We start from the raw sequence: 104,608 nt of genomic DNA, 5'->3' as shown, positions 1-104,608 counted from the left end.
AATATTTAATATTTAATTCTGATATTGTTTCCTTCTCGCTTCTTCTGTCATATATGTGTGTATATATATTAATGTATGTTTTGTAATGTATTCACTTTTTTCTGAATGCATTTTTTTAGTCAGTGAAAATATTTTACACCTACATGATGGAAAAAACTTCTCTTTTCCATTTTGAAAGTTTTTATTAGTGCACTATAGCTACACCTAATGTTGGTTCTCATTATGACAGAATCGTGCATGTATGGAATATATTTTGCTTCACTTCAGTCCCCAGTACTTCTGGTTCCTTCCCCTACAGTATCTCCATTTCCCTTCCTCTGTTCCACTTGTCTGATTTCTTTATATCTACAGATTTTTAAAAAAAATATTTTTGGTTATAGATGGACAAAATACCTTTACTTTATTTATTTTTTATGTGGTGCTGATGATTGAACTCAGGTCCTCAAATGTGAGAGACAAGCGCTCTGCCACTGAGCCACAACCTGAGTCCATAGATCTTTTAAAATTAGTGCTTGATAGACACATATAAAGGTGAAACTGTTTGGAATATTTATAGATATTCATAGCATGGCTTGGTTGCTTTCCTTCCACCCTCCCTCCCCCTAGTCCCTCCTCTGATCCGCTGATCTCTCTTCTTTTTCATGGGATTCCCCACTCCTTCCCCTTATTTTGACCTGGTTTCTGCAATAATGAAAATATTCAGCCCGTGATTTTCTGTGTCTGGCTTATTTCAGGAGGTGTGGTGCTCTCCAGCTGGAGAAGTCAGCAACATCTCTTCTCTTTTCTTAAGTAGAAGGGTCTGCCAGGGCTCCAGCAGTCTTGGATTGTGCCTAGAACCAGACCTAAGTACTCCCAGGGCTGGGACTGCAGGCAGAGCACCTGCCAGTGTATGTAAGCTTGATTCTTAGCACTGGAAGCAAAAGAGAAACAAAATAATGTTTCATGAAAATAAAGAACGGATAAATTTTGAAAATTAAATATAAATTGACAGAGATGATTGTGTTAAATGAAGTAAATCGAACTCAGAAGCAGAAGTATCACATGTTTTCAGTCATATGAGGAAGTGGAGGAAGAGGAATGGAGAGGACATCAGGATGTAGAGGGGACACTATTAGCATAGAGGAGCAATCCCAAGAGGGTGAGTGAAGGGCCATTCTCCAACCACCACGGTTTACAACCACCTACTGTGTATTTTATGAACAACTGGACAAGAGGCGCTCAAATGCTCCTGACATGTAGAAATGCTAAGAAGGCAGAAATGCTAATTATTCTAATGTGACCGTCACATCATGAACACGTATGGAGTTATTACTGTGCCCCAGAATATATACAATCATTACATTTCCATAGGAAATAAGAAAAATTTAAATAACTAAAATGGCATAAAGTAACCAAAAATCTTTCCATAAAACTCAAAACAGTCAGACTTCTAAACTAATTATTAACATGAAAAAAATGAGAAAAAGACTTGCATTATATAAAGCACATAACATACACAATAATACTTTTGACAAAAAGAAATTTAAAAAATGAAATGAGAAATTAAACAACAGTAAACTGAAGCTAAGAAGTGCTCAAGATAAGAAAGATTATCTTCCAATACCTTTGCTTTCAGATTCTCTTTCTTTTGTTGCTTTTTCCTTTAGCAACTTCTTTCGGAGCTTGGAGCCACTCAACGTAACTTCTGTTTTTCTCATTTTCCTTGAGTTTTTCATGTCTTTCTCACTCTTTGATATGTTCTTGGGAAATTCCTTGCTGTTCTGTTCAATTTGCTAATTCTCTAATTCCAGGATTCATTCCTGAACCTGATATTTTTTCTATGAAATTTTATACTTTATTTCAAATTGTATGCCTTTTGATATCAATCTTTTTAAGTACAAACTGGTAATATTACTCCATTCCAGTTAGGTTTGCTTTCTCCTAACACATTTTAATCTCATATTTCCTATACTTCTTTTAAAAAATAATTTGAAAATGACTGTCTGAGTGTGGTGGTACGCATCTATAATCCCAGGAATTGGGAGGCTGAGGCAAAAGGATCAGAAATCCTAGGCCAGTCTCTGAAACTTAGTGAGAAGCTGTCTCAAAACAAAAATAAAACTGGCTGGAGATGTGGGTCAGAGGTTGAGTGCCTCTGCATTCAATCTCTGTTACCAAAATATAATAATAATGATTCATATATTGTATATATACGTGTGTACACACACATATATATTATTTATATTCATTATGCATATGTAATTATATAAATGTGTGCATACATATATTATATAATGTAAATTAATTTAGAGATTGCCTGCCTGTTTTTTTTTTCTTGCTGAGTGAGGTCATCACTCAACTGTCAATTGCTGACCTTTCCTTTTGTTTAGGTTTCCATATGTGAATGTCAATCATTTTCCTTTTCTTTTCTCATTTGGGCTCTGTGAGTTGAACTGAGGGCCTTGCACATGCCAGGCACTTGCTCTCTGAGCTACATCTCTGGTCCTGTGTACTGAATTTCCAATTAGTAGCCATGAGTGAAGACTTTCCTCCCTTCTTCCTGGAGTTGACTTCCTATCTAGCAGATTGGGTTTGCATTCATTTTTCCAGTCTCCAAAAACCTAGACCTCAGGACTAGGACTTGGGCAATTATTGTACGAGATAGTTTTTGAAATGGCAAAACACGTGTGCACCTCATGACAACTTGTGGGACTTACTGTTGTGGGAAGCACAGGAAGCGGCAGCACTGGAGAATGGAAAACTCACACTTAATTATTACCCTGGTGGATCCAGAGGAGACGGGACTCCAAACTCTGGGCCCCTCCCCAGTTTCTCACAACAGTTACAGGCTATCTGGTGCCGCAAAATTTCTAGTGTACCTGATGAAGGCCCTGTGGGGGTTTCCAGTGGGAAAAGTGAGATAAGGGGAGAAATGGCTCTTCTCATCACATCATCTCACCACATCTAGCCTTGTGTCCAAAGCTGGAACACGGGTGTTACACTTCAAAGGGGAGAAATCAGACTCCCAGGGATAGTGATGTACAATCCAAGAGGTAGAAGCCTATGGTTAATGAGGTGTCCTGAAGAAAGGCTGCCAGAAGGGGAGGGACTGACCCTGTCTCCAGCACCAGTGTTTCCTACAATTTCATGTTATGACCAGGACTGGTTCTACCATCACACTGCCCCTCTCAGACCAAGCTCATGGCCCTACAGTGGCACGACTTCCTTAGGGTCCCATATCCATGTGAGTAGACTCATCCACACCCTGGCTCAGTGGCCTGTGGACCCCAGAGCCCTGCAGTAGGAATCAGGTTCTTCCTGGGAGGTGGAATAGGCAGTGTGTACATGAACTGCAGGTGACTTCCCAGCTCCATCCTCTCCTGACATCAGCCTCCATGATGGAGGAGCCAAAGGCACAGGGTGATACGTTGATTCATGGGAAGTGGGGTAAGGAGTGAGTCCAGAATTAGACCCAAATGTGAGACTTCGCCCCTGCCCTGGTATTGAGGCCCTGGCTTGGACCTTCTGGACTCAGCATGAGAACTGGCTCCACAGGCAATGAGGAACACACACCCTCAAGGGGTTCTGCACATGGGAGTGGTGTGCAGACATGCTGGGCCACACAGGGGACGTCTCACGACTCCCATGGACACTGGGTATGTGGGGCAGCCTCTCCCCATCATGAGAACTGGTGAACAGGATGCCTGAGTGTTTCTGAGTGTTTGAGCCCTGCCTGGTATGTGCCCTCTCTGACGTCACCTCACATCTTGCTTTGCCTCCTCTGGGGAAATCCACTTTCATCATTTCAACTGCAGGTGGTGCAAAGCGTCCTTAACTCAGGCTTGGGACCAAGTGTGCCCAAGAGGAATTTGTCCCTGGGGCTTTGCTGCCTGTGGACCTGGATGAAATCTTAGCACCTGGGGTGGAGAGGATGACACTCAAAAGTGTTTTCCATCCTGTGCTTTTCCCTGGGTGAGGACCTCAGATGCAGAGCCCCAGGGCAGAAATTGTTTCAGGTTCCTCCAGGGAAGTGGTGGAGGCAGGGAAGCAAGGAGTGGGGGCAGGAGACTGGCCTCTCCAGCCCACAGCATAAGGAGCCCTCAGAGAGGCAGGTGCACCTGCCCCTGGGTTTATGTCCAGTTTGCTGACCTCTCTGAACTGCAGGTCCCTCTGCTGGGCTCAGGGCTTTACAGACATATCAGAGATGTTGACCTTGATATGCATCTCCTTGGTCCTAAAGCTCCCCCTCCTCACCTGCTCTTCCACCACTCCCCAATGCTTTTTGAGAAAGAAACATAAGGTGTCCAAGGACAGGGACATGGTGATTGGGGGCTTCTTCCCCCTGTACACATACCAGAACATGGAGGACACCCGAGGGCCTGGCCAGCCCATCCTCTCCCTGCAGCAAGTGCTCTTTTCACTTCTTCTCTTTCTGGGTGATTTTAGGGATGAGTAATGCCAAGGAGTCTGGGACAGAGTCACGCCTGCCTGTCCTGTTCTTCCTAATCAATGATCAGGACCGACCAGGATTTTTTCATTTCTTGCTGAATCCTTTCCCCCTTTGGTTTTCTTCCTGTTAGCTCCTTCTTTTCATGTGTAGAGGTGAGAGAGATGGCAGTCTCCACCTTGGTTCATCATCTCTGTCCCTCATGAGAGCTCCCTGGGCATGGGGTCAAGTGACATCCCTTAGAAAAGCAGCCCAAGCCAGGACCTGGGTTCAGCACTAAGACACTGCCACACACAGTTACTTCCCCAGAGAATAGGGTCTGCTGAAGTTTCTTCCCCAGCATATAATTCCTAACACCCTACAGGGGCCACTGCTATTCATTCCCCATCCCCTCAGGCAGACTTCCTGCTCTGGATGATTGTTTCAAATCATTTCCCTAATATATTTCATGCTGTGTGCTCCTTGCCTCTTGGAGCTGGAATTCAGGCCAGCAATGAGACACACAACATCAGTGAGATTTTCATCTGTTCCAATTTGATTCTGCTTCACTTGGACATGCAACTCTTAGGGTTGGGATCTTATCAGTATCACTGATAATGTAGTTAGATATTGATTTACAAATAAGTGTAGTAGAATTTCAGGAGTATCCCAGATACACTTATTAATGTGCTAATGTACACACTTAGATCCCATGTGGCCGCTGGTTGTGATTCTGAGCTAGGGTCAGGTCTGTAGGATGTGAGATTTGAATCACCACTGCTCTGTCCTGAATCCCCTGGGGTCATTCAGGGAAAATCAGGAGTGGCACTTGTCAAGAAAGGCAACATAGACTCTTCAAGAGGGGCCATCTTCATTGGTCTAGGGACACTGCAGGGATATCCAAGACAGGGAGGGGTCAGCCCAACTCTGAATTCACTAAGAGAGATTGGGATTCACAGCCCAGGAGCAGGGCCAGGGTCAGTGGATAGAGAATGACCAAGGGGAACAGGAGAGGGGAGACCCTGGGTAAGTGGAAGGACATCGGTGTGTGTGGAGAGCTGGGCAGGGTGAGTAGACAGCACCTCAGGTGCTGGAAAATGAGGAACTGACAGGATACTGGGAGAGGCCCGCTGTCTGAAGTGGCTCAGCCAACATGGCCAGATTCTTGCTGAAGGGAAGAGTGAAGACTTTATAGCCTAGCTGAAGAAGACTTCAGGGAGGATGGTAGAACTTGACCCAAGAGCAAACATTTGTCAGGGCTGAAGGCAGGGTGTGTCACATGTCCCCACAGCTCAGGACCCTGGTGCTGGAGGAAGACTTGGTCTCTCTCCCTAGGAGATGAGGTGAGGCCACCTTGCAGTGTCCCCTGTTCTCCACTCTCAGCAGCTCAGAGTCCAGTGAGCCTCAGCTGGTGGCTCTCTCACACCCGAGCCTGCAAACCTGTGCCTAAAGGAGCCTCTTGCCATCATGTGACATTCATGGCCCGCTGAGGTGACCTAGTGCAGGAATCAGGGGCCCAGGAGAAAGCTGTTGTGTCTCCTAAAATCAGAGGGAAATAAATGAGATTGAGGACACAAACCTGCTTCTATACATGATTAGCATGCTTCTCTTTATCAGCACCATGGCAAAACCCAACTATACTACATTTAAAGAAGGCAGAGAGTCCTGTGCACAAGAGCCTCAGACCCACAGGCATCCTAACCTGGCCCTGGCTGAGGGCTGTACTTTTCTTCACATAAATACTTTGCAAAGGTGGGATTATTGTCTCAATCTCTCTGCAAGTTCATGTACAGACACGTGTTAATTCCAGTACTCTGCTTCCTTTCACATGTGAGTCCACACCTCATAGATGAGTCAATAAACTTACCTTTATATTCCACAATTAGTTATTTTCTCCATTGAGGAGATATTTTATTATTCCTCTACTGATTTTAATAGAATTATTGTGATGCACAAAACACACATATAGCCCGATCACTCCTCTTCTTTCCCTTTTATCCTGCTTTTGTGTCTCTATCTTCTGGTATGATGCCATCATCTTTAAAATGCTCTAGTTACTTAGCAATGAATATTAATTGTCTGCAAGTCACCATCTTCCCTGATTACTCTGAATTCTTTTCACTCATTGTCTAATATTTTCAATGTTACTGAACTATCTCTCAATTAATTTTGTCATCACTATGTAAAAAAAATTCTTGCCACTTTGGATTTGCTTTAAATTTGGTAGCACTTGGGGGAATGTTAATATCTATGTGACTTGCTATTAATGTGCTTTTTGTTCTTTATTAGAATTTTACATTTTCCCCCAAGGTGACTGCTGTTTGTCACCTGTGACACTTTACATAGTTCCTGGTATTTTGAAAATTCTTTGGCAAGCGGTGTTTATTATGTGCTTGGATGGACACTACATTTCTTTATTGGTTATACTGACTCTTCGGCAGGTATTTTCCAGGTGAATAAATACTTTTCCTTTCTTCTGGTCTTCTTTGCGGTGCTGTTCTATGGCATATCAAGTAGCTTAGGAATCGCAGGCAAGAGCTAAACATTCTGGTGCGAACAGAAACCGTCCTCTGGCTTCATGGAAACGTGCAGGGCAGGCTGTTGACAGTATATGCTGCTGAAGACCCAGAAGTGGTGGAGCCACCAACCAGAAACTAAAACCTCCCAAACTGTAAACCAAAGTGAACGTTTTCTCTTTTTACATTGATTATCTCAAGTATTTTGGACAGTACTGACTGACACAGGCATCAAACTTGAGACCCATAAATAAACATTGGTTTGTTGGGGAGGGTCTTAATTTGTAATTTATTATATGTTTCTGGTAAAAACATAATGAATTAAGATGAACAATATACTGGACCTCTGGATTGGCATTTTTCAGTCAAAGCCTGAGAGTAGTGATGACTGGTCTTACCATGGCTATGGTTCGGTGCATTCAAATTACTATTTCCTAATGTTTTGTTTTACTTATAACACTATACAAGTGTGATTATTGTTTTCAATTTCTGGTAATTTTGGTTTCCTTAATACTTACCATCTTGAGATAAATGTGTATGAGCATTCACATAAATGTTTAGTACTTATTTTCAGTTGTGGCAACGTTCTGAGCAATTATCTCTATTAACAGTGACTAGAGCTCAATCCTCGCCCCAAATGTCAATTCAATAATGAGATGTGATTTGAGAAAAAAAGAAAAAAAAAAAAAAGGTTTATTCATTTACTAGCAAAGGAGAAGCAAGGGGACTCCTGTCCCAGAGGGTGTGATTCTGCCCATCAGTGAGAACAGAGGGTTTTTAAAGAAGAGACTCATTCCAGGGGTTCCCTGGGGGTGGGGTGGGAGACAGCATTCCTTAGACCTTGCCATACCTGAAGTCGAATTACTTGGTTCCTGTGGTGGGCGTGTGCTCAAGGACAGATAACTGAACCTAGGATGGGAAAAAGCAATCCTGTTCCCCTCCCTCCCGTTAGGGAGGAGGAGAGAGAGAAGAGGAAAAGAAAGGATGTCCATTTTAAAACTAACCCCAGAGGCAGAGCAGCAAGGGCTGTATTCACAGCATGAGGTGGACCACTGTTACATAAGAACACTGAAATTTGCAATTCTTTTGGTTCTTACATTCAACTTTAATTTTCCATTTCTTTTGTGAAAGATAGAGAAACAGGCAACATTGAATTAGTCACTTAAATAATTGAAATAGAGGGAAATTAAGATGGCAGGAAGGAGGAAGGGTGTGCTCTCCAGTAACCCTTTGGGTCGAGGTCCAAGGAGCAGGAACGCTGGCTCCCAGTGAGGTGGAGAGCAGAGGGAATTCACCACAGTGCACGTCAGACAGTCAGAGGCTCAGACCAGAAACTAAGGTGCTTTGAACAGAGGACAGGGAAGAGCACACTGGAACTAAGCTGGTGGTGACACTGAACCAGTTCACCACACAGGGAGGGAACACAAGCAGAAGAAGAAGCACAGCAGACACATTTGGCATGTAAAAACTCATAGAGCAGGAAAGAGCCTGAAGGTAGCTGAAACACCTGCACAGGAGCTGGTGTTTGTAGTGTGACCCGTGTTTCTCCAATGGCTAGTGGAGAACAGAGGTGGGAGCCATCTTCAGTAGGCCAAGCTTCAGCTTCCAGCTACAGGAGCCTGAGAGAACTTACCACACACTGCCACACTCCCTGGAAGGCACCTTCTGTGTGAAGGAGATTGAAACAGACACACATAAAAAGTGGTACCTAGGGGGATTCAGGTTACAGATAGAGAGCGGAGTACAAATCACTTTCTGTTTGAGTCTATGTCTCATGTAACTGACTGAAATGGGTGCAGACCCTGGGCAGTTGGGCGTGATTACACTTGAGGACCCAACCTGAGGAGGCTGTATTCATTCACAGCAGAGCATGTGAGGCCTGTGGAGGGCTGGTTGCTCTCCACCATGAGTGGAATCCTCAGGAACCTTCTGAGACCCAGATGCCCAGCAGAGATTGGCATCTGCCCAGCCTGGTGGTGTGTTGATCTAATCTGACCAGATACCATCCAACAAAGTTGTAATCTCCCAATATGTACTGAATCCTATCTGCTGGAACTTCCAATGCAGGACTCTAAATGAGCCCCACAATGGGAGTGAGTTGATCTAGACCTTGTCAAGATGAAAATCTGATTGACAGTATTCCCATTTCATATACCTGTACTGGTGAGAAAGGAAGATGAGAGTTATTTCAACCAGCTTCAGCTCCCAGCCACACTTGGTGGCACTTTGCAGAGCAACACATATACAGAAAGTGTTTTTTGTTTTAATTAATTTTTTGTTAGTTAATTATAGTTATGTATAATTTGGGGGTTTATTTTGACATGATTTTACAAATGAGGAATATAACTTGCTCCAATTCAGTTCCCACTACTTCCACTTTCCCTGCACTCCTCTGTCCCACTGTTCTTGTTGCTCTACTGCACTTCGTATTTCTCCTTTACAGTTTTATTTTAAATAGTGCATGTGGATCTCCGTTAAGGCAAAGTGCACTGTGCAATATGCATATATATACATAGCGTAGTTTGGTAAGATTCATTCCACTATTTCTCCTTTTCCCACCCTTCCTTTCTGCCTATCGATTTCCTTCTTCGACTTCACACTTCTCTATTTTATTTTCATGGAATTTCCCTACTTTTCTCTCCCTTATTTTGGACTAGCTTTTGCATATGTGAGAAAACATTTGAATCTTGACTTTCTGGGTCTGGCTTATTTCATTTAGCATGATGTTCCCTACTTTCATCCAGTTACCACCAAATGTCATAATTTTATTCTTTAAGGCTGAGGACACTGTAATCGGTATATATACTACATTTTCTTTATCCATTCTTCTGTTGAAGGCCACCTGGGTTGGTTCCATAACTAGGCTAACTTTCATTGAACTACTATAAACATTGATGTGTCTGCATTGATATAGTGTCCTGATTTTAGATCTTTTGGATGAACACCAAGGAGCAGAATTTCTGGTTTGTATGGTGGTTCCCTTCCTAGTCAGTTGAGAAACTCTCCATACTGCTTTCCAGAAGAGTTAAGTTAACTTGCAGTCTCACCAACAATATATGAGTGTACCATTCCCCCACATCCTCATCAGCTGTTATTGTTATTTGTGTTCTTGATAGCTGCCTTTCCGATGAGGATGAGATGAAATCTCAGTGTAGTGTTCGTTGGAATATTCCTGATTGCTACTGATGCTGAACTTTTTATGTATATTTGATGGCCATTTGTGTTTCTTCTTTTAAGAAGTGTCTGTTTTGTTCTTTTGCCCATTTTTAAGTAGGTTATTATTTTTTTGGTGTTAAGATTCTTTATCATCTTAAACATTCTAGATATTAATTTCCTATCTGAGGAACAGGTAGCACAGACCTTCTCCCATTGTATATGCTCTTTCCTCATGCCCTTGTTTTCTTTGCTGTGCAGAAGCTTTTTAATTTGATGTCATCCCCCTTATTGATTCTTGGTTTTTGGTTTTTTTTTTTCCTTTATTTTTATTGTAAACAAATGGGATACATGTCGTTTCTGTTTGTACATGGAGTAACAGCATACCATTTGTATATTCATACATTTACATAGAGTAATGATGTTTGATTCATTCCGTTATTTTTTCCTTCGTTCCCAGCCCTCCCACCTCTCTTTTCCCTCTACACAGTCCCTCTTTCCTCCATTCTTGCCCCCCTTCCACCCCCCATTACGTGTCATCATCCGCTTATCAGTGAGATCATTCACCCTTTGGATTTTTGATATTGGCTTATCTCACTTAGCATGATATTCTCCAATTTCATCCATTTGCCTGAAAATGCCATAATTTTATTATTCTTTATAGCCAAGTAATATTCCATTGCATATATATATCACAGTTTCTTTATCCATTCATCAATTGAAGGACATCTAGGTTGGTTCCACAGTCTGGCTATTGTGAATTGAGCATCTATGAACATTGATGTGGCTGTATCTCTGTAGTATGCTGATTTTAAGTCCTTTGGGTATAGGCCGAGGAGTGGGATAGCTGGGTCAAATGGCAGGTCCATTAGATGTTTTCTAAGGAATCTCCACACTGCTTTCCAGAGTGGCTGCACTAATTTGCAGTCCCACCAGCAATGTATGAGTGTATCTTTTTCCCCACATCCTCTCCAACACCTATTGTTGCTTGTATTCTTGATAATCGCCATTCTAATTGGGGTGCTATGGAATCTTAGTTTTGATTGCATTTCTCTTATTACTAAAGATGGTGATCATTTTTTCATATGTTTGTTGATTGCTTGTAGATCTTCTTCTGTGAAGTGTCTATTCATATCCCTAGCCCATTTGGTGATTGGGTTATTTGTATTCTTGGTGTAGAGTTTTTTGAGTTCTTTATATATTCTGAAAATTAGTGCTCTATCTGAAGTATGAGTGGCAGAGATATTCTCCCACTCTGTAGGCTCTCTCTTCGCATTGCTGACACTTTCCTTTGTTGAGAGAAAGCTATTTAGTTTGAATCTATCCCAGTTATTGATTCTTGCTTTTATTTCTTGTGCTATGGGAGTCCTGTTAAGGAAGTCTGATCCTAAGTCAACAAGGTGAAGTTTCAGACCTACATTTTCTTCAATAAGATGCAGGGTCTCTGGTCTGATTTCAAGGTCCTTGATCCATTGTGAGTTGAGTTTTGTGTAGGGTGAGAGATAGGGGTTTAGTTTCATTCTGTTGCATATGGATTTCCAGTTTCCCCAGCACCATTTGTTGAAGAGGCTATCTTTTCTCCATTGCATATTTTTGGCACCTTTGTCTAGTATGAGGAAATTTTATGTATTTGGGTTTGTGTCCAAGTCCTCTATTCTGTATCATTGATCTACCTGTCTATTTTGGTGCCAATTCCATGCTGTTTTTGTTACTATTGCTTTGTAGTATAGTTGAAGTTCTGGTATTGTGATACCCCCTGTTTCTTTCTTCCTACTAAGAATTGCTTCAGCTATTCTGGGTTTCTTATTCTTACAGATGAATTTCATAATTCCTTGCTCTATTTCTGTGATGTACGTCATTGGGATTTTAATTGGAATTGCATTGAATCTGTATTGCACTTTTGGTATATGGCCATTTTGAAATTCTTGGTTTTATTTCTTTCACATTGGGTGTCTTGGTAAGGCAATCTGTGCCAGTGACAATATGTTGGAGTGTTTAGAATATATTTTCTTCTGCCAGCTCAGAGTTTCTGTTCTAACTCCTGGGTCTTTGATCCCCTTTTAGTTGAGTTTCCTGCAGGGTGCAAGATAGGGATCAATTTTATTCTTGTTCATACAGATTTCCAGTTTTCCCAGCACCATTTGCTAAAATGATTATCTTTCCTGAACATATGGTTTTGTGAATATAGCTGTTTGATGAAATAGCCTAGATTTCTGTTATATCCATTTGATTTATAATAGTAGGTCACAGGGGCTGGGGAGATAGTTCAGTCAGTAGAGTGCTTGCCTTGTAAGCACAAGGCCCTGGGTTCGATCCCCAGCACCCCCCCAAAAAAATAAAAATAGTAGGTCAGAAGTTCCTTCATTGATTTTATGTTTGGATGACCTTTGTGCTGTTGAAAGTAGTGTGTTTGGAACTTACCCAGTATGATCGTATAAGGGTTTATCCGAGGCCTGGTGTCAAGAAGCACTTGTTTTGTGCAAACAAGTGCATTGGCATTTAAGGCATAAATATTTTCTATCCTAGTATCTTCTTGTGGATTTATCCCTTAACAGAATGTAGTGACCTTCTGTATCTCTGAATAATTTTTCCTTGAAATCTACTTTGTTGGGTATGAGAATAGCTACCCCTTGGCTTTTGGACTACATTGATAAGGAATATCTTTTCTTATCCTTTTATTTTGATCCTTTGAATGTGTTTGCCCAAGTCTCTCGAAAACAGCATAGAGTCGGGTCTTGTTTTTGAATTTATTCAGCCCAATTATGTCTTTTATGACCATTTACATTCAATATTTGTAGAGAGAGATATATTACTTCCTTCCTTTATTATTTGTTGTACATATTCATTTTGGTCATAATTTTCATATAGTTAACCGCACTTCTAGTGAGTGTAATCTATCACGGGGTGTTGGGTTTTCTTTTGAGCTCAGTATAGAATTTTCTATCAAGCATTTTCTATAGTGTTGGGTCACTGGTTATGAATTCCTTTAGTTTGTTCTTATCTTGGAAGGTTTGCATTTCTCTTTGCTTCTGGGTGATAGCTTTGCTGAAAATAGCAATTTTGATTTGCTTTCAGAGGATGGATTATATAATTCCAAACCTTATTACTACCACCACACTGGAGAGCAGCTTGGAGATAGGAAACTGCCTTATGACTCAGCTATACCATTCCTTGGTATTTATCCAAAAGAACTAAAATCAGTACCCTATAGAGATACATGCATACCAATATTTACAGCAAGACAATTTACAACAGCCACATTAGGGAACCATTCTCAGCACATATAAACAAACAAATGGATAAAGAGAATGCGGTATATATTTACCATGGAATTTTATTCAGTCAGTAGAAGAATGTCATTTACTAGTTAATGGATGGAACTGCAGAATATCATGCTGGTTAAAATCAGCCAGAGTAAGAAATGAAGTATAGAATGATTTCTGTCATGTGGAGAAGATAGGAGGAGAAATAAAGGAATTTTGAAAAGGGATTCTCATGAAAATAGGAGAGAGACCAGTAGAGTAGAGCTAAGGGACTGAGAGAATTGAGAGAGGTGGAAAGCATGTAATCATAATGAGCTAGTGAATAACGGTAATAATGACAATAGCAATAATAATGAGGAGTGGAGTAGAACAAGTGATTGAGATCGAGAGAGGATGGGAGAAAAGATAAAGATATTAAGCAGTGATATCAATGGAAATATGTTATTTGCTCATATGAATATGGTATGTTACATGTCACTATTACATATTGTAATGCACCCATAAATCTTTAAAACAAATACATAATTGAAAAGGATTGAGTGATGGGTATTCTTTTATTTCTATGATTCTAAATTTCAACTTTTCTGCCTAGCTTCTTTGTTTTTTTCTGTTTTTTATTTCAATTAATTTAACCTATTTAACTGGTTGCAAATATGTACCTTATTTCTATTCAGTTTTGAAGAATTTCTAATGTAAAAAACCTGCAAAACCAAGAATCAGAAGTCTTGCCTCACAGAATCTGCAATGATTCTTCTCTTTACAGATCCAGTATAATTTGAATGTTTTGATCTTCCTGGGTTTCAAATACCTGACTCCCCATTAAATTTTACAAAAAATTTTAGTTTTAAATTTGTTCTACTTAGTTATACATGACAGTAGAATTCACTTTGACACATTGTGCAAACTTCTCATTCCTCTGGTTGTGCATGGTGCAGACTCACACTGCTAGTGTAATCATGCATGTATGTAGGGTAATAATGTCTGTCTCATTCCGCCATCCTTCCCATCCACCTTCCCCCACCTTTCACTCTCCTTTGCACAATCCAAAGATCCTTCATTCTTCCCTACCCACCACCATTATGGATCAGTATCCATTTATCAAGGAAAACATGTGGCTATTGGTTTGTTGGTTTGGGTTTATTTACTTAGCAAGATATTCTTGAGGGACTCTCATTTCCCTGAAAATGTCATGATTTCTTTCTTCTTAAAACTGAATAATAACCTATTGTGTATATTACCAGGTTATATTTATCCCTTTATCTGTTGAAGTGATCCTAGATTAGTTCCGTAGTTTAGTTTTTGTGAATTGAGCTGCTATGAATATTGATTAGGCTGTGTCACTGTAGTATGCTGATTATAAGTCCTTTGAGTATAAACTGAGGAGTGGGATACTGGATCAAGTGGCTGAGTGGGTCATTCCATTCCACGTTGTCTGCGGAGTCTCCATAATTCATTCTGTAGTGGTTCCACCAATTTGCAGCTCCACTAGCAATCTATGAGCGTACATTTTCCCCTCACATACTAACACTGATTATTTCTTGTAGTCTTAATAATGCAATTCTGATGAGTGAAAGGAAATTTTAGAGTAGTTTTGATTTGTGTCTCTCTAATTGCTAGAGATGGTGAGGTTTTCATGTGCATTTTGCCAGACCAGAGTTGATCAAGTTCCTGGGCAATTGCTTCACACTGCTGTGCTTAGATTTGTTTCTTTGATATCTTCACTTTCTATGAAACCAGAGTTTCTCTAACATTATCATGGATCAAAATCTCCTGGAAGACTTAATGAAACGTCAAGATTCCTAGAATCCACTCCCAGACTTTCTTACTCATTAGAACTGGGTTGGGGCCCATGTAGTGTAGACCAGGATCCTCTGCTTAGGCCTGCTTCTGCTGTTCATCAAACCACATAAATGGGATATATATCTCCACTTGGAGGCATGAATTTCTCTTTCTTTTCTTTCCTGCAAATGTAAGGTCATGAGTTTGACTTGAATATTCATGTGTTTCCAACTCTTTGAAAACCTGTGACTCAGGGGGAAAAATAAATACAAGAATTCTTGCTGGCATGGAGGTCTAGAGGGGTTTCCCCTCAAAGCATCAAATTTTCATAAAATGTAATTTTAACTGCATTCATGAATTTGCATGAATTAAGAAAATTAAAGCTATAATTGCAAAAGAAAAATGAAATTGGAAGCTGTCTAAAAAAGTCCTATTTGAAAACTAACTTTTCAGTGCTTTTAGATATTAAAATTTCAGAGACAGGTAATAATGATGTTGAGGTAAAGAATTGAAGTTAAATTTTGTAGGAAGCATAAATCAAGAACAGAATAACAAGAAACTAGCAAACATGAAAGAGAATCCACATGTGGAGAAGAGAATGAGAAAGACAGGAAATACAGAGAGAAAATACTAGAAGACAGAAAGAAAGAAATCATGCAGAGACAGCTTAAATAAGAGTCTCTACATTGCACAGAAGATGAGATAATACATCTAGTCAGATAGTGTGGTTTGTTGTGCACATGATAAGGAACAAAAAGGAAGCCATGTAAAAACTGTTACAGGAAAATACAATGCAAACTACAAATGATGTGAAAAAACATGACATTTCTAATCACAAATGGAAAAAAAATTCTTCAGTTAAATATAGATTTCTAAATTGGTAAGTGAATCTCAAGTTTTGGTCAATTATTCTTAAAGTGACAAGTGAAGTAAATCATATATGGAACATTTCAAAGTCAAGACACAAGCAGAAAGTACAAAGATACACCAGGTAAAAACCAAACAAAAAGTAGGTCCAAATCTTCAACATGTCAGCTTAGGATCAAACTACCTTAACAGGACTCCCATTGCCATAAGAAATAAAAGCAAGAATCAATAACTGGGATAGATTCAAACTAAAAAGCTTTCTCTCAGCAAAGGAAAGTATCAGCAATGTGAAGAGAGAGCCTACAGAGTGGGAGAAAATCTTTGCCACTCATACTTCAGATAGAGCACTAATTTCCAGAATATATAAAGAACTCAAGAAACTCTGCACCAAGAATACAAATAACCCAATCAACAAATGGGCTAAGGAAATGAACAGACACTTCACTGAAGATCTACAAGAAATCAAAAGATGTATTTAAAAATGTTCACCATCTTTAGTAATAAGAGAAATGGAAATCAAAAGTACACTAAGATTCCATCTCACCCCAATTAGAATGGTGATTATCAAGAATACTAGCAACAGTAGGTGTTGGCGAGGATGTGGGGAAAAAGGTACACTCATACATTGCTGGTGGGGCTGCAAATTAATGCAGCCACTCTGGAAAACTTTGTGGAGATTCCTTAGAAAACTTGGAATGGAACCACCATTTGACCCAGCTATTCCACTCCTTGGCCTATACCCAAAGGACTTAAAATCAGCATACTACAGAGATATAGCCACATCAACGTTCATAGCTGCTCAATTCACAATAGCCAGATTGTGGCACCAACCTAGATGCCCTTCAATTGATGAGTGGATAAAGAAACTGTGAGATATATAGATAGTGGATTATTACTCAGTTATATAGAACAATAAAATTATGGCATTTGCAGGCAAATGGATGAAATTGGAGAATATCATGCTAAGTGAGATAAGCCAATCTCAAAAAACAAAACAAAACAAAAATAAAAAAACAAAGGACAAATGATCTGCCGATAAGTGGATGATGACACATAATGGGGTGTGGGATAAGGGCAAGAATGGAGAAAGGAGGGACTGTATAGAGGGTGGTAGGGGTGGGGACAAGAAAAAAAATTAGAGAATGAATCAAATTATTACCCTAGTGTATGATTACACAAATGGTATGCCTCTATTCATGTACAAACAGAGAAACAAGATGTGTCCCCTTTGTTTACACTGAAAATGAATTTAAAAAAAACTCTAGGGTGGGGTGAGAAAATGTCAAACAAATTGAATAAAGACAAAATTGAAATCAGAAATAAAATAGCCTATTTAACATGGAAGAAGCATCAAGCAAACACAAAGAAATTGTCATTGTTCTTTTACATACTGAATCATTTTAATCATAGCCCCAAATAGAAAAGTAAAGGAGGAGGAAGGAGGACAAGAAGATAGGAGGGGTGGGCAGGAGGAGGGGGAGGAAGGGAAGTCCTGAGACCCCTTGCTGAGGACGTCAAACATCTGGTAAGGGTGACCTGTTTCCGTCACCCTACCTGCGAGGGCCTTCACCCTCACTTGTTTCACTGTCTCAGTGCAGGCTGCTTAGGACAACATACCATGAACAAGGTGACTCCAACAACAATCATCTGTTTTTCTCATTTGTGAAGGATCAGAATTCCAAGATCACACCACAAACTGGCTGGTTGTCAGGCCAAGGTCTGCTTCCTGGCTCATGAATGGACAAGGATCTTCTCAGTTGTGTCCATACAGCAAGCTCTCCCTGGATTTTCCAGGGACACTGATAAGTGACCCACCCTCATGACCCCATTTAATCCTAATTGTCCAACAAGTTCCATGCTCTAACACCATCACATGACAGGGGAGGATTTCAACATAGGAACTGGGTGTGGGGGCAAAGACAGTGTTCAGTACCTACAAATCATTATATTGTATTTAAAGAAAATCACAGTTGGAGTTTCATCCCTAAAGATCCCTATGACCTCTATGCAGGTTGCAGTCCAGGAACTACCAGTATGCCCTGTCACTGGTTTTTGCCATTGAAGAGATCAACAGGAACCCATATCTTTTACCCAACATGTCTCTGGGATATGAGTTCCATAGTGCCCTGCACACTGATTGGAGGACACTGGAGAGCTCTCTAACGTGGCTTACCGGCATGGACAAGCTCATCCCTAATTACACCTGTAGAAAGGAGAGCAAGTCTGTAGCAGTCATTACAGGACCAACATGGACATCTGCCCAAATTGGAACACTGCTGCAGCTCTACAAATTTCCACAGGTGAGGGTGGCAGGATGGGAGAGATGAAACTATTTATTGGTGCCATTGTCAGGGGAGAAGGTGAGTGGAAAGAGAAGATAGAGTTTATGCTTTTATCAAAGTGTATAGTCTCTAAGGCTAAGTGCTCCAACACTGGAGGGGAATCTTTATATACGTGGTTTGAAACACATAGGGAACAGAGGGGGAAACAGATAAAGGGTTTCCCTGAACACTGAGACTAATCAGTTCTTTGATTGGATGCTATGAGGATTTAGGAGTTGATAAGAAAACCAGGACAAAAAGTCTTCACTTCTACCACTTAAAAATGTTGTACAACTCCTTTCAGTTCTGAGGTGGTGCTTCATGCAAATGCTCTTCTTCATGTGACATTTATGTTCTTCCCCTCAGCTCACCTTTGGGCCTTTTGAACCCATCCTGAGTGACCCTGGCCAGTTTCCTTCTCTCTATCAGATGGCTCCCAAGGACACATCTCTGGCCTTTGGCATGGTGTCCTTGATGGTTCATTTCAGCTGGAACTGGGTGGGGCTGGTGATCTCAGAAGATGAGAAAGGCATTTGATTTCTCTCAGAGTTGAGAGGAGAAATGGACAGGAATGGAGTCTGTGCAGCCTTTATTAATATGATCCCAGTCACTGTGCTTTAGTATTTCAAAAGAGCTCACATACAATACAGCCAGATCTGAAATCATCAGCAAGGGTTGTGATCATTTTTGGAGACACAGAGTCTCTTCTGGCTGTGAGTTTTAAAAGATGGGACAATTTAGTCACACGAAGAATTTGGGTCACCACCTCTCAGTGGGATGTTACCACCAGTAAGAGACATTTCATCCTTGACCCATTCCATGGTGCTCTCCTCTTTTCACACTACCATGGGGAGATTTCTGGTTTTAAACATTTTATCCAGACAGCTAATCCATCCAAATACCCAGAGGACACATACCTTGCGAGGTTGTGGTGGATGCATTTTAACTGCTCAGTCTCAAAATCTGACTGTACAACATTGAGGAACTGTTCTTCCAAAGGCTCCTTGGCATGGTTACCATGGCACCACTTTGACATGGCCATGAGTGACGGGAGTTACAATATATACAATGCTGTGTATGCCGTGGCCCACACCCTCCATGAGATGCTTCTTCAACAAGTGGATGTGCAACCAGTGAAGAGTGGGAAAGGACCAGTGTTCTCCACCTGGCAGGTAATCTCCCATTGGGTGGTGTGAACTTCACCAAGGTGGAGTCCTGCCTTGAAGAGTTCCACAGGGCCTCAAACCAAGCAGTGCAGGACCCTCTCCCCAAACACAACCACTTCTGCACTGTTTTCACTGCCAGCAGGTAAATCTATGCCTCAGTGTCAATCACGAACCCGATGTCAGTGGGAAGGGGGAAAGGAGCCAGGAATGAAGATCATCGGTGTGCAGGGAGAGAGCACCTCAGGATCCCACACTCCCTCTGCTCTCAACAGGGGAAACCACTCCTTCCAGGAAGTCCTTACTGACAATCAGAGAACTAGATCTTGAACTGCCTGAGGGATGCTGAGCACAATGGATGGTTTGTATAAGTCATCGCATGCAATTCTACAACCACACTAAGCACTGTGGCCTGACCTGGCCAGCAGGTGCTCTGAACGAAGAGGAAATGCGTGTCAAGGTTTATCTAAATAACTTGCCCACTGACCACCCAGGTGTGCCTGTGTTTGGAACTCTCCTCCGGAGTCTGACTGATAGTGTAGAAACATTAGGATATGCTAGTTCTCTGTGTTTTACTGTTACCTGCCTGTAATGAAGTTAAATTTTTAGGAAGGGAGTAAAGAAAATCTGGAGCCTTCCCTAATCCAGGTTTCTTCATAACTCTGGGGCACTCTTCATAACTTGATGCTTCTCTTTCAGCTGCACCCCTTCCTGAAGAACATCAAATTTAACAATCCTACAGGACACCCAGTGAGTGTGAATCAGAAAGGACAATTGGACAGAGTATGACATTCTTAACTTTTAGAATTTTCCAGAAGGCCTTGGACTTAAGGTGAACGTTGGAACATTTTCCCCATATTTACCACATGGTCAACAACTGTGCCTATCTGAGGACAAGATAGAGTGGGCCACAGGAAATAGGCAGGTGTGTTGGACCTAATCATAACTCTCTGCACTACACATAGAGAAGCAAAAATGTATGGTGGGTTGTGTGCTTCTGCAGAACTTAGTAAATAACAACACCTGATATTTAATGCATTGTATTTCACCTTCCAAGATTTTCTTGGTGACTTTCTTATGGTTGAAAAAGGAGCACATTTGTTCAACATGAGTCTCTGGATGCTCATATGTACATTTAGCAGTGTAGTTGGCATCTGATCCTTCATCTCTGTGTAGGTATAAGTGAAATAAGTTTATTAGTGGTCCAATACTCTAAAGCATTACAGTTATTGTGGGATGGGGTCAATGTCCTCTTTTGCCAACACATATCTGATTTTTAGACTCCCCATTCAGTCTGTTATGCCGGTTGTAGACCTGGATTCAGGAAGTTCCCCCAGGAGGGAAAGGCTGCCTGTTGCTTTGACTGCATCCCCTGCCCAGAGCATGAGATTTCCAATCAGACAAGTGAGTGCATATCTTGGCAAAAATTCCTGGAATCTCCTATATCCCCAATCCATGCAGGGAACTGGAATTGTTATGTAAGAGAAATGCAGGGACAAAATTCTTCCTTGCTTAAGTTCAAAACCCAGTTGTTATAATCATAGTCCCACCCCTGTCTCTTGAACCTCGTGTTGTTTTGACTCAGCATTCTATACCCACTGCAGACAGTGTGGTCTCAAGAAACCCTTTTGACAACGTAAGAACAGCCTAAGTTTTATTTCCTCGTATAATTTTAACACATGCAGCTTAACTCTCAGCTTTATTTATTTAAATAAAAAATTTAAATATATTAATGGATCTTCATTGACTCATTTTTATGTGGTGCTGATGATTGAACCCAGTGCCTCACACATTCTAGGGAACTGCTCTACCACTGAGCCACAACCCCAACCCTGTTCTCAGCTTCTCTGGAGGTACATTTGGATCACATTGAAGAGGTGGGTCTTGCACAGCCTTACTCTCTCAGTACCCAGCACTATTCTTGATGTAGGATACGTGCTCAGAAAGGTTGTGTTTCTGTTAAGGAATAAAAATTCCCACAGTGCAGAAGAGGCTGTGGTAGAGCATGCCACCAATGAGGAGGGTGTATTTCCAGCTCTCCCCCAGCTCACACCTGGGAGGGAACCAGCACATGGAGAGATGAACTCGAGGCGTTCCACCGCAGTCTAGCAGATGCCATCACAGGGACTGTAGGAAGAAATAGGTGATGCCAACCTCATGTTTGGGGGGGTGGCATGGAAGTCTTGGCAGTGGTGGTAGTGTCTGCCAATGATGAGATCACCAAGTGGTGCAATAAAGAACAGATGTCAGTGTCAGACATGGCTAAGTATAGGGAATTACCATTCCATGTGATACCCAGAGAACCTAACAAAAACATGCAATGCAATTTCAACACAAAAGGTGGTTGTGGGCCTTGGGAGAGGATGTAAAAAGAACAGAAAGCTACCTGGAACTGCTCAGATTTGACACTAAACAGTGATAGAGTGAAACGTACTGCAGTGGGTATTTTCTACTTTTTGTGACTGATATGTGGCCTGATTTGCAACATATTTCATATTATTTCAATTGATTTAAAATATACTCATTCTGACAAGATAGTCTAGGAAATGAGCAGTTTGAGTAAACTGTGAGTACAATGGTTATACAGTAGGCTAATTGCTTGCTCATGTGCACATATAAAGACTCAGCTCCCAGCACCTTCAACTCCTACATGCTTTGGTATTTAAATATACCCTTCTAAACAGATCATGGATTTTACAGAAAAAAGAAAACTATGTTCAAAATACAAATTCTCTTGCAAGAAAAATTGCAAACACCAGACAAAAAGTGAGTCCTCTAAAAAGGTCTGCCAAGAATTGTTAGAATCAGAAAATGTAAATCAACCTCAAAAACTGCAGTGTCAATAATGGATATCAAATATATCAAGGAATAATCTGAGCAACCCTATACTTATTTTTAATAAATGAACTACTGATTTTATACCATAAACTATGGTGTAAAAATTCTATCAAATTTTTATAGTGGGCAACAGCTTCCCTGGTAAATTCCATAAAACATTCAAGAAGACACAGTGCCCATTTAGTCAGAGGCCTTGGGGAAATGAAAATCACAGCTGCAATGGCTTGCACCTCACCCCAGTGAGAGCAGGGTTATCCAAATAACCAAGAGCAAACACTGGTGAGGACACAGAGGAAATAACCCCTTGTCCATGGTTGGTGGAATGTACAGGAACACAGCCATGGAAATCAGTGTGGAGGTTTCTCAAAAAACTAAGAAACAACTACTATGTGATCCATCATATTATAGCAACATATGCTGCTCAGTGCCAGGACTGAGTACCTGGACAGGAAATAAAATTATATGCTGAAAAAATATTTGCATTCCCATGGTTAGCACTATTCACCATAGCCATGAAATGGAGTCAGAGACACATCAACATGTGAATGAATTAAGAAAATATGGAACATGCACACAGTGGAATATTACTCAGCTACAGAAAAGAATGAAATCTTCCCTTGTCAGGAAAATGAATGGAGAAGGAGGACATCATGTTAAATTAAATAAGCCGGATGCAGAAAACAAGCATCCCATGTCCTCTCTCATATGTGGAAACTAAAAAACAAAGAAAAACTGACTTGAGACTGCAATAGTGACTGTCAGAATTTGGGACAGGGACCTGAGGTGAGAGGAAACAGGATGGAAGAAGGGTGTATGGATCAGGTCCATGTACACTAGAGGCATGTGTGGGAATATCAGAGTGAATCCATTAAAATACACAATTAATATTCACAAATAAGAACAAGATATACAAAGGAATAGGGAGATTAGTGCTCTATCTGAAGTATGATTGGCAAAGATATTCTCCCACTCTGTAGGCTCTTTCTTCGCATTGCTGATAGTTTCCTTTGCTGAGAGAAAGCTTTTTAGTTTGAATCTATCCCAGTGGTTGATTCTAGCTTTTATTTCTTGTGCTATGGGAGTCCTGTTAAGGAAGTCTGGTCCTAGACCAACAAGGTGAAGATTTGGACCTACTTTTTCTTCTATAATCTGCAGGGTCTCTGGTCTGATTCCGAGGTCCTTAATCCATTTTGAGTTTAGTTTCGTGCATGGTGAGAGATATGGGTTTAGTTTCATTCTGTTGCATATGGATTTCCAATTCTCCCAGCACCATTTGTTGAAGAGGCTATCTTTTCTCCATTGCATATTTTTGGCACCTTTGTCTAGTATGAGAAAATTGTATTTATTTGGGTTTGTGTCCGTGTCCTCTATTCTGTACCATTGATCTACCTTTCTATTTTGGTACCAATACCATGCCGTTTTTGTTATTATTGCTTTGTAGTAGAGTTGAAGATCTGGTATTGCAATACCCCCTGTTTCCCTCTTCCTGCTAAGGATTGCTTTAGCTATTCTGGGTTTCTTATTCTTCCAGATGAATTTCATAATTGCTTGCTCTATTTCTGTAAGGTACACAATTGGGATTTTAATTGGAATTGCATTGAATTTGTATAGCACTTTAGGTAGTATGGCCATTTTGACAATATTAATTCTTCCTATCCAAGAACATGGAAGATCTTTCCATCTTCTAAGGTGTTCTTTAATTTCTTTCTTTAGTGTTGTATAGTTCTCATTGTAGAGGTCTTCAAATAATCCAGTCGACAAATGGGCTAAGGAAATGAATAGACACTTCACAGAAGAAGATCTACAAGCAATCAACAAACATATGGAAAAATGTTCAACATCTCTAGTAATAAGAGAAATGCAAATCAAAACCACCCTAAGATTCCATCTCACCCCAATTAGAATGGCGATTATCAAGAATACGAGCAACAACAGGTGTTGGCGAGGATGTGGGGAGAAAGGTACACTCATACATTGCTGGTGGGGCTGCAAATTAGTGCAGCCACTCTGGAAAGCAGTGTGGAGATTCCTTAGAAAACTTGGAATGGACCCGCCATTTGACCCAGCTATCCCACTCCTTGGCCTATACCCAAAGGACTTAAAATCAGCATACTGCAGAGATACAGCCACATCAATGTTCAGAGCTGCTCAATTCACAATAGCCAGACTGTGGAACCAACCTAGATGCCCTTCAATTGATGAGTGGATAAAGAAACTGTGGTATATATATACAATGGAATATTACTCAGCCATAAAGAATGATAAAATTATGGCATTTGCAGGCAAATGGATGAAATTGGAGAATATCATGCTAAGTGAGATAAGCCAATCTCAAAAAGCCAAAGGACGAATGATATCGCTAATAAGTGGAGGATGACACATAATGGGGGGGAGGGAAGGGTTAGTGTTAGGGTTAGAGTTAGGGTTAGGGAGGGGGGCAAGTATGGAGGAAGGAAGTACTGTATAGAGGGTAAAGAGGGGTGGGAGGGGTGGAGGGAAGGGAAAAAATAACAGAATGAATCAAACAACATTACTCTGTGTAAATTTATGATTACACAAATGGTATGCCTTTACGCCATGTACAAACAGAGAAACAACATGTATCCCATTTGTTTACAATAAAAAAAATAGAAAAAAAAAGGAATAGGGAAATTGAATCGCTTCATGCTAATAGATTAACTTTTGCTGCCCAAACAGAAAAGGTCCTGAGAAGAAAGGGAATTTACAATCCACACTCCTTGAACCAAATTTCAAATATCATTAAAAAATAAAAAGAAATCCCACTGTATTTTAGGAAGGAATTATATCATGACCAAAATTGGTTTGCACAATGTTTGTAAATACAGAATCCCAGAAAAGGAAAGAAATTATACTCAAACACCTGCAAATAGTTAATAAGATGCAATACCCACTTCTCTTACACAAAATCCAGAAAAACAAGTCTCACCGTAGGAGTAAGAAAGATTGCTTTTAAACTACCAAGAATGTTTCAGAACATTCAGCAAGCACCCTGCACCATGATGTCATGTTGAGCACAGAACGAGACAAAGAAGCTCACCACCATGCCACTAGACCCCATTGATGTTTTACACAACCACTATTGTGAGAGAAAGGAGGTAAAAGAAATATGTATTGGAGAGAAGGAAAGACATGGGGTTTATGCAGATGATATTGTTGCATGAACATAAAATTCAAATCAATTAAGGAATTAGTCAAGTATTTTGGTGGGAACTTTCATTTATATGCTTAGCTATTTCAATTTATTTTTTATTTTTAAAGACTGCATTTTGATTAATCATACACGAATGGGGTACAACTCTCATTTCTATGAGTGTACACCATATGGAGTCACACCATTTGTGTTATCATACATTTACATATGGAAATGTTTGTCTCAGTCCACCATCTTTCCTTAACTCACCCCCACCCCTCCCCTCATTTCCCTCTACACAATCCAACAGTCCTCCATTCTTTCTGTACCCTCTCCCTGCCCCAGTTAGGTATCAGCATCCACTTATCAGAGAAATAATATGGATTTGCTTTTTGGGCTTGGCTTATTTCACCTAGCATGATATTCTCCAACTCCATTCATTTACCTGCAAATGCCATAATTTTATTCTTATTTATGACTGGGTAATATCCTACTGTGTATGTATACCTGCAGGGGCGCCTGGCTCTCCTTACAGTGCTTGACAGAGTTCCACTGAAGGATGATTGCAAAGACTCATCCTAAAAGGATTGCATGCCAGATGTATGCCTCCCTAGCTTGGATGTTATTCTGTGCAGTTTTCCTATTAATATATTACTCCCTTCAGTCTGGGGATCTTGCTAGAGGTGATGGGAATAATTCTACAAATTTCCAGAAAAACATCATGGAGACAAAACACATGTTGAAACCCTGGGATGATTAACCTCACAACAGCAGAATGTTTTTATTATGTTAAAAACCAAACACTGCATTTACTGGCACAGCCAGAACCTGTTGGGGCACAGAAAGTTATAGATAACAATGTTTCCCCAAGTTCTAAGCACAAAGCACCTTCCACAGTAGCTACTAGATGTGGACCAGCTTATTTTATCAATGGCAAGCCCGGGTGATTAAGTAAGGATAATCTGTAAGTTTACTGTTTTCTCATAATCTTTCGGTAAAAACAATTTCTGCCTATGCTTTGGAAACTTCTTTGATTTTATTAGTCACAAGCCTGTCATCAAAGCCTGAAGAAAAATGTATATAAACTCAGCCTTCCCCAGAATAAAGTGGGAATGATTGCACCAGAACTAGAGTCTGTGTCTTTCATTCTCCATCCATCGCTGATGCTGTCTCCCCGTGCCTGCTTACCAGTGTGGAACCCATGGACCCCTGCTAGAGCTGGACCTCGGCACATACCACATTTTCTTTATCCATTCATCTAGGGCATCTAGTTTGGTACCACAATATAGCTATTATGAATTGAGCTGCTATAATGGTTGATGTGGCTGCCTTTCTGTAGTGTGCAGATTTTAAGTTCTTTGGGTATAAACCGAGGAGTGGGATAAGTGGGTCAAATTGTGGGTCCATTCCAAGATTTCTGAGGAATCTCCACCCTGCTTTCCACAGTGGCTGCACCAATCTGCATTCCCAGCAATGTCTGAGTGTACCTTTTCCCCACATCCACACCAACACCTATTATTGCTTGTGTTCTTGATAATAGCCATCCTAATTAGAGTGAGATGAAATCTTAGGGTGGCTTTGAATTACATTTCTCTAATTACTAAAGATGTTGAGCATTTTTCATATAAATCTTGATCAATTGTACACCTTCTTCTGTGAAGTGTCTGTTCAGTTCCTTAGTCCACTCGTTGATTGGGTTCTTTGTATTTTTGGTGTTAAATTTGTTGAGTCCTTTATAAATCCTGGAGATTGGTGCTCTATCTGAAGTGCATGTGGTAAGTGTTTTCTCCCACTCTGCAGGCTCTCTCTTCATATTGATTTATTTCATTGTTGAGAAAGAGCTTTTTAGTTTGAGTCTATTCCATTTATTGATTCTTGCTTTTATTTCTTGTGTTTGGGAGTCTTGTTAAGAGAATCTGGTCCTAAATCAACATATGGAAGACATGAGCCTAGTTCTTCTATTTGGTGTAGGGTCTGGGGTCTAATTCCAAGTCCTTGATCCGCTTTGAGTTGAGTTTTGTGCGGGGTGAGAGATAGGAGTTTAATTTCATTTTGCTGCATGTGGATCTCCATTTTATGTTTTTGGCACCTTTGTCTAGTGTGAGATAACCATATTCATGTGGGTCTATCTCTGTCTTCTGTTCTCTACCATTGATCTACCTGTCTATTTTGGTGTCAGTACCATGCAATTTAATCAATGCAACATATTTATTTTTTTAAATTCATTTTTATTGTAAACAAATGGGACACATCTTGTTTCTCTGTTTGTACACGAAGTAGAGGCATACCATTTGTGTAATCATACATTTACCTAGGGTAATAGTTTTTGATTCGTTCTGTTATTTATTTTTCTCCTGGACCATCGTTCCCACCCCTCTTATCCCTCTATAGAGTCCCTTTATTTCTAATACTAGACTTCTTGTTCTCAAGAAACAAAATTTAAAGATAACACACTTAAAATTGTAAAATATATAGAAACAAGCTTAATGAATATGTGGAAGAATTGAGAAAAATGAAAGAAGACTTAAATGAAAGAATATGATTCATTCTTGGGTCTAAAGACACAGGAAGGTGTCAGGACTGTCAGAATATGCATATTCTCATGAATATGCAAGAGAAGTGAAAAAAGAAACAAGAGCCATTTTTTCTTAACTATAAAGAACATAGTGAGATTTGATTAAGAATCATACATTACACAGCATTCTTTGATTCCTAGAGCAAGAAGGAAGGACAGGTTGGCTAAGCTTGCCCCATGCGCTCCTTGAGGGGACCTGGGAGGAAGAGAGAGTTACTGACCCAAGAATGATGACATTCTGCATTTCTCAGCAGACATGCACCACTGTGTGAAGTGTCCAGGTCACCAGTACGCCAACACTGAGCGAACCACCTGTCTCCAAAAGCATGTGACTTTTCTGGCCTATGAGGATCCCCTGGGGAAGACTCTGGTCTGCAATGCCCTGTGCCTCTCTGCACTCACAGCTGCTGTTCTTGGGGAATTTGTGAGGCACCAACACACTCCCATAGTCAAGGCCAGCAACCGGGCTCTCAGCTACATCCTGCTCATCTCCCTCACCTTCTGTTTCCTCTGCTCCCTGCTCTTCATTGGCCCTCCCAACACAGCCACCTGCACCCTGCAGCCAATAGCATTTGGGCTGGTGTTCACTGTGGCTGTTTCCACTGTCTTGGCCAAAACTCTCACTGTGATCCTGGTCTTCAAGGTCACTGCCCCTGGGAGAAGGATGAGGTGGTTGCTGGTGTCAGGGGCACCAAACTTCATCATTCCCAGCTGCTCCCTGATCCAGCTGACTCTCTGTGGAGTCTGGCTGGGCACCTCTCCTCCCTTTGTGCACTCAGACACACACTCTGAACATGGCCACATCATCATCACCTGCAACAAGGGCTCGGTCACTGCCTTCTACTGTGGCCTTGGATACCTGGACTCCCTGGCCCTGGGGACCTTCACGGTGGCCTTCCTGGCCAGGAACCTGCCTGACACCTTCAATGAAGCCAAGTTCCTGACCTTCAGCATGCTGGTGTTCTGCAGTGTGTGGCTGACCTTCCTTCCTGTGCACCACAGCACCAAGGGCAAGGTCATGGTGGCCGTGGAGGTCTTCTTCATCCTGGCCTCCAGTGCTGGGCTCCTGGGCTCATCTTTGCCCCCAAGTGCTATATAATTCTCAAGAGACCTGATAAGATCTGTTTTAAAAAGAGCAGGGATTAACTAGAATTGTGGGGAAATACACATTCAGAAGTTGACTTCATGTGTATCTATTATCATTTGTGGTTTTGAGCTTGTATGGAAAAAACCACCCTGATTTTGCTTTCTGATTCTGTGAAGTAACTGAGGTCACTTATCCTCCTTATAAACAAGATCCATCTCCCTTTGGAAAGAACTAATGCATAAAGCTATCCATAACCAGCTATTTGAGCTCACAGGTGAATGCTGTCTCAGTGCAACAGATATCCCTGAATGTTTAAGTAGAATTAATTTATGCCTTTTATGTGTTATCTGCCTAACACTATAAGATTCATAGTCTAAAAAAATGTCTAATTTTAAATGAGGATTGTTTCCTTGTCACATCCTTGGTGTCAGGTATACATTAATGTGGACTTTATAATATACTTGGTAATATTCATATGCATAATAAGTCATGCTAAATTAGTTAATAATGAATAATACACTGTCCAAAAAATTCTTAACAAAACATCCTTGTCAAACATTTTTTTAATTCTGTCTTGGTCACACACTAAGTTCAAATACAAATGGACATAATTCTAAGAACATGTGTTCTTCCATTGAGTTACTGACTCATGTTATTGATTTTGCTTTATGGTTTCTTCTGACAAAACCAGACTGGGACTGGTATTTCCAGGGAACAGATTCTTATCGACTGAGATGAAAATGATATAAAAAATTACTCTTAAAATCTACAAATCGATGACATTTGGCACATTTGCAAAGTGGTGCAACCACACTATCTAGTTCCCAGACATTTATTCACCTAAAGCCAAGCTCCTTGTGCATTGAGCACTGATTCCCAAGACCTCCTTTCCCCTCCTTGTGCAGCTGCCAATCAGCTTTCTATTTCTGCGGGTATAATTATTCTGGGTATTGGCATAAATAAGTTCATATACCAAACAACTTATTGTTTCTGATTCTTTCAGTTAGCGTGATTGCCCAGTTATTGCACATTGTGGCAGACATTCTATATTTCTTCATTATCCTCCTCCTCCTCCTTCCCCTTCTCCTCTTTCTGCTTCTTCATCTTCTTCCTTTTCTCCTTCCCCCACCCCTTCTTGGTCCACTTCTCCCCCTCACTCTTTTTCTCTCCCTATCCCTCTCCTCCTCTCCTTCCGATCCTCTTTGGTACTGAGGATTTGTACCCAGAACCTGGGATATGGGAAGCAAAGGACTTACCACTGAGCTACAGTCAAACCACTCTTTTGTTCTTCTCATGTCCTAGAATTCTAAGTGCTTAGTATTTCAACTTCTAAAAGACATTAAAATGGGGATTGTACCCAATGAAATACTGTCAGGAAAAGTAATAAACAAATAAAATTTACGGGAAAGGAAGAAATACAACTGGTTGTTTCTGATTGGAAGAATAAACAGAGGTCACAGCTTATAAAGTTTTAATTTAGTAAGGTGAATAGGTTTTTGGCATTATGTGAGAAAAGGAAAATGTTCTCATGCATATGCTGAACATATATGGACTAGAAATGAGAAGTTTTCCTTATGGAATCCTATGGAAGGTAGGTAGTATTAATAGGAATTCATTCCTTCTAAGGCATTCTTTTATGTAGTGTTTTCAACAAGAGAGAAGGATGGTTTGGCTGAACTTGCCCAGTTCTCTTCTGTAGAGAAGTATTAAGCCATTTCAATTAGTTTATTAGTGGGAATCATTTTCTCTCAGTCACTCCACAGAGCAAGCAGATAACTTCATTAAAAATAAGCTCACTTTTCATTTCTTGTGACAGATTTGCAACACACAATAAATGCATAAAATAAGAAAGAGAAGTACAGGGGAAAAGGACTTGGGACCCACAATGCAACATGCACATACTAGTGTGTGCCAACCATGTGCCTTGGTCAGAAACAGGAGCCCCCATTAATTCTATGAAAAGGAACAAGTATTTTAAAAGAAATGTGAGGAAAATCATTGTATATTATTTCAGAATCTTCTGCTGTTACATAGTATTGTCTGTAAAAACTAAGTAAGATGCTCAGAAAGTTTACCCATTCTGGTGCCAGTTACTGTAAATGAACTGTGCTCTAGGATGTATCTGTGATCCATGACTGCTTTCATGCTATTACAAAGCAGACCTGAGCTTTAGCAGCAGGGACTCTATGGTGTGCAAAGGTCAGAATACTTGTGACACATCACATTTAAGAGAAGGCTTATCCACCCCCGATTGAATTTTCAAAGGCAAGACAATGTTTTCCATCACACTGCTCTTCAGTAACTATATTAATTACGTGTAATTGTATAAATCAAATAAATTTTCATTCAAAATGAAATTTTTATAATTCAATTCCTGTTTTCAGTATTTATATGGAAAATTGGATGAAAAACAAGTCCCAGAAAATTGAAAATGTACAATAAACAAATTTTGTTCTATCAGATACCAACTTAGATTGAATAAAAACAGCATAAATTATGGAATTATGGTAAAGATAAAACTTATGAAGTCCCATGATGGTTACAGAATTTGTTTCTGTCTGAGTTTGAGTGGACAGAACTAATTTTTTTCCTCAAATGAATATGATGTGTGTGGCACTGGGAGGCTCAAGCTGAGATGGAACCCAGGTGGGGTAGACATAGGGGGTGGGGAATCCACATCCTCAGGGACAGTGCCACACTGTCAGCTGCACAGTCCTCCATGCTGCCATTTTTTTACAGAGACCATTGGAATGGGATTAATATCACCTGAGATCGAAAGCATTCTCCTGACATCAGGAATACAGAAATTTCTTTGGTGTATCTTAATATTACATCCAAGGCAGTCTGGACTCACACTGATAATACAGGGCAAACATTTTCTTCAACGTGGAGAAATGGAGAAGTTGTGATGAGGAAACACTGAACCTGTGCTTCTTCCCAAGATGCAGAGAGTGCGTTAGTGTCCCGCACATGAGTACCCAACACTGAGAGCAATCCTGCCTCCCAAGGTGGTGACCTTCCTCGTCTTCTAGGGTGCTTGGGGCATGGCACTTCTCTGCACTCACAGCTGCTGTTCTTGGGGTCTTTGTGAGGCACCCAGACACTCCCAGAGTCAAGGCCAACAACCGGGCTCTCAGCTACATCCTGCTCGTCTCCCTCCTCCCGTGCTTCCTCTGCTCCCTGCTCTTCATTGGCCATCCCAACACAGCCAACAGCACCCACCAACCAATAGTATTTGAACTTGTGTTCATTGCTGCAAACGGCAATGCTGTCTCATGATTATGGCTGTCCTTGAAATCATAATACTGAACTAATTTTTTTATTCTACTCATTAATTGGCAAACACTATATATAATTATATTTGATAATATATCTCATTATGCCTCCTTCATTTTCTCTTTAGCAGTTGTTATTTTATTGTTTGCAGAATAATTCATTAGAATATTTGACTTCAATACAACTCAATTAGGCATGTTCAATGTTTTTACATAGATAAACTAATGTTCAAACACCTCTTATTAATCCTCCATTGTCCAGCTACTTAAAGGCTTCTTAATTGCACATAGTTTGTGTGTGTATTCCAATCCAATGCTTGAGAATCACACTTCTATTAAGGTGAAATTTACTTCATAAAATGAACCATTTAAAAAGGGAACAAATCAGTGACATTAATACGTCCATGTCCACAGTTTGGGCAGGACATTCACAAGTGTGCAACGGTCATCTCTGCCCAGCTCTCAACATCTTCATGACCTGGTAATTCAACTCCTCCCTATTAAGCAGGCAAATCCTCCTGTCCTCACAGGATCAACCTCCTGCTGAAATGAAATCCAATGATACTTGACCTTTTCTGTCTCACTTCTCAGCTACCATTTGGTTTTCCAGTGTATCCAAGTTATAGCAGGCACCCGCCATTCCTGTCTGTGCCTGAACAGCATTCCATTTAGAATATCCTGCCCAACTTCCCACTGATCTAACTGGACATTCACGTGGTGCTCACCTTTGGCCTTTTGGAATTTGGTGCTCTGATGACTCAGGCACAGGGATGTGTTTGGGTCCATATTTGTTTCTTCAACAGACACCCTGGGAGTTGAAACATTCAGTCATGCTGATTCCAACCTTTAAGGTAGCACCAAATGGTGTTCCAAAGTGGTTGCATCATTTACAACTTGCCAGCAAGGTATGAGGATGAGACTGTCTCCACATCCCCTCTAGAGCTCGTTTCCATGTTTTACAGCACAACAGACATCCCACTGTGCATGAAGCGTTACTCATGGTGCTTTATATTTGCAAGTCCTTAATTACCATGATGGTGAGCTCCTTGTTTGCTTTTCAGCCATAGGAATATGCTCTTTAGGGAACTGTCTATTCATATTCTTTGTCTCCTTTTCATTTTTCTTCCTAGTTGATATTTTTGTTCTAATTAGTTAAATATGACAATAGAATGCATTTATACATTTTGATAAATCTTACATAAATGGAGTGTAAGAGCCCATTTCTCCAATTGTACATATTGTATCACCACATGGGACTGCAGTCACATATGTACCAAGGTAGTAATGTCTGTTTCACTCTACTATCCTCCTACCCACACAACACTTCCACCCCCTCCACTCCTCTCTACCTAATATTAAGTCACTCTATTCTTCCCTAGGCACATTCCCAATTGTGAATTACAATCTGTATATCAGAGAAAAAATTTGGCCTTTGGCATATTATGATTAGAATGATATTCTACAACTCCATCCATTTACCAGCAAATGCCATAATTTCATTCTTCTGTAAACTGAGTAATATTCCATCATATATATGTGTTTGTGTGTGTATGGGTGTGTGTGTGTGTGTATATATATATATATATGTATATATGTGTATATATATACCCCACATTTTCTCTATCCATTCATTTGTTGAAGGGCATCTAGGTTGATTCCTTAATTTAGCTACGGTGAGTTGAGCTGCTGCAAACATTGATGTGGCTGTGTAACTGTAGTGTGCTGATTTTAAGTGCTTTGGGTATAAACTGAGGAATGGGATAACTGGGTCAAATGGTGGTTCCATTCCAAGTTTTTTGAGGAACCTCTATAATGCTTTCCATAATGGTTGCACCATTTTGCATACCCACCAGCTATGTATGAGTGTAACTTTTTCCCCAACATCCCAGTCAACATTTATTTTTGCTTGTGTTTTTGATGATTGGCATTATGATTGGAGTGAGATGAAATCTTAAGAGGAGTTTGATTTGCATTTCTCTAATTGCTAATGATGGTGAACATTTTTTCATATATTTGTTGATGAATTATATACCTTCTTCTCTGAAGAGTCTTTCAGTTCCTTAGCCCATTTACTGTTTGGGATTTATTTCATGTTAAGTTTTTGAGCTCTTTATATATCATAGAGATTTTTAAAAAATTTTTGGTTGTCGATGGACACAATATTATATTTATTTATTTTTTGTGATGCTGAGGATCAAACCCAGTACCTCACACATGCCAGGCAAGTGCTCTACCACTTGAACCACATCCCCAGCCCTATCCTAGACATTAATGCTTTATCTGAGGTGCATGTGGTAAAGAATTTCTCGCTAATCTATAGGCTCTCCCTTCACAGTACTGATTGTTTTGTTTGCTGAGAACATTTTTAGTTAGAATCCATCACATTTATTGATTATTGATTTAACTTCTTGTGCTTCAGGGGTCTTGTTAAGGAAGTGAGATCCTAGGCTGACATGGTGAGGATTTGGGCCTACTTTTTCTTCTAGTAGCTGCAGGGTCTCTGTTCTGGTGCCTAAGTCTTTGGTCCCCAACAAGATGAGTTATGTGCAGAGTGAGAGATAAAGAATTCATTTCATTTTGTTACGTGTGGCTTTCCATTTTTCCCAGCACCATTCATTGAATAGGCTGTCTTTTCTCCAGCAAATGTTTTTGGCACCTATGTCTAGTATGAGATAACTGTATTTATGTGGCTCTTTTCTCTGTGTCTTCTACTCTGTACCATTGGTCTGTATATTTCAGATACTAGATCTTCTGAAGTAATTTGCAATTATTTTCTGGCATTCAGCAGGTTTCCTTTCACCTGTGTGGTACCGTTGTTTGATAATAAAAGGTATTTTTTTATGATTTCCAACTTATCAGTTTCTCCCTTTATTGCTTTTAGGTGTCACATCCTAAAACATGTGCCATATCTATGCCCATGAAAAGTTAACCGATGTGAATGTAAGTTAGAATAGCCGTTACGAAAACCACCTCAAAGATTCCTCAAAACACTGAAAATAAAAGTATAATACAACAGAGGACTCCCATTATTGTGAAAATTTCCAAAGGGAAAATGAAATCAGTATATCAAACAAATATCTTCACACTCATGATTATTGCAACACAAATGACAATAGTCAAGATTTGGAATCAGCCAAATGATCAACATTCATCCAATAGATGAATAGATTTTAAAAAGCATGGTCTCTATATGGACAAAGCACTAGAAAGTTGTAGGAAACGGTGAAACCCTGTCATCTGTGGCACCATGGATGGAGCCAGAAGACACCATGCTCTGCACAGTAAGCCAAGCAGACAGACAAACCTCACTGGATCTCACTCATGTGGGATCTTAACTCATTGACTCTGTATATTCCCACCTAAATACTGCCAATTTTAACATTAAAATATGCAACTTATTTAAAAATCATAATAGAAGCATGAAATATTCATCTTCAAAGAAAATCTTGACACCACTAATTTCTATTATACTCACAACCCTTTTGTATTTAGACTAACTACACTTCAAATGCTCCCTAGTAGCATGTGACTAATAGCTACCTAGTTAGAAAGTGTGTTTCTCTTCAAGCTGCTAGACAGTATTTTCAAAACTTTATTAGGGTTACAGGAAATTGGGTGGAAGTCCAGATAGATGCCACGTACCCCACGACCTCTGAACCTTGTGCTTTCCACTTTTATTCCCATCTTACATTACTCGGGTATACAGCACAGTTGATGGACCAGTATCAGTACTTCCTTCCTAAGAAGAGTTTACAATTTATACTCCGATTCATTTTCTTTTCTACATTGTGTACAATTTGGCAAAAGCATAGCATGGTATCTTCTAAAATAATATCACACAGAAAAGTTTCCCTGCCCTGGAATTCTCATGTGCTCAGGGCCGGAGAAGTCTGCATCTTGTGACCTTTGGTCCTCTCTCATTTCTTCCTCTGCTAGGATAAGAGGATGAATAAAACTAGGACATCTGTGGCTCACCTGTATTTTGGGAGGTAGAAAAAGTAAAGATATTTTATCATCTTCATTGTCTTCTGTTTTAGGGATAAAATACAAGGTCTTCTCACATAGCCACATGATGACATAAAAGCACAAATAATGGAAAACCCCAATGCTGTGGATGTAGAGGCAGCTCATGACAATATTTGGATCCCAGGTTTAGCATTAATATGGAAAACGGCAAGAGGAAAGAAGGTCAGAGTACAGAATAGAAAGATGCAACCTGATTTCTCCAAGGACTTTGTGTTATTGATTAATGGTTTTTAAATTAGCATGGTTATTTGTCCCCCAAAACCATAGGAAGCACATGTGTTTGTGGTGCCTCTGTGCATGTGATTTTTATGCAGATCTGTATGGGTCATGCAAGGAAGATTCATTGACTGCCCTGGACCTTGGTGTGTGGGAATAATGTCTCTATCTTGGAATTTGGAGGCACGGCTGTCCCCAGGACACTGACTGGGTCCTGATGGGCACGGGCCATTATGAGCCTTACACCTTGCACCTGATGTGCCATTCTCTGATGCAGTTCATTTCCATTATCCCAAATGGCTTTCATGCAAACAGTTTCTTGACACAGGCTTGGGACCAAATCTGCTCCAGGGAAGTTAATCCCTGGGACTTTGCCCTCTGTAGTCCTGGATGAAATCATGGCACCTGGGGCTGGAGAGGATGAACCTCAAACATATTTTCCCACTTGTGTTTTTCTCCTGGATGCCAGACCTCAGATGCAGAGCCCCAGGCAGAAAGAGTTCCTGATTCCCCCAGAGGAATATAGGAAGCTGAAAAGAGTGAGGGGTTAGACAGGCCTCTCCATCAACACACACGCGCACACACACGCATGGCATATGTATGAACCTGCCTGACACGGTAGGCTCCACCTGCACCCAGAGTTGGAGCTCAGAAGACACGTCTGAGATGCTCCCTTGGATTTTTATCTTGCTGATGCTACAGCTTCCCCTCCTGGGGTGTTCCACTGACAATTCTACATGTCTGCACAGTGTGAAAGCCAATTTGTACCGGGATGGAGATGTGGTGATTGCTGCATTTTTTAACCTTTATACCACCTTCCTGAGCCCCAGAATTGATGATCCATACAAAGTGTACTCTCACAGGCTGTAAGCATCTTTTTCATTTCCTCATTTGCTGGGTTATTAGGAGGGATTTCGCTGTATTTCTGTGGATTCGCACGCCCTGTCTCCTGAACCACCTACCCAGAACTGCCTCTTCTTTATTTTGTGACTTCCTGTTGACCAGTTTTCCCATGGTCATCAGAATATTTCCTTCCATAATTTCCCAAGAGGCACTTGGTTTATTGCAATCGATTCATTTTTATAAGCACTTTGATTCTGATGGCTACTAGTTATGATTATGATTTTTATGTTAGTTAATCTGATCTGCAAGGTATGGGGTTGGCTGTCAGGGAACTCTGGTCCTAATGTCCTGAGACCTATTAAAATAAGCAATTGTGTGTGGCTCATGTTACAGAGACTAGAAATATTTTATTCCATTAAGACACTGCCATACAAACATTTGCAAGATAGTTTTAAGTTTTTACTGGAGGATGGAATGCAAGAAGGTTTACTTCCTCAGGGCTGTTACTTCATGGTCTTCACAATATGCTTCATATAAGGATCACTGCACTGAGGTTTGCAGTGGAGAGAGAGAGGGGATGTACTTCTGCACATAGCATGGACATGGGAATCAGGGTGAGTCTGTGGATGGAAATGACAAGAGGAATCATCTGGTCAGTGGTTTCTAGCATGGTTCTTGCTGAAGGCAGGTCAAGGTGACCAGGCCTCACCTCAGAGACAGAGGAGGCTGAGGAGCTGCTTTTATTCCCAATGTCACCAGATAGTAGAGAGATCTTAGCAATCATCTGACATGGACATTACAAAGACAACTCGGAAACTCATAGTGTGAAATCTATTTTAAAATTTTTTTATGGAGAATCAGGTATACTCAGGGAGCAAATTCATGTTGCATAAAAAGAAAAGGATTTGTTGTATCTAATTTAAGTCTGGCTTCTGGAGGCTGGAGGGACACCAAGTCTCCCTCCTTAGGACTTGCTGTGTCCCCTGCTCTCCACTCTCAGCAGCTCAGAGTCCAGTGAGCCTCAGCAGGTGGCTCTCTCAGACCTGAGCCTGGAAACCTGTGCCTGAAAGAGCATCCTGCCACCACGTGACATTCATGTCTCCATTGACCTGTCTCCACTGGGCACAGGAAGTTTGGGACCCACTGCCTTAATTTCTCATAAAGTAAGAAGTGGAAAGAAAATTACTTTAGAGTAAGGGAAATGGTGTCTTTGTACAGTTGCAAAATAGTTTAATTTTTTTAATAGAGGACACAATACAAAAGACATTTCTCATCCCTCGGGGCTGTTGGTTACTTCACAGCCTTGATCATGTCCTTCGCAACAACATGCTAGAACTCCCTGCTGCCCTATTCCTCTCCTTCCTTATCAAATGCCGTAAGTGCCTCTGGATGTGCATCTTCCCTGTGTCTCTCACACATACCATCAATCATGGGCCAGCGTCATTTTGTCCACACGCTAATTCTCATCTGTTCCTAGTTTTCTAATAGGTTTTGGCATTCACGTCAGCATAGTCAGGAAGATGGTAAGCAGGTCTTTGATAGGTGGGAGAACAGCGCCTATGGATGTTGCTGTCTGATTAACACAAACGGATCCTTATAATTACTCTGGCTGGGCTCACAGCTACACTCATGTCATTTTTTTAATTCATCCTGCCAATGACTCCCCAGAACCAGATGGATGGACATTTTCAGTACCATCCATTAGAGGACTGTTACCTTCCATTTCCTGTAAAATATGGTCTATACTGATGCGTAAGAATGTTTTCCTCTTGGATACAGTTGCACCTCCTAACCAATAAGTACAATTGATAGAATTTTTATGTGCTGTCATCAGAATATATTTTTCGCTAACTTGCATTTTAATATTTTGCTATTTTTCTATAGGTCTTCTATTTTTTAAGGGCATTTTGCACATTGAGGAACAGAAATATTTTGTTGGCAGTATCCTAAAAATACTTGGTCAGGTGGTGGCTTGTTGTCAAGATTTCTTTAAAAGTCAGGTTCAGGGGAAACAGAACATAAACTTTAGGTTGGGCAAAATCTAATAATCTTTATCTTAGGCTTTCTTTTTTGGGAATGTGTATCCAGTGTGCAATATTTTAATTTAAAATATTGTATCTGGTTTATTCATCTTCACAAATTATTTAGTCCCTGAAAATTGTTTTGCCCTAAAGGAATAATTAAAATTTTTAAATGTTTTTATGAATACAATATATTGGTACACAGTACTTTTAAATTTATAGGTTTGCTCTCACCATTTTTAAGTGAGCAAGTGAATAATTCACTGTGTCTTCACCGAGTTTTGAAACAAACTTTATGTTATGTGACATGCCCGCATATTCGGGTGCAATTAACACCCTGTTTAAAACACTGCAATCAGATCATGTAGTCCTCATTCTCCCTTTCTCTCCCCGAATGATGTTCACTAATTTTTTAAGGATTTCATATTTTCATAAACCTCTGAGGTAAGCTTGCCAAGGACATAAAAGACTCTTGCACCATATTGTAAATCTATTTAATGTGAATTATTATGCCTTTTAATGGGTTACAATGTGATACTTGGATTTATCTACATATTTTGTAATGATCAAATTGGGGTATTAAATATTTTCAACTGCAATTATTTTACAAATACTTTTTATCAATGTGCACAAATTGTACACAGTGTGATATTTCAAAACATGTATTTGATATGTTCTGATCAAACTGGGGTGATTTCAGTTTCCCTCTCCCTACTATTGCTTTGTGGTGCAGCCTTCAAGCACCTCTCTTCTAGTATTTGTGAAACATAAAATAGGTTCCTGCCACCCACTCTGCTGCAGGACACCAGAACTTACTCCTTCTACCATCCTATGTTGGATGCCCACGTCCAACCTCCCTCCCTCTCTTCCTCTGCTCCCTGTGCTTCCCAGCCTCTGGAAATCACTCTCATAGATTCACACTGACACTGTCAATGTTGCTACATGAGAGACAACAGGCCCCATTGGTCTTTCTGTTCCACCTTATTCCACTTACTGTGATGTCCTCCAGTTCCATATAGTTTGCAGCAAATGTTAGGATATAGTTTTATGACTCATAATCCATGACAGTACACACCACGTGGTCTTTGTCCAGTCATCCATTCCTGGGTGTGTAGGCTGATCCCATGTTTTAGCTTGCATGCTGGTGCCTTTTCCTTTGGAATATACCAGGAAGTGGGAAAGGTGGATCTTATGGTAGATGTATTTTTAGATTTTCTCAGGAACCTCTGGACACTTCTTTAAAGTGACCTACTAATTTACACTCCCAGCAACACTCTATGAGTTTCCTTTCCTCCACATACCAACGTTTGTTATTCTTTCTCCTTTTGATAGTGACCATTTAAAATGGGGTAAGAGAATATTTCTCTTTGGTTTTCATTTACATCGCCCAGACACAGGAAGAAATTGAGCATTTTTTAAATAAATATGCCTTCATTGGGAATTTCCTATTTTGAGAAATGCCTCCTATTATCATTTGCAGTTTTAAAATTGAAGTGTTAGTTGTTGAGCTCGCAAGTTCACTCTACATTCTGCACATTAGTCTCTATCGTGTGAATAATTCGCATACTGTTCCTTCTCATTCTGGAAGCTTATCTTCTCTGTGTGATTGCTTTCTTTGCTGTGCAGAAGTACTGTAGCTAAATTTAGTCCACCTTGTCTCCATTTGCTTCAGTTTCTATGCTTCGGGGTCATATTCAAAGCACTGGGCAGACAGGTCTTGAAGAGTTTCCCATGCATTTTATTCTAGCAGATTCCTATTTTCAGGACTTCATTGAGGCATTTTATTCATTTCAAGTTGCATTTTGTATTTTGGGAAAAACATGTCAAGCATCAGTGTCTCACATGTGAATATGCAATTTCCCTGAGACCCTTATTGAAGAAGCTGTCCTTCCATCAATCTATGATTTTGTCCCCTTTATGAGAATCAGCTGCACATAAATGCAATGGGTATTTCTGGGTCCTTTATTCTCTTGCTTTACTCTGCATGCTTGGTTTTATAGAGAGCATCCTGCTTCGATTATTATAACTTTGTATTGTCATTTGGAGTATTGGGTAAGGATGTTGGGGTTTTCCAAGTATAGAATCATATCATCGTTGGATAAGGATGATGTGACTTCCTCTTTTCTATTTGTATTCCTTTTTTTATCCCTTTCCTAGCAGTTCTATTTAAAATACTAGTTAGTATTTTTAGTAAGAGTGATGAGAGTGGATGCCCTTATCTTGTTCCTTATTTTACAGGAAAAAGCTTTCAGTGTTTCTTCTTTGAAGCTGATATTAACTATGGGTTTCTCACATGTACATTTTATTTTGATAAGGTGTCATCCTAAACCTAATTTGTTCAAGAATTTTATCATGAAGGAGCACTGACTTTTACAAAGGTCTTTCTGCATCTTATAAGATTACCATGTGATATTTGTTCTTGATTCTACGTGTGTGCTGTGTATACATTTCCATGTGGTGAACCACCCTTTTATCCCTGGAATGTAAACAACGTCATCATGGCACATAGACTTTTTGATGTGCTTTTGAATTCACTATGGATGCATTTAATTAAGGATTCTTGCATCTGTGTTCATCAAGAACATTGGTCTACAGTTTAGTTTTCTGAGTGTGTCTTTATCAAGTCTTGGTCAGAGAGTACTATTGGCTTTGTAGAATGAATTTCATATGGTGTTTCCCTTTCTATTTTATGGAACAGTTCTAGGATCATGGGTGATCGTTTTTTAAAAATCCTATGTGATTTATCTATGAATCTGTCCAATGCTAGCCTTCTGTAGACACATACTAATATGGCTTCATTCTCAAAACTTCTAATTGATCTACGTAAACATTTATATACACTTTTGGCTAAATTTGGTATGTCAAATGAGCCCAAATATTTGTCCATTGATTAGCATAGTTTTTAAAAATACTCCTTTATGTTGCTGTGAAATGTCCACTTTATCTCTTAGAAGATCTTCCTTGCCATCTCCAAGGCATTTTTGGGAGGTGTTCTCTCTTTCTTTTGGTTAATTTATTTAAGGGTTTAACAATTTTGTTTATCTTCTCAAAGTACAAAATATTTGTTTCAATGATCCTTTGAATGATTATTTTAGACTCTATGCATTTTTGCCTTGATTTTTGCTGTGTCTTTCCTCCTACTGATTTTGACTTAAGTTTTGTTCTTCTTTTCCTCAGAATTTAAGAGGCACCTTTAAGTCATTTAAGATTTCTCTTTTTAATTCAGGAACACATAGGTATAAGCTTCCCTCACAGTACAGCTTTCACTGTATCCCTAAGGTTCTGGCACCTTGTCTTCCTATTTCCATTTAATTCTATGATTTTTAAAATTTATCACTTCATTTCTTCAATGACACCTGCTTAAAAAATGTTCAATCCCCATGTGTTGGTATCATTTCTGTAATCTCTCTTGCCATCGATTTCTTTGTTCCTTTAACACCTGATATAATGAAAGAAACTATTGCAGTTTTGGAATTCATTATGACTTGATTTATAGCCTAATATGTGATTTATGTTTGGAAAAGTCACAGGTACCAATATAAAAATTATATATTCTGTACTTCTTGAATGTAATATTCTGTAGATGGCCATTAAGTCTATTTGATCTAGCACTATTTAACTCTGGTGTTTCATTATCGATATTTTTTGTCTGGATGATCTATCTGTGGGTGAGTGTGTGGTACTGAATTCACCCACTGTTTCTGTATCAGGATAAGTCTCCCCTTTGTGTCCCATGATATTTGTTTTATCAAAGTGGTTTTTAAATGTTTATTGTATGTGTACTTAAAATTGTTACATCCACTTGGAGAATGTTCACTTGATCCTTATGTACTGATTTCCTTTGTTGCTTCTCACTGATTTTCTCTTGAGGTTGGTTTTGTTAAATGTGAATCTAGCTACACCTGCTGAGTTCAGATTTGGTTTCATTTTATTGAAATATCCGTTTCTATCCTTTCACTTTTGGGCTGTGGGTTCTTGCCAGTCAGCCGAGTTTCTTGCAGGCAGCATATTGGAAGGTATCGGTTTTAATTCATTCAGTCAGTCTGCATCCTCTTATCTGAGAATCAAGACCATTTCCATGCAGGATTAGTATTGAGAGCTCCTTCTGGTCCTTGCCATGTTGAGGTTTTTCTTCTGGTTGCTTTAACTGTTCTGTTTCTTCTTCTCTCACTTACATTAGAGATTTTATGCTTTTATGTATTGATGATGCTTGATTCTTTCCTAATTCTCACTTGCTTACCTATTATCCCAGTGAGAATTTTTATTTTCTATGCTCTCGTGATTGTTTTCTTTCTTCCTTTTCTGGGTGATGATTACCTTAACTCTCTACCATGAAGCTTACTCTGTGGTCACGAATACCCTCATTTTCTGTTCATCACAGAAAGTCTTCACTTCTAACACAATTTTGAAGAATGACTTTGCTGGGCATAGTGCCGGGGTCCAGCCCTAGCAGGAGTCCATGGGTTCCACACTGGTAAGGGGGCGCGGGGAGACAGCGTCAGTGATGGATGGAGAATGAAAGACACAGACTCTAGTTCTGGTGCAATCAATCCCACTTTATTGTGGGGAAGGCTGGGTTTATATACACTTTTCTTCAGGCTTTGATGACAGGCTTATGATTAATAAAATCAAAGAAGTTTCCAAAGCATAGGCAGAAATTGTTTTTACCGAAATCAGTAACCTTATAGATTACAAATATTTAATTACGTCAATGAGCTAATACAATGTTTATTTCCTTAATATCTAAACTCTATGTGACCTAAGACTATTATTATTCTCGCGGTTAAAGCGATAGACAAATAATCTCACATGACCATTTCTACTAGGTCCATCTGATTAATATCTAAATTGCTAAGTTACAGGAGGGCAACAGTCCCAATGGTTCCCATGGCTAAGTTTTTATACTAAATAGATTACATTGTCTTATGTAGCTCCTTTTCCCAGAACAAGGCATTGTGTACCAATGTTTATTATAGGGGTGACATATTTTTTGTAGGAAGGAAGGAATGTTGTGAAGCCTTATTCTTTTACCTTATCACCACACATAAACAAAACCATCATCTGGATTAAACCACCCTGTAGGAGACAGGGGGAGATCTATATCTACCTTCTCTAAGGGCTTGCCTTTAAGGGGGTAGCAGGGCTTGCCATTGATAAAATAAGCTAGTCCATATCTAGTAGCTACTGTGGGAGGTGCTTTTTGCATACTCATGGTTGGAAAGACAGACAGTTCCGTGGCCAAATTTATGTACTGCATTACATGTTCATAACAAGCACCCCAGGAAAAAGACACATCACACAGTGGTAAAAGATTTTTTACTACTTGTGGCTGAGAAGGAGTTATAGTCCCTAATGTTTTATTAATATTCTTGGGAAACTCTGTAGTACTCCCTTCACCCTCAGTGATTACTACCAAGGAATAGTATGAGTAATATAATATTAGAAACATAATGCAGAAAAAGGACCAGAGCCCGGAGGCAAGCATCTGGCACCTCCCGGGACGATGAGTCCTTGCAAACATCATTCCTGCAGTGGATCCTTGTCAAGCACTGGTTGGATTGCAAGGCGCCTCCGCAGCATAGTAAGCTAGGATGGCAAGATTTTCTTTCTGGTCAGGAAATACATCATTCCATTCCCTCCTGGCCTGTAGATTTTCTACTGAACTCTGCTATTTTTTTAAATAGTTTTGCCTATAAAAGTGACTTAAGGTTTCCCTTGTGCATCTTTTAATATTCTTTTGATACCTGTACTTTTGGAGATTGAATATAAATTGAATATTTTGTGGAAAGGTTCTTTACTGGCAGTGGTTTAGTGAGCTCTAAATGACTCCTGTACCTGGATTTCCATGTCTTTCCTAAGATGTAGGGAAATTTGGGTCCCACAATGGACAAATGACCTGAAAGGATGTTTCTCAACAGAGGATGTACAAAAGTCCAACATGCATGACAAAGATTTTCAATATCATCAATCATAGAAATGCAAGTGAAACCCTCAACAAGATACTATCTCAGTCCACTTAAAATGGATTTTATCAAAAAGAGCAAAAAGCAATTTCATACTTGTATACACATGTTGAAATGTCACACTGAGCCCAATAATGATGTAAAAACAGTGTCAAATTAAAATGAAAATAGTGTATTAAATATGACTGGAAATACTAATTTAAACTAAGCAAACACCAATCAATTCTAATCCAGCACAGCTACTTTAGCATCAGATAGATTCAATAAGTACACCATGCACTATTAGGAATCATATGGTCCATTCATAAAGGCATTGACATTAAATTCATCAAAGAAATCATATTTCTGATCAAATGTATCATTTCAAGATTATATATCCTCAAATAAACAAAAAGAAGGGAAAGAAAAAGAGAAAGGAAACAGAGTCAGAAGAAGAAAGGGAGAGAAGCAAAAGGAGGAGGAGGTGGAGTTGGAGGGAGATTCACATAGTCTGGGAGCATATTTGTATGCAAGTTTTCACTAATGGGAGAAATTTGAACTGCTACAGTTAATCATTTTGACATTTTTTTCACATTTATAGGAAAAAGATGATAAAGTTTTAAAATTGTTACAAAGCCAATGGTCTAATATTCTTTCATTTCTCATAACCCCAGTCTGTTCCCCACCCCTCATTTCCTACACAATCCAATGTTCCTCCATTCTTCCCCTACCCTCCCACCCCCATTATGTATCATCATCAACATTTGGGGCTTTTGGCTTTTGGGGGATTGGCTTATCTCACTTAGCATGATATTCTCCAACTCCATCCATTTACCTGAAAATATCAAGTTTTTATTCTTCTTTATGGCCAAGTAATATTCCATTACGTTTACATACCAACATTTCTTTATCCACTCATGTATTCAAGGGCATCTAGGTTGTTTCCACAATGTAGTCATTGTGAATTGAGCTACTCTAAACATTGATGTGACTGTGTCACTGTGGTATGTTGATTTTAAGTCCTTTGTATACAGACCAAGGAGTAGGAGAGCAGGGTCAAATTGTGGTTCCATTCCAAGTGTTCTAAGGAATCTCCGTACTGCTTTCCAGAGTGGCTGCTCCAACATGCAACCCCACCAGCAATGTAAGAAACAATTGCAGATTTTCCAATCTTTCATGCTTCTCCAAAACTTTCCTATGTCTTCATGATTCCTTCTTCACTGATGTGATGCTGTCCATCCTGGTTTCTTGGTTCTTGATGGTAAATCATAAGGTTCTGATGGGGCAGAAGCATAGGTGACTTCATGGCCAGCATCATCTGCCATGTTGTTCTCAATCCACAGGCATCCTGGCTCTTTATTGGGTAATAAGCTTCTACCAACATTATGTTCTCCCATGGCTGTAAATTAAGATAATAATGTTAGGTTGTATGAGGTACTTCCTAATGTATTAATATGAATGGGCATTTTGGTTTGAGAACAAAGACATGTTAGAAAAACAAAATCTTCCTCAAAATTGGACTTCGATTAGTAAATATAATTCTCTTCCTCTATGTGAGTGGAATTTAGCAAAAACCCATTGGAGACTAAGCCATGTGATTTTTGCCCACACTACAAAATGCTTGTCATGCAAGAACCAACTGTTTCCAGATAGGCCAAAGTGATGAATGTTCAGCATTAAGACAATGTCCTAGCTTCAACGGCTCTATATCCTTATTCCAGGAAGAGGAAAGGCCAACTGACCACAAATACATCATATTTCACACTTATACAGGCCAGGAAGACCCAGATCATGGCATTAGAAGCTCTCATGTCTTGTAAAGGCCTATTTACAAATCATGGAAGCACTGCCTTTGGTCTCTAGAAACATGACAGTGAGATAAAATGAAGTCTCTCTCTTTCTGTACATAGGACCCTAATGTCATTCTGGATAGGACCACTTCATGACCTCACCTAATCCTAATTAACTCCATAAGAACCCAGATCTAATTTCAGTCCCATTAGACATGGGACTTCAACATGTTAACTTTGTGGACACACAGGCATTAAATTCATAAGTGATTCCATTGAATAGGAAGAGAAGCAGGTCTGAGTCACCCCTAAGCATTCCTATTCCTTCTACACAGGTCTAATGGGAAGAACTACCAGTTGGTGCTAGCCTTGGTTTTTGCCATTGAGGAGATCAACAGGAACCCCCATATTTTACCCAACATGTCTCTGGGATTTGATCTCTATACTATTCCAGACAATGAATCAAACGTGTTGGAGAGTTTCTTCTTTTGGCTGTTGGGGCTGGAAAAGGTGATCCCTAATTACACCTGTAGAAGAGAAAGTAAGTCTGTAGCAGTGCTTCTGGGAGCAACACGGAAAACATCTTCCCAGACAGGGTTACTCCTGGAACTCTACAAATTTCCACAGGTAACCGTGGGTGGGAAGGGGAGAGGTGAAACCATTCTCCTCTGGTGCCATCCTTGAGGGCCTGGGTAGCATTAAAGGAAGAGACACAATTTCAACAATTTTCAAGGTGTGTAGGATCAAAGGCTAAATCCTCAGAGACTGGAAGGAGTATTCACATTTTGGTTTTTGAGAATAGAGAACAGGATGAACCGGGGCAGACCAAGAAGTGAGTTGGAAATCTGACGTTGTTCAGTAATTTTCCAAAAAGCTCTCAGGATGAGAGAGGGCTTTGAAAATGAGATGAACAAATTTCCTTGGTACAACTTCCACCTGTGGCTTCATTGAATATCCCATTCAGGACTGGGACTGTGCTCTGTGACAATCCTTTCCTTCACATTATTTCCAAATGTTCCTTTCCCTTCAGATCACCTTTGGGCCTTTTGATCATGCTCTGAGTGACCCTGGCCAGTTTCCTTCTCTCTATCAGATGGCTCCCAGGGACACATCTCTGGCCCTTTGCATGGTCTCCTTACTGCTTCATTTCCACTGGACCTGGGTGGGGCTGCTCATCTCAGAAGACCAGAAAGGTATTCAGATTCTCTCAGACTTGAAGCGGGAGATGGAACAGAATGGAGTCTGTGCAGCCTTTGTGAAAGTGATCCCAGAGGACACTGAGTTCAGTCTTCACTTGATCATTGAATCATCAGCAAATGTGATCATTATTTACAGTGACACTAATTTTGTGGAAGAATTATTGTTTGCTATAGGGCAATATTTCATGACATGGAAAGTCTGGGTCACAAACTCACGATGGCAAGATGTCAGCAAGATGAAACATTTAATCTTAGACTCTTCCCATGGGATGCTCATGTTTTCACACTACCATGGGGAGATTCCTGGGTTCACAGAGCTCACCAGCACAGTTAACCCTTCCAAATTCCCAGAAGACATTTACCTTGCTAGGCTGTGGCATTTCTGTTTTGGAAGTTCCTATTCTAAACGGGACTGTCAAACTTTGGAGAACTGTCCACAAAATGCCTCATGGGAATGGGTGCCTGAGTATGTTTTTGACATGTCCCTGAGGGAGGAGAGTTATAACATATACAATGCCGTGTATGCTGTAGCCCACACCCTTCATGAGATGCTTCTACAACTTGTAGACACACCGAAAATGGGCAATGAGGAAGGGCTCCTGTTTTCCCCCTGGCAGGTAATATCCCTGCTACCTCATGACACACACCACTGCAAGGGATGGCCACAGAGAGCAAACAATGTAGTTTAGGATCCTTTCTCCAAAGCACAAAGGAAACTGTACCTGTTTCACTGTGCAGGAGGTAAATATAAGCCTGTGTGGAAGGTGTCTTGAGGAAGGTGCCAGTGGCAAGGAAAGAATGGGTTCTACACCAACATCCAGGTTTGTGTTACACATGAGTCCTGTCCACCTGATATGTTCAAGAGGATAAATCCTGATTTTCCACTTGGCTTTCTTAAAAATAGGAGAATTCACTCTTGAAGTGTGTAAATCCAGCTCAGGACTCCAATGGACACTTTACATCAGTGAACACATTTCACACAACTTGAAGTATTCACCACATTATTTTACAGACTCAGACTCATGATCACTGGGTTCAGGGAACTTTTACTGGGCAGTAAGATTTGTCTAATTCAGAAACCCACTGATTACATACTTGTGATTAGTTAGGAGACTTCTTCTGAAATTATTCTAGAAACATATTCTTTAAATGTCTTTGGGCTATCATTTGTTCTACACTATGATGCTTGTGACAAGGTTGCATTATACAATAGGGATTAGCTTGGCACAGTGTCACATTCCTGTACCCCAGTAGGTAGGAATTTTGAGACATGAGGATCTGGAGTTCAAAGCCAGCCTCAGCAACTCAATAAAGCTCACAGCAACTCTGTAAGACCATGTTTCTAAATCAAATACAAAAAGGCCTGGTGATGTGGTTCATTGGTAAAGTTGCCCTGTGTTCAAGCCCCAGTACCAAAATAAATAAGTGAATAAAAGTATTAAAGACAGGTAGGGACTTTATCCAATTCACAGTTTCTGCCTTGACTCTGGGACATGCTTATTCATTAAATATTGTGTTTCTTCAGCTTCACCCCATTCTCAAGAAACTAAAATTTGAAAATATTGCTGGAGAACAAGTGACTTTGGATGAGAAAATGAAATTGGAAACAGAGTATGTCATTCACAGCTTTTGGAATTTTCCAGAAGGTCTTTCATATATAGTGAAAGTTGGAAACTTTTCCCCATATGCTCCACATGGCCAACAACTGTCTCTGCAGGAGGACCTGATTGAGTGGAGCATAGGATTTACACAGGTGGGTTGGGCTCCATCACAATGCCTTTAGCCAGACAAGAACAAACAAGATGTTATTCTGTATTTTATGCCACCAATTGTTCATCTTGATCCAACAAAGAACACTTAGCAACTTCTGTTTAAGGAATTTTCTTATAAACATTCTCTGAGGATGAAAATTGAACCCATTTATTTACTAACATGATTCTAAGTATTCATACATTTCATGTCACAAAATATACAGCACACCCGAAAATCAACACATATGGAGATATTACACTTTGGATATGAAGTGTTCCCCCAAAGCCCTTGTGTTAATGCATGAGTTGAAATGATTTGATCATAAGAGCTATAGCCAAATCAACGAATAAAACCATTGCAAGGATTAATATTTGAGTGGATAACTGGTGGTAACAGTAGGTGTATGGAGTTTGGCAAGCGGAGTGGGTCACTGAAGACATGTCTGCTCCCTCTCTCTCTCTCTCTCTCTCTCTCTCTCTCTCTTTCTCTCTCTCTCTCTCTCTCTCTCTCTCTCTCTCTCTCTCTCTCTCTCTCTCCTTCCCTCCCTCACTCCTCCCCTCCTTCTTTCACCATGATGTTCTGTCTCACCTCAGACTCAGAGCAATGGAGTCATCCAACCATGAACTGAACTTCTGAAACTGTGAGCCCAAATAAAATTCTCCTGCAACAAGTCATTCTTACCAGGTGTCTTGTCAAGTGCCAGGCATTGACTAACACAGGAGCAATGACCTATTTTCACTCAGTTTTGATGTTCAGTCCATAGTCAGACTCTAAAGAATGGACAAGAAACCCATGTACTTCCAACATGATTCTAACTGTTCATATATTTCACAAACACACACAGGGCAATTGTCTTATTTTCCATCCCTCTGATGAGTTGCCTGACACAGTCTGACTTACAAGAAGGAATGGGTTTCTCTTGGTTCAGTTTGGTGTGCTTCCATCTGTGTTCAGTTGGCCTCTTGCTTTTGAGTCTGTAGCTGGAGAAGTACATCATGGTGATAGTGTGTGGCACAGGAAGTTGCTGCCCTCATAGTGGCCAGGAAGTAGAGGGACACTGGATTGGTCCAGGATCCCAACATCCTCTCTGTACTTACTGGAGGAAAAGTCCAACAAGTCTGAGCAGTTCCCAACAACAATCTGATTTTCCTCAGACCCCTCGTTCTGTCTGCACTGAGACATGTGGTCCCGGATTTAGGAAATCCCCTCAGGAGGGAAAGGCCGCCTGTTGTTTCAATTGCCATCCCTGCCCGGAGAACGAGATTTCTAATGAGACAGGTAAGCACATGCCTTGTGGAGAGATTCCCCTATTCTCCTTCATGTTCCTCAGTCCACACAAGTAAAGGGAAAAGATCTGGAAGAGACTTGAGAGACAGAATTCTTCTTTCCATCAGTTAGGAATTGAATGGTTATTCACAATGGTATTTCCCCTTGAAATAGCAGAACTCTGTCTACATTGCACACTTGGCTACATCATTCTAAACACACTGTGGGCATTTCTATCTCAAGAAGCCCCCTTCCACCATCCCACAGGAATGTCAGATTCATCTCCACCATGGAATTTAATGCACAATCATCTTTGTCTCCTTTGAAATTACGTTTAGACCACATTGTGGGTACACACCCTTCACACTCCTGGCACTGCTCCTGATACAGAGCAGGTCTTCAGGTAGTCCTTGATTTATCGAGCAGATGAAGCTGAGCTATAAAGCATGCATTCAAAGGTGCTGTGAGTAGGTTTCATTCCCTGCTCTCCAGTAGTTCACAGGTGAGTGGGACACACAAGATATAATGATAAGAATTCAAGGAAGAAACAAAGTGCTTCACAGAAACCTAGGAGAGGGACTCAGCTCTGTGCAGCTTCAGCTTTTGAAGTGCATTATCGAGTTCTTTACAGAGGCATTATTATTGTATCTGATGAGTGATGGTGGAATACAATTTTTAGGATTAGTATAAATGAAAACAATAACATCTTTTAGAGTCATGTAATATTCATGGACATTAAAAATGCTCCTTCTGACTGAAACACACATAATGTGGGAATGTGGGTTGGAATGAGACAGACACACGTAACAGAAACTAAGATTGAAGATTATTGGTTACCACCTTGGTAAAGCTCAGATTTACAGTAACAAATGACTAGAATTGGTCCACGCAGGGTTTTTCTAATTTCTTTGTGTGGTGTATGTGTAGTTTAGTAACACAGTATAATGGGATTTCCATTTTTGATTAAAACTATATATTTTGTTATTTTTAGAATTTCTCTGAATATTGGCAAATAGTCTGTAATTATAGCTTATCTAAGGGTTAAGAAAAACACGAGTATATTGCGACTGACAGTGGAGGAGGCGATAGGGTCAGTTTGCATACTGCTCTATGCACATTTGTGCATGGGATGGTCAAGGCCATGTTCCACACACACAGGCACGAAGAACAACATACCTGACAGTCAGGACCACACACTTATGCATAAAGAAAAGCACTACTCAGATAAGTGAAGCAGAAAAAGTGGATGGAAGAGGAGGAAGAGGACAGGGAAGGGAAGGAGAGTGAGCTAAATCCGATGGAACAGCCACATGTACATGCATGGAGGTGGCATGGTGGGACCCTCCACCAGGTGTATTCAGAGGATGCTAACTTAAAAAAAACTGTGAACTATAAATGGATAGAAGAGAGATCATTGGAAGTGAGGGGGTGAGGTAAAGGGGAAATGCTAGGGAATTGAATTGAAATGGAGAATACTCCATGCTTCTGTGATAGGTCAGTGTGTGTCCTGGTGTTGTATATAACTAAAAAAATTAAATGAAGCTGAAATGAATAGAAAGGAATTTCAATAAACAAAAAGAATAAACTTTTCAAAGGACAGGAACTTAAAATTTTGATAGAACCAGGCGTGGAAGTACCCACCTGTGATTCTAGTAGCTGAGGAGTTTGAAGCACAAAGATCAGGTTCAAAGGCAGCCTCACCAACCTATCCAAGTCCTAAGCTACTTAGTGAGAACCTGCCTCAAAATAAAATCTAAAAGTGCTGTGGATGTGGCTCAGTGGTTAAGTGCCCCTGGGTTCAAACCCTAATACAAATACAGAAAAAAATGTTGTGAGAAACAGCAGGTATGCTATAACTGCTTTACCTAAAGTGTAAACTGTGAGCGATTGTTCAGAGCATCAGTGTTTAATAGAAAACTTTTTAAAAAAGAAACACAAAAGAAAGAGGCAGATTTTTAAAAAAGAAATAAATAGACCTTTCAACACACCATAAGTTAAAGAAGAGATTTTGAGAAAGACTATAATGAGTCCAACAATGAAAATATTATTAATGAAACTCGTGGGGTAGAAGTAAACCTCTGGTTAGAGAGGAATTTTAAACCCCTCATTGTAATTAGAATTTTGTTATTTATTATGTCTATTGTTATCAGAAGGCCTGAAAAGCTGCCTATATAGCACTAATAATGAGGTATAAAAGAAGCAACAAAGTAAATGCAGACAAAATAGAAGAAACATAGAAAAGAAAGACAGGATAAGCAGTCTACAGGAAAATACCTTTAAAACTGACAAACCATTAATGAAAGTAATCCACAAGGAAGAGTAAAATGGCTAAAAGGAGGTCATTTTTATGACTCTACAGAAAATTTTCTTCATAAAACCATAGTACGAAAAGTTTCACGTTGGTAGATTTGAAAATAAACATAAAATTCACAAGGTCAGTGAAGTCAACAGACTGTCCCAAGAAAGAACTAAACTTCCCAGGGTCTGGGCTGGTTCCATGGTGAGTCTTTCCAGGCTTGTGAGAGGCCCTGGGTTAGCTCGCCATCACTGCAATACAAACAAACAAAAACAGCAAACAATAATTATACATCTTGAAAATGTTCAAGCCATAATAGAATACTCCCACCATTTTTGAGGCCAACAGCCACTTCACTAATGAAATTCATCAAAATTTCAAGAACGAAATAAAACTTATATTCTCAAACTGCTTCTGAGATGAGAAAGGGGAAAATCCAATTCATTTCCTAGAATAACTGAACTTTGATCCCCATATTTGAGAATGATATTACAAGAAAATCACTTTATAACTTCAATCTTCCATCAAAGTCATGTGTCCTTTTCAAAATCAAGTTACATATTATAATTACAAGGAGGCTATAAATTAAACACATTTGGGATTTGCAATTTAATTCAATATGCCAGTTTCTGCAAAAAGGGAAAAAAGAGTCTCATAAACTGCAGAAAGACATGTAAAGATCATGGAAAACCAATCAAAATTAGAAATAAACAGAAGAAACAGGTTTTCCTGACTTAGGACTAGGTGGGTATTGCCTTCATCATTAGAGGCATTTCCGGGGTCCAAAGGGAGCACTGTATGTGGCACCCAGGGTTGAAACCAGGACATGATGTCATGCTGCCCGTGACCCATCCTGCCCCACATTGTGCTGGGATCTTGGCAGTGCAACATGCCTGTGAGAAATTGAAGGAAACATTTACTGGGAAGGGAGATAAAAGTCAGATATTATTTTCCTAAGATAGTATTGTATGAGCATCAATCCAGGTAAATTGTTGAAGTAGCCATTGAAGTTAGTGGTGATTGAACACAAGATCCAAGTACTGAAAATGATTGATTTCAGCATCCCAGTCCTAAGCCATTCACAAATGGAATTTTAAAAAGATGACATTCACAAGTTCTTAAACTGCAGCATACCTGGAGATAAAGTAGTGGTTGCTTTTAAAGACTCTAACCAAAACCATACAAAAGCACCCAGAAAAATACTTAAAAACTGAAATGAGTGGGGTTTGAAAGCTATTCCTGACTGGATGGAATCAGTAGTGGACTGATGTCAGTACTCTCCAAATTGACCTACTGATAAAATGAAACTGAAGGCAAAAGTTTCATGTTTGTGGTGAAAATTACAGCTCTCCTGAGGTTGGGAGAAGTTTCTCTACCAGTTATCAAGTATTATTGACCATTTCTATTTCCCTGAAACCAAAGAAAGTGCACAGCTCAAACAATTGAGCACTATTTCTCATAACTGATGGTCATTGACTGAATAAACCCAGGCCATAGCTTATACAGTGTGAACATAGAGAGATGTCTCTTAAAGTTCTGAGAATAGAAAAGTATGGCACCATAATTAAAGTACAAAAATGAAGAGAAGAAATAATAGCTTGGTTTATGGCTTCATAAAGATGAAGAGTATAAATCCAGTTATTGCCTCGAGAGCATTCTTTACTCAGTGATTAAATCCACCTTAGAGGAGAGTTTGGTTCACACAGTCCAATGGGCTTCCCTAGAGAGGGCTGAGGTACAAGAGGAACACTGAGCCTAGACTAAGGATATTTTGCATTCTTCCCAGACATGGACCAGTGTGTGAAGTGTCCAGATCACCAGTATGCCAACACAGAGAGAAACCAGTGTCTCCAAAGATCTGTGACTTTCCTGGCTTATCAAGATCCCCTGGGCATGGCACTGGCCTGCACGGCTGTCTGCCTCTCTGTCCTCACATCTGCTGTTCTTGGGGTCTTCGTGAGGCACCAACACACTCCCATAGTCAAGGCCAACAACCGAGCTCTCAGCTACATCCTGCTCATCTCTCTCACCTTCTGTTTCCTCTGCTCCCTGCTCTTCATTGGCCCTCCCAACACAGCCACCTGCACCCTGCAGCCAATAGCATTTGGACTGGTGTTCACTGTGGCAGTTTCCACTGTCTTGGCCAAAACTGTCACTGTGATCCTGGCCTTCAAGGTCACTGCCCCAGGGAGAAGGATGAGGCGGTTGCTGGTGTCAGGGGCACCTAACTTCATCATTCCCAGCTGCTCCCTGATCCAACTGACTCTCTGTGGAGTCTGGCTGGGCACCTCTCCTCCCTTTGTGGACTCAGACACACACTCTGAACATGGCCACATCATCATCACCTGCAACAAGGGCTCGGTCACTGCCTTCTACTGTGGCCTGGGATACCTGGGCTCCCTGGCCCTGGGGACCTTCATGGTGGCCTTCCTGGCCAGGAACCTGCCTGACACCTTCAATGAAGCCAAGTTCCTGACCTTCAGCATGCTGGTGTTCTGCAGTGTGTGGCTGACCTTCCTCCCTGTGCACCACAGCACCAAGGGCAAGGTCATGGTGGCTGTGGAGGTCTTCTCCATCCTGGCCTCCAGTGCTGGACTCCTGGGCTGCATCTTTGCCCCCAAGTGCTATGTTATTTTATTAAAGCCACATAGTTGCTCCCTACATGGGTTCAGAGATAGAACTCTTTGTGGGAGTAATAAGCCTTCTTGAGTTTTTTTGAAAATCAAGTGTCAGAACATAAATCTATATTCCCCCAAAAGATATTGGATTTCTACATGAGATTTCTTCAATGAACCAGCAATCCACAACCCTTTATGCAGTAATGACAGTTTCCCTACCTGCATCTATCTTCTTTTTATCATATACTTGTAGTCGAAGTGTTTTTTTATTAACAAAATCTGCAATGCATCCTGCAGATCCTGCTCATCTGTGGCCTCCTTCCTGCATGTTGTCTTCCTTTTGACCTCTTCACTTATTTTAGTCATGAATAAATTATTCTAAGTTTCTCCAGGCAGTTTGCTCTATTTTAAATCCCTCTATGTGTTTCAATGATTTCTTTCCATCAAATAAGTAATATATTTCATTTACTATGTAGAGTATATTTTGGAAATGGGTAATATATTTCTTCTTATATTTGTTTTTTCCAGTATCCTTGAGATCATTTTGCAAAATTTTCCTTTCATGTGTCCCTGAGAATTTTAGAGTCATTTTGTCATGGGTTGTAAGAAATATGATTCATTTTGGACTAGCAATTTATTGAATTCATACTTTCATATTTGAATCCTAATCATAGGTGCACAAAAGTTTGTTTTTCTGCCTATAGACAGATAAATACATCTTTCCATTGACCCTTTCTCTTCACCATTTACTCATAAAATATATGCATCTCCATGATTTGCTACAGCATATATAAATGCAGGTATTTATATATGTAACTATATTATATAAAATAGAGGACACCTTTGCAATTCCTTGGCATAAATGTGGATATCCTACATATTCTATAAATTAATAGAGAAGAACATTTTTCTGTGCTACATTTTCAGTTTCATTATGTTGTAAAAGGAAAGCATTCTTTCTTGTACCACACTTATACCACCTTCTTGCTTCCTATATTTGGGCTGATGGATTGTTGTGTGTGTTTAGGCACATGAGCTTGCTGGCACCTTTATCTCATCTCTCCCATTCGTTATTCCCCTTTATCCTTTTTGTGCTTCTATATACACAATATGATGCCTAATAGTGTAGTAGATCATGGGATTCATCTACTTTAATATTCACTAGGAATGCTGTCAAAATTTTTACCATAAAATATCGTATACATGATACACTTTGTGGCATATCCTTTATCCAATGAAAACTTGTTCTTCCATTAAAAATTGATCAGAATATATTAAGATTTGGTTGAATGGTTTCCTGGTTTCCTTGACACAATTTTTCTCCTACACTTCTCAACTTTATGAATTTAATTGATAATTAAAATTCTTTGCTCTTAAGTAAAGACATGGTTTCTCATGGGGTGCAGATTCTTCATGAGATGATCTATTTTTCATGTACATATTTGCACCCATTGAGAATAATCAAACATCACTTCCTTAGGTTGTACCATCCTTTTTGGATTTCTATGAATACCTATTCAGAAGGGTGTTTCTTCTATCTTGGCAAAAGAATCTCCTGTGGACAAAGTATGGGACCAGTTCATTAATCAAAGCCTTGATAATTCAGGAAACAGGAGCTGAACAGAGTGACAAACGTGGAGGTGGGGTCGGCAAAGTGGGGGGGGGGGGTCGACATAAGTCTGAAGTAAACAGTTGGATAGACATGACAGCTGTCACACTACATTTAGTAAAGACAGATCCACTGATACCCCATAAAAAATATCATACATTTAAGATGAGAACATCCAGTTTATATGAATTACAAGTAATGGGTACCCAAACGTGAATTGAGTCTATTCATGTCTATAAATTGCAGTGTCTCCTGTCCAAAACAGAAAATTCATTGTCTTCCTTGCACAGATTCAATCACATGCTCATTTAGGATCTCTTCACTGCACCAGGCAGAACAGTATCAGATAAGGAGAAGAGTCCCCATGCCTGGACCAAGCACCAAGATTAACCCACCTAAACTCCAGGGATGCTACAGTGAAAAAAAGTAATTCACACTCACATACTTGGTTATTGAAAGAGTAAGAAGAGAATGATAGACTTTGAGAGACAACTGTAAATATCCACAGTACTCATGTTATACTCAGTGAACATCCACAATGTTCACCACATGTGGAATGGCCCTGAATGACATCACACTGTGCTCTGCATGTGTTGGCTTTGTGTTTCAACCAAGAAAGATCATTGGCACTCACCACAGTGGCACACACCTGTAATGCCAGAGATTCTGAGGCAGGAGGAACTCATTGAGGGGCCAGCCTTGCAATTGAGGAAGACTTTGTCTCAGAATTTAAACAAATAAAAAGTCTGAGATGAGGATCAGTGGTGGAATGCCCCTGGGTTCTCACTCCAGTACCAGAAAGAAGGAAAAAAGACAATTTTAACTCCTGAATCTTCCCATAGTGTAAAGAGATTAAAAATTAAAAGACATGAAAGAAGCGATGTGAAATAGCAAGTGGTTCACAATTCAGGAGAAAATACTCTCAATACAGGAAACTGAAAACGACTCATGTGGATGAATAAACATTGGATTCCTAGGTGGATTTTACACTTGAACATTTTATGAAAGATGACACAAAAATGACCAAAACACATAAAAATTGTTGAAAATTTTTAAAACAGAAATGAGACATGTCTTTTGATGTCCTAGAAGAGGTAACAGATACCTCTACTTGGATTGTGTTCATTTATTGGAAGCCTAGTCTTTAATGGGGCAGTTTTTGAAGGGGCTTCATGAGGAACACTTGGGACAGGGGTCACAACCCTCATGAATGGACTAAGGCCATGGAATAATCAGCTTTTCCTCAGTGAGACAAAATGTCTGAGCAAAAAGAAATTAAAGGAGGAGTAATTTATTTTTGTTCAGGTCTAATATGTGTCAGCCCAGGGTCAGCTGGTGCCATTGTTTCCTGTGATGAGGCAGAAAGATGCAGCAGGGCTCAGCTGCTCACCTCACAGCAGGCAGGAATAAAATGGATCTGGTGACAAGACATACCATCACAGGTTATGCCACCAGTCACTTACATTCTCCAACTGCTCCAGCATCCCAGAGTTCCCCGACCTCCCCATAGTACCACCAGCTGAGGACCAGCCTTCAACACTGAAGGCCACAGGGACATTCAATATCTCAAACACAGTTCTCTGCCCCTGGACCCAAAAGACTCATGCCCATCTCATACTGAAAATTTGCATTCACTCCATCATGCAAAGTCTCCCCATAGTCTTAAAGCTCCAGCACTGTTCAAATGTCCAAATCCAAAGACTGCTCTGAGCTTCAGGAAACCTTAGCTGTGAGCTCCTACACCATTTTTAGAAGTTGCATATCTCCAACATACAATGGCAATGTGATAAACATTCCATTCCTAAAGGAAACCACACAATACCAAGATAGGATTAGCCCAGAGCAAGGCCAAAACCCAGCAGAGCAAACATTCAAACTTTTCCCTGCAATTCTGGCATCCAGAGCATGTGGTGGTGGGATGTTGATGTGAAATGTCTTGATTCGCTCTGACCATATAGGCTTTCTGGCTGAAACTCATGTGGTCATTCCCTTGAGCTGGCTCTGCTTGTTGTCTGTGGCTATTCTCAGCAGCAGTTCCACATTCCTGGTATCTCTTAACTTCCTGGGATCTCCACTTCAATATTAGCTCACTTACATCTTCATGCATTACCCTCTCAGGATATGGCTGCAGGAATTCCTATCCTGCCACATTTTGACTGAGCTCCCTGGCCTTTCTAGAAGTCCAGGTAGAAGGCTCTGTGGACCATAATACTCTAATTCTGAATGTCTGCAAAACAAGCAACATGTGGATATTGTCAAGATCTGTTGGTAAAAGAAGCAGTTCCCAGTCACCTTGGACCAAAGGTAAGCAGCCTCTGGTAATTGCATGGCGAACATGGTGAAATGATTCCTGGGAAAACAAATTGCTAGGTGACTCTGAGGGAGCACGGCTATCTCTTCTCACAGCAAATTCTTTCAGATAGGTCACTCATTTATATCCTTCAGCCTGTAGTGACTGGTGTACAATCATCTGTACTGAGATGCACTCATGATATCTTCCCTATTGTCCCAGTGCATGGGGCTCAGCTTCTTTTCAATGGTGCTAATCTCTCTGCAAAGCACACCCTACATGACCTCCAACTTACACATGGTCCCTTTCTGGCCAAACTGCAAGTGCTTCAGATCTTTCTGATTTGCTTTGCTTCCAATTCTTAATGTAAATTTGGATAAAAGCAAGGAGAAACTCCCAAACCACTGCCTGAATGCCATTCTTCCTTGACATTTCTGTTGGAGACCGCTGCCCTGTAGGGCCCGCAGTGGTAGCTGGCCTTGCCCTAAGATGGCACTGAGAATCCCAACTGCAAAGAAAAACAACTTTAAGGAAGTGCTTTCTATTGGCTGACTGATCTCCTCCGCATCCGTGCTTAGCTCGTGATCAGTACATGTCCTCATTACCCACCATTAAGTGTCCACGAGCCAAACACCTGACCTGTTAGGTGATTGGCTGTTACATCCTGTAAAGCTGTGTACTTTCCACAGCAAAGAGAGAGAGCTGCATGGTGGGAAGAAAAAGAAGAAGAAGACAGCAGTGGAGGATAAATATCCAGGCACTCAGCTCAAAGCTCTCCCCAAATAAAATTCTTAAAATGACATCTGAGAGCTGAGTCTTCCTTGTACTCGCTGGACGAGACAAGTGGTGCCGAAACCCGGGACCTCTCGCACCGCCATAAAAAGGGGTAAATAATATCCAGGTAAAACAGCTGGTAAAACTAAAACAAGTCAAGTAAAATAAGTCAAGAAAGGTTAAAGCAGTATACAGGGAGCTGGGTCAAAGAGGGCCCAGGTACAGGGAGCTGGGTAAAGTAACCCCCAATGGACTGGCCAGGTATTAAAATAATAAGATTTTGTGTGCTTGTTGTTTGTCAAGAGTTCATGTCTTTCTTTGCATTGTATTGTTGCAGAGCGCTACTGTTTTTAGTTGTTTTAGTGTGACTTAGCATTGTAGTGTGGGTAGCATTTAAAGCTTTAGAAAATGGGTGGCGAAACATCACGGATCAGAATGGAGGGTCCGCTTAGAGACTTATTAAAAGCAAATGGAACACCTCTAAAAACAAAGACTGCGAGGCTTTTCCTCAGAACAATAGAGGAAGCTGCACCATGGTTTTTAGATGAGGGACTCTTAAATATGCCACAGTGGGATCACTTAGGAGAGGATCTAAGAAAGAGGGAGAAAGTAGAACCATTGCTGGTGGGCACGAGCGCAATTTGGAAGTTGATTTGCGGGTGCTTAACTGACCCGAGGCCAACATTTAAAGATACGCTAGAAAAAGGAGAAGATATTTTAGAGGAGATAAAAGAGGAGCGATCCAGAACCTCTGAAAGATTAACAAAAAGAGGAAGTTCCTCGGATGAGGAAGAACTTTCAGAAGAGGAACTAGATAGTCAAAAAAGAGGAACAGGAAAAAAGAAAAAAAGTCTAAATTCAATATTGTACCAACAGCTCCCCCTGCCTATAATCCGTATTATGATAATAGAGAAAAACATACAAAAAACAAAAGGTAAATGAGGAGGATATATGGGAAAGGACTAGAGTTCTATGTTTCCTGTTTTTGAGGATCCAGGGTCACAACAAAGATATCATCAGCCCTTAGATTTTAAAATAATAAAACAATTAAAAGAAGCAGTCGTGTCATATGGCCCACAAGCAGCATTTACGCTGTCGTTAGTAGAATCAATAGGGGCCATGAACTTAACACCTGATGATTGGGGAAATGTGTCTAGAGTGACATTATCTGGGGGGCAATATTTAATATGGAAAACAGCATGGCAAGAATATTCTTCTGACACAGCTTGAAGAAATATGGCAGCAGGAAATCCACAATAGGATATAGAAATGTTAATGGGGACGGGTCAATATACAGGACAACAGGCACAACTGAATTATAGTCCTGCTGTTTACATGCAGATAGCTGCTGCAGCGACTAAAGCATGGAAAACTGTACAAGGAAGTGGGGACCTGCAGGGCCAATTATCTAAGGTCTTGCAGGGAACCAATGAGCCTTTGCTGATTTTGTGGCTACGTTACTACAAACGGCAGGACGCATTTTTGGGGATGTAGATCAAGCAATGCCCCTTATAAAACAATTGGCTTATGAACAAGCTAATAAATGGTGTAAAGAGGCAATAAGACCCTGGAAAAGCAAAGACCTCAGTGCCTATATTAAGGTATGTAGAGACATAAATGAAAGTGTCATCCAGGGACAAGTTAAGGCTGCAGCTATTACACAAGGGATGCAAGGGCTAAACTTTGAGAGAGTAGGACCCCCAGGATCATGTTTCTATTGTAAACAACAAGGACACTTTAAAAAACAATGTCCCCAGTTAAAACAGCAAGACAGACCCCAGAGAAGGCCTAAACCTGGAGTCTGTCCAAGATGTAGAAAGGGATATCATTAGGCTGGTGAATGTAGATCTATGATAGATGTAGATGGTAACCCTATCCCTCCTCATGGAAGCTCAAAAAACGAGGGATGGGGCCCACAACCCCAGGGCCCAGCACAAATGTATGGGATGATTCAAAAAGTGGCCAGGACACATTATCCAGTGACAGACCAAAGAGAGCAACACCAGGAAGTGCAGGACAGGACCTCTGTTCCACCACCAGAGCAATACTAACACCAGAAATGGGAGTACAAGTCATACCTGTTGACTTTACGGGTCCCCTACCTGAGAACACCATGGGACTATTATTAGGCAGAAGCTCCAGTGCACTCAAAGGACTAATGATAGTTCCGGGAGTTGTAGATCAAGATTATACAGGAGAAATTAAAGTGCTTGCTTCATCACCTCAGGGCATTATTTCCATTTCTCCGGGAGACCGAATAGCTCAGCTTTGTATACTACCTAGTCTTCATGGCTCATTCCCGTCACAACAACGTTTTAGGGGAGATAAGGGTATGGGATCTACAGGTATTGATTTGGCCTGCCTTATTATGGAACTAAAAAACAGACCTATGTTAGAATTAATTGTAAAAGGAAAAATTATAAATGGATTGTTAGACACGGGAGCAGACACAAGTATCATAGCAGAAAAAGACTGACCAAAGGATTGGCCCACACAAAAGGCAAATCAAACATTGAGAGGATTAGGTATTGCCACAGAACCAAAAAAGAGCTCCATGTGACTACAATGGAAAAGCCCAGAAGGTCAAGAAGGACTTTTCCAACTGTATGTCTTAGAACAAATCCCAGTGACACTATGGGGTAGAGATATTTTAAATCAAATGGGGATGAAAATAACCACAGAAGGAATATACAGTGAACAGGCACAAAACATAATGAAAAAACAAGGGCACAACTGGGGAAAGGGCTTAGGAATCAATGAACAAGGCATAACGGAACCAATATCAATTAAACAAAAAGGTGATAGACAGGGATTGGGTTTTTCCTCGGGGCCACTGATGAAATAATTAAAATAAAATGGAATATAGAAAAACCAATCTGGGTCCCTCAGTGGCCCCCAAATACAGAAAATCTTAAAGTGGCCCAGGAATTAGTACAAGAACAATTAGAGGCAGGGCATATAAGGCCCTCCACATCACCTTGGAATACCCCCATATTTGTTATAAAAAAGAAATCAGGTAAATGGAGATTATTACATGACCTAAGAGCCATCAATGCCGTAATGCAATCCATGGGGCCAATTCAGTTGGGCCTACCAGTCTTATCAGCATTACCAAAGGACTGGAAATCAATAATATTAGATATAAAGGATTGTTTTTTCTCTATTCCTCTCCACCCTGACGATACAGAAAAGTTTGCTTTTACGGTCCCCTCCATTAATCATGGACAGCCTGATGCCAGATATGAATGGAAAGTCCTACCCCAAGGGATGGCCAATAGTCCAACCATGTGTCAAATTTACATAAATTTACATAAATAGTGCTTTAATACCAATCAGAAATAACAACCCAGATGAAATTATATACCACTATATGGATGATGTATTAATTTGCCTCCCAGAACAAACAATACTAGATAAAGTATTTACCGATCTAATCAGTCATTTAAAGACAAGAGGACTTATTATAGCACCTGAAAATATACAAAGACAACAAGTTCAAGAATTTTTAGGTGCTAAAATAAACAGTACAATCATTACACCCCTAAAAACATCTCTTAGACTCGACCATCTTAATACCTTAAACGATTTTCAAAAGTTATTAGGTGATATTAATTGGATAAGGCCTTACCTTAGATTAACTACTCAAGATTTAGGACCATTATTTAATATCTTAAAGGGAGATTCTCATCCTTCTTCACCCAGAAAATTTACAGAGGAAGATAGAAAAACCCTAGATGTAGTACAAAAAAGACTAGACGAGGCACAGGTTGATCGTATAGATCTGTCGGCATCTCTATCACTCATAGTACTTCCAAATAATTTAGGCAACAAGGACCTTTAATGTGGATACATTTACCCTACTCTCCAGGAAAAACAATAGTTTCTTATCCTGAAGCAATGGCACAAATAATATTCAAGGCATTAAAATCAGCCATCATAGTATTTGGATAAACTGCAGACAAGATAATAACACCATATAATTCAGAACAAATTTCTTACTTAAGCAATAAGAACAATTATTGGGCAATTCTTATGTTCACAACTGCTGCCCACTTTGACAATCATTATCCAAAACATCCATATATACAATTTTATCTAAGAAATCCTGTGATTCAAATGAAAATTACAAAAAGGGAACCTATAAGACAAGCAGTGGTAGTATTTACTGATGGTTCCAATAATGGTACTGGAGCATATTTTCATAAAGACAAGGTACAAACATTTCTTTTTCCAAAGGCTTCTGCACAGCAAATAGAATTATTAACAATAGAACAAACATTAAAAGATTTTCATAAAGTTCCTGTAAATATTCTGTCGGATAGCCATTACACTGTTAATGCAGTTCAACAACTGGAAGCCGCCTGTCTAATCAACAAAAATTCCACCATATCCAACATACTCTTAGCATTACAAAAACTCATTTGGAGTAGAACAGAGCCATTCTACATAGGACATTTAAGAGCTCACACAGATTTGCCAGGTCCGTTAACACGGGGCAATAATATAGCTGATCTAGCCACAAGGGATCCTCATGTTTTTTCTATAATAGAAGAAGCACAAAACTTCCATAGTAAATTTCATGTAAATTCTAAAACCTTACAAATAAAATTCAATATAACCAAAGAACAAGCCCGAACCATTGTAAAAAACTGTAATCATTGTGTAACATACATAAATTCACCTAATAATAGCATTAATCCAAAAGGCCTATTGCCCAACCATCTATGGCAGATGGATGTAACACATATTCCAGAGTTTGGAAATCTCAAATTTGTTCATGTAACTATTGATACCTACTCAGGGGTTATATTTGCTTCATTACATAGTGGAGAAAAAATAAAAGACGTAATATCACATTGCTTACAGGCCTTTGCGACTTGGGGAAAGCCTAAACAATATAAGACAGACAATGGGCCTGCATATACTTCTGCATCATTTAAAAATTTCTTAAGTACCTTTGATATTTCCATTTCACTGGAGTTCCATACAATCCTATGGGACAAGGAATCACTGAAAGAGCCAATCAAACACTAAAGGCTGTTTTAAGTAAACAAAAAGGGGGAATAGGAGACACATACAGGTCTCCTAAAGATAAACTAAACATAGCATTATTTACTTTAATTTTTTTAAATTTGGACAAAGATGGAAAAACAGCCGCCGATAGACACGAAAATCCTACAGCGGCTCCAAAGGTCCTTGTACAATGGAAGGATGTACTCAATGGACTATGGAGAGGCCCGGATCCAGTGTTATTCTGGAGTCGAGGCTCCATATGTGTTTTCCCACAGGGTGAAAAAACACCAGTCTGGATCCCAGAGAGATTAACAAGACCCGCATCTAAGACGTCATCATCCCTTACCATTAACTAATACCTCTTCTCTTCCTCCACCTATTTTTAGTACCAATGCCTCGACAGGATTGCCTGCAGTCCCCTTTGATTCACAGACCGTTCCTTTTAATGCTACCTCTTTTTCTTTACCAGGAACCTTGTGCTTTCAAATATGGTCCAACAATAGTGCTGAGAATACAACTGAAGACCCATGTATTTCTCTACATCAACAAACCTTAGGAGTATTTTATAATGCCTTAGAATCCCCAAACTTCCAAGCTGTAGGGATGATAGCTTTGCAGCATGACAACAATGATTCCATAACAACAGAATCTTTAAAAAGGTTAAAAGGTGATGCTGTCGTTATGAGAGCATGGACACCACGCAAACACTATGCCAACAGAAACGACTTTCTAACTCCTCAAATCCATCCCCCCTTGCAATTCTAAGTATTCTTCTCCCCCCACACGGTCTAATTGCCAACATGCTGGAGCTGCTGCTCCTGTTCAGTATGGTTTCTTCTTTTCACCCAATATGACTTCCTACAGAGATAATTTTACCAATAATGATGTTCACTTAGGAATGAAACGTGTCAATCCCTATGATAACTGGCTTCTGCTTTCTAACACAAAAGGATGTAACACAGTCATTTTTCTGCCTTCTGGAAGCGGAACATAAATTGTGCCAGAGGAACTCCTCTAATTGGAACAATTCTTCTTTCCTATCTCTACTCAGTCTCTTACCTGTAATAGAAGCATAACCTTTCCTCCCATTCCAGTTTTTGTGTCACCCCCTTTCATGTTTCTATTAACTAACCATAGTACTACCATCCTAAATTGTTCTGATGCTAACGTAACTTGTTTCCTTTCACAATGTTGGAATGCCTCCCAGTTTTCTGTTGCAGTGATTATGCGTGTTCCTACTTTCTTGCCTCTACCAGTCTCCATAACTGATGAAGAGCTGCCTGTGATTTTGTCCAGAAACAAAAGAGACTTCGGCATTACAGCAGCAGTGGATACAGTGGTGGCTGTATCTGCCACTGCAGCTGCGGCAGCAGCGACAGCATTAGCTGCTACAATACCAACAGCACAAGCTGTCAATAATATAGCTGAAAGAGCCGCCTCAGCTTTACAAACACATAAAGGCTGGCATACTTATAGTAAACCAGTGAGTAGATTTATTACAACAACAGGTAGACATGTTACAACAAGTTATGGGATTAGGATGTATTTATACTACCCCAGGACTATGTGTTACTACTGTTGAGTGGAAAAATCAGACACATATTTCTAATCTCACAAGACAGCTTGGTATATACCTAACCTCAAACTGGTCTTATACTCTTGATAACCTTACCACTCAATTAGGATTAGAGATTATTAAACTGAACTCCACTAGAGTTCACATTGAACCTATTTTAGCAATCTTCAAATCACTCAAAAGCGTCTTCAGTTTTACTAAAGCATGGGCAGGCATCATGGCTCTTGGAATACTTATGGTACTGGGATTTGGACTAATGATCCGATGCCTTATGCACATAAGATGCCAACAACAGGGAGAACATCAGACCATCAAAATGGCACTTATGGTGCTTGAAACTGGCACATCTCCCCAGGTGTGGCTAAATATGCTGGATTGGTAGCCAATGACGGGTAAGCAAACAGAGACAGGTCCTCATCCCAAGAGGGGTGAGATACCAATGATGGGTAAGAATATGTTCTGCTGTTATGCAACCTAAGACAGGCATGATCCTGGGGATCCAGAGTCACAGATAGGCTCATGGGGGCCCATACCAACCTAAGACAGGGTTCTGACACCTGGAGGTCAGAATTCCGATGATGGGTAAGGATGGTGCTCGCCACTTGAGCTATCATGATGACCTGATCCTAAGCCCATTAATAAATAGAAAGGGGGAGATGTTGGAGGCTGCTGCCCTGTAGGGCCCGCAGTGGTAACTGGGCTCGCCCTAAGATAGCACCGAGAATCCCAACCGCAAAGAAAAACAACTTTAAGGAAGTGCTTTCGATTGGCTGCCTGATCTCTTCCGTATCCCTCCTTAGCTCGTGATCAGTACATGTCCTCATTACCCACCATTAAGTGTCCATGAGCCAAACGCCTGACCCATTAGGTGATTGGCTGTTACATCCTATAAAGCTGCGTACTTTCTGCGGTGAAGAGAGAGAGCTGCTCAGCGAGAAAAAGAAGAAGAAGAAGATGGCAGCGGAGGACAAAGATCCAGGCACTCAGCTCAAAGCTCTCCCCAAATAAAATTCTTAAAATGACATCTGAGAACTGAGTCTTCCTTGTACTCACTGGATGAGGCACATTTCTTCTGCCATATTCTTTAGTCTATACATCCTAATCTGAGCTTCACAGAGTCTCAGGACATGGGCAAAACATAGACAAGTCCTTTGCCAGAGTTTAACACAAATGGCCTCTAGTCTAATCCTCAAGAAAGTCTTCATTTCCATCTAAACCCTCCTAGGTGTAGTATTTACTGTGGATATGGTGATCACCATTCAGGTTCTTAGTACCAACTTCCGGTTACCAAGTTTTCATCACTGTGGCAAAAATGCCTGAGCAAAGCAACTTAAAGGAGGAGCAATTTATTTTGGACCACAGCTGTAGGGTTTCAGTTCATGAATGACTGACTCCATTGACTCTGGGCATGTGGTCATACAGAACATCAGGGCAGAAGTATGGTAGAGTAAAACTGTTGTCTTTATGGTGGCTGGGAGTCAAGAGGGCATGGATGAGGGATCAGAGACAAATACACCCTTCCAGGGGAAGCTTCCAGTTACCTCCTCCGTCCAGTTTTGTTCCACTTCCTAATATTCTACTACCTCCCACAGGCACTACCAGCTGGGGACCAAGTCTTCACCATGTGAACATTTGTGCAACATTCCCTTTTCACAGGCCTGCATTTCCAACAGAGAGAATGAGCCATTACCAAGCAATGCCCCTCATTTCCTGTCCTTTGACCATGGCCATGTATTCTTTTCACATCATATGCGCCCATGACCATACATTATTCAGCATGTTATAACACACCATGAGACCTTCAGAGGAGCAATCTCACTTTGGGCTTTCAGCCTCCAGATCTGTGAACTAAGTGATCTTTTCCTTCTACATATGATAACTGGTTTTGTGTTAAAGCAACACAAATTGGGCAATGTCACAGAGAATTGAAAATACCAACTGGAGTTAACAATGTGAAGGAAAAAGGAGTCTTTGAAAATCAATTTACATATTTTTTATTTTTTTAAGTTCATCACTGATTTACCATATGGTCCAACATTCATTTCACCTCATGATGTTCACCCAAGAATCATGAAAGAATATAACCACAAAAGGTTTCTATTAGAAGGATCATAAAATCTTCATGAGAGCCAAAATTTGGAAATAACCCAAATGTCCTTCAGCAGGAGGGTATAAAACAACATCATGGTATATGGGTTAGTGGAATGTCCCTCAGCAATGGAAAGGAACAGTGTTATTTATGTACATAAAAGAGGTGACTTCCAAAATCACCATGTTTAGAGAGAAGGCAGACACCAGGAGAGCATGCAGTAGGGTCCCATGTGTGTGAATGTTAAGAACTGATTAAATCAACTAGTGTGACAAGAATCTGAGCAACAGTGAATTCTAGTGCTGGGGAAAGAGGGAAAAGGGGCAGAATGAACCATGCACTCCCTCAGGGTGTGGCACACTCTTTTTTTTTCTTCATATATAGCCTTGATTTAATTGAGGAACACTCCTTCTGTATCCAATCGGTAAAGGGCTTTTAGCAAAAGCATTTTGTGCACCTATTGAGATGATCATAATGATTGTGTTCAGAAGTTAATTGGAAAGTGTAATCCATTAATACTCTAGATTATTATTGATATGGAATGAGTTCTCCTATTATTTTGTTATTTTTTTTTCAGTTGTCTTGTGTGCTTTGGTCCCCTCTTCCTCTCTTGTGTTTCATCTTTGTTATCTGTGAATTAAGAAGTTTTGATATTTTTCTTTCATTTTTGTTTATCTTCTCTAGTAAAGACCTTTATACTTTCTTGTGTTTTTATGATGATAATGTCTTATTTTTGCTTCTAGATTCCTTATTACCTGAAGCATTTCTTCTGAGGCTATTTTGCAGTGATGATTTCTTCCAGTATCTGCTTGTCTTGGTGAGATACCATTTTTCCTTCATTTCTAAAGCACAGTTTGCTGGGGATAGTATTCTTGGTTGGAAGTTTTTCTAATTCAGGACCCTGAGTGCATCATTCCACTCTCTCCTGGACTATCATGTTTCTGCTGAGAAATCTGCTGTTAGTCTACTAGAGATTCCCTTTTGTGTGTCTTGATACTTTCCTTTTGGTATTTTGAAAATTCTCCCTTTGTTTTCAATTTTTGACAGTTTGGCAGTAAGATGCCTGAGACAGGACCCTTGTTGGTCAAACATAATTAAGGTTCATTGAGCTTCTTTGACCTGGATGTCTATATTTTCCCCAAAATTTGGAAGGCTTTCAGCCATTATTATAAAAATATAGTTATACTGTGACTTTCCTCTCTTATCATTCCAAAAAGCTCATTGTTCTCCTTATGGTGTGCCAAAAGTCTCATTGGCTGTCTTCATTTCTCTTTGTTTTAAAATTTTTTTTAACTCTGACTGGGTAATTTCAAATGACCTATCTTTTAGTTGAGATATTCTTTTTTCTGCTTCTTATACTCTTTTGTTGGGGCCCTTAACTGTATATTTGATTTCATTGAGTTTTTCCAGTTCCAATATTTTAGTTTGCTGCTCATTATGACATACCTCTTTTTGGTATTTCCATTCAAATGATGAATTGTTTCAATATTGTGGTTGAATTGTGGGTGATCTCTCACATTTCATTGTTTTTTCTTAAAAATAGTATTTTCTTTATTTTCTCAGGCACTTCATTCATATCCTTTTCTAAAGAATGTGTTGCTACAAAGTTATTGTCATGGTACCTTACTTTTTATTGATTTTGTTCCTAAAATTATATTTGTGTATCTAAAGTACCAATTACATCTACTAATTTTTTTAAATCTGGAATTAAACCCATGGCGCATAAACACTGAGCCATATCCCCAGCCTTTTTTTTTTATTTTTTATTTTAATGCAGGTTCTCCCAAAGTTTCTTAGGGCCTCACTAAGTAAATTAATCTGGATTCAAATTTGTAATCCTACTGTTCAGCCTCCCAAGTCACTGGGACTACAGTGTGCACCACTATGCCCATCTTTGCTCCTCATTTAAAATAATGATTGTTGTAGTAGATGTCCCCCCTACACTTGTGACCTCAAGATTCACTTGGGTGGACTAAGTTGGGATTTGTTCCATGTGAGCACAGTAGCACTGTCCCTATGTACCTTCCCCAACAGTGACCAACATTAGCTATGCCTTGATTGTCTCACTAGTCTCAACTGAAGTGGTTTGTATGATTATTTTATGGGCTGGGATGTAGTTTCCTGGATGCAGTGGCAACCCATGGTGTGAAATTTGCATCTCTAGGTGCAGGTTGCTGTCAGTTTGGATGGATCACTTGGTGGAGAGCTCACTCTAGCATGCCTGGTCACATTAATTACACAGTGTGAGAAAGTAGACACAGGATGTCTTGACTGAGGTGTCTGAGGCCTGTGGATTGGCAGGGATGAGCCCATGGCACGGACAGGCTCCATTCAGTGCCCATGCACTGTGGGTTTGTCCACATGGAAGTTCCAGAGGCCAAGTAGCTGAAATCAAGCTAGTCAGCTATTTGCATATGACACAAGGGGGAGAGAAATGTCCTCTTAGCTGCTTCTTGGGACATTTTCAGACCAAATCACATGGAGTATGTATCTCAGGTGCTATAGAGGCCATAGATGGGTCAGCAGGGCAAGCTGGAAGATCAGTGAGACTAAGGGATGGTTGGAAGATGGTAAAAAGCTTTCTGGGCCATGAGTGCATGAACTGGGTGAAGGAGTTTCTCACTGGGTTTACAGAATGCTAAGCTCCTCAAGGGGAACTGCTGGTATGCTGTTCAGGGGCTTCAAGAGTCTGGACAGATCACCTGCGTGATGCAGGAGGCATGGCAGAGCTCACCACATACTTTGCAGGATTGAAATTGAGTAGGCTGAAGCCCAAGCCAGAGGGAGAATACCCTGTGGATGCTTCCTACATCATGGGTCGGGGAGGTCCGAAGAGAACACTGTAGCACAGAGCTTAGCTAGCAGAGGGCCCAACATGAACTGGACTCTTTCTCCTTGGAAATGCAGCAGTGTGGACTCCTCAGTAGCTCCCACAAACTGGGCTCAGATCCTCTGAGGACCAAAGACCTCTAGACAAGAGCACTTCTAGTTTCTCAGCCCAGAGCAGGGATTGCTTGTTTACTCCAGCTGACCCTTCTTCCACTGTGCAAATGCCATTTTGGATCAGGATTGATCTGAACTGAGGAGATGGGACAGGCATGACACGTGCTTTCTCCCTCAACTCACAAAGCTTTCTGCAGTGTCACTGTGACCTCCCTCCTGCACTCCAGTTTTCACCCTCAACAGGAACAACAGCCATTTCCTGCTCTTTGTGGTCTTTATTTGTAAATGGAAGCACACCTGGATGCACTTTCTCACCTTCTGACATCACTTCAATGGCAGGACACCCGAGTTTCAGCAAATACACCAAAAACACACAAGCCTCTTTTAATAAATGACACTGAGCAAGAATTGACCAGAATACAGATTTAGATCTTTGTTTTACACACTGAACAAAAATAAAACTCAAGTGAATTAAAGCACTCTAAAGGAAGAAACAAACAAACAAACAAAAAAACTCAAGTGATTTAAAAACTGAAACTTAAAGTTACTGGAGTCAAACCTGGGGGAACAGTTTCATGATATGGGTCTGGACAAAGACATTTAGGACATGATCCTAAATGAAAGATTTTCTCCCAATCTCCCATTCTCTGGGCTCTCTTAACAGTCTCGTTTCCTGTGCTCTGCAGAAACTTTTTAATTTGGTGCCTTCCACTCTTAATTCTTGGAATAATTTCTTGAATTTTATGAGTCCTATTGAGGAAGTCAATGCCCACACCTATGTATTTGAATATTGACCCTATATTTTCTTTGAGGAGTTGCAGTTTCTGGTGTGATTCCTGGTTCTTTGATCCTTTTTAGTTGGCTTTTGTGCAGGATGATAGGGATCTGGTTTCCTGCTTCTATATGTAGATATCAAATTTCCCAAATGGCATCTCTTTTTAAATGCTGTGTTTTCTCCCATCTGTGTTTTTGCTGCCCTTGTCAATGATCAGATGACTGTCTCAGTGTGGGTTTGTCACTGTGCCTTCTACCCTCTTCCACTGGTACACATTGTGTCTGAATGCCAGTGCTACGCAGTCTTTGACACTCTGACTCTGTGGTCTAAATTGAAAACAGGCATTGAGATGTATCCACCATTGCTTTTATATCCTTAGAATTTCTTTGACTATTCTAGGAATTTTGAGGTACCATATGAATTTTAGGACTGTTTTTTTTTTTTTTTTTTTTTGTTCTGTGAAAAGGCCTTTGGTATGTTGATGGGGACTGCTTTAAACATAAATATCACTTTTGGTAATGTGGTCACCTTAACAATGTTTATACTAAGGGCTGGTAGAACACATTTGGGAGTCCATCTGGTCCTGGACTTTGTTGTTGTTGCTGTTGGAATACTATTTACTCTGTTTCAATCTCATTGCAGTTTATTGGTCTCTTTAGATCTCCTTTATCCTCTTAGTTCAAATTTGAGAAGTCAAACAGATCACAGATGAACTTAAGGAAGAAATTTAAATTTTTATTACTATAGTGTAGTTATACATATTAGTGAATTTCATTTTGACATAACCATACATGCATAGAATATAATATACTCCACTTAAGTTCCAGTAGTTCCTCCTTCCCTTCCTCCTCCCTCCCACTTTTTGCCTGCAGGTTCTTTATAGAGAGACACTATATATATGTTTCTAAGAGCAATGTGTATACTTAAGATCAGAGCAGATCAGAGAATATATAAACAGGATGCAGTATTGACGTAACAGAGAGGTGGTTCTTTGAAAAAAAAAATCAAGATTGATAAACCGTTACCCAAAAGAACAAAAGGAGAGAAGACACAAGTTAATAAAACTAGACATGAAATAAGAGACCACCACAGAAATAAATGAAATCCACAAGATTATTAAGGACTAGTTTTAAACCTATATTCCAACAAATTAAAAAATCTGGAAGAAACATACAAATTTCTAGACACATACAACCTACCCAAACTGAACCAAGAGGTATAGAAAACCTAAAAGACGAGTAACAGGTGATTAGGGTGAGGCAGTTCTGTGGACTTTCATCAACAGTAAACCACATTTTAATGTGAGTCTCACCAGATTATACTAGAGGTAAATAATTCTAGCACCTAGGGACATTATCAGAATATCAAGGGGTGAAGTGTTCCTCAGGTGTCTGTAAGCAAATCTATCCTGTGCTGACAGATGTATAAAAGTATATACAGCACATGTAATTATGGATGGTGCATAACACTTGATGATGTGACTATCTTACTGATTAATGTGTATTCTATGTGATACTTTTCAACCTTTTACCTACATAATCCTTCTACTTGTGTAAAAAAATGTCTCATTGCTGACATAGTATGCCATGGTCCCCTGCAGTGCCCTCCTGCATCTCGTGTTACTCTGTCTCCTGACGGCATCATTTTCCCTCCTGCTTGATTCTGTTGTTGGGTTCCTCATGGCTCTGGGTGCAACAGGCTGTACCCCATATATACACACCATAGAGCCTCAGTACAGAGTCAGATGTACCATCTAGGTATATTTAAGGACTGTCTGAGAGGTTCGAACAGCAATGAAAATGCACAACATATGTCACAGAATATATCCCAGCACACATTACTGGATTTGCAAACACTACATATAATAAGGCATTTATACCCAAAGATGAAAAGAAATGCGGACAACTCAATAGTAGGAAAACAAACAACCCAAAGGCAAAAAATGGCATGTAGCCTGAATAGACATTTCTCAAAACAAGATATAGATAGGGCCAATAGGTACATTTACAAATATTCAACAGCAATCATCATGAAAAATGTTTTTTAAATTGTAAGATATCATCTCATTCCTCATACTGTGGTTATTATCAAAAACACAAAAGATGAGAAAGTGTTAGTTTAGACGTAGAGATAACTCTTCCAAACTGCTGAGAGGAATATAAATCAACACATTCATTATAGAAAACAGTATGTTTTTCCAAAAATCTAGCAATAGAACTGCCCTATGATCCAGCACACCCACTAAGGGTACATGCATGCAGAGTGTGAGATCCTTACAGCCAAGGGACATTCGTCCCCACACGTTCTCTAAAGCACATTGTGTAACACACAGGAAGTAGAATCCACCTGAGCGTGCATCAGCAGAATAATGCATGATGAAGATGCATGTTCAATATGCACCAGGAAGTAGGATGCACATAACCCTCCACAGAAGGAGGAGACCCTGTCACCTGTAGTCAGCAATGATTAACCAGGCGACACTGTGTTCAGTGAAATAAGCCAGGCTGAGAAGAACAAATACCCCACACCACACTCATCCAGGGATATAAAAGTCAAACTCAGAAGCAGAGTCAGATGGTTGTGGTCAGAGACTGAGTAAGAAGGGCTTGGGGAAATACGGGGAAAGGAAGTAAACTTTCAATTATCCAGAGGGAACAAGTTCAGCAGATCTGCTAGCATGCTCAGGACAGCTAGTGGAAAATGTTTTACACTTAAAACATGCTGAGAGTAGATGACAGTGTTTGTGTCATAAACAAAAAATATGGGAGGAGGTGATCCAAGCTGGTGGACTAGAGGGTGACTGCATCTCCAGTCGCTCTAGAACCCAGGATTCAAGAAGAGGAGGCATTGAGAGACTCGGACTAAAATAGAACCACGGGGTGAGTCTCCCCCACCCGGTGAAGCTCTGCCCAGGCGGCAGGCCTGGATTTGGGCTGCTTATTAGAGTAGGGCAGGGCAGATAGAGTCTCCCCCAGGCAGCCCTGAGCACCCAGCGGTGGGCTCCTCCCACAGGGCCAGATTCTCCAGCTTCACGGAGCAGGCCCCCCAGTGAGAGCCTTTCTGCACAGAACCAGCTCCAAGTCCCTAAACCAGCACACGGGCAGCTCCAGCTCCCCCACAGGTGGCTTCAGAGACCAGGACAAGGCAGCCAGGGACTTCCCCAAGCAACCCGGCTCCCTCCGGTGGGAAGCGCCTTTCTAGGCTAGCTTCTCAGAGCAGACCGCCCAGTGAGAGCCTTTCTACACAGAGCCAGTCACAAGTCCCCAAGCCAGGGGAGACCTCTGATCTGCAAACAGAATCGGGGACCAGGATAGGGCAGCAAGAGACCTCTCCAGGTCTCTTTCCCTGGAACCAGTAGCATGCTAGGGGCAGCTTTCTTCAGAAGCACTGCATTATCAAGTTACTCCAAGACTTCAGGCTACTGAAGGCAGGAAGGTGATACACTGGAAATCTACAGGGACACTATAGGCCAATAGAGGAAATCTGCAATATCACAGAGTCCCACTCACATCTGACCAATATGAGAAAACAAGGGAAGAAAATGTCCCAAACAAACCTAGATACTATATCAATAAAACCCAATGACAGCACAGCAGAAGAAATGTCAGAAAGGGAGTTCAGAATGCACTTAATTAAAACAATCAAGGAAGCAAACGAGGAGATGAAAGAGCAAATGCAGGCATTAAATGATCGCACCAATCAACAGTTAAAAAAGCAAATATGGGAAGCAAAAGATCATTTCAATAAAGAGTTAGAGATAATGGAAAAAAAAAAAAAACAGAAGTCCTTGAAATGAAGGAAACAATAAACCAAGTTAAAAACTCCATAGAAAGCATAACCAATAGGATAGAACACCTGGAAGACAGAACCTCAGATACTGAAGACAAAATATTTAATCTTGAAAATAAAGTTGACCAAACAGAGAAGATGGTAAGAAATCATGAACAGAATCTACAAGAATTATGGGATATCATGAAAAGGCCAAATTTAAGAATTATTGGGATTGAGGAAGGCTTAGAGAAACAAACCAAAGGAATGAACGATCTATTCAATGAAATAATATCAGAAAATTTCCCAAATCTGAAGAATGAAATGGAAAATCAAGTACAAGAGGCTTATAGGACTCCAAATATACAAAATGACAACAGAACCACACCAAGGAACATTATTATGAAAATACATAACATACAAAATAAAGACAGAATTTTAAAGGCAGCGAGAGAAAAGAATCAGATTATATTCACGGGGGGAACCAATAAGAATATCAGCAGATTTATCAATCCAGACCCTAAAAGCTAGAAGGGCCTGGAACAACATTTTTCAACCTCTGAAAGAAAATGGATGCCAACCAAGAATCTCATACCCAGCAAAACTTACTTTCAGATTTGACGATGAGATAAGATCCTTCCATGATAAAGAAAAGCTAAAGGAATTTACAAAAAGAAAGCTGGCATTACAGAACATTCTCAGCAAAATATTCCATGAGGAAGAGATGAAAAACAATGATGCAAATCAGCAACGGGAGGAACTAGCCTAAATGAATAGCCAAATGAAGGAGAAACCAAACCATGCCAAAAAACAAAAATGAGTCAAATGACTGGGAATACAAATCATATCACAAAAATAACCCTGAATGTTAATGGCCTGAACTCATCAATCAAAAGGCATAGACAGGCAGATTGGATTAAAAACAAAAATCCAACAATATGCTGCCTGCAAGAGACTCATCTCATAGAAAGAGATACCCATTGATTAAAGGTGAAAGGATGGGAAAAAACATACCATGCACACAGACACAGCAAAAAAGCTGGAGTATCCATCCTCATTTCAGATAATGTGGACTTCAAGCCAAAACTAGTCAGAAGGGATAAAGAAGGACATTACATACTGCTTAAGGGAAGCATAAATCAGCAAGACATAACAATCATAAATATCTATGCCCCAAATATTGGCTCATCCATGTACATCAAACAAATCCTTCTCAATTCCAGAAATTAAATAGACCACAACACAATAATACTAGGTGATTTAAACACACCTCTCTCACCGCTGGATAGATCCTCCAAACAAAAATTGAATAAAGAAACCATAGATCTCAATAACACAATCAACAATTTAGACTTAACTGACTTATATAGAATACACCATCCAACAAAGAATGAATACACTTTCTTCTCAGCAGCACATGGAGCCTTCTCTAAAATAGACCATGTTTTATGATACAAAGCCACTGTTAGCAAATACAAGAAGATCAAGATACCACCTTGTACTCTATCAGATCATAATGGATTGAAATTGGAAATCAATGACAGAATAAAAAACAGAAACTTCTCCAATACTTGGAGATTAAATAATACACTATTATATGATGAATGGATAACAGAAGACATCAGGAGGGAAATTAAAAAATTCTTAGAAGTAAACAAGAACAAAGACACATCATATCAAAATCTCTGGAACACTATGAAAGCAGTACTTAGAAGAACATTTATTTCATGGGGCGCATTCAACAAACGAAGTAGAAATCAACAAATAAACGACTTAACACTACAGCTCAAACCCTAGAAAAGAAGAGCAGACCAACACCAAAAGTAGTAGAAGACAGGAAATAGTTAAAATCAGAGCTGAAATCAAAAAATTGAAACAAAAGAAACAATCGGAAAAATTAACAAAATAAATAGTTTGTTCGTTGAAAAAATAAACAAAATTGATAAACCCTTAGCCACTCTAACAAAGAGAAAGAGGGAGAAAACTCAAATTACTAAAATTTGGAATGAACAAGGAAATATCACAACAGACACCAGTGAAATACAAAACATAATTAGAAGCTATTTTGAAAATCTATACGCCAAAAAAACAGAAAACCTGGAAGACATCAACAAGTTTCTAGAGACATATGAATTACCTAAACTGAACGAGGAGGACATACACAACTTAAATAAATCAATTTCAAGTAATGAAGTAGAAGAGGTCACCAAAAGCCTACCAACAAAGAAAAGTCTGGGACCAGATGGGTTCTCAGCTCAGTTCTACAAAACCTATAAGAAGGGCTCATTCCAATACTCCTCAAAGTATTCCATGAAATAGAAGAGGAGAGAACCCTCCCAAACTCATTCTGTGAAGCCAATATCACACTGATACCTAAGCCAGACAGAGACACTTCGAGGAAAGAAAATTTCAGACAAATATCCTTAATGAATATCGACGCAAAAATTCTCAACAAAATTTTAGCAAATCGTATACAAAAATATATTAAAAAGATAGTGCACCACGATCAAGTTGTTTTATCCCAGGGATGCAAGGTTGGTTCAACATCTGGAAATCAATAAATGTCATTCACCATATCAACAGACTAAAAGTTAAGAATCATATGATTATTTCAATAGATGCAGAAAAAGCATTCAATACAATACAGCATCCCTTCATGCTCAAAACACTAGAAAAAATTGGGGTAGTGGGAACATTCCTTACAATTGTGAAGGCCATCTACACTAAGCCCATGGCTAATATCATTCTAAATGGTGAAAAACTGAAAGCATTCCCCCCTAAAAACTGCAACAAGGCAGGGATGCCCTATTTCACCACTTCTATTCAACATCGTTCTTGAGACCCTAGCCAGAGCAATTAGACAAACCAAAGAAATTAAAGGGATAGGAATTGGAAAAGAAGAACTCAAACTATCCCTGTTCGCTGATGACATGATTATATATTTAGAGGAACCTGGAAATTCCACCAGAAAACTCTTAGAACTCATAAGTGAATTCAGTAAAGTAGCAGGTTACAAGATCAATGCTCATAAATCCAATGCATTTTTATACATAAGTGATGAATCTTCAGAAAGAGACATTAGGAAAACTACCCCATTCACAATAGCATCAAAAAAAATAAAATAAAATACTTGGGAATCAATCTCACAAAAGAGGTGAAAGACCTCTACAATTAGAACTACAGAACACTAAAGAAAGAAATTAAAGAAAACCTTAGAAGATGGAAAGATCTCCTATGTTCTTGGATAGGCAGAATTAATATTGTCAAAATGGCCATAATACCAAAAGTGCTATACAGATTCAATGCAATTCCAATTAAAGTCCCAATGATTTATCTTACAGAAATAGAGCAAGCAATCATGAAATTCATCTGGAAGAATAAGAAACCCAGAATAGCTAAAGCAATCCTCAGCAGAAAGAGTGAAGCAGGGGGTGTCACAATACCAGCTCTTCAACTCTATTACGAAGCAATAGTAACAAAAACAGCATGGTATTGGTACCAAAATAGACAGGTATATCAATGGTACAGAATAGAGGACACGGACACAAACCCAAATAAATACAATTTTCTCATAGTAGACAAAGGTGCCAAAAATATGCAATGGAGAAAAGATAGCCTCTTCAACAAATGGTGCTGGGAAAACTGGGAAACCATATGCAACAGAATGAAATTACACCCCTATCTCTCACCCTGCACAAAACTCAACTCACAATGGATCATGGACCTTGGAATCAGACCAGAGACCCTGCATCTTATAGAAGAAAAAGTAGGTCCAAACCTTCAACTTGTTGGCTTAGGATCAGACTTCTTTAACAGGACTCCCATAGCACAAGAAATAAAAGCAAGAATCGACAACTGGGATAGATTCAAACTAAAAAGCTTTCTCTCAGCAAAGGAAACTATCAGTAATGTGAAGAGAGAGCCTACAGAGTGGGAGAATATCTTTGCCACTCATACTTCAAATAGAGCACTAATTTCCAGAATCTATAAAGAACTCAAAAAACTCTACACCAAGAATACACATAATCCAATCAACAAATGGGCTAAGGAAATGAACAGACACTTCACAGAAGAAGATGTACAAGCAATCAACAGATATATGAAAAAATGTTCAACATCTCTAGTAATAAGAGAAATGCAAATCAAAACTACCCTAAGATTTCATCTCACCCCAATTAGAAAGGCGATTATCAAGAACACAAGCAACAATAGGTGTTGGCGAGGATGTGGGGAAAAAGGTACACTCATACATTGCTGGTGGGACTGCAAATTAGTGCAGCCACTCTGGAAATCATTATGGAGATTCCTCAGAAATCTTGGAATGGAACCACCATTTCACCCAGCTATCCCATTCCTTGGCCTATACCCAAAGGATTTAAAATCAGCATACTACAGAGACACAGCCACATCAATGTTCATAGCTGCTCAATTCACCATAGCCAGATTGTGCAACCAACCTAGATGCCCTTCAGTTGATGAATGGATAAAGAAACTGTGACATATATATACAATGGAACATTACTCCACCATGAAGAATGATAAAATTATGGCATTTGCAGGCAAATGGATGAAATTGGAGGATATCATGCTAAGTGAGATAAGCCAATCTCAAAAAACTAAAGGACGAATGATCTCGCTGATAAGTAGATGAGGACATATAATGGGGGGTGGGACGGTTAGCGTTAGGGTTATGGTTATGTTTAGGGTTAGGGATAAGGGGGGTGGTAAGAATGGAGGAAGGAAGGACTGTATAGAGGGAAAAGAGGGGCGGGAGGGGTGGCGGGAAGGTAAAAAATAACAGAATGAATCAAATAACATTGCCCTATGTAAATTTATGATTTTTAATAAAAAAATTGTATGCAAAAAAAATATCGGAGGAAATTCTTCTGTTAAATAGCTTGACATAGTCATTCCTAAGCACATATATATCATCTCAAATCATCTTCTGTAAAACAAAATATACCATTTATACTTGTCAACAACAATTTAAAATAAATATATAAAAAAAAGAAAATACTATCACAAAAGTTTTCCAAAAACAATGACATTAGAAGGACGTGAAGGAGGAGAGCAGGGCTGTGTGGAGAGCAGGATTTGAGGCTGCATCACATGAAGCCAGGAAGTGAGGAGACTGGGGCAGGGATTCTCACCGGACAGAGCGCACAGCATCAGGCTCAGGGGTCACTAGGATCAGTTCTGTGAAGAGGTTGAGGTCAGCCTTCCATCCTGTCCTCAGCCCAGCCTACGTACTGTCAATCATGAAGCCTGTTATTCCAGGAGGACACTGAGGCCTGATTGTGCTGTTAGAGGTGGTGGTCAAGGCCTGCCGGGGTTGCACAGGAAGTCTTCACTGACTGACCTCACCCCTCACCGTCCTGCTAACGCATCATGTGCAAGGGCCTCCTGGGTGCTTGGTTCGTTCCAACCAGGTCATTCAGACTTGCCCAATTCCTCAGATCAGGCTTCTGACACAACGCTGAGACAACAGGATTGCAGGGCCCGCTGTCTCAGGACACCAGGTCCCCAATGCCTTGTTGGAACATGATGAAGTCCTAGGCCCCACAGGAGGAGTGACAACCATGTTTTTCAACTGCATTTGTCATCAAGTTGCAGGGTGTCAGGTGCAGAGCCTTGGGTACTGTTCCCCAGAGGTCCTGGATGGACTGAAGGGAATCAGAGAAAAGACAGGGAGCCAGAGCTGCCCTGACCACAGTACTCTAAGAGCAAGGTCTCTGCATCGAGTCTGCCTTACTAATCCCCTTGCTACTGGCTGTGCAGTGTCTGCTGGGCTGCTCCTGCACCCAGCTGAAGGGCATGGAGTGAGGGGATTTCCTGTGTACTACCCAGTGACTGACCCTCCCTGCAGAGGCTGAGAGGGTAGACGTGATCCATCTCCAACTCCCCACCTCACACTTGATCCAGGGCTTTGTCTCTCTGTGGACAGAGTTGGGCATGGTGTTCTTCCTGAGCCTCCTATTCCTGCTCCTGCAGCCTGTACACACAACATGGGTGAAAGTAAGGAATTGCTTAGGATATTGGAGGCCGATTGTCTTCAGAGATGGAGACCTGGTCCTGGGTGGATTTTTTCCCCTTTACAACATGAGCCAGGACTCAGAGATATACTGGATATTCTTTTTACTCCAACCAAAGACTGATTTGAGAGCCACCAGGTGAGTTTCTATTCTTTCTGTATGTAGTAGGTGTGGTCATGATTTTGTGTAAGTATATTTCCTTGTGTATGTGTGTGTCTGTGTGTGTGCATGTGTGTTTACCCCTAGGACTTATGAAAACTATGCACAGTCATGACAGAAACATAAAACAGTGAATTCTGAGGTCCTTTCCTTCTCTTTTGGTTTTATTTTGCACATTGTCATTACACATAATAGTGGGATTTATTTTGAATATTCATAAATACATATGATATGATTTTCTCCATTTCACTTGTCCTTTATCTTTCTACAACCTTCCATTTTCATCTTCAGCTCTATGCAATTTTTTCCTTTCACATTTTTATTGTGCACACAGTTGTACCTAATGGTGGGATTCACTGTTACTATTTCACAACTGCACACGACACAGCAGTGTAATTTGGCCACTGTCTCTCTCCCGCACTTCCCTCTCCCGCCTGCTCTCACCCCTTGGTCCCTTTTATCCACTGATATGCCTTCCATTTTCACGAGATCTCCCCACATTTCTTTCCCTTTATACTGTCTAGCTTCCAAGTATGAAAAAAATACATGACCCTTGACCTTCTTTCTGACTTTGTCTTATTTCACTTAAGGTAAAGGTCTCAAGTTCTAACCATTTTCCCGTAATTGGTATAATTTCATTTTTCTCTATGGGTGAATAGAACTCCTTTGTGTCTATGAAGCACATTTTCTTTCTCCATTCATCCATTGATGGACAACTATGTTACCTCCACCGTTTAGCTATTGTAAATTGTGCTCCTGTAATCATGTATATGCAGGTCCCTGTAGTAAGATGACTTTAATTCTTTAGAGTAAACACCAAGGAGTGGTATAGCGGGGTCATATGATGTCTCCATGACTAGTCTTTTGAGGATCCATACTGATTTCCATAGTGGTTGTACAATTTACAGTCCCCTCAACAGTGTAAAAGTGTTCCTTTGCTTCCGCATCCTCTCCAACATTCATTTTTATTTGTATTCTTGAGGACTTCCACTCTGAACAGTATGAGATGAAGATGCAACTAGATTTAATTTGCATGTCCATAATTGTTAATGATGTTGAACATTCACTCATATATGTATTGGCAGTTTGCATTTTATCTTATGAGAAATGCCTGCTTAATAAATTTGCCCATTTATTAACTGGATTAGTTGTGGTGTTTGGTGTAAAGTTTTTTGAGTTCTTTATACATTGTGGATATTCACCCTCTGTCAGGAGTTTAGGTAGCAAAGATGCTGTCCCACTCTGTAGGTTCCCCCTTTTCTATGCAGAATTTAATTTGATACCATGCCATTTATTCACTGTTGGCATTATTTCCTGAGCTTTAGGGGTCCTATTGAGAAATTCATTGACTATGCCTCTATGTGGGTGTGTTGACCCTATGTTTTCTTCTAGAAGTTCCCAATTTCCTAATGTAATTCCTTGGTCATTTATCCACTTTGAGTTGACTTTTGCTCAGGGTGAGAGATAAGGGTCTAGTACCTCATAAACATGTACACTTTTTTCATTTGGTCTCCCAGTTAAAACAATGTTTAATATTAAATCTTTAAAAACATTTCCTTCATTTAAAAAATCAGAACAAGTAAGATAAAAGGCTTAAAGATAAAAAAGTATTGATTCATTCTTATTAATTTTTAATAATACAAAGATAAAAATTAAGAATGGAACAAATTCCAACTGTATAATTTGTCTACTATATGTAACCAATATCAAATTAGTTTGACATGAACTGAAAGAATATTTTTGTCAATTATTTATAGAAAAAATTTTGACCATGTGTTTTAGTGACAAAAAATCCCTCATCCTTAAATACCAATAATACAGAAAAAAATTATTGGAAAGAATGGGAAAACACATTGTAATTAAAAAGAAAACATTGTCATTTGGGAACTGGTTAAAAATATTTCACAAATATTCAATTAAAGAGTTCCGACAAAATAACATGATAAAACAGTTCATGGAAATTCACAGAATTAAACCATAAGCAACCATGGATATAAACTAAATCACCAATAACATAATATATTAATAATTCATAATTCATCAAGTGAAGTTCTTGAATATTTAAATAAGGCTGCAATTTAAGATAGAAGAACTAGATCAATTATAAACAAAGAAAAGGAAAGAAATACATAAAGATTAAACAAAATATTAATTCTGTTAGAAACAAATGTTACAATAAAATTCAAAAACCAATATTTTTCAACAATCTACCTAGAGAAAGGCTTCAAATGTTGAAACATAAAAGGAGAAAGGATTCTCTAAAGAGAAAGAAGAAATATTTCAAGTTGAGTAATCAGCTTGAAGACTAAAGAAATAAATTGAAGGAGGTGTCAAGATGGCGGACTAGAGGGTGGCTGCATTTCATGTTGCTCCAGGACTCAGGATTCAAGAAGAGGAGATGTTGAGAGACTTGGGACAAACTCAAAGCCACCGGGTGAGTCTCTTCTGTTGGGGAGGCATCCCGGATGGGGCGGAAGTCCCAGAATACAGAGAACTTTGTGAAGTAGAGTTGCCCAACAAGACAACCCTCCCCCTGCTGGAGCCGTGAACTCGGACAACTGGGAACATTGTAGAGGAGGCCGCTCGACACAATGCTTGGACTCGGAGCAACCCACTGGGGCTCCGGGCAGCTGCCCAGAGGAGGAGATGTGTGGCAAGCTGTTTGGACTCAGAGTGACCATTCCTGAACCCCAGGGGGGGCTTCCCAGAGGAGGAGGAGGCATGCAGTGGGTCACTTGGACTCAGAGTGACTGCACCAGGGCTACGGGCGGTTGTTGGGAGGAGGAAGTGCGCAGTGAGTTGCTTGGACTCCTAGCAACCGCACCAGAACACTGGGTGTCTGCCTGCAGGAAGAGGAGTGCAGGGCATCGCTGGGGCTTGGAGTGACTGTAAGGGACTCCAGGTGGCTGCTCAGAGGAGGGGCCACATAGCCAGGTGATTAGGTGCAGAGCAGGGTACCAGGACCCAGGTGGCTTCTCGGTGGAAGAGCCACACAGAGACAAGCTGAGGGGCAGAGTGAAGGTTCCAGGACTGTGGGCAGCTTCTCTGAGGAGGGGCAGCCTAAGGAGACTGCTCTGCACAAGGCGAGGCTCCCAGGCCCAGGAGGTAGGTCTGGGACCCTGGGAACCACGCAGAGAAAGGCAGCCCAGCCCAGGCAGTAGATGTGGATTGAGGGGAACCTCTAGGAGGGGAATTGATCAGTGAGACCTCCCCACTGTGTGAGTCTTCCCTGCCGGGTGATGATTTCCCACAAGGACAGTAAAACCAGAGACACAGGCCCAAACAGACCTTACCTCAGCTTGCAGCCTAGTTCCCCTTTGGATGACCACTGGCCAACAAGTGGAGTCACCTCTGCCCACTAGCAGGGAATATACCCCACCTGAAGGTCACCACCCCTAGAGAGGCAGCTTCCTTGTGGAGTACCATTATCAACTTCCTCCAAGACTTCAGGCTACTGAAGGCTAAGAGGGGATATACTAGAAATCTCCAGGGACATTATAAGTCAATAGAGGAAATCTGCAAAATCTAAGTGATCCACTGGTACCAGAACAATATGAGAAAACAAGGCAATAAAATGCCCCAAACAAATCTAGATATTACATCAATAAAATCCAATGACATCATGGCAGAAGAAATGACACAAAGGGAATTCAGAATGTACATAATTAAAATGATCAGGGAAGCAAACGAGGAGATCAAAGAGCAAATGCAGGCATTGAATAATGAGATGAAATAGCAAAAGCAGGCATTAAATGATCACACCAATCAACAGTTAAAAGAGCAAATACAGGAAGCAAAAGATCATTTTAATAAAGAGTTAGAGATATTGAAAGAAAACGAAAGAGAAATCCTTGAAATGAAGGAAACAATAAACCAAATTAAGAACTCCATAGAAAGCATAACCAATAGGATAGAACACCTGGAAGACAGAACCTCAGACATTGAAGACAAAATATTTAACTTTGAAAAGAATGTTAACCAAACAGAGAAGATGGTAAGAAATCATGAACAGAATCTACAAGAATTATGGGTTTCCATGAAAAGGCCAAATTTAAAACTTATTGGGATTGAGGAAGGCTTAGAGAAACAAGCCAAAGGAATGAACAATCTATTCAATGAAATAATATCAGAAAATTTCCAAAATCTGAAGGATGAAATGGAAAATCAAGTTCAAGAGGCTTATAGGACTCCAAATATACAAAATTACAACAGACCCACACCAAGGCACATTATAATGAAAATAACTGACATACAAAATAAAGACAGAATTTTAAAGGCTGTGAGAGAAAAGAACCAAATTACATTCAGGGGGAAACAAATACAGATATCAGCAGATCTTTCAATCCAGACCCTAAAAGCTAGAAGGGCCTGGAACAACATTTTTCAACCTCTGAAAGAAAATGGTTGCCAACCAAGAATCTCATACCCAGCAAAACTTACCTTCAAATTTGACAATGAAATAAAATTCTTCCATGATAAACAAAAGCTAAAAGAATTTACAAAAAGAAAGCCAGCATTACAGAACATTATTAGCAAAATATTCCATGAGGAAGAGATGAAAAACAAAGAAGCAAATCAGCAAAGGGAGGAATTATCCTAAAGGTACTGTCAAAGAAAGGAGGAACCAAGTCGTGTCAAAAAAAAAATAAATAAATAAAATTGAAAAAATGAACCAAATGACTGGGAATACAAATCATATCTCAATAATAACCCTGAATGTTAATGGCCTGAATTCATCAATCAAAAGACATAGACTGGCACACTGGATTAAAAAGAAAGATCCAAGAATATGTTGCCTGCAAGAGACTCACCTCTTAGAAAGAGATTCCCATAGACTAAAGGTGAAAGGATGGGGAAAAACATACCATGCACATGGACTCAGCAAAAAAGCTGGGTTATCCATCCTCATTTCAAATAATGTGGACTTCAAGCCAAATTAGTCAAAAGGGAAAGAAGGACATTTCATACTGCTTAAGATAAGCATAAATCAGCAAGACATAACAATCATAAACATCTATACCCCAAACAGAGGCTCATCCATGTATGTCAAAAAAATCCTTCTCAATTTCAGGAACCAAATAGACCATAACACAATAATGCTAGGTGATTTTAACACGCCTCTCTCACCACTGGACAGATCTTCCAAACAAATATTGAAAAAAGAAACCATAGGTCTGAATAACACAATCAATAATTTAGACTTTATGGACATTTATAGAATGTACAATCCAACCAAGAGCGAACACACTTTCTTCTTAGCAGTACATGGATCCTTCTCTAAAATAGACCATATATTATGCCACAAAGCTAATGTTAGCAAACACAAGAAGATAAAGACACTACCTTGAATTCTATCAGATCATAATGGATTGAAGTTAGAAATAAATGAAAGAGTAAGAAACAGAAACTACTCCAACACCTGGAGATTAAACAATATGCTATTACATGATGAATGGATAACAGAAGATATTAGCAAGGAAATTAAACAATTCTTAGAGGTAAATGAGAACAAAGAAACATCATATCAAAATCTCTAGGACACCATGAAAGCAGTACTTAGATGAAAATTTATTTCATGGAGCGCATTCAATAAAAGAAGTAAAACTCAACAAATAAAGGACCTAACACTACAGCTCAAAGCCCTAGAAAAAGAACAACAGACCAACACCAAAAGTAGTAGAAGACAGGAAATAGTTAAACTCAGAGCTGAAATCAATGAAATTGAAACAAAAGAAACAATAAAAAATTAACAAAATAAATAGTTGGTTCTTCGAAAAAATAAACAAAATTGATAAACCTTTAGCCACACTGACAAAGACGAGAGAAAACCCAAATCACTACAATTCGGAATGAACAAGGAAATATCACAGTAGACACGATTGATATACAAAACATAATTAGAAGCTATTTTGAAAATCTATACTCCAACGAAATAGAAAATTTCGAAGACATCAACAGGTTTCTAGAGACGTATGAATTGCCTAAACTGAATGAGGAGGACATACACAATTTAAATAGACCAATTTCAAGTAATGAAATAGAAGTCATCAAAAGCCTACCAATAAAGAAAAGCCCAAGACCAGATGGGTTCTCAGCCGAGTTCTACAAAACCTTTAAAGAAGAGCTCATTCCAATACTTCTCAAAGTATTCCATAAAATAGAAGAGGAGGGAACCCTCCCAAACTCATTCTATGAAGCCAATATCACACTGATACCTAAACCAGACAGAGACACATCAAGGAAAGAAAATTTCAGACCAATATCCTTAATGAACATCGATGCAAAAATTTTCAACAAAATTTTAGCAAATCGCATACACAAACATATTAAAAAGATAGTGCACCATGATCAAGTGGGTTTCATCCCAGGGATGCAAGGTTGGTTCAACATCAGGAAATCAATAAACGTAATTCACCATATTAATAGACTTAAAGTCAAGAATCACATGATTATTTCAATAGATGCAGAAAAAGCATTTGATAAAATACAGCATCCCTTCATGCTCAAAACACTAGAAAAAATAGGGATAGTGGGAACATTCCTTCACATTGTAAAGGCCATCTATGCTAAGCCCATGACTAATATTATTCTAAATGGTGAAAAACTGAAAGCATTTCCCCTAAAAACTGGAACAAGCAGGAATGCCCCCTGTCACCACTTCTATTCAATATCATCCTTGAAACTCTAGCACGAGCAATTAGAAAAACCAAAGAAATTAAAGGGATCTGAATAGGAAAAGAAGAATTCAAACTATCCCTATTTGCTGATGATATGATTATATAATTAGAGGAACCAGGAAATTCCTCCAGAAAACTTTTAGAACTCATAAGTGAATTCAGTAAAGTAGCAGGATATAAGATCAGTGCTCATAAATCTAATGCATTTTTATACATAAGTGATGAGTCTTTGGAAAGAAAAATTAGGAAAACTACCCCATTCACAATAGCCTTGAAAAAAATAAAACACTTGGGAATCAACCTCACAAAAGAGGTGAAAGACCTCTACAATGAGAACTACAGTACACTACAGAAAGAAATTAAAGAAAACCTTAGAAGATGGAAAGATCTCCCATGTTCTTGGATAGGAAGAATTAGTAATGTCAAAATGGCCATACTAGCAAAAGGGCTATACAGATTCAATGCAATTCCAATTAAAATCCCAATGATGTACCTTACAGAAACAGAGCAAGGAATTATGAAATTCATCTGGAAGAATAAGAAACCCAAAATAGCTGAAGCAATCCTCAGCAGAAAGAGCGAAGCAAGGGGTATCGCATTACCAGATCTTCAACTCTACTACAAAGCAATAGTAACAAAAATGACATGGTATTGGTACCAAAATAGAAAGGTAGATCAATGGTACAGAATAGAGGACATGGACACAAACCCAAATAAATACAATTTTCTCATAGTAGACAAAGGTGCCAAAAATATGCAATGGAGAAAAGATAGCCTCTTCAACAAATGGTGCTGGGAGACTTAGAAATCCATATGCAACAGAATGAAACTAAACCCATATCTCTCACTGTGCACAAAACTCAACTCAAAATGGATTAAGGACCTCGGAATCAGACCAGAGACCCTGCAGATTATAGAAGAAAAAGTAGGTCCAGATCTTTAACATGTCACCTTAAGACCAGACTTCCTCAACAGGACTCCACAGCACAAGAAATGAAAGCAAGAATCAATAACTGGGATAGATTCAAACTAAAAAGTTTTCTCTCAGCAAAGAAAAGAAAGAGCCTACAGAGTGGGTGAACATCTTTGACACTCATACTTCAGATAGAGCACTAATCTTCAGAATCTATAAAGAACTCAAAAAACACTACACCGAGAATGCAAATAACCCAATCAACAAATGGGCTAAGGAAATGAATAGACACTTCACAGAAGAAAATGTACAAGCAATGAACAAACATATGGAAAAAATGTTCACTATCTTTAGTAATAAGAGAAATGCAAATCAAAACCACCCTAAGATTCCATCTTACCCCAATTAGAATGGCGATTATCAAGAATAAAAGCAACAACAGGTGTTGGTGAGGATGTGGGGAGAAAGGTACACTCATACATTACTGGTGGGGCTGAAAATTAGTGCAGCCATTCTGGAAAGCAGTGTGGACATTCCTTAGAAAACTTGGAATGGAACCACCATTTGACCCAGCTATCCCACTCCTTGACCTATACCCAAAGGACTTAAATCAGCATACTACAGAGATACAGCCACATCAATGTTCTTAGCTGCTCAATTCACAATAGCCAGATTGTGGAACCAACCTAGATGCCCTTCAATTGATGAATGATGAAGAAACTGTGGTATATATATATATATATATATATATATATATATATATATATATATACACAATGGAATATTACTCAGTCATAAAGAATGAGAAAATTATGGCATTTTCAGGCAAATGGATGAAATTGGAGAATATCATGCTAAGTGAGATAAGCCAATCTCAAAAAACCAAAGGACAAATGATCTCGCTGATAAGTGGATGATGGCACATAATGGTTGGTGGAGGAGGTTAGTGTTAGGGTTAGAGTTAGGGTTAGGGAGGGGGGCAAGAATGGAGGAAGGAAGGACTGTATAGAGGGAAAAGAGGGGTGTGAGGGATGGGGGGAAGGGAAAAATAACAAAGTAAATAAAGAAAAAAAGAAATAAATTCAAAATTCTGAATCAAATATTAGCGTTCAAGAAAAATATAATTGAATAAAATAGCTGTGATAAGGTGATAGAGTAGATTTTAGGAAGCATCCACTCAAAATGCCCCATGTGGAAGGGCTGTGGAGGATGCACCTCTCAAGTTTTTGAAGAACTGGCAAGTTAGGTTCATTTTAACTCTTAGGGACACAAGGAGTACATAATGATGTGTATTCGTGTCTGCCTCTAAATAGGCTCTAGACCACAGGTTGCGAAGCCCCACAGATGTTACTAAAGTGTTTACAAAGGGGAGAGTGTGTGACCCTCACTGGCATCTCAAGGAGAGCACCTTACTGACTTGCACATGCACTGATGCACCTCCCATTTATAGGGCACTGACAACCAAATCTGCTCAGTGGGTAACTTATGATCCAGGAAAATAACACGTCACCCACTCACAATGCCATGCAAGCCCCTCAGTTCACTTCCTAAGAGGGAAAGAGTCACTCTAGTATCTTACATGTGCCCAGAGAACCTTGTTCACACCAGCTCCATGTGAAAGCAGGAGACCCTCATAGTGGATTAGAGAGTCTGATCCAGGTCTTGTGTAGTGGAGAAGTTGATTTGAAATGCATGGTTGGATCACCTTCACTCCTTGTTCCCTTGTGTTTAGCTGGCTTTGGAAGAACTACCAGTATGTGCTGGCTTTCTACTTTGCCATCCAGGAGGTCAACAAGGACTCTCACTTGCTCCCCAACCTGACCTTGGGGTTCCAGGTCCACAATGCCTTCTCCAGTGACCAGTTCACCTTGTGGAGCACTCTGCTTTGGTTGTCTGGAAAAATGGACCCTCTCCCTAATTACAACTGCCAGACACAGACCAAGTCTGCTGCTGTCATTGCAGGAACCACATCAGCATTCTCAGCTGAGATTGGAACCCTTCTGGAGCTCTACAAGACCCCACAGGCAGGTGGGCTGTGAACTCTGCAGACTAATTGGGATCTCCTCCAATGACAGTCCGTAACACTAAATTCAGCTGCTGGGCTTCCATATCCCATGAGGATAAAACACACCCCAGGAAATTGTATAAGTTGCAAGACACCTCTGTTTATTCCATCCTTTATTCCCTCTACTTGAGTTGAAAGCTCATGAGGGTCTTGCACACTGTCTTTAATGGGAGGTCACATGACCTTTCCTAATGGAAATAAAGCTGAAAAATTTGGTCTTCCCTGTGCTCAGAAGGAGAGAACTGGGCAATTTCTACAGCACTTGTGGGGATATGAGGTGTCCCATGAAAGCTCATGTGTGAGACAATGCATGAAATTTTAGAGATTATATTGTTAGGTTATAAGAGCCTTAATCTAATCAGTGTATCAATAAGCTGATAGATTAACTGGGTGGTGATAATAGGCAACAACTGTGGCTTTTTCCACAGTTCCATGATGTCCTGATTCATTGTGAACCCAAGAAATGGAGCCAGCCAGCCATGGACTAAAATTCTGAACCCATGAGTGTGCAAATAAACTTTTCCTCCTCTAGTGGTTGTTGTCAGGTCTTTTGGTCACAGCAGAGAACAAGCTGACTGAAAGAGCACTCTTTCTCTTTTCTGAACAGTAATCCACTCATGATCCCTTTCCTAGAAAATTCTAACATGCCCTGTACAAGAGAGAAACCCCAATTCCAATTGAACTCAGAATCATGACAATTATCTTTGCTCATTAGGTCAGATATGGTCCTTTTGATCCCATGCTAAGTGATGAAGACCAGTTTCCATCACTCTATCAAATGGCCCCCAAGGACAGCTCTCTGGCCCATGGAATGGTCTCCCTACTGCTGCACTTTGGCTGGACCTGGGTGGCACTCTTCATATCTGATGATTTGAAGGGAGAGTAGTTCCTCAGGGATCTGAAAGCAGAGCTGGTAAAGAATGGTATCTGGGGTTTCAAGATGGCAGACTAGAGGGTGGCTGCATTTCATGTTACTCCAGGACTCAGGATTCAAAAGAGTAGATATTGAGAGACTTGGGACCAACTCAAAGCAGCCAGGTGACTCTCTCCCATTGGGGAGGCATCCCAGATGGGGCAGTAGTCCCGGAACGCAGGGAACTTTGTGAAGTAGAGCTGCCCGGCGAGACACCCCTCCCCTTGCTAGAGCAGTGAACTCGGACAACTGGGAGCATCATAGAGGAGGCCGCTCAGCACAGTGCTGGGACTCGAAGCAACCACTGGGGCTCTGGGTGGCGGCCCAGAGGAAGGGCTGCGAGGAGAGCTGTTTGGACTCAGAGCGACCACTTCTGAACACCGGGGCCTGCGCAGAGGAGGAGGAGGAGGAGCAGTGCAGCAAGATGCTTGGACTGGGAGCGACTGCGCCAGAGCTACAGGCAGTTGACAGAGGAGGAGCTGCTTGGCGAGCTGTTTGGACTCGGAGCGACCTTTCCTGAACACCAGGGCCTGCCTGGAGGAGGAGGAGGAGGAGGAGGAGGAGGAGGAGGAGGAGGAGGAGCAGCACGGCAGGTCGCTTGGACTCGCAGTGACTGCGTTGGAGTTCCAGGCAGCTGCTCAGAGGAGGAGGCGAGTGGTGAGTTGTTTGGACTTAAAGCGACCGCTCCTGAACACCGGGGGCCTGCCTGGAGAAGGAGCGCGGTGGGTCGCTTGGTCTCCAGTGGTCACACCAGAGCTCCAGGTGGCTGCCCGGAGGAGGCATGCAGCGGGTCACGTGGACTCAGAGCAACTCAGAGTGACTCACAGTGACCGCTCCTGAACACCTGGGGGGTTACCTGGAGGAGGAGGAGGAACGGGGTGGGTCATGTGGACTTGGAGTGACTTCCCAGACTTCAGGTGGTTGGTGGGAGGAGGAGGCTCCCAGTGAGTTGCTTGGACTCCTAGTGACCACACTGGAACACCGGGCGGCTGTCTGGAGGAAGAGGCGAGCGGCAGGTCTCTGGGATTCGGAGCGATTGTACGGGGCTCCAGGTGGCTGCTCAGAGGAAGGGCCGCATAGCCAGGCGATTAGGTGCAGAGCAGGGTCCCGGGACCTAGGAGGCTTCTTGGTGGAAGAGCCGCACAGAGACGCGCTTAGGGCGGAGCAAAGGTTCCAGGACTGCGGGCAGATTCTCTAAGGAGAGGCAGCCTAAGGAGACTCATCTGCGAAGGGTGAGGCTCCCAGGCCCAGAAGGTAGGGCCGGGAGCCTGGGAACGTTGCAGAGGAAGGCAGCCCAGCCCAGACAGTAGTTGTAGATTAAGGGGAACCTCTAGGAGGGGAACCGACCAGCGAGACTTCCCCACCAGGTGAGTCTTCCCTGCCGGGTGAGGTTTACCCACAAGGACGGTAAAACCAGAGACACAGGCCGAAACAGGCCTGGCCTCAGCCCGCAGCCTAGTTCCCCTTTGGATGACCATTGGTCAACAAGTGGAGACACCTCTGCCCACTAGCAGGGAATATACCCCACCTGAAGGCCACCACCCCTAGAGAGGCAGCTTCCTTGTGGAGCACCGCATTATCAACTTCCTCCAAGACTTCAGCCTACTGAAGGCTAAGGGGGGATATATAGAGAAATCTTCAGGGACATTGTAAGTCAATAGAGGAAATCTGCAATATCTCAGCGGTCCACTGATACCTGAACAACATGAGAAACAAGGGAAGAATATGTCCCAAACAAATCTAGATGTTACATCAATAAAACCCAATGACAGTATGGCAGAAGAAATGACAGAAAAGGAGTTCAGAATGTACATAATTAAAATGATCAGGGAAGCAAACGAGGAGATCAAAGAGCAAATGCAGGCATTGAATGCACCAATCGACAGTTAAAAGAGCAAATACAGGAAGCAAAAGATCATTTCAATAAAGAGTTAGTGATATTGAATAAAAACCAAACAGAAATCCTTGAAATAAAGGAAACAATAAACCAAATTAAGAACTCCATAGAAAGCATATCCAATAGGATAGAACACCTGGAAGACAGAACCTCAGACATTGAAGACAAAATATTTAACCTTGAAAACAAAGTTGAACAAACAGAGAAGATGATAAGAAATCATGAACAGAATCCTCAAGAACTATGGGATATCATGAAAAGGCCAAATTTAAGAATTATTGGGATTGAGGAAGGCTTAGAGAAACAAACCAAAAGAATGAACAATCTATTCAATGAAATAATATCAGGAACTTTCCCAAATCTGAAGAATGAAATGGAAAATCAAGTTCAAGAGGCTTACAGGACTCCAAATACACAAAATGACAACAGACCCACACCAAGGCACATTATAATGAAAATACCTAACATACAAAATAAAGACAGAATTTTAAAGGCTGTGAGAGAAAAGAACCAAATTACATTCAGGGGGAAACCAATACGGATATCAGCAGATTTTTCAATCCAGACCCTAAAAGCTAGAGGGCCTGGAACAACATTTTTCAACCTCTGAAAGAAAATGGATGCCAACCAAGAATCTTATACCCAGCAAAACTTTCCTTCAAATTTGACAATGAAATAAAATTCTTCCATGATAAACAAAAGCTAAAAGAATATACAAAAAGAAAGCCAGCATTACACAACATTCTCAGCAAAATATTCCATGAGGAAGAGATGAAAAACAAAGAAGTAAATCATCAAAGGGAGGAATTACACTAAAGGAATTGTCAAATAAAGGAGGAACCAAGACATGTCAAATAAATAAATAAATAAAATTTAAAAAATGAACCAAACGACTGGGAAACCAAATCATATCTCAATAATAACCCTGAATGTTAATGGCCTGAATTCATCAATCAAAAGACATAGACTGGCAGATTGGATTAAAAAGAAAGATCCAACAATATGTTGCCTGCAAGAGACTCACCTCATAGAAAAAGATACTCATAGACTAAGGGTGAAAGGATGGGGAAAAACATACCATGCACATGGACTCAGCAAAAGAGCTGGAGTATCCATCCTCATTTCAGATAGTGTGGACTTCAAGCCAAAGTTAGTCAGAAGGGATAAAGAAGGATATTTCATACTGCTTAAGGGAAGCATAAATCAGCAAGATATAACAATCATAAACATCTATGCCCCAAACAGTGGCTCATCCATGTATGTCAAACAAATCCTTCTCAATTTCAGTAACCAAATAGACCATAACACAATAATACTAGGTGATTTTAACACACCTCTCTCACCACTGGACAGATCCTCCAAACAAAAATTGAACAAAGAAACCATAGATCTCAATAACACAATCAATATTTTAGACTTAATGGACATTTATAGAATGTACCATCCAACCAAGAGCGAACACACTTTCTTCTCAGCAGCACATGGATCCTTCTCTAAAATATACCATATATTATGCCACAAAGCTAATGTTAGCAAATACAAGAGATAGAGACACTACCTTGTATTCTATCAGATCATAATGGATTAAAGTTAGAAATAAATGAAAGAGTAAAAAACAGAAACTATTCCGACACCTGGAGATTAAACAATATGCTATTATATGATGAATGGATAACAGAAAATATTAGCAAGGAAATTAAAAAATTCTTAGAGGGAAATGAGACCAAGGAGACATCATATCAAAATATCTGGGACACTATGAAAGCAGGGAAGTTTATTTCATGGAGCGCATTTAATAAAAGAAGTAAAACTCAATAAATAAAGGACCTAACACTACAGCTCAAAGCCCTAGAAAAAGAAGAACAGACCAGCACCAAAAGTAGTAGAAGACAGGAAATAGTTAAACTCAGAGCTGAAATCAACAAAATTGAAACAAAAGAAACAATACAAAAAATTGACAAAATAAATAGTTGGTTCTTTGAAAAAATAAACAAAATTGATAAACTGTTAGCCACACTAACAAAGAGAAGATGAGAGAAAACCCAAATTACTACAATTCGGAATGAACAAGGAAATATCACAACAGACACGAGTGAAATACAAAACATAATTAGAAGCTATTTTGAAAATCTATACTCCAACAAAATCGAAAATTTCAAAGACATCAACAGGTTTCTAGAGACATATGAATTGCCTAAACTGAACGAGGAGGACATACACAATTTAAATAGACCAATTTCAATTAATGAAATAGAAGAAGTCATCAAAAGCCTAACAACAAGGAAAAGTCCTGGACCAGATGGGTTCTCAACCGAGTTCTACAGAATCTTTAAAGAAGAACTCATTCCAATACTTCTCAAAGTATTCCATGAAATAGAAGAGGAGGGAACCCTCCCAAACTCATTCTATGAAGCCAATATCACACTGATACCTAACCCAGACAGACACATTGAGAAAAGAAAATTTCAGACCAATATCCTTAATGAACATCGACGCAAAAATTCTCAACAAAATTTTAGCAAATCGCATACAAAAACATATTAAAAAGATAGTGCACCATGATCAAGTGGGTTTCATCCCAGGTATGCAAGGTTGGTTCAACATCCAGAAAACAATAAATGTAATTCACCATATCAATAGACTTAAAGTCAAGAATCACATGATTATTCAATCGATGCAGAAAAAGCATTTGATAAAATACAGCATCCCTTCATGCTCAAAACACTAGAAAAAATTGGGATAGTGGGATCATTCCTTAACGTTGTAAAGGCCATCTATGCTAAGCCCATGGCTAATATCATTCTAAAAGGTGAAAAACTGAAAGCATTCCCCATAAGCCTGGAACAAGGCAGGGATGCCCGCTTTCACCACTTTTATTCAATATCGTCCTTGAAACTCTAGCCAGAGCAATTAGAGGGATCAAAGAAATTAAAGGGATACGAATAGGAAAAGAAGAACTCAAACTATCCCTATTTGCTGGTGATATGATTATATTCTTAGAGGAACCAGGAAATTCCACCAGAAACTTTTAGAACTCATAGGTAAATTCAGTAAAGTAGCGGGATATAAGATCAATGCACATAAATCTAATGCATTTTTATACATAAGTGATGAATCTTTGGAAAGAATAATCAGGAAAACTACCCCATTCACAATAGCCTCGCAAAAAAAAAAAAACTTGGGAATCAATCTCACAAAAGAGGTGAAAGACCTCTACAATGAGAACTACAGTACACTACAGAAAGAAATTAAAGAAAACCTTAGAAGATGGAAAGATCTCCCATGTTCTTGGATAGGAAGAATTAATAATGTCAAAATGGCCATACTACCTAAAGTGCTATACAGATTCAATGCAATTCCAATTAAAATCTCAATGATGTACCTTACAGAAATAGAGCAAGCAATCATGAAATTCATCTGGAAGAATAAGAAACCCAGAATAGCTAAAGCAGTCCTTAGCAGGAAGAATGAAACAGGGGGTATCGCAATACCAGATCTTCAACTCTATTACAAAGCAATAGTAAGAAAAACGGCATGTTATTGGTACCAAAATAGACAGGTAGATCAATGGTACAGAATAGAGGACACAGACACAAACCCAAATAAATACAATTTTCTCATACTAGGCAAAGGGGCCCAAAATATGCAATGGAGAAAAGATAGCCTCTTCAACAAATGGTGCTGGGAGAATTGGAAATCCACATGCAATAGAATGAAACTAAACCCATATCTCTCACCATGCACGAAACTAAACTCAAAATGGATTAAGGAACTTGGAATCAGACCAGAGACCCTGCAAATTATAGAAGAAAAAGTAGGTCCAGATCATCAACACATCGGCTTAGGACCAGACTTCCTCAACAGGACTCACATAGCACAAGAAATAAAAGCAAGAATCAATAACTGGGATAGATTCAAACTAAAAAGCTTTCTCTCAGCAAAGGAAACTATCAGCAATGCGAAGAAAGAGCCTAGAGAGTGGGAGAAAATCTTTGCCAATCATGCTTCAGATAGAGCACTAATTTCCAGAATCTATAAAGAACTCAAAAAACTCTATACCAATAATACAAATAATCCAATCGACAAATGGGCTAAGGAAATGAATAGACACTTCACAGAAGAAGATCTACAAGCAATCAACAAACATATGGAAAATGAAAAATGTTCAACATCTTTAGTAATAAGAGAAATGCAAATCAAAACCACCCTAAGATTCCTTCTTACCCCAATTAGAATGGTGATTATCAAGAATACAAGCAACAACAGGTGTTGGCGAGGATGTGGGGGGAAAGGTACACTCATACATTGCTGGTGGGGCTGCAAATTAGTGCAGCCACTCTGGAAAGCAGTGTGGAGATTCCTTAGAAAACTTGGAATGGAACCACCATTTGACCCAGCTATCCCACTCCTTGACCTATACCCAAAGGACTTAAAATCAGCATACTACAGGGATACAGCCACGTCAATGTTCATAGCTGCTCAATTCACAATAGCCAGATTGTGGTACCAACCTAGATGTCCTTCAATTGATGAATGGATAAAGAAACTGTGGTATATATACAATGGAATATTACTCAGCCATAAAGAATGATAAAATTATGGCATTTTCAGGCAAATGGATGAAATTGGAGAATATCATGCTAAGTGAGATAAGCCAATCTCAAAAAACAAAGGTCAAATGATATGGCTAATAAGTGGATGAGGACACATAATGGGGGGAGGGAAGGGTTAGTGTTAGGGTTAGAGTTAGGGTTAGGGAGGGGGGCAAGAATGGAGGAAGGAAGGACTGTATAGAGGGAAAAGAGGGGTTTGAGGGGTGGGGGAAGGGAAAAAGAACAGATTGAATCAAACAACATTACCCTATGTAAATTTATGATTACACAAATGGAATGACTTTATGCCATGTAAAAACAGAGAAACAACATGTATCCCATTTGTTTACAATAAAAAATAAATTTAAAAAAAAAGAAAAGAACGGTATCTGTGTGGCCTTAACAGAAAAGCTCCCTGACACTAAGACAATGTATGGTCCCAGCGACATTGCCTTCATGAGTAGGATCAGAGTCTCCTCTGCAAATGTGCACATATTCCATGGTGAAGCAGGAAGCATCATCACTGTGGACCTCACAGCAGAATTCTTCTTAACCACAGGGAAGGTGTGGATCATGGCAGCAAAGTAGGATATTGTCACGTCATAGATGAACAACATGCTGCACTCTTTCCATGGAAGCTTCTCGTTCTCACCTCACAAGGGAGAGATCCCTGGCTTCCAACACTTTCTCAGGACAGTTGACCCTTCCCACTACCCTGAAGGCTTTTACATCCCAAAATTGTGGTTGCATCTTTTTCGTTGTTCATCTGCTGGGTCACTATGTGGAAAAATTTTTAATTGTCCTGAAGATACATCCTTTGAGATTGTGTCAGGTTTGATTGACATGTTGACCATGTCTGACTCCAGCTACTTCATCTATAATGCTGTGTATGCACTGGCCCACGTCCTCCATAACATGCTTATTCAGAAATCTGAAATGGGATCTTCAGAAGACACTGATCAGCCTAGACTTCTTCCCTGGCAGGTAAACTCATCCAGTACCAGGTCATGCACTGGGAAACTGACAGCATCTATGAGTACTATACTCAAGTATCTCATGGTCATGTTCTCTCTTAAGATCAACAAAATTAGGAAAAATGGAGTATAGATTTTTCATATGAATATATTACAGATAACTGTTATATACAGATAATTAGATATATACATATGCATGTTATCTGTATCAGGAGAATTCTGTCAAAGGATGTGTTGGCTTCATACAGTTGAATAAAATTTTAAAACAAATACATTGCATGTAAGTTAAAGTTATATAAAATATCCAACACAGTCCAAGACAAAACAAGGCAACAATTAATGAAATCTATACATTTCCTTAGTGTACACAGAAGCATAGAGAATATTGACATAGTGGCCATCTTTGACAGCAGCTGTTCCACCTGAAATACTAAATATGTAGTGCCCAAGTCCTCTGGGTGAAAAGAGAAATGGTTTCAACATAGTATCCTGAAATGACCCTAGAGAATGAATCGGCTTTAGACATCATTATTCTCCAAAACTGGGAACAAGCATGGTAGCAGGGCCTTTGGTTTTACTTTTAGATGGCATGCCACCAATGATGTCTGCAGCTCAGGATATCTCCCTGGGTCACATATGGTTTTTTGTTTAATTTCCATCTGGATTATCTGAATTAAAAACCCATTCATGGAACGCATTTGTGAGCTTTTCTTCTCATGTACAAGGGACAAAATGTTTAAGGAAATATATCAAGGAAGTCAATCAAATTTCATTTTCATTTCAGATGTGATTAAATGCATGCATGTCAAACATTATGTCATCAAGTTTAATTTGCCATCTATTGTTTATTTTAACTGACAATATTTGAGATGCCATATTGAGTTTATTTTGATGCAATTCTATGGAAACTAGGTGATTTTAACAAGATAAATTCAATGACATATTTGTAGATTACTTAGAATGGTTTGACTCTGCACAACTGAAGACTTAAACAATAGTTGTTTAAAGAACAAGGGTTAGTTTCTTGCCCAACAAAGAGATTCATTGTTAGCATAGTCCATTAAACATCATTAGAATCTGGAGTTTTAATTTGCTATTTCAGAGAAAAGGACACAAACTGCAATATTATGAGCGGATGACATTTTCCCAAAAATATCTGAGGCATAGAGAGAAAACAATTCATATGTCATGCTTTCTTAACCTTTGTTGAAGCAAAATTGATACATAAAGCAATGCCCATATTTAATGTAAACATGCTCATTATTTTGGAGTTATGCATACACTCATATTACCATTACCAACAACAAATCCATGTCTGTTATGACCTTTTCAGTGTGGAAAGATTGACTCCTATGAAGCCCTAAACAGATTTGATCGGTCAGTGTTGCAAGGAGCCCATGCCAAGGCCACGCTGGGGATCATCCTAGAATTGTTCTGACTGAATTCTTCCTCTCCACCATTGTTTTTCCCACTTGAATCCATGAGGTGGTGACACCCAAACAGGGCTGAGTCACTAACAGCAATGACTCCAGAATGGAGGGAGTGTAAGAAAAGGACTGCTTGGTACATGTGGCTTTCCATCTTTCATTGAAATGTGCTCCTCATGTTGGAATTCTGCCTCTCCCACAGCTGCATCTGTTCCTTAAGAAAATCCAGTTTACAAACAGTGCTGGGGACCACATCTCCCTTGATGCAAAGAGCAATCAGATGCCCCACAATGACATCCACAATGCTGTGAATTTCCCTGCTGGGCTTGGGCTGCTGGTTAAAGTAGGGGAGAGTTTGTCTCCAAGAGTTCACTTGGTCAAGGCTTGGTCATCAATGAAGAGATGATAGAATGGCCCATTGAACTCACACAGGTATGATCCATTTCAGTATTGGGAACAGGGACGGCATCAGAATGGAGTCCTGAAATGAGACTAGTTGTGACCCTATAACTCAGCACTAAAGTCACCTTACCCTCCTCAGCTTCTAATATGTGGTCTTGCTTTTGCAAATTTTAAGCTGAAATTGACACAAAGAACAAGTTCACAAAACCATTATTTGTATTTTGTGTATGTTAGTTTCAGCAGCAATTGAAAGAATGAAATGAACAAAGTTAATGCATGGAGATAAAGAGATAACAATGGAGAAGATTAAATACCAAATACGTCCTTCCACACATCCAGAAACCTTTTATTAAATATGGCCCAGGTTTATTATGCTTTTATTTCTATGAATATGAGTAAATTATGGACTCACATCTTTGTGGAGACCATTCAAAATTCAGCCTTTCTTCCACTCAACATCTCTATGAAAAGGCAAGATTTTATGTTTTGACATTGGGATATTCCTACAGTACTCCAGAAGATTTATGTAACAATGATGGTTCCCACCCCATTGCATTATTAATTGTTAGCCGTGGTGGGTGTGGTGGTGCAGGCCTCTGATCCCAATTACTTGGGAAGTAGAGGCAGAAGGATCACAACAAGTTCGAGAACAGTGTGAGCAACACTGCAAGACCCCATAACAAAATAAAAAATCAAAAATGAACTAGGAATATAACACCATTCTATTGCATTTGCCTAGAATGCATGAGACCATGGCTTCAATCCCCAATACCAAAAAAATCAAAAAAACAAAAAACCACTTCATGCCTGGGCTGTGATACTCACAACAGAATAAACCCAAGCCATGGTGTGTAACGCCCTCTCACTACTTCTCTCCTGACCTTGCTCTTTTCAGCAGTTACTTTAACAGCGTGCCTACTTTGCTTTATTTGTTCCTTTTTATCATACGTAATTGTTGGGAGAAATCCTAGTTCTTGGCTAGCAGCAGGCAACGATTCAAGTGTGTAAACCTGCAGGGAAGAGTATTCTGCTTCAGCTACCTAGGCAAGTACACAACTGCCCCAAATTGACTCAGTGTTACCAAGGGAGTCCATATAGGAACCTGGTGCTCTGATCCCATGTGGCGCATTGTGATTGGGCAAGAAACCTATAAAGTGTATAGCTGTTCCTGCAATAAATGAGCTTGTAGGCTGTTCACCACAAGCCTGCTTCCACCAAACTCCTGGAATCTGGGTCTTGACTCTGTGACCTTACCCCAACTATGAACTAGCCCAGCACAAGGGAAACTACACATAATACTGGACTTCATGATGCCATCTTCATCCATGCCCATAACATAATTTCATCAGTTCCATTCC

The 104,608-nt window shown here is 40.0% G+C and overlaps 1 protein-coding gene across 1 annotated transcript; it reads left to right on the top strand.

Annotated features, from left to right (window-relative positions):
- Window positions 1-17,989: 17,989 nt before the first annotated feature.
- LOC306646486 (uncharacterized protein) lies at window positions 17,990-102,859 on the top strand (the record flags this gene model as incomplete). The annotated part of the gene is given in 20 exon segments (XM_079115086.1): window positions 17,990-18,283; window positions 18,671-18,838; window positions 18,842-18,914; window positions 18,917-19,476; window positions 20,167-20,243; window positions 20,245-20,269; window positions 20,273-20,392; window positions 20,748-20,871; window positions 28,286-29,101; window positions 29,104-29,154; window positions 37,020-37,174; window positions 37,338-37,501; window positions 47,567-47,858; window positions 48,262-49,047; window positions 49,956-50,183; window positions 51,163-51,460; window positions 55,531-56,410; window positions 92,713-93,008; window positions 101,256-101,431; window positions 102,755-102,859. Coding segments are annotated over 20 exon segments (5,688 nt in total), but the record flags the coding sequence as incomplete, so codon positions are not given.
- Between the last annotated feature and the right edge of the window lie 1,749 nt (window positions 102,860-104,608).

Source organism: Sciurus vulgaris (genome assembly GCF_902686455.1).
Source record: "Sciurus vulgaris genome assembly, chromosome: 16".
NCBI lineage: Eukaryota > Metazoa > Chordata > Mammalia > Rodentia > Sciuridae > Sciurus > Sciurus vulgaris.
This window is presented reverse-complemented; position numbering and strand designations above follow the sequence as displayed.